The 144179-nt window shown below is 42.1% G+C and overlaps 2 protein-coding genes and 1 pseudogene across 2 annotated transcripts in view; 2 read left to right on the forward strand and 1 right to left on the reverse strand.

The window, feature by feature from the left end:
* The first annotated feature begins 18010 nt into the window (after window positions 1-18010).
* LOC125459705 (11-beta-hydroxysteroid dehydrogenase type 2) lies at window positions 18011-89468 on the forward strand. Its single transcript, XM_048546446.2, has 5 exons — window positions 18011-18342; window positions 77109-77321; window positions 79976-80161; window positions 81469-81606; window positions 86947-89468. Exons 1-5 carry the CDS (start codon window positions 18069-18071, stop codon window positions 87282-87284), a joined length of 1149 nt encoding a protein of 382 aa, XP_048402403.1. The 5' UTR covers window positions 18011-18068; the 3' UTR covers window positions 87285-89468.
* A 25556-nt stretch (window positions 89469-115024) lies between these two features.
* Window positions 115025-144179, reverse strand: part of atp6v0d1 (ATPase H+ transporting V0 subunit d1) — a 41241-nt gene continuing 12086 nt past the window's right edge. The window contains exons 2-8 of the mRNA XM_048546879.2: window positions 125624-125795; window positions 123895-124073; window positions 121590-121669; window positions 120310-120387; window positions 118204-118380; window positions 117666-117743; window positions 115025-116351 (exon numbers count right to left, since the gene is read on the reverse strand). Of these exons, the coding sequence (XP_048402836.1) occupies window positions 116190-116351; window positions 117666-117743; window positions 118204-118380; window positions 120310-120387; window positions 121590-121669; window positions 123895-124073; window positions 125624-125795 (926 nt within the window). The 3' untranslated portion in view covers window positions 115025-116189. The remainder of the gene's footprint in view (window positions 116352-117665; window positions 117744-118203; window positions 118381-120309; window positions 120388-121589; window positions 121670-123894; window positions 124074-125623; window positions 125796-144179) is intronic.
* On the forward strand, window positions 135756-136168 carry LOC125459894 (large ribosomal subunit protein eL28-like; annotated as a pseudogene).

Raw genomic sequence — 144179 nt, forward strand, 5'->3', positions numbered from 1 at the left:
CATCCAAGTTGGTAATGTATAACATGAATAGCCGAGGTCTCAACATTGACCTCCTTAACAAATTTTAACAGATTTGTCAGCCGTGACCTACCCTTGATGAAGCTGTACTGACTCTGCCCTATTTTACTAACCACTTCCAAGTACTTCGCAATCTCATTCTTAATAAAGGACTTTAAAATCTTTCTAACAACTGAGATCAGGCCAACTGCCCTATAGTTTCGTGTCTTCTGCATGCCCCTCCCTTCTTAAACAGGAGTGTTACATTTTCCAGTGCTCTCAGACTCTCACCGACTCAAGTAATTCCTGAAAGATCATCTGCACAATCTTGTCAGCCATCTCCTTCAGATCCCTCAGATGTAGTCCATCCAGTCTGAGTGATTTATCCACTTTCAGGATTTTCAGTTTCCCCAGCACCTTCTCCTTAATGCTGGACACTACACTACTCTCTGCCCCCAACTCTGGTTTGCAGTAGGGATTATTCAACTGTTCTTCTTCAGAACAGTGCAATAGGTCCTTTTCACATTTTGCCTGAACAGGCATTAGGAGTACTGGTTTATTATCAGTTCCAACAGATAGCACTTTGAATACTGGAGCATTCTCTCAGAACTGCATTAGTATGGCACCTAGATTTTTGTGCTCTCTTCTCTGGAATGGGTCAGGATATTTCACTGGGGACCTCCTCTCACTCTGTGCCTGTACTCTCCTGTAATGGGCCATTGCACCCCAGACAAAGCAGCTCACATTTTCAGTGGGTGTGGGTGTGAGGAAACCATACATAATGCTCAAGAGAAATTGCACCAGAAAACATAAGACCAACTGTAATCTCTTCCACTGGAAGCCAGTGGCTTTCCAAATGTCAGGCTGCAGTCACTGGGTTGGCACCCAAACTAGTAAAGACCCTCGGAGGCAGGTGCTAAGGGAATGTACAATGGTGACTTTTGTCCTTTGTATGCACTGTGGCATGATTTCATTTCCATATTTGATTTGGCATGTTTATTTTATGTCTGCTTTTATTGTTACTTGGGCAGTGACAGAGGGAAGTTAAGGTGTGGGACTGTCAGTGAATGGGGAATTGGAGTTGTGGCTGTTGGTGTGGCACTCAGATCAGTACTCCACAGACAGCACAGGCAGATGAGAAGTGTCTCGTTTGCTTCCTCCATTACTCTGGCTCCCCATGTTACAGTTCTGGATGTGAGTTTGCTCGCTGAGCTGGAAGGTTAGTTTTCAGACGTTTCATCACTTTTTTTTTATTTGAAAAAATATACTTTATTCGTAAGATGTACAAAAAATAAAACATATTTACACACCTACCCAGTCATGCAAGCCGCTCCGGGTTACCCAGGGGGTACGTACACCAACTAAAGGCAAAAAACAAAGAAGGAAAAAAAAACAAAGCAAAGAAAATACCCCGGCAGTCGCCTCCCCGCACAGTCCCTGTTGGCCCCCTGACCAGTTGGGGAAGGCGCCAGCTGGGCCCAGTTACCAGATAGGGCCCTTTTTTCTATTCTGGACAAGGGGTTTCATACGGTGGTCTTTCCCCACCACGCCTTGGCGGCGCCTGCCCCAAGCTTTAGCGCGTCCCTCAGCACGTAGTCCTGGACCTTGGAGTGCGCCAGTCTGCAACACTCGGTTGGGGTCAGTTCTTTCAGCTGGCAGACCAGCAAGTTGCGGGCAGATCAAAGAGCTTCTTTCACCGCATTGACGGTCCTCCAGGCGCAGTTGATGTTGGTCTCAGTGTGCATCCTGGGAAACAGCCCGTAGAGCACGGAGTCCTGTGTCACACAGCTGCTTGGGACGAACCTCGACAAATACCACTGCATCCCCCTCCAGACCTCCTGCGCATAGGCACACTCCAGAAGGAGGTGATCGACAGTCTCATCCCCCCCGCAGCCACCTCGAGGGCAGCGTGCGGTGGCGCAGAGAGTCCGGGCATGCATAAAGGATCTCACTGGCGGAGCCCCTCTCACCGCCAGCCAAGCAATGTCCTTGTGCTTGTTTGAAAGTTCTGGCGATGAGGCATTCTGCCAAACGACTTTGGCAGCCTGCGTGGGGAACCACACGACGGGATCCACCCTCTCCTTTTCCCAAAGGGTCCCGAGGATACTACTTGCTGACCACTGCCTGACGGCCTTGTGGTCAAAGGTGTTTCCTTTCAAAAATTTCTCCACGAAGGACAGGTGGTACGGAATGGTCCAACTACTCGGAGCATTCCGCGGCAACGAGGCCAGGCCCATCCTTTGCAACACCGGGGACAGGTAGAACCTCAGTAAGTAGTGACACTTGGTGTTTGCGTACTGAGGATCTACGCACAGCTTGATGCAGCCGCACACAAAGGTAGCCGTCAGGGCGAGGGTGGCGTTCGGTACGCCGTTTCCCCCGTTTTCCAGGTCTTTGTACACGGTGTCCCTGCAGACCCGGTCCATCCTCGACCCCCAAATGAAGTGGAGAATGGCCCAGGTGACCGCAGGGGCGCAGGTCCAGGGAATAGGCCAGGCCTGCGCCACATACAACAGTACTGAAAGCCCCTCGCACCTGACAACCAGGTTCTTACCGGCGATGGAGAGGGACCGGAGCGTCCACCTGCCCAGCTTCTGCTTCAATTTGGTGATACGCTCCTCCCAAGTCTTAGTGCATGCCCCAGCTCCACCAAACCAAACACCCAGCACCTTCAGGTAGTCTGTCCTGACGGTGAAGGGGATGAAGGAGCGGTCGTCCCAGTTCCCGAAGAACGTGACCTCGCTCTTACCCCTATTGACTTTGGCACGCGAGGCCAGTTCAAACTGGCCACAGATGTCCAACAGTCTACTCACCGACCGACGATCGGTGCAGAAGACGGCGACATCGTCCATGTACAGGGAGGTCTTGACCTGAAGGCCTCCGCTGCCTGGGATAGTCACACCCTTCAGGCTCACGTCCTTCCTGATGGATGCGGCGAAGGGCTCCACACAGCACACGAACAAGGCAGGAAAGAGCGGACAGCCCTGCCTGACTCCAGATCTGACGGGAAAACTGTCTGATTCCCACCCGTTGATCGAGACTGCACTAATGATGTTGGTGTAGAGCAGCCGGATCCAATTGCGGATGCCCTCCCCGAACCCCAATTTGAAGAGGACGTCCCTCATGTAAGCATGAGAGACCCTGTCGAAGGCCTTCTTCTGGTCCAGGCTGACGAGGCAGGTGTCCACCCGCCTGTCCTGTACGTAGGCGATCGTATCCCTGATGAGCGCGTGGCTCTCAGCGATCTTCCTGCCCGGCACAGCACAGGTTTGGTCAGGGTGAATCACCGACTCCAGGACAGACCTGACCCGGTTGGCTATGACCTTGGCCAGGATTTTGTAGTCCACGTTCAATAGTGAAGTGGGACGCCAATTTTTAATTTCTTCCCTCTCCCCCTTCCTCTTGTAAATGAGGGTGATGATGCCCTTCCTCATGGACTTGCACATTTCCCATGCCCGAAGTGCACTATCGTACACCTCTAGCAGGTCCTGGCCGACCAGGTCCCACAGAGCGGAATGCAGCTCGACCGGTAAGCCGTCGCTCCCGGGAGTCCTATTCCTCTCCAAGGACTTGAGGGCTCTGGTCAGCTCGTCCAGGGATATCGGCTGGTCCAGCCACTCCCTCGTGCCGTCGTCTAAGACCTCTGTGATAGACGACAGGAACGACTCGGAGGACTTGCTGTCCGTGGGCTTCGTGTCGTACAGTCCGGCATAGAAGGATCTGCTGATCCTCAAAATGTCGGGCCGAGACGACGTCACCGAGCCGTTGTCCTCCTTCAGCCGGCTAAGCACAGAGCTCTCTTTGTGCACCTTCTGAAAGAAGAAACGCGAGCACATCTCGTCCTGCTCCACGGAGCGGACCCTGGACCGGAAGATTATCCCGGAGGCCTCCGCGGCGAAGAGCGAGGCTTGCTGGCCCCTCACCTCGCGGAGGTCCTCCATGACATTGACCCCCATCAACTGCAGAAGGAGCAGGTTCTGCACGCTTTTCTGGAGTCGCGACAGCTTTCCCCGCCTCTCCCTCGCCTTCTGAACACCCTTGAGGACAAAGAACCTCTTGATGTTCTCCTTCACCGTCTCCCACCAGTCGCCTGGAGACTCAAAGAGGGGTTTCACGGTTCTCCAACCAGCGTACTCCCTCTTAAGCTCCTCAACGTTCTCTGAGGTCAACAGAGTCGTGTTGAGCTTCCACGTCCCCTTGCCGGCCGGCTGGTCGTCCTGTAAGTGACAGTCGGCCAGCAGGAGGCAGTGATCACAGAGAAGAGCACCGGCTTTTGTTCCAGATGTAAGCTGATTCACTGAGCTTGAAGGTTTGTTCCCAGATGTTTCGTCACCATTCTAGGTAACATCAACAGTGAGTCTCCGACGAAGCGCTGGTGTCATGTCCCACTTTCTATTTATCTGTTTAGGTTTCCTCGGGTTGGTGATGTCATTTCCTGTGTTGGTGATGTCATTTCCTGTTCTTTTTCTCAGGGGATGGTAGATTGGCTCCAAATCAATGTGTTTGTTGATGGAGTTCCGGTTGGAATGCCATGCTTCTAGGAATCCCAAACCTTCAAGCTCAGTGAACCAGCTTACATCTGGAACAAAATAAAGACCCACTCTCTTGTGGACCGAGAGGAGGAGAGCGCTGTGTTGGAGGTGAAAGGTGGACGTCAGGTTGGCTGTGCACCCTTGCGACCGGTGGATCTTAATGCTGGCTTCGGCCTAACGCTGGTTCAGGGGAGCAGCCAACCTGCAACGACGGCTGCGGCAAGTGCGCGTGCCCCAGGCCAGGGAGTCCGGAACACCATCCGTGTTTCCGTGAAGAAGGTGGAATAAGGTGCACCTGTGGACCGCACCTTCTTCGTGAAGAAGGTCCTGTTGGACAGTTGTGGGTTCACTGCTGCGGACATTTACTGCCTGCAGGATTTCCCCGGAGGAGGTTTTTACGATGTGACCTTCAGCAGTTCCAAGCTTTGCGAGCGCTTCCTGGAGGTTTTCAAGGAGAAAGGAGGTGAGGGCCCCCTCGCTGTATTGACCGCTGTCCCGCTGTTTGTGATGCCAGCGCAGAGGAGCCGTATGGTGACTGTACACATGTACAACCCGCATGTGCCAGCAGTAGATGTCCTGACGTTCCTGGGAAGGTACGTGAAGGTGGAAGGGGACCTAACTGACATCATGGACCCCTTTGGCATCTGGACCAGTAAGAGGCAGGTCAAGGTGATGCTGAGGATGGGCGCGGACGGGAACGTCGTACACCCAACCTCCAGCTTCGCGATCGGCGGGATCAAGGGCTACCTGACCTACGCAGGGCAACCTAAAGTCTGCCATGCCTGTGGTAGGTCAGGTCACGTGGCGGCTGACTGCAAAGCCACCATCTGCAGGGAGGAGGGACACCTTGCAAAAGATTGCCCACAAGAGAAAAGCTGCAACCTTTGCGGGGAAGCGTGCCACCTCTATAGGGCATGCCCGCAGCAGGGCACCACCTACGCCCAGGTCGCCGGCAGGGGCAATGCAGGGCCAGCGCCCCCCCCCGCCCCGGAGGAGAGGAAGGCACCAGGGCCCAGCAAGGACCCCAATAATGTGCAGGTGGGCCCAGCCCCGCAGGATGGGCCCGAGGCCAGCAAAGCGCCCCTGCAGGCTCTGCTCCCCGCCGACAACCCGGAGTCGATGGAAGCGGCGACAGGCGACCCAGGGGAGTGGACGACGGTCCGGAAAGCGAGGAGGAAGGTGCGTTGGCGGGCTCAGGAGCCGCAACCATCGGGCGGGAAGAGGCAGCTACAGGGGGGCTATAAGAGCTCCTCTGACGAGGGGGATTCGGAGAAGGCCCGCCCGAAGCAGAAGTTAAAGATCTCAAGGGTGAAGGAAAGCAGCACCACGCTTCCAGGTGACGGGAGGCGTCCTGAGGCTCCGTCCGACACCCAGTCATGTGACGCTGGGGCACTGGAGGGCCCCCCAGAACTTCCAGGCGGGAAGGAGGAAACAGCGCGTCCCCAGCCTGACCCGGAGCCAGACTCTCCTGCCTCCGTACCCCCGACGGGCGAATGCCACCCAGAAGGCAGCACGGACGGTTTCCTGAGCCCGGAGAGCGTCCAGCAGTTAGCCCGGGCAATGGGCATTAAGGGACAGATGGAGGGGCTGGACCTTGGACTTGGGAGGATACTGTGGTCACTGCCCACAATGGGGGTACGAGTTGCGAGCATTAATGTGCGCAGCGTCAAGTCCACCACAAGATGTGTGTCCACGTTGGCCTACCTGACCACCGTCAAGGCGGACCTCCTGTTTCTGCAGGAGTGCGGGATACTGCACCTCGGCAGGTACGGGAAATGGTCCGGTGCCTGGACCTGTGGGCCTTCGATCTGGTCGAGGGGGTAACGACTGTCGCTCCTCGGGCCTGGCTATTCTGCTGCGGGGGCACGACTTCACCATCTCTCAAGTTCAGGAGGTGGTTGGGGGGTGCCTCCTAGTGGCTGACGTCACCTATAGGAACCCTCCCCTGAGGCTGATCAACATGTACGTCCCAGCGGTACGGAGTGAGCGGTTGGCCGTCCTGCAGCGGCTTCCACCCCAGCTGGCTACGTCCAGGCCGGTCATCCTGGGCGGAGACTTCAACTGCATCATCGATGCAGATGGAAGATCCGGCGTGGGGACAGCAGGTGGGCGGAGTCAACTGGACGTCACGTCCAGATTCCTGATGGGCACGGTGAAGGACGCCAAGCTGCTCGACGTCTTCAGCACCCCTGCAGACGGAGCGCAGCGGAGGCGCACCTGGTCGCGGCCAGACGGGTCTATTCGCTCAAGGATAGACTTCCTGTTTGTGTCACGGGCGTTCTCGGTCAGGCCCACCGGCATCGAGCCAGTGTTCTTCTCTGTGACCACTGCCTCCTGCTGGCCGACTGTCACTTACAGGACGACCAGCCGGCTGGAAGGGGACGTGGAAGCTCAACACGACTCTGTTGACCCCAGAGAACGTTGAGGAGCTTAAGAGGGAGTACGCCGGTTGGAGAACCGTGAAACCCCTCTTTGAGTCTCCAGGCGACTGGTGGGAGACGGTGAAGGAGAACATCAAGAGGTTCTTTGTCCTCAAGGGTGTTCAGAAGGCAAGAGACAGGCGGGGAAAGCTGTCACAACTCCAGAAAAGCGTGCAGAACCTGCTCCTTCTGCGGTTGATGGGGGTCAATGTCACGGAGGACCTCCGCGAGGTGAGGGGCCAGCAAGCCTCGCTCTTCGCCACGGAGGCCTCCCGGATAATCTTCCGGTCCAGGGTCCGCTCCGTGGAGCAGGACGAGACGAGCTCGCGTTTCATCTTTCAGAAGGTGCACAAAGAGAGCTCTGTGCTTAGCCGGCTGAAGGAGGACAACGGCTCGGTGACGTCGTGTCAGCCTGACATTTTGAGGATCAGCAGATCCTTCTATGCCGGACTGTATGACACGAAGCCCACGGACAGCAGGGCCTCCAAGTCGTTCCTGTCGTCTATCGCGGAGGTCTTAGACGACGGCACGAGGGAGTGGCTGGACCAGCCGATATCCCTGGACGAGCTGACCAGAGCCCTCAAGTCCTTGGAGAGGAATAGGATTCCCGGGAGCGACGGCTTACCGGTCGAGCTGCATTCCGCTCTGTGGGACCTGGTCGGCCAGGACCTGCTGGAGGTGTACGATAGTGCGCTTCGGGCATGGGAAATGTGCAAGTCCATGAGGAAGGGCATCATCACCCTCATTTACAAGAGGAAGGGGGAAGAGGGATGAAATTAAGAATTGGAGTCCCATTTCACTATTGAACGTGGACTACAAAATCCTGGCCAAGGTCATTGCCAACCGGGTCAGGTCTGTCCTGGAGTCAGTGATTCACCCTGACCAAACCTGTGCTGTACTGGGCAGGAAGATCGCTGAGAGCCTCGCGCTTATCAGGGATACGATCGCCTACGTGCAGGACAGGCGGGTGGACACCTGCCTCGTCAGCCTGGACCAGGAGAAGGCCTTCGACAGGGTCTCTCATGCTTACATGAGGGATGTCCTCTCCAAATTGGGGTTCGGGGAGGGCATCCACAATTGGATCCGGCTGCTCTACACAAACATCGTTAGCGCAGTCTCGATGAACGGGTGGGAATCAGACAGTTTTCCTGTCAGATCTGGAGTCAGGCAGAGATAATGGGAACTGCAGATGCTGGAGAATTCCAAGATAATAAAATGTGAGGCTGGATGAACACAGCAGGCCAAGCAGCATCTCAGGAGCACAAAAGCTGACGTTTCGGGCCTAGACCCTTCATCAGAGAGGGGGATGGGGAGAGGGAACTGGAATAAATAGGGAGAGAGGGGGAGGCGGACCGAAGATGGACAGTAATGTTGATGAGCTGATCCATTTTAAAAAAAACTTTTTTTGTCACCCCCATAAATGTGATAAAGATAGAAGGTGAGAGAGTGAAAGGAAGACAAGTAACCAGTACAAAGACGAGACAACTGGGAACAACCTGCGAATTCATCCTTAGACCAGAAAGGAAGGTGCAGAGAGTAAAAGTGAAAATCAAAGATCTGCCTGTATAATAACAAAATTTGCACTTTCATTCAGTTTTCTAGAAGTTATGTGGGACTCACTTGTGACTTATTGGTGTTCCTAAGAATAATTCCATAAAAGGAGCCCAGAAAGAAAACACAACAGCTGAAGTTGTATCTTAAACCACAAGAATGAGACTGATGATGAGCACTGCAGCACAGGACAGAGCTATAAATGGATTTTTGCGGAGGAAAATTAACTCCTTATTCCTCAAATGATGAAACCAATCATCTTCTATGATGGATTATATGTCTACCTCCCCTGAGAGACAAATGGGAGCCTGCAAAGTATCACAGGACCAATTTAAAACTTTTCAGGTAGAGAAGAAGGAATGGGCAGATAAGCAAACTGAAACCTGAACATTTCAAAGAAGACCCATAGAGTCACAGAGAGATGATGTTGTTAGTATTGTCACGTTTACAGGTGGGATTCTACGAAATCAAGATTCAGTGGATTACACAGGTATTAAATAGGGTTAGTGAAATTAAATATCTAATTGACACTCCAGATCACAAGAAGAAGAATCAATTATGCTAAGATGCCATAGTAAAGAGAAACAAGTTTGTCAGGCAATAAAAACAGTGAAACATGATAAAAACATTGACAGTGTGGTAGAGAAAACAAATGCAAATCACAAATTGAACTTCCCACAATGTGATTAGCTCATACTGAAATACAAAGACAGTGAGACACCCTATTCTCCCCTTTAGAGGAGGACGACAAGAGTATGTAGTGAGGTTACTTATGGAATTTAAAGAAATCTGTAGAGTTAAATCAGGATGTACAACTTTAGCCAGGCTTGATGTGAATAGTACCAATAAAACAATATCCTCGTGATGTCCAGAGAACTAGTCTCAGGTGAAAAGGGATATTCAGCTTATGGTAGAAAATCACTTCACTGAACCTATTCAAAGCAATCGGACTTTTCAAGTAAAGTAGTTCCTAACCCTGATAGGTCAACTAGATTGGGCATAGTTTACAGGAAAATAAATGGAACAACGAAAGAGTCATTCGCAATTCCTCAGTTAGAAGATTGTACTGATAAGGTTGGCAGTGCCTTATTCCCTACAAAGATTGGTACTGGTAATACAGGTGACAATTAGACCTAAGGTGTATATTACATTAGGACTGTGAGAAACATTACACAGGCCAAACTGGAAGAGAACTGACAATAAGGATACATGAACACCAATTAGCCATCAAGAGACACAGCCAATTCTTACTGGTCTCAATACACACGGACAAAAGAATGGCATGAATTCCACTGGGACAACACATCCATAATAGCACAAGCCAAACAGAGACATGCCAGGGAATCCTCGGACGCCTGGCATTCCAATCAGGACTCCGTCAACAAATACATTGCATGGACCTGATTTACAAACCACTGAAAAACAGAACCAGAAGTGATGCCAACCACCCCAGCAAAGTGAGGCATATAAATGACAAACGGGACAGAACACCAATGAACCAGAGGTACATTGATCATGTTACCTAGCAGGGTGATGAAATGTCTGCAACCAAACACACCGACTGAGCGATCAAGTCTACAACCTCAATTGGAAGCCTTATTTAAACAATTGCACTTAGCTGACCCAGTGGTAAGTCTTGCCAGGAGTGACTTTTTGAAAGCATGAAGAAATTCTAATCTACAATGACTATGATGCCTTGAGTTTTGTGGAATTGTTTAAAAATAAAGCTGGCCGTTGTTTTGGTGAAATTGGCTAATTCAGTTAGGTAACTTAAAAATTGTTCCTATTGTTGAGAAGGATAATATAGTTGCTCAGGCACTATCAAGTACATAATTACATTGGAATTGTTTAGAGATTTAAAAGGTGACAAGAAAATCAATAGATTTTGTATGAATAGTGAATTAGAAGGAATTAACATAAACTTAATTTTTTGTGCTTTATGTTATATATGTCTTCATGTATACATCATAATTAAAGGCATGTGAAAGTGGTGTTCCATTTCTCTGAGGGTGGGGACACATTGGGAATCCAGAAGACCACGAGAAAAAAAATGACACTTACTGAAATAAAGTTTTTTTAGCCTTAATTGCTGAAATACTTGTCTTTAAGGAGCAGTAAAACAGCAGCATATCTCTCTCTTTCTTGTTTGGCTGGTTGAAATTTAGGAAACTGACACAATCTACACCGGAATATTCTGACGGCCTTGCAACCCCTGAAAAGCTAACCAATGACTACTATCCAAAGACTCAGATCCAGCTTGATTTTCAGTTGAACTGAAGCTTTGTTTAAAAGATATCCTATCAGTATAAGGTCATCAGTAATTCGGTTTCGTCATCAAGAAGCTTGCTGCATTTAAGGAGTCATCAAACTCTACCCTATATTTTACAAACCAGTGTCAATAAGGCTATTTTCCCCTTTTTATAAGAATTATTTCCACAGAGTCATTTTTGTCCTGGGTGTTCTTTGAGATTAAGGGAGGATATGATTCTAATTCTGGATTATAGTTTAAGGTTTTAACCAGTTAAGCTATTTATTTTAAGAGTAAGTTTTGTAATATAAAAACATGTTGTTTTGAGTTTTTTGAAGAAGCCTGTGAAAGTCTCTGCATATCAAAGGAAAACAATTGGCCATTTTGGTGATCATATTTAAACACTTATATCCACAGTGTGACGCTTCGAGTTTTGGGTTGTCATTATCACAGATTCCTCACTTTACAGTAATAGCGATTGATTTGAGCTTGAAATTCTAAAATAGCATTGCTGGTGTAAAATCAGCATTGAATGCTAACTGATGACCTGCCTGCTCTGTATATTTTCCGTGAAGGGTAATCATTAACTCTTTGACCAAAATGGCATCCAATCTATTTTGCGTCTGATAAACGTGTGTATTTGTGAATGCTATTTTGGATCCCTAATGGCCCTCCTAACTCAGCATTACCAAGTTCAATCTTGCACCCCCCCAATTGACTTCAGACGGTGTTTCTACTGCGCTACATGTAGATAATGAAGAGGAGGGGGCAGGATAGGTTCTTGCATGACTAGCTTCTTGATCAGTAGTTGAATAAAGGCTTACAGGGAATACACATGAAAGTGAACATGAGGAATGTCGGATCAGCCATGATCCTGTTAAAAAATGGAGCAGACTGCAGGGGCTGAATGGCCTAATCCAGTTCATATTTCTTATGGTCTACAGTGTTAACTGTAGAAGTCTGGGAAGAAAATATAATTCTGCAGTTTGAATAGGTGTAAACTGAGTAAAAACAGTCTCACTGAGTTGAACAATGAAAGAGAGGTATTTCAAGAGAATGATATGCAGTAAGGTCAAGATACAGTGGAGAAATAGAGCAACTTTGATAAGGATCATGCAATGTTATAGAAGAGGTACAGGCCTGACTGAAGAAATCCAAACATGAATTTATTAGGAAATTGGGCATATCTTTGATAGGCATCCAGGTCTTTGGACGGATGAAAACTGAAAGAACTGCAGACGCTGTAAATAGGGACAAAAATAGAAGTTGCTGGAAAAGCTCAGCAGGTCTGGCAGCATCTGCTTTGGGTGGATAGATGACCCTGGGTGGGAGTTTCTAAGGGTAATGGAGCAGTGTGAGTTTTGTTTTGAGGAGATGACAGTTTTCAATGAGGGGCCATTTCTGAAAAGAGGGAGTACATGAAGGTCAGGATGGGAAGTAGGGGCATCAGCATTCCCGTTGGAATGAAATGAAGGTGAATCTCAAGGACAAAGTGGGGCTGAAATCTAACTTCAGGAGTACAATTTTAGCTGCAGTGGTTTGATCAATCTTTGTACCTCACTGTATTAGAGATCACAGAGAGCATCCCAGAAAACAAGGTTGTGGTGTGGGAAATGCCAAGTGTTTCAGGTTGTCACTCCCTACCTGTTCTGCCCCTTTCTGACTTCGAATGACGTTGCAGTGGATAAGAGAGCACATAGGGTTTTTTTTCTGAAAGACTTAGAGAAAGACAGGGATGTCTGGTGATTGAATCTGACTCAGATTGGTCGAGCCAGGGCTGATGGGGTCGAAGATGAAAAAGGCCACCGACAGGTAACCCAGACAGTTGGGAGAGGGTGCAATTGGGAAATTCTTGAATGATTCGTCCCATCGTATTTGAAATTCCCCATCGTTGTGCATCTCAATAGCTAAAAGAAAACGCACGAAGTATGAAGGTCGTGGTGAACAGAGTTCTGGTTATGGCTTTTACAGGTTTCCCGGAAATTGATAGTTTGAATGTCCACAGCACGAGGTCAGCTGCAGACTTTTGTTAATCAAACTCGAATGACAAAACATTGAGCAACCTTGGAGCGAGTTCTTTGGATTTTCAAAGTGGACTGTGTGTGTTGTTTCAAGTGAATGATCCACTGCATTTAGGAAACCAAATTAACAGCCGCTTCTGTAATACTTCACTTCCCCCCAGTGTGACATTTCACAATTAGCAATACCCCGATTCCCAGATAATAAAATGTGAGGCTGGATGAACACAGCAGGCCAAGCAGCATCTCAGGAGCACAAAAGCTGACGTTTTGGGCCTAGACCCTTCATCAGAGAGGGGGATGGGGAGAGGGAACTGGAATAAATAGGGAGAGAGGGGGAGGCAGACCGAAGATGGAGAGTAAAGAAGATAGGTGGAGAGAGTATAGGTGGGGAGGTAGGGAGGGGATAGGTCAGTCCAGGGAAGACGGACAGGTCAAGGAGGTGGGATGAGGTTAGTAGGTAGCTGGGGTTGTGGCTTGGGGTGGGAGGAAGGGATGGGTGAGAGGAAGAACCGGTTAGGGAGGCAGAGACAGGTTGGACTGGTTTTGGGATGCAGTGGGTGGGGGGGAAGAGCTGGGCTGGTTGTGTGGTGCAGTGGGGGGAGGGGACGAACTGGGCTGGTTTTGGGATGCGGTGGGGGAAGGGGAGATTTTGAAACTGGTGAAGTCCACATTGATACCATTGGGCTGCAGGGTTCCCAGGCGGAATATGAGTTGCTGTTCCTGCAACCTTCGGGTGGCATCATTGTGGCACTGCAGGAGGCCCATGATGGACATGTCATCTAGAGAATGGGAGGGGGAGTGGAAATGGTTTGCGACTGGGAGGTGCAGTTGTTTGTTGCGAACTGAACAGAGGTGTTCTGCAAAGCGGTCCCCAAGCCTCCAGTTGGTTTCCCCAATGTAGAGGAAGCCGCACCGGGTACAGTGGATGCAGTATACCACATTGGCAGATGTGCAGGTGAACCTCTGCTTAATGTGGAATGTCATCTTGGGGCCTGGGATAGGGGTGAGGGAGGAGGTGTGGGGACAAGTGTAGCATTTCCTGCGGTTGCAGGGGAAGGTGCCGGGTGTGGTGGAGTTGGAGGGCAGTGTGGAGCGAACAAGGGAGTCACGGAGAGAGTGGTCTCTCCGGAAAGCAGACAGGGGTGGGGATGGAAAAATGTCTTGGGTGGTGGGGTCGGATTGTAAATGGCGGAAGTGTCGGAGGATGATGCGTTGTATCCGGAGGTTGGTAGGGTGGTGTGTGAGAACGAGGGGGATCCTCTTAGGGCGGTTGTGGCGGGGACGGGGTGTGAGGGATGTGTTGCGGGAAATACGGGAGACGCGGTCAAGGGCGTTCTCGATCACTGTGGGAGGAAAGTTGCGGTCCTTAAAGAACTTGGACATCTGGGATGTGCGGGAGTGGAATGTCTTATCGTGGGAGCAGATGCGGCGGAGGTGGAGGAATTGGGAATAGGGGATGGAATTTTTGCAGGAGGGTGGGTGGGAGGAGGTGTATTCTAGGTAGCTGTGGGAGTCGGTGGGCTTGAAATGGACATCAGTTACAAGCTGGTTGCCTGAGATGGAGACTGAGAGGTCCAGGAAGGTGAGGGATGTGCTGGAGATGGCCCAGGTGAACTGAAGGTTGGGGTGGAAGGTGTTGGTGAAGTGGATGAACTGTTCGAGCTCCTCTGGGGAGCAAGCGGCGGCGCCGATACAGTCATCAATGTACCGGAGGAAGAGGTGGGGTTTGGGGCCTGTGTAGGTGCGGAAGAGGGACTGTTCCACGTAACCTACAAAGAGGCAGGCATAGCTGGGGCCCATGCGGGTGCCCATGGCCACCCCCTTAGTCTGTAGGAAGTGGGAGGAGTCAAAAGAGAAGTTGTTGAGTGTGAGGACGAGTTCAGCTAGGCGGATGAGAGTGTCGGTGAAGGGGGACTGGTCGGGCCTGCGGGACAGGAAGAAGCGGAGGGCCTTGAGGCCATCTCCATGCGGAATGCAGGTGTACAGGGACTGGACGTCCATGGTGAATATGAGGTGTTGGGGGCCAGGGAATTGGAAGTCCTGGAGGAAGTGGAGGGCGTGGGTGGTGTCATGGACGTAGGTGGGGAGTTCCTGGACCAAAGGGGAGAAAATGGAGTCCAGATAGGTGGAGATGAGTTCGGTGGGGCAGGAGCAGGCTGAGACGATGGTTCGACCAGGGCAGGCAGGTTTGTGGATTTTGGGAAGGAGATAGAAACGGGCCGTGCGGGGTTGGGGAACAATGAGGTTGGGGGCTGTGGGTGGGAGGTCCCCTGAGGTGATGAGGTCGTGAATGGTGTTGGAGATGATGGTTTGGTGCTCGGGTGTGGGGTCATGATCGAGGAGGCGGTAGGCGGTGGTGTCGGAGAGTTGGCGTCTGGCCTCGGCGATGTAGAGGTCAGTGCGCCATACTACCACTGCGCCACCCTTGTCTGCGGGTTTGATGGTGAGGTTGGGGTTGGAGCGGAGGGAGCGGAGGGCTGCCCGTTCTGCGGGGGAGAGGTTGGAGTGGGTGAGAGGGGTGGAGAGGTTGAGGCGGTACATGTCTCGACGGCAGTTGGAGATGAAGAGGTCGAGGGAGGGTAGGAGGCCTGGGGGTGGTGTTCATGACCCCACACCCGAGCACCAAACCATCATCTCCAACACCATTCACGACCTCATCACCTCAGGGGACCTCCCACCCACAGCCTCCAACCTCATTGTTCCCCAACCCCGCACGGCCCGTTTCTATCTCCTTCCCAAAATCCACAAACCTGCCTGCCCTGGTCGACCCATCGTCTCAGCCTGCTCCTGCCCCACCGAACTCATCTCCACCTATCTGGACTCCATTTTCTCCCCTTTGGTCCAGGAACTCCCCACCTACGTCCGTGACACCACCCACGCCCTCCACCTCCTCCAGGACTTCCAATTCCCTGGCCCCCAACACCTCATATTCACCATGGACGTCCAGTCCCTGTACACCTGCATTCCGCATGGAGATGGCCTCAAGGCCCTCCGCTTCTTCCTGTCCCGCAGGCCCGACCAGTCCCCCTCCACCAACACTCTCATCCGCCTAGCCGAACTCGTCCTCACCCTCAACAACTTCTCTTTTGACTCCTCCCACTTCCTACAGACTAAGGGGGTGGCCATGGGCACCCGCATGGGCCCCAGCTATGCCTGCCTCTTTGTAGGTTATGTGGAACAGTCCCTCTTCCGCACCTACACAGGTTCCAAACCCCACCTCTTCCTCCGGTACATTGATGACTGTATCGGCGCCGCCGCTTGCTCCCCAGAGGAGCTCGAACAGTTCATCCACTTCACCAACACCTTCCACCCCAACCTTCAGTTCACCTGGGCCATCTCCAGCACATCCCTCACCTTCCTGGACCTCTCAGTCTCCATCTCAGGCAACCAGCTTGTAACTGATGGACATTTCAAGCCCACTGACTCCCACAGCTACCTAGAATACACCTCCTCCCACCCACCCTCCTGCAAAAATTCCATCCCCTATTCCCAATTCCTCCACCTCCACCGCATCTGCTCCCACGATAAGACATTCCACTCCCGCACATCCCAGATGTCCAAGTTCTTTAAGGACCGCAACTTTCCCCCCACAGTGATCGAGAACGCCCTTGACCGCGTCTCCCGTATTTCCCACAACACATCCCTCACACCCCGCCCCCGCCACAACCACCCTAAGAGGATCCCCCTCGTTCTCACACACCACCCTACCAACCTCCAGATATAACGCATCATCCTCCGACATTTCCGCCATTTACAATCCGACCGCACCACCCAAGACATTTTTCCATCCCCTCCCCTGTCTGCTTTCCGGAGAGACCACTCTCTCCGTGACTCCCTTGTTCGCTCCACACTGCCCTCAAACCCCACCACACCCGGCACCTTCCCCTGCAACCGCAGGAAATGCTACACTTGTCCCCACCCCTCCTCCCTCACCCCTATCCCAGGCCCCAAGATGACATTCCACATTAAGCAGAGGTTCACCTGCACATCTGCCAATGTGGTATACTGCATCCACTGTACCCGGTGCGGCTTCCTCTACATTGGGAAAACCAAGCGGAGGCTTGGGGACCACTTTGCAGAACACCTCCGCTCAGTTCGCAACAAACAACTGCACCTCCCAGTCGCAAACCATTTCCACTCCCCCTCCCATTCTCTAGATGACATGTCCATCATGGGCCTCCTGCAGTGCCACAATGATGCCACCCGAAGGTTGCAGGAACAGCAACTCATATTCCGCCTGGGAACCCTGCAGCCCAATGGTATCAATGTGGACTTCACCAGTTTCAAAATCTCCCCTTCCCCCACCGCATCCCAAAACCAGCCCAGTTCGTCCCCTCCCCCCACTGCACCACACAACCAGCCCAGCTCTTCCCCCCCCCACCCACTGCATCCCAAAACCAGTCCAACCTGTCTCTGCCTCCCTAACCTGTTCTTCCTCTCACCCATCCCTTCCTCCCACCCCAAGCCGCACCTCCATCTCCTACCTACTAACCTCATCCCACCTCCTTGACCTGTCCGTCTTCCCTGGACTGACCTATCCCCTCCCTACCTCCCCACCTATACTCTCCTCTTCACCTATCTTCTTTACTCTCCATCTTCGGTCCGCCTCCCCCTCTCTCCCTATTTATTCCTGAACCCTCTCCCCATCCCCCTCTCTGATGAAGGGTCCAGGCCCGAAACGTCAGCTTTTGTGCTCCTGAGATGCTGCTTGGGCCTGCTGTGTTCATCCAGCCTCACATTTTATTATCTTGGATTCTCCAGCATCTGCAGTTCCCATTATCTCGGATACTATTATACCCCGATTCCCACCCGCTTTCACAACCACTGGAAAAAAATTAACTTTCGCTGGCACTGCCCGCGCCAGGACCTGCCAAATGATATCAGATGTTACACCTGAGCGGCGCTTTTATTGTAGTTTTTAATGAAAGATTGTGATTCTCCGGTGCTGGGAAGTTTACCTCGCAGATTAAAGTTCAGCCTCTTGGTAGCTTTCCAACATCAAATGGCAGATATTCTTTCAGCTTCATTGTGTTTGTTTCAAAATTGAAAGCAAACGTGGGGTACTGTCCAGTCAGCTGGACTGAGGCAGCGCCTCCAGATCTCGGTTTAAGATTTGAAATCGTTCCTTATCGTAAACTGCTGAGTTTTAAGTTTTCTTTAACTATTTAAATTGGTGCATATTTCCGTAGTCCCTCCCCCTTTTGGGGCTACTCGTTTCTTCGAACAGTTATAGTATAAGTACGGTCTTTGAATCAGTCGAGACTTGAACCGGCTGCAAAGTGTGCTTCGGCCAGAATCAATGGAGGACGACTATTCTAGTTCCTTTCTAGTGTATATGTGTGCTATCACAGTGCTAGGCACTGTCGCTTTCCTGAGGCTGTTCATGCCTGAAGTACAACTGACTCATCGCCTGATAATTTATGCGATTCTCCTTCTCCTCCTGGAGAGGATCTGTTGCATGTATCTGGCCGGCTTGTCAGGAGTCCTGATTTTCACTGCTGTGTGCTTCCTTGCCTTTCAGTCATTTTCCTCGCCTAAGTTATCTGTGCAGGGAAAGGCTGTGCTCATTACAGGTAAGAGGCACCCTATTACTGAAAAAATACGTGTTCGAATTTTATTCAAGTGGATTTTGCAAAAACAAAAATTGCAGGCTGTCAAATATCTACAAAGTAGAAATGTATTCTGTTACGCAGATTATACATTCAAATTGTGAATAGACCATTTTAAATCTTAATAGACATGCTTCAGTAGACTAGCCTCTGAGGTTCCGAAATGATAAAACATGTGTTACACCGCCTACAATCGTTTTATGTCTGTGGCATACTTTCACAGCGGCAAAATAATTGGGCTGTCTCAGATTCAGTCACTTCCTTCCAAGTGATGCTGGGTTTTTTTTACCTGTGAAACGTTTCAGAGAGCAGAGACAGTTTGAAACCATTCATTGCGCTGAGATTTTGGGACTGCTTCACACTGTGTTTCTACATATGTCAAATTGCCCTTTTTTGTAAAATAAAATGAAACAAAGTTGATATATTTCATTTTTAAAAGCAATCCAATATCTTCTGGAAATCATTTTGCAGGTTTTCATCAACATTAAACCTAAAACTAAAACTAAAATTCTGTTACAAGTTGAAGTGGGGAGCAAAGTTTTAACAGGCAGATGTGATTTTCTTCTCAATTTCTTCCCATTTCTCATCTTTTCAATGGCAGAGGACAAACTGGCAATGTTTTACTAGATCAGCAGGGTCCAGATACCAGTGAACAGGGCACTCCTCTGCTACTACAAATATTACATTGACAATTTTTTTAAAAATAGTCTTTCCAGCCACTAACTGTTGTGCTAACTCCAGCCTACTGGCCGTTTGCAAGTCAGCACCATCCATTCACTGTGAAACCAGTGCTTGATGAACACATACATAAAAGCAGGCATTTCACCTCTTTGCTTGTTTGTGATTTTAAATGAGCGAGTCAAAATGGAACCCTAATAGCCAAAGTCTGACAAATCTTGATTTATAAACTTGCTTCTCTTCCATACAGTAGTGGGAGTGTGAGCAAGTCGGCCACTGTGCTTACCACACAAGCAAATTTAATCTTGGCTGCTTTGCATCTAAAAAAAATTGTCCAGCTAAATTTGAAATTAATCTAAGTTGAAGTTAATCTATTAACCTAACTGAAATCAACTGTTGAGGGAAGCAAGTTCCAGATTTCACACAAAGGTGAATGGGAGAAGTGCTTTCTAATTTCATCCCTGAATGGCCTTGCTCTAATTTTACGATTAAGCTCCCACTTTATTCTCACCACAAGAAACAGTTTCTCTCTAGCCTGCCCAATTCTTTAATCATTCTGTACATGTCCATTAAATCACCCCTTGATTTTCCGTCCTAGAAAAAATTCCTAGCATTCTCATAATTTAACCCAGGAACCCCACTATAAATCTGCTGCATTTGTGCTCTGCCCTCCAACCCTGAAATACAGTATCTCCCAGCGTGTGATGCCTATAACTGAATGTGTGCTCAAGGAATGGATTAACTGGAGCATTCTGCAAATGACTTCTGGGTTAGATGGGTGGGGTGGTGAGGGGAGATTGGGGTGGGGTAGTGAGAGGTCACTGGTGTGGTGAGGGCAAACTAGGCTTAGAGGTGTAAGATAGTTGGGGGAGTTTGGTTTGGTGAAGGGAGACTTGATAGAGATGTGGGATGGCTGGGGGAGATTGGGATGGTGAGGAGAGACTGGGTTAGGGTGGTGGGATGGCAAGAAGAGATGGGGGAGTTGAGGGGAGACTGTTGTGTTGTGAGATGGTGAGGGGAGACTATGGTAGGAGTGTGGGATGGTTAGGGAGACTGGACCAGGGGTGTGGGATGGCTGGGGTAGATTGGGGTGATGAAGGGAGACTGCGGTATGGATGTGGATGGGTGGTGAGGGGAGACTGGGTTGTGTATGTGGGATGGTGAGGGGTGATTGGGGTGGTATGGGGAGACTGGGGCATGGGTGTGGGTTGGCTGGGGTAAAGATTTGGGGGAGGCGAGGAGAGACTGTTGTGTTGTGGAATGGTGAGGGAAGATTCAGGTTGGGGTCAGGGATGTCTAGGGGAGACTGGACTAGGGGTGTGGGGTGGCTGGGGGATGTTGGGGTGCTGAGGAGAGACAGGGATAGGGGGTTGGGACGGCTGGGGGATGACTGGGGTGGTAGTGGTAGACAAGAGAAATATGCTTCCTCATGTCATAGTTTTGTTTTTCTAAAAGTGCCATTAACTCCACAGGCATTGCACCCTCCTATATTAATAAATCATGAATCTTAAAATAATAAACAAATCCTAAATAATAAATATATCCTGTCAGTAAGTTGATGACGAAATGCTCATTTGGTATTTGTAACGATGTCCTTTTGTGACTGTGTTAGTTGATGATAGGAGTGTGCTATAAGGATCACATTGGTATCCAAGATCTTTGGGGCACAGTGAGGGGAAAGTTCTTCCAGATTGCCATTAACACAACTGTGGATCACCTTGGCAACGGTTAAAAGTTCCACTGAAGAAGAGGGTCAGATTAGGACAAATGTTCTGTCTGCTGCTATGAGAACATCAGCTGTCATTAGCATAGTGCAACAGCTGTCTCCTTTCTTTTTCAAAATGTGCAGGACAGTATCACTTGCCAAGAAGTCAGCAGCACATTTCAGAGTGCTCCTGAAGTGACAGTTGTTGCACAGCTTCTACGCCTTTTTCACAAAAACATAGCCTGGCTTGTTCACTTCACTAATTTTTCATCATTTTCTACTTAAACCTTCTTTCTCTTCCACTTGGTGTTTCAGAGCCAAGGTTTTTTATAGCTATAAGTCAACACACTGCAAACATTTTGGGAAGACTACCTTTTATCTATTAACAAAATCACAAACACAGATCAATATTTCTTGAAGTCAGCTCATAAATCGTTTTTATAAGTTAGTATTGTGTCCTCGTGCTTACTTCACTGCAGTCTGCAAATCTGACAAGGATCAAAATGCAAACCAAAAATTTAAACAAACCTTACTTTGTTCTATTTATTGACTGTGCAATAATAATCCTAAACTGGGGGCCTATTCCTGTGGTTAAATGAATCTTGCCTATTTTCTGGGCACAGATTTTCCAACATTGAGGTCAGAATAGTCAAATTTAATAGTAACCTAAATGTAACATAATTTCTTGCAATCATTCATGATGTATGATAGTACTACAACTAATAACATTACAATAGCCGAAGTCATTCAGGACTCTACATTTGGAAAAGACTGGTGTTCATTCAAATGTAAGAAAGTATGATCAAATAATTGAATAATTGTTAAAAAAAAAGCATTAGCGATTTTCAGATGACTTTTTTAGGTGCCAAACTAAATGTGATGCCAAATATTGCACAGCCAACAAATAAATTCTCTTCACAGAAATGTAAGGCAGAATATACAAGTGAGGACCAAGAGGAGTACCAAAGGTTTAGCAAGAGGTTAAAAAAGCCAATACGAGAAGCAAAGAAGAATTATGAGAAGAGACTAGCAGTTAACATAAAGAAAAATCCTGAAATCTCCTATAAGCATAGAAATAGGAAAAATGTGGTTATAAGTGGGGTAGGACTGATTAGAGACCAAAAAGGGGATTAATACACTGAGGCAAGGTTTATGGCTAAGGTATTAAATTAAAACTTTGTATCTGTTTTTAAACAGAGGAAGATCTTGCTTGGGCCATGGTGACAGAGGAGGAACCTCTGCCACTAAAAAAGTTCAGAATTAATAAGAAAGAAGGCTTGGATAGACTTTGGTACTTAAAGTTGACAAGACACCTGGATCAGATGAGATGCATTCAGGATTTTGAAGGAAGAAAGGGTAGAAGTTGAGAGGGAGCTGGCCCTAATCTTCAGTCTTCCTGGACTTCGGGGAGGTGCCAGTAGACTGGGCAGTTGCAAACATTATGATCCTGATCGAGAAAAGTTGTAAGGACAATCCCAGCATTTATAGACCAGTTAGTTTAACCTTGAGGGCAGGTAAGTTTCTAGAAGCAATTACTCATGATAGACTGAGTAGTCACATTAAAAAAAGTATCAGAGATCATGGGAACTGCAGATGCTGGAGAATCCAAGATAACAAAGTGTGGAGCTGGATGAACACAGCAGGCCAAGCAGCATCTCAGGAGCACAAAAGCTGACGTTTCGGGCCTAGACCCTTCATCAGCGAGGGGGATGGGGAGAGGGTTCTGCAATAAATAGGGAGAGAGGGGGAGGCGGACCGAAGATGGAGAGAAAAGAAGATAGGTGGAGAGTAGAGTATAGGTGGGGAGGTAGGGAGGGGATAGGTCAGTCCAGGGAAGACGGACAGGTCAAGGAGGTGAGATGAGGGTAGTAGGTAGGAGATGGAGGCGCGGCTTAAGATGGGAGGAGGGGATGGGTGAGAGGAAGAACAGGTTAGGGAGGCAGAGACAGGCTGGAGATAATAAAATGTGAGGCTGGATGAACACAGCAGGCCAAGCAGCATCTGAGGAGCACAAAAACTGACGTTTCGGGCCTAGGCCCTTCATCAGAGAGGGGGATGGGGAGAGGGAACTGGAATAAATAGGGAGAGAGGGGGAGGCGGACCGAAGATGGAGAGTAAAGAAGATAGGTGGAGAGAGTATAGGTGGGGAGGTAGGGAGGGGATAGGTCAGTCCAGGGAAGACGGACAGGTCAAGGAGGTGGGATGAGGTGGGCTGGTTTTGGGATGCAGTGGGGGGAGGGGATGAGCTGGGCTGGTTGTGTGATGCAGTGGGGGGAGGGGACGAACTGGGCTGGTTATGGGATGCAGTGGGGGAAGGGGAGATTTTGAAGCTGGTGAAGTCCACATTGATACCATTGGGCTGCAGGGTTCCCAAGCGGAATATGAGTTGCTGTTCCTGCAACCTTCGGGTGGCATCCTTGTGGCACTGCAGGAGGTCCATGATGGACATGTCATCTGAAGAATGGGAGGGGGAGTTAAAATGGTTTGCGACTGGGAGGTGCAGTTGTTTATTGCGAACTGAATGGAGGTGTTCTGCAAAGTGGTCCCCAAGCCTCCGCTTGGTTTTCCTAATGTAGAGGAAGCCACACCGGGTACAATAGATACAGTATACCACATTGGCAGATGTGCAGGTGAACCTCTGCTTAATATGGAAAGTCATCTTGGGGCCTGGGATAGGGGTGAGGGAGGAGGTGTGGGGGCAAGTGTAGCACTTCCTGCTGTTGCAGGGGAAGGTGCCGGGTGTGGTAGGGTTGGAGGGCAGTGTGGAGCGAACAAGGGAGTCACGGAGAGAGTGGTCTCTTCAGAAGGCATACAAGGGTGGGGATGGAAAAATGTCTTGGGTGGTGGGGTCAGATTGGGTCGCCAATGTGGTATACTGTATCCATTGTACCCGGTGTGGCTTCCTCTACATTGGGGAAACCAAGTGGAGGCTTGGGGACCGCTTTGCAGAACACCTCCGCTTGGTTCGCAATAAACAACTGCACCTCCAAGTCGCGAACCATTTTAACTCCCCCTTCCATTCTTCAGATGACATGTCCATCATGGGCCTCCTGCAGTGCCACAAGGATGCCACCCGAAGGTTGCAGGAACAGCAACTCATATTCCACTTGGGAACCCTGCTGCCCAATCGTATCAATGTGGACTTCACCAGCTTCAAAATCTCCCCTTCCCCCACCGCATCCCACAACCAGCCCAGTTCGTCGCCTCCCCCCACTGCATCCCAAAACCAGCCCAGCCTGTCTCTGCCTCCCTAACCTGTTCTTCCTCTCACCCATCCCCTCCTCCCATCTCAAGCCGCACCTCCATCTCCTACCTACTAACCTCATCCCACCTCCTTGACCTGTCCGTCTTCCCTGGACTGACCTATCCCCTCCCTACCTCCCCACCTATACTCTCCTCTCCACCTATCTTCTTTTCTCTCCATCTTCGGTCCGCCTTCCCCTCTCTCCCTATTTATTCCAGAACCCTCACCCCATCCCCCTCTCTGATGAAGGGTCTAGGCCCGAAACATCAGCTTTTGTGCTCCTGAGATGCTGCTTTGCCTGCTGTGTTCATCCAGCTCCACACTTTGTTACGTGAAAAAAGGTGGTTGATTAGGAAAGGTGAGCATGGATTTCTAAAGGAGAAATTGTGTTTAATCTCACATGCTAGAGTTTTTTTGAAAAGGTAACAGAAAGGCTCAATGAAGGTAATGCTGTTGATGAGACATACATGAATTTCCAGAAGACATTTGATACGGTGCCACAGAACAAACTTGTGGGGGAAGATACAGGTCAAGGTATGAAGTGAACAGTAGCAAAGTGGATATAAAGTTGGCTAAGTGATAAGAAACAAAGTAATGCTCACTGGATATTTTTTGGGTTGAGGGATGATTTGTAGATTTGTGGTGGTGTTACCCAGGGCTTGCTATTGGGACCCTGGATTTTCCTGATATATATTAACAGGGGTTCAGTTAGCTCAGTTAGCTGGATGGCTGGTTTGTGATGCAGAGTGATGCCAATGGCGCTGATTCATTTCTGAACTGGCTGAGGTCACCATGAAGGTCCTGCCTTCTGAACCCCTTTCCTTGCTTGAAGTGTGGTGACCCTCAGGTTAAGTCACCACCAGCTGTCTCTCTCCAATGAGGGAGCAAAGCTATTGTCCTCTTGGACTATGACTTTACCTTACCATAATATTCTGGATCTTGGTATGCAGGGGCTAATTCCAAAGTTTCCAGATGACATATAACTTGGAAGGATTGCCAACTGTAAGAGGACAGCGTGAAACTCCAAAAGGACATTGACAAGTTGGTGGAATGGGTGGATAGGTGACAGGTGAGGTTCAATACAATGAAGTGTGAGGTGTTGCACTTTGTTAGAAAGAACATTGAAAGAAAATAATAAATAAGTCTACAATTCTATTTGGGGTGCAAGAGCAGAGAAACCTGTGTCCAAACGTGCAAAGATCATTGAAAGTGCCGGAGAGAGCAGTTAGTAAAGCATAGTACACTTTGTTTTACTAATAGGGCAGCGACCACAGCAGCAACGGGGTGATATGGAATTTGTAAAAGACACTTGTTAGATATTGTGTGGAGTAATGTGTGCAGTAATGGGTGCTGTGTTATTGGGAAGATGTAAATGCATTGGAGGGAGTGCAGAAGCAATTGACAAGATTACTTCCGGAAATGAGAAACCCCAGGTGAGGATATATTTGAGAAATTGAAGAAGGCTGAGAGAAGATTTAATAGAGGGTTTGAACATCATGAAAGGTCTGGATAGAGTGGTTGGGGTAAAGCTGCTTTCCCATCTGTTAAAGGAGCACGAACAAGAGGGCATAGATTTGAAATTATATGAAAACAAAGCAAGGCTGATGTGATAAAATACCTTTCCATGCAGTGACTAATGAGGGTCTGGAATGCACTGTCTGGAAATGTGGTGGATCCACATTCAGTGGAGAGCATTGGAGGATAATTGTGTAGAAATCATATGTTTGTGCACTGAGAAAAGCAGGAGAGCGGCAGTAGATAATGATACTCATTTGAAGAGCCAGTGCAGACACAATGGGCCAAATGGCCTCCTGCACCATAACATTTCTGTGATACAGACAGTTCCCCATGTGACTGAACTTTCTTTAACTGTATAAGCAAATGCTTTTACTGTGATGTCACCAGATCTACTGAATGTTGCAAATTGTGCATGAGCAGTGTATTGCATACGTAGAAGGTCTTGTAATTGCCAGCATGACGTAAGCATTTCAGCAGCCAGTGCAGTTAAGATCAGTAATCCTTGTAACACTGAGGGCTTGAGAGTGTGTGTATGTCTGTGAGTGTGTGTGCATGGGTGTGTTTTGGGAGTGTGTATGTCTGTGTGTACTTGTGTATGTCTGAATTTGTGAGTTTTGTGAGCATGTGTGTATGTCTGTGAGTGTATATGTGTCTGTGTGTGCATGTGTGTGTGAATGTGTGTGTCTGTGAGTTTCTGTCTGAGTGTGTAGGCGGGGTGCGGATGTGGCTGTATGTGTGAGAGAAGGTATCCATGTGCGCGTCTGAGAGTGTCCGTGTCTGTGATTTTGTGTCTGAGTATGTGTGTCTGTGGCTGTGAATGTGTATCTGAGTGTTTGAGTGTGTGTCTGTATGTCTGTGAGAGTGTGTGTCTGTGTGTTTGCCTGTGAGAGTTTGTGTGAATGCATGTCTGTGTGTTTGTGTGTGTGTGTCTGTGTGAGTGTGTTTGTGTCTGTGTGTGTGTGTTTATGACTGTGTGTGTGTGTTTGTGTGTGTGTGTGTGTGTGTGTGTCTGTGTGTTTGTGTCTATGTGTCTGTGTCTGTGTGTGTGTGAGTGTGTCTGTGTCTGTGTGTGTGTGTGTGTGTTTGTGTCTGTGTGTTTGTGTCTGTGTGTGCGTTTATGACTGTGTGTGTCTGTGTGTGTGTGTGTTTATGACTCTGTGTGTGTGTTTGTGTATGTGTGTGTGTTTGTGTCTGTGTGTGTTTGTGTCTGTGTGTGTGTGTGTGTTTATGACTCTGTGTGTGTGTTTGTGTATGTGTGTGTGTTTGTGTCTGTGTGTGTGTGTGTGTGTGTGTGTGTGTGTGTGTGTGTTTGTGTCTGTGTGTGTGTGTGCGGGGGTGCCAAAATTCTGTCATTTTCTCACATAGTGGTCTTGCATCCTCTACCTCTGGGTCATAGAGTCAGGGTTTTCACAGCATGAATAAAGTCCATTAGGGCTATTGTTGTCCATGAAAGTCATGAGCATCTAATCCATTCTCCAGCACTTGGCCCATTGCCTTGATTGCTGTGATGCTTGCAGCTGTCATCTAAATAGTTCTTCAATGTGTTGAGGATTCATACCTGTGCCATCCTTTCAGGTAGTGTGCTCCAAAAATCCACCTGGGTGAAAAATAGTTTTCCTCTTTAACCCTGCTGCTCTTTACCATAAAACTGTGCTTCCTGGTTATTGACCCCAACTACTAAAGGGAAAATCTTCTCCTTAGATATGCCCCTCATCCTTCTCTGCTGTAAGGAATCAGCCTATCTAGCCTGTCTTCATTATCTGAATCCTGGCAGATCTCCTCTACATCCTCTCTTGTGTAATCACGTCGTATACCGTGGTGATCAAAACTACACAGTACTCCCACTATGGCCTAACAAACATCTAGCACAGCTCCATCATAACCTCCTCGCTCTTGTATTCAAAGCCTTGACTAAAAAAGGTAAATATCCTAAAGGTCATCCAACAACATCAACAGAGTTCTCCTCTCATGAGGTCAATGAGAAAGGAGGGGATGGGGAATATGGCATTTAAAAGGCTATTTGAACACCTTTTGGTGTAGATCTGGCAGTCCAATCACCACAGCAGCCAATCATCAGTGCCAATGGGTGGGACCAGGCAGAACAACAAAATCTTTGAGAATTTCCATGTATTATGGTTCTACTTCATACTGCGATTCAGAAAATGTATATTTTTTGAAACTGAAGAAAGTGAAGTCATTTTTATTCAAGTCACAAGTTTAAAAATTAATCCAATTCAGACTCCTGTCCAATTCACTGACTTGAGGCAACAATTCTACTATTCTGCTGGAAATAATAATTGGCAGAATTGTTATTTTTCTTTCTGAGATTGTTCAACTCATTTGACCCAAAGAAAGCTATCCCCACCAACTCTTAACTATCTTGTGTCACTTCCACATTCTGCATTTTTTATTCTTCACTACAGTTTTTCCTTTATGACTTTTCTACTCTTTTCTATTGCATTTCTTTACTTTCCTCAGGGACAACTATTTGGGAATTAGTGAGACTTTATCTCGCAGGTCCTTGCTTTCATTGTGTTTAACACCCTTTTCTTTATTTCTATGAGTATCTATAAAGTAGCTCCATCTATTTCCCTGCATTCAACGTTCTTTCAAGTTAGTCTCTGTGGGCACTAATTGTGGATGGCCTGACTGGTGATATGTTGTTATAGTCACTGTTATCGTAGAATTCCTATAGTATGGAAGCAGGCCCTTCAGACCATCAAGTCCGCACAAACACTCTGAAGATCATCCCACCCAGACCCAACCCCCTACCCTATAACACTGCACTTCCCATCTAGCCGGCACATCCCTGGATACCTCGTGCAATTTTAGCATGGACAATCTAACTAATCTGCACATCTTTGGATTGTGGAAGGAAGCCAGAGCAGCTGGAGGAAACCCACACAGATGCAGGGAGAATGTGCAACCCCTACACAAACCGTCTCCAAAGGCTGGGATCAAACCTGGGTCCCTGGCACTGTGAGGCAGCAGTGCTAACCACAGAGCCACCAAGCTCCTGCTTTAAATAGTATCCTTTAACATGGTAAACTGTTTTGTGGATCCTCATAGGAGTATAAGTAGGAAGAGTTTGACTGACTGTGAAGCCAGTTGTTGTCAGATGACACCAAAATAACAGAAATATTGGACTAGTGACTAAACAGCTTAATATTAAGAATAGATTCAAGATGGACAAGGGAGAGGTGAGCAAGTTTTAAGGAGGGAGTTTCTTTGTTTGGAGCCTGGGTAAATGGTAAAGTGGGAAAGTGATGAACAGATTTAAACGAGTACAGAGTTGAGAAAATGTACTGATCTTAATGTGTTGAGGGACTGTTGGAGGCAACGGAGATAGGGACAGAAATTGCTTGATTCTGGCTCAAACCTTTGGCCTGGGAGGGTGTGTGCCAACAATTGATTTTCAACATTCATAGAATTGAACAGATGAATTCTTGTTGCATGTTGACAGTTAAGTTTATTGAATCCCAGCTACCCAATGTGTTGCATATTATTAGGGGATATTTTACTCAGGATGGAAGAAAATGAATTTTGTCAGTGCAAACATTTGCTCCAGCACACAGATTTATTGCACTTATAAATCTCAAGAATTAAAACAAGTAGCCTGGATCGTTCCTTCATTCCTACTTATGGAATTTCTGCCTTTAATAAATAACTCTGAAGTCAACACTGTGCTATTGATCAGGGGTAGTCAGTATGGCTTTGTCAGAGAGAGGTCATGCTAACAGATCTGATGGAATTTTGAGGAGGTTACCAAGTGTTTGGATGAGGGTGGGGTGATTGATGTAGTTTGTATGGATTTCAGCAAGGCCTTTGACAAGGTCCCACATGAGAAACTGATAAAGAAGTCAAAGCACATAGGATCCAGGGTAACTTGGGAAATGGATCCAAACTAGCCTAGTGATGGCAGACCAGAGGGTGGTGGTGGAAGGCTATTTGTGTGACTTTGAGTCTGATGTAGAATGGCATACCACAGAGATCAGTGCTTGGTCCCTTTATCGTTTGTGATATTCATAAGTGATGTAGAAGAGAACATTGCGGGTGTGTGTTAAATAATTTTGCAGGCGACACAAAGATTGACGGGCAGTTGATGTTGAGGAGGAAGATGTTAGCTTATGAGAAGAGATAAGCAGGTTGGTCAGATGGGCAGAGATAGTAGGAACTGCAGATGCTGGAGAATCTGAAATAACAACGTGTAGAGCTGGATGAACACAGCAGGCCGAGCAGCATCAGAGAAGCAGGAAGGCTGACATTTTGGGCCTAGACCCTTCTTTATTTCTGAAGAAGGGCCTAGGCCTGAAACATCAGCCTTCCTGCTCCTCTGATGCTGCTTGGCCTGTTGTGTTCATCCAGCTCTATACTTTGTCAGATGAGCAGATCAGTGTCAGATGGAATTTAATCCTGATAATTGAGGTAATGCACTTTGAGAGGGAACAACAGAAGGGCATACTCAATAAATGGCAGGACACTGGGAAGCTCAGAAGAACAGAGGGATCTTGGGATACTTGTCTACATATCCCTGAAGGTGGCAGAGCAGGTTAATAGGGTAGCTAAGAAGACATAAGGGATACTTGTCTTTATCAATCATGGCATACATTATAAAAGCAGGGAGATTATGTTGGAGCTGTAGAGAGTTTTGGTTAGGCAACAACTGGAACACTGTATGCAGTTCTGGTTACACGCTATAGGAAGAATGTGATTGCACTGGAGGGGGTACAGACGAGATACACCAGGATATTGCCTGGGATGGAGCAGTTCAGCTCGGGCTGTTTTCTTTGGAACAGAGAAGTTGAGGGGACAACCTGATAGAGGTGTAAGATTAAGAAGGGCATTGGCAGGGTGTATAGAAACGAGCTGTTCCCCTTAGGGTCAATAACAAAGTGATATAACTTAAAAATGAAAGGCAGGAGGTTTAGATGGGATTTGAGAAAATTCTTTTTTACCCAGAGAGAGGTGGGGGCCTGGAGTGCACTGCCTGGGTGGGTAGATGAGGTTAAAAACATCACAACTTTAAAAAAAACACTTAAATGAGCACTTGAAAATTCATGTTGATGGGCCTTGTGTGGGGAAGTGAGTCTAGTGTAGGCAGTAGGAAATCTTTGGTGGTACAGGCTTGATAGGCAGAAAGGCCTCCTCTGTACTATATGATACTATGACTGATGGACAGTTTGAATTGTTGACCTACTCATATAAGCTGTCGATACATTCCTTACCTCTACAGCTCAAAAAGACTTGATAATGGCCAGAGCAAGTCTTTTATTTTCTGTGTTGCTAATAATGGTTTAACTTTTGCTGTAAGCGAAAGCAAGTATAATAAATTTGGACCTTTAATATTATGTGAAGCTGCTTTTAATAGAAGTGCTTCCACAATATTTTAAAGAAGCAGGCAAATGACACAGTACCGTGTTCTAATTGTAAATCATTAATTGAAGGCTCAAGCATGGAGTAAAATATGTCAGCATGTCAGTGTATCTCAATTTTACTTTATGTCAAAAGATGTTGTAGCATGATTGAACCCAGAGATAAATTTGCTTTTTTCTTTGTTGCTGTGTCATCTCTGTAGAACAATACTGTAGTGCATCTTACTTTTGATATTATCATCCCTTACGAAACACCATTCTTTCACTGGGCCGAATGTTCCCGAGTGTTATGTTTGCTAAATGTTTCCCAACTGTGACCCCAAATCGAGGCTTCAAAATAGTGGCAACGTGGCTTTTCTTTTCTCACGATGGCTCACTGTTTAGCACAACTGCCTCACAGCACCAGAGGCCTGGGTTCAATCCCATCCTTGGACGACTGCCTGTGTGGAGTTTGCACGTTCTTCCTGTGTCTCTGTGGGTTTTCTCCAAGTACTCCAAATTCCTCCCACAGTCCAAAAATGGGCAGGTTAGGTGGGTTAGCTGTGGGAATTGCAAAGTTACAGAGATAAGGTAGAGGGGTATGTATGGGTGGGATGCTCTTTGGATGGTCGGTGTGGTTAGTTCAGATAGGCTGAATGGCCTGCTTCCACACTGTAGAGATTCTTGGTGAAGACTGAGAGTGGAGAAGAGGTCCTGTGAGAACAGGGACCTGGTAGATAGTGACCATTGTTGCTTCAGAGCTGGGGAGATTGAAATTGTAGCTCACTTGGGGTTCTAGCATTCCCCATCCCCACTCACCCACTCCCCCCTCACCAACTTTGGGAAGCACTGCCCTAGTGGCCAAGATTCTTTCTGACAATAATGAAGCTCTTGTATAACGAAAGGAAATTTAAAAAAACCCTTGTTTATTTTGAAAGGTAAGTAATGGTTGGACAGAGAAATTGGAGATTTTTTTTCCAAACAGCAACCATAGAATTTTGGAAATCTGATCCTGTATACTAATGGTGTTTTATGCTGGGACGTTTTGAAGTGACTCAGTCACTATTTACTTCCTATTTACTTATGATTAGATTGAAACTTCAAAGAAGATTCTTATTTGATCATTCGGGCTCTCTGTCAGTGATCCATTACACTATATATCTCATTAATCCACAGTACAATGACGGCTCAGTGAGAGTAATTAAGTAACTAAAGCTTCTGATCGCAATGCTACGCAATTCTTTCTAAAGAAATTACTAGACGCTTGTCAGATGTTATTGTGCTTTTTAAAAATGCTTGAGTTCCTTCAGTATCTCTCAAAGCAGCATTATTTTCTGTGATTTCAAAGATATGCTATCTATGTCAAAGATCAAGTGTCATTGATGCCGCAATGTTGGTTTTGAAATAAAGATTTTCCAATTGGCTGTCTCCTATTCAGATGATGATTAGCGTACCATAACCACACCCAGGTTCCAATCCAGCGATCGAGTCACTGATTCTGTCTTGTCAGCAGGCCAGATCTGTGTGGCATGCACCCATAATACATTCAGGAGCTGTGGTGCTTTGAAGGATGTTCACTCCTGCAGACACACTTGTGGTTTGAATGGACTCTCAGGTTTCTACAGCACAATTCGAAGTGGAGTGGGTAGTTCCTGCAACATCAGGATATTCTCTCCTTCCTTTTTGAGGGCCACTTGCAAAATAGATTGGATATTCATTTCAGAATTGAGGTTTGATGTTGATATAGAATGGCTGCCCTGGCTTTTTACTTATATTTCAACATTCAGGAATAGAGAAGCAATTCCTTGTGTGAAATAATGCCATGACATTTTGACATATAATAGATTTAAGTAAAATATAATATCATACAAGCAGGACAATAAGAGAATTTAGAGTTTTTAGCTCCTCCTATGCAGCTCTGCTAGAAGCACAGTGGCTCAGTGGTTAGCTCTGCTGCCTCACAGCACCAGGGATCCAGGTTTGATTCCAGCCTCGGGCAACTATCTGTGTGGAGTTTGCACATTCTCCCCGTGTCTGCGTGGGTTTCCTCTGGGTGCTGTGGTTTCCTCCCACAGTCCAAAGATGCCCAGGTTAGATGGATTGGCCATGCTAAATTGCCCAGTGTCCAGGATGTGCAGGCTAGGTGGGTCATCCATGGGAAATGCAGTGTTATAGGGTAGGGAGGTGGGCCTCGGTTGGAGTGTCTGTGTGGACTCAATGGGCTGAATAGCTTGCTTCCACTCTGTAGGGATTCTATTACTCTAAGTCTGGTGGAGAGGTTTGTGCTAAAAGGTTCCAAACTTTTCTGTCTGATCCTCTGAGCTATATTTGGCAGGAATCTTCCAAACAATGTCACATGAGCCAGAGAAATCAAGGCCGGTGACTACCCAAGCCAGACAGCTCTTGAGAATCTTCAGGTGAACTGGTACATCTAACGAGCAGGGAAGATACTAGTCTGCTGACTACCAGAATGACTAATCCACAGGTCTGTAACTTGGCCAGTACCTCAGATATTTTGCAGTCCTGTCCAAACCCCTTATAAATGTCCAGCAGTCTTCTCTGCATATTACAAGTTTCCTCAAACACTGACCACCCTGAGAAACACCTCTACCTGCTCCTGTTTTTTTTAAATGACGGAATCCTATGTCTGCTGTAGAATTGGATCACCAGCAAAAGTTTCTGGCCCCTGCTCCAGGTTGTTATATCTACAGAATAACATGGCCCAAGAATCCATGAGGATCACAGTTGAGCACATCCAGCACTTCTGCTCATGCTGATAGCATTTGCAGGCAGGAGACGTACCTGAACTTTGTTTTATTCCTTACCACTCTGTCTCTTGATCCCAGGAATACTGAATCTCAGCTGTAATGGCAGGGCTGAGCTACTATAACATGGTCAGGGGAACAGAGCAATTTTGCTTTGCTTCATGCCCTATAGCATTGAAAACTATGGCAGTTTTGACAAGTATTAGATGTTATGACATGTCCTGATTATGAACTGGTGATTCTTCAGAAATCTCACTTCACAGATCATGTTCGCAAGTGATGACAACATTGATGTGAGTGTGTTGTTTTTAGAATAAACAAATTAGTTTATTACAAAGGAAATTCAAATCAGGTTGCAGGAAGATAAGTTCTATCTCCAGTTTTGTACCTACTTCAGCGCATTCCATTCCAATTATGTTTTTCTTAAGTCAAACAAGCATTTTTTAAAACATTCGTACAAAGATTATTAAAGGAACTTTTTCAAACAATCTAGGATATTGGTGGTAATGGTTGGGTAGGTAGATGAATCCAGAGGATTTTGAGAGAATGGTCTTCAAAAATGTCAGAGTCGACATTTATCTCTGGTAAATGAAATAAACTATAGGGCCAGAACTGAACAACAGATCAGCTGAGAAGGAGAACAGGTTTGGTGAGTCCATTTTTTTCAATAACGTCTGAAACATCAAGTCTGGTGGTGCATGTTGTGCACTATGTGACATTTCTGGTCGTCTGTTTGCAGCTGCTCCTGTGACTGTGTGACACTTTTTAGTAAAAGCAATATTCTCTCTGTTTTGTGAGCATTTAGGCTGCAGCCCAGCCTTGCACAATGACGGCAGCACCACCTCACAGCTGTCTGGGTCCTTCACTGAAATTGAAGTTGTGCAATCTCCACCTGGTTCCAACTGGGCAGTAGTCCACAGAACGAAGTGGTCCATAATTTTGCACTAATTGACAGCAAATTGGCTGTTTTGCTCAAAGAGGCCTCAAAGATGGCTGGAATGAGAAATGGAAACATTGTTCTAGCAGGACTCTTGTTGTTTAGGCGCTTTCTCCTGGTCATGTAGTTGGTTTGTACGTGGTTCCACATTGCTGCCTAAAGCAGAAAAACTCCATAATCCAGCAATGCCATCCCATAGTATAGTAGGAACTAAACACTCAAAATGGTCACGATAAAGAAATCCAGAAACTTGACATTCACAGCAAATGAAATAAGGAGTTGCCTCCTCTGCCACACTTTTAGTTATTTTTGAAGTCCACTGAAGGTAGTTGATGCAGAACACCACAACCTAGGCTTCCCTCTCTTTAGGATATCAGCTGTGGATCACTGCAAACTTTCTCACCTTCAATTCTGAAAATTATGAGTTCAAGTTACCCTGTATGGACTGGGGAAAAAGATTTGGTTTGGTGCCTCCGCGCAGCTTCAGAATTGACATCAAACTGAGGAACCAGCTGGCCCCCTTCGTGGAGAAAATAGATTGAGTTGCATTATTTCAAATAAAATAGAAATCCACTCCCTTCTTCACTCCCAACAAGATTCTCATCCTTTTATTCAATCTTTTCCACACTTCCCACCATCATGTGCGCACCCTGCATCTCCAACAGAAGATGATTTCTTCTTCAATTCCTGTGTTCTATCATCAACTGTCACCATGGTTAGTCCAATAAACAGTTTCTCTAAACCCCCTTGCTTGCTGCTTTTTGCTTTCAAAATATTAATTTACTTACAGAGCCTGATTCCCACACTAACTGCCATTTCTCCTTTTCTCTCCGCTTTGCTTGCTACCTTCTTATCTCACCCATCCACTGATGATCTCGGTACTTCATTCAATCTGTGCAGAGCACAAAGAACAGAAGCAAATCAGAAAATTTTCAAAATACCCAGCAAATCAGCCAGAAGTAGATTTGGAAAAAGTTTGAGATATAAGTTATAAGCATGTACAGAGGAAGGTGGCCATTGGATAAGTGCTGAAACAAAACATAGGACCTGTTCTCCCTGAATCACGCCATGACCACACCACATCAATATTCATTTCCAAGACAGTGAATGGCCTTGTATCCTCTGGCAATCTTCCCTTAAACTGCATTAGCCCGCTCTTACTTCCTACTCAAGATCCACAAAAAGAACTGCTTTAGTAAGGTCATTATTTCATTCTGTTCTTACTGTTCTCAACCAATTTTCTCTCTACTTTAACACTCTCCCTTGTCCAATCTCTTCCCACCTACATCCACACGTCTTCTCATACTCTCCATCACTGTAATAGTCCAGTGTTCTGGCCATTACTTTTCACTGTGGACTCCCAATCCCTCTAAATCTCTATTCCACTGCCAGGACAGTCTGAGTGCTCCATTTCTTCCTTGTCCCATCCATTATGGGGCTCACCCTTCCCGTCTGCTTTTCTTTACCTGTTCTCATTTTCTTTTAAAAATTCTTATAGCTGTTTTTTTAACTTACCCACTGGAGAGAATGGCAGTGATGGCATTGGAGTATTGTGGCAGCTGAGGGCCCGGAGCAGAATAGGACGGCCTGCGGTTGGTGGGCCAGAGCAGAGCGGGATGGTCACTGCGCCCGGAGCAGAGCAGGATGGTCATTGTGCCTGGAGCAGAGCGGGATGGTCAGTGGGCCCGGAGAGGAGCAGGATGGTTAGTGGGCCTGGAGTGGAGCGGGATTGTCAGTGGGCCCAGAGCAGAGTGGGATGGTCAGTGGGCCCAGAGCGGAGCGGGATGGTCAGTGGGCCCGGAGCGGAGTGGGATGGTCAGTGGGCTCGGAGCGGAGCGGGATGGTCAGTGGGCCCGGAGAGGAGCCGGATGGTCAGAGGGTCCAGAGCAGACCGGGATGGTCAGAGGGCCCAGAGCAGAGCGGGATGGTCAGTGGGCCCAGAGCAGAGAGGGATGGTCAGTGGGCCCGGAGAGGAGCGGGATGGTCAGTGGGCCCGGAGCGGAGCGGGATGGTCAGTGGGCCCGGAGAGGAGCCGGATGGCCAGAGGGTCCAGAGCAGAGCGGGATGGTCAGTGGGCCCGGAGCAGAGAGGGGTGGTCAGTGGGCCGGGAGAGGAGCGGGATGTCACTGGGTCCGGAGCGGAGCGGGATGGTCATTGGGTCCGGAGCGGAGCGGGATGGTCAGTGGGTCCAGAGCAGAGCGGGATGGTCAGTGGGCGTGGAGCAGGGTGGTCAGTGGGATTGGAACGGAGCGGGACGGCCCGTGGAGTGGGTCAGCCAGCGATTGGTAGAGCCAGGGGCTGGTGCAGTCAGCTTGTCACAGATGGTGATCAGCAGCTTGCAAGCCTGTTGGAGTTGGCCCAGTGTGGTGGAAAGCCCCCAGCATGGAGCAACTGCAGGTCACAGAAGGACTGTAATGCTTAATTCTTTTAACTTTACAAATCTTCATAGTACAAAATGAAGAAATAATGTAGAACTTGTAGCTTTTACTTTATTTGTGCTCTTTTGTACCTAATCTATTTCAGTACCCGAGATTTGTAACTAGGTACTTTGTATATCTGTGGTGCCATGTTTGTTGATGTTATACACTTTACACTGTACTCCTGTAGTTTTGTACTTGAGTACACATAAAATCTAATTTCATTGTCTTTCACTGCCTGACATTCACATTGAATCAATGTTGCCTTTGTCTCCACTCAATAATTCCCAAAGACTTGTTGCTTTTGAAACTCAGGTGAGTTCCAGCTCTTTTCATAGTATTCCCTTCTTTGTTCCAATCCTACTCTGGTCCCATTCATTTATCTTTTCTTGAATAGTATTTTGATGATTGTACTCTAAAAATTTCCACCAGCACCATAACAACACTGGCCAACATTTTCCATCAAAATGGAAATGGCCAATTTCCAGAGAGCTTTAAATACGATTTGATTAATGATGATTTATTTTTCAAAAATGAAGTGAGAAACCAATTATCAGAAGTGACCCAGCAGCCTGCCTATCCATCCGCCTCACGTTTTCCAGCCCAACCTGTTGTCCCCTCTGCGATTCAGACTTTCATTGACTTCTCCCCATGGTATAACTCTCATCTCCTTCCCCTCCTCTTCAAGGGAGAGTCTCCCTGAAAGCCACCTCCTTGTCTCAGACCGGGCCCCCACCAGGGCACCAGGCACCAGGCGCAAGGCCCCAGGCTTCTCACAGCTCCTCCAATCACAGGCTACTTGTCTCCCACCTTTGCTGCTAATAGACCCACCAGTAAACCTATAACTGTACACACGGGCCATCTGATTGGAGGAGCAGCTCCTTGCAAATATATTTGTATTAAGTACAAATTATACCTACGTTTAAAACTCCAGCTTCAAACAAACCATAAATAAAATAAATCAAACAATAAACGTCCCTTCATGTTTTCCCATTTTATGATCATTCTTTCATAAGCCTTTGTAATTTTTAACAATGGGAGCTGTAAATTCATCTTCCAGAACAGCAGGGCCATATATTGGGCATGCATCATCGAATGAAATCTGAACAATTATCCTTCAGTACATTTTTTAGAATCCTTCATACTTCCAGATGATGCAGTCTGAGATGTGAATACAAGACAATGACTCTACCTTTCCCCAGCTGCAGCTCGGAACCAAGTGTGGCAGCGTGACAGTAACCACTTATGGCCCGGCATTCAGTATCCCTTTCATTCCCGGAAGTAAAATAGGATAATAAACTGATTAAATGTCATGTTTGCCTTTGTAGCAGTGCCAGTCGCATAATAACTTTATTCTTCAAAGGAGCATTTGTTTAAAATAACCTGTGTGTTAGTCTATTTTATAAAATCATACTGAGGATATCACCTTGGAAAGATCAGCATTTGTTGCCCGTTCCAATTACCATTGAGCAGTTAGTGGTGAATTGCTCCAGTTCATGTTAAGGGTACATCCACAGTGCTGTTGGGGAGGTGTTCCAAGAAGTTAATCTAGTGACAGTGAAGTAAAAGCAATATATTCCCAAGTCAGGATAGTGTGTGTCTCAGAGGGGAACTTGCAGTTCTAGTCGTTCTGGTGCATCTGCTGCTCTTGACCTTTATAGGTAGGAGAGATCCTGGGTTTGGAAACAGCTTTTGAAAGAACCTTGGTGAGTTCTGGGTGTGCATTCTGTACATAGCAGCCACTGGACGCTGGTGGTGAATGGAGTGACTGTTTCAGATAAAGGACGGAGTTCCAATAAAGCAGTATATTCTTCATCAATTGTGAAAAGCTTGGAGTTGCTCTGATCCAGGCATGTGGGGAGTATTCCATCACACTCCTGACTTGTGCCTTGTAGCTGGTGGATAGGCTTTAGGAGTCAGCCAATGAGTTACCCACCCCAGAATTCCCCTCTGATTTTTCCTTGCAGTCACCCTGTTTTAGGTAGATGGTCAGGTTTGGTTTCTGGTGAATGGTGACCTCCAGGATGTTGATGGTGGGGAATTCATGTTTATGCAGTTGAATGTCCAGGAGAAATAGTTACCTTTTCTTCTGTAAGAAGTTGTTATTACCTGGACCCTGTGCGGTGTGGTAGAAATGATACATATCATTTATCAGCCCCAGCTGTCTAGGTTGTTGCTACATGAGGACACAGATTGCTTCAGAATCTGATAAGTTGCAAATGGAACTGAACAGTCTGCAAACGTCCTTGCTTCTAACCTCATGTTGGAGCAGCTGAAAATTGTTGGACATAGGACTTTACTCTGAGGAACTGAAAGTTCTTTTGGTGTGGTGGAAATCTTTGTACCTCTGGTCCAGGAGGTGCAAGTTTCAAGTCCCACCTACTCTAGACTTATGTAATGACATCTCTGAACAAGTTGATGGAAAAATACCTAAACTGAGAAACTTACGATAAGGATGACCTTCAACTGAGTTGATTTAACCTCTAACAAGCCCCGCTGACACTCCTTTCTGCCTGTTGTGACTCCAAAACAGCGAAAAATATTTCCTCTTATACCCATTGACTCAAGTTTTGTCATTGTTCCTGGATGTCATGCTCACTTCATTTTAAGGGCAGTCACTCTTACATCACCTATGGAATTCATCTCCTTTGGTCCATGTTTAGACCAAAACTGTAATGAGGTCTCCAAGGCTGTAATGAGGCCTTGAGCCTGGTGGTCCTGATCGAACACAAACTGTGCAGGTAACTGCTGTGTAAGTGCTGCTTCTTAGCACTGTTGATGACGCCTTGTATCACTTGGTTTGAGAGTAGACGAAAGGGGGCAGCATTTGTTTAGATTGCGGTTGTCCTGGCCACAAAAGTGGAACCAAACTGGGCAATTTTCCATGTTGTCTGTACTGGGACAGTTTGGCTCAAAGACAAAGATAAGTCTTTCATAAAATGTCAAGTTCTTAATTAGAGTAAGTCAAATTTTAATGGTACAAGACAATAACTTTCAAAAGTAGATTGGAGTAGACTGCAGATAAAGGGGCGGTGGACAAGTGGGAGGCTAGTTCAGAGAGTTTGAGAATCTGAAACTTAGATTCAGGCACAAGATGGCTTCTCGGTGCAAGTTAGCACAACAAAATGGCTTCTAGCCAGGGAACTGTAAACTCTGCTAGAGCTGCATAAATAATGCAGTAATGATAAGATAATGCAGTACTAACCGTTCTAACTGACCTTCAGTTGCAAATGTTGTGATGCCGTGTGGCGAGGTAAAAAGTAACCTACGTGTTGTGACGTAAGTTGATTACCAGTTAATGTTATTGGATTAAGTAACTGTCAATGAAGCAATATCATGTATTGATTGGTAATTGTTTGAATGCACTATGTGATCACGCCATGTATCCTGCTTTAAGAAAAGTATAAAAATGTCTTTGTATTAAGTTGTGTGTGCAGCTCCTCCGAGGAATATGGAAGTGCTCAATTTCTGTGTTTCCAGATGATCTGTACCCGGCCGTATGAAGAAATAAAGAATAAAGTCTTAATCAGCCAGACCGATTGCGAGTGCTCATTGACTGATTGTGGAATTGAGAGACCCCGGCGGGGGTCGAGATTATCAAGTTCAGAGGCATTACTATGTGTGACACAAATTTCAAAGAGTTATATTCTTGAACCCTGAGATCTCTCTGTTCTACAACACTACCCACAGCCCGACCTTTAATTGTTTAAGTTCTACCCTTGTTTGTTTTACATTTATCCAACGTTCTTTTACAGTGAAAGGTAAGATTGGTAAGATTAGGGAACAATAAATGAATCAAGATATTGAGGCTCCAGTCAAGAATTAAACAAAATCTTATGTTAGATATAGGCAATTGGGATCAAATGAATTTCGGTTTTTTTTCCTTTATTCACTAATGGGATGAGGGTGTCACTGGCTAGGCATCATTTATTGCCAATCCCTAATTGCCCAGAGGGCAGTTAAGAGTCGACCACATTGCTGTTGGTCTGGAGTCAGTTGGAGGCCAGACCAGGTAAGGATGGCAGTTTCCATCCCTAAACGACATTAGTAAACCAGGTGGGTTTTTCCTGACAATCGACAGTGGATTCATGGTCATCATTAGATCCTTAATTCCAGATATTTTATTGAATTCAAATTCCACCACCTGCCATGGCAGGACTAGAACCCAGGTCCCCAAAATATTATCCAGGTCTCTAGACTAACAGTCCAGTGATAATACCAATAGGCCATTGCCTCCCATAAGTTTGCAGATGACACAAAATTGGTGGTATAATGGAAAGTGAAGAAGGTTATCTACGATTACAAAGAGGTCTTGATCAGGGTCAATAGGCAGGGAGTGACAGATGAAGTTTAATTTGGATAAATGTGAAATATTGCATTTTGGTAAAACAAACAAGGGCAGAACTTAAACAATTAATGGTAGGGCCCTGGGTCGTGTTGTAGAACAGAGAGACCTCAGGGTTTAAGAATATCATTCTTTGAAATTTGTGTCACACATAGGGTAGTTAAGATGGTGTTTATCACACTTGCCATCATTGCTCAGATCTTTGAGTATAGGAGTGGGGACATCATGGTGAAGTTGTACAGAATGTTGGCGAGGCCACTTCTGGAGTATTGTGTGCAGTTCTGGTCACCCTGCGAAAGGAGGGGTATTATTGAACTGGAGAAGGTTCAGAAAAGATTTACAGGATATTGCCCAGAATAGAGGATTTGAGTTATAAAAATAGGCTAGATAGGCTAGGACCTTTTTCCCTGGAGCATAGGAAGTTCAGAGGTGACCTTATAGAGATTTATAAAATCATGATGGGCAGGGATAATGTGAATAGTAAAAGTGTTTTCCCTAAGAAAGGGAGTTCAAAACCTTAGGGCATATTTTAACATGAGAGGAGAAAGTTTTTAGAAAGACTTGGGTAATATTTTGTGGACCTGGGTTCTAATACCACCGTGGCAGATGGTGGAATTTGAATTCAATAAAATATCTGGTATTAAGGTGCGGGGGGGTGGGGCAGCAATCTTTTTCCAGAGAATGGTTCATGTGTGGAATGAACTTCCAGAAGAAGTGGGGAATGCAGGTACTGTTACAATGTTTAAAAGACATTTGGATACGTACATTAATAGGAAAGGTTTGGAGAGATATAGGCCAAAGGCAGGCAGATAGGAATAGTTTAGTTTGAGAACATGGTCAACGTATACTGGTTGGACCAAAAGGTCTGTTTCCATGCTGTATGACTCTATGACATGGCAATGGAGCATACATTTTCTATGCAATAGCTAGGATGTTATCAGAACGTATAGTCTTTTGCAGTGTCTCGTATCTTCAGCTGTTTCTTGATATCAAGTAGAGTGAATCAAACTGATGGCAAAGAATTCTGGAGGAAATGGAGTTGGATTCCAGTTCGTTCTGGCTGAAGACAGTTGCATGCCCTTCAACCTTGTCTTTTGGACTGATCTGCTTGGTTTCACAATTACTGGGGAGAGGGTTGCTCATGGATTCTCTTTCTCTGGCTAGTGTCTCAGTTGTCCACAACCAATCATGTTAGGAAGGGGCAGAACTGTAGAGCTTTGATGTGATCTGTGATCACTTACCTCTGACTATTTTTGCTGTTTCCATTGTTTAGCACACACAAACCACTCATGTAGCTGTACCAGGTTGGCATTTCCATTTTTTGGGTATGCCTGGCATGTAGCCCTGAACTCCTCATGGAACCAGAGATGGCCCCCTGGCCAAATGGTAATGTTGGAATGAGGAAAATGTCATAAGGTCATGGAATACGTTGAATACAAATCTTGGCCTGTTCACAGCCCCTTATGAATGCTCAGTTTTGAGCTACAAGATTTATTTTGTCTATTCCACTTACCAATTGTGGCCATGACTTGGTCAAAATCTTGGGCCTCCCTCCCACACAGGAATGTAAATAGTTTAAGTGAGTGGGTAAAAAGTTGGCAGATGGAGAATATGTGGGAGATGTGACTAGTCCATTTTGGCAAGAAGACCAGCAGAGTAAAATATTACTTAAATGAAGAAAGTTCACAAAACTCTGCAGTACAGCAGAATCTAGGAGTACTGGTCTGTGAATCACAAAGCAGGCTCAGGAGGTAGTTAAGGAAGCAAATTGAATGTTGTATAATGCAAGGAGAATGGAATTTAAAGAAAAGGAAGCTTTTCTATGATTTACATGGGGTGTTGATGAGGGGTTTATAAGAATGAGAGGCAATCTTACTGAAACATTTAAGATTCTGAGGAGAATTGCCTGGGTGGTTACTGAGACAATGTTTTCCTCTTGTGGCGGAGACCAAAACTAGGGCACATGATTTTGAAATAACATGGAGATGGAAAAAATAATTTTCTGAGGATTGTTGATCTGTGGTGTTCCCTTTCCCAGAGAGCAGCAGAGGCAGAGTCGTAGAATGTATCCATGGCTGAGTCGGGAAGATTCTTAATTCACAAGAGGTCACAGGATGTAGGGACGGTAGACAGAAAAAATGGGGTTGGAGCTACAATCAGGTCAGCCATGATCTGATCAAATGGTGGAGTAGTATAGAGGACTGAATGGCCTGCTCCACATTCATATGTCAAAGTGGTTACATGTATCTGCTCCACATGGACTACAACTAGTCACAAAGACCACACACCTCCAGCTTCATAAGAGTAACTGTGAGTGGGCAATGAGTGTTGACCATATCCAGTGATATCCACATCCTATAAAGGAGTACACTTTTTTTGAAAAAAGACAACAGGATGGAGACTATCCTAATCATGTGAAGATGGGGTTTCATCTGCACATGGATTGCATTTAAAAAAAGTACAAGATTCATTTGAAACCTGCCTCCCCACAACCAGCCCATTGCCTCAAGTGATAGGAAAGAAGAATGAATAGATTATCATGCCTGGGACAACTTCTTGGTGGTCAGCTCTGACTGCTACTCTTGGCTAGAGGCAGGAAAGCTTTTGCCTCTTTGCCTCCTGCTTGTATAACCAGTTCTGGAGGGCTTACATTTGTATTCACTGGTCAATGTTTGGTAGTTTAATAAGACTTCAGAACATAAGGCACAAAGACATAAGTATCTGATTACCATGGGTTCACAGTGAGTTCTGTCAGAAATGATTTATTTTTGAATATGGTGCAGCTGATAGGAAATATGATTTATTTTTAAAATTCTGGCTTGTACTCTCGTTTAGCAGAACCCTGCGGTACGGTTTGCCACGGTCTCTGTGATGTATTCCTTGGAATTCAGTGTCACTTCCATCAGATAAAAATAATTAACATATTTGATTTCAATCTTTTTCAACTATTGCCCCGACATTGTCTGCTGGAAGAGTACAGGAAATCAATTCCTTGTTTTTTGCATCTTTTTGGAAAGCACTTTATTTTGATATAACGCCCAGTAAAATATTTATTCCCAATGATTTTTAAATTTTTGAAATGTAATTGAAATACTATTAGAACTGGTGGAGATCGTGCACACAGATCAGCAATGAATATATTTGCCTTCTACAGATCCATATATAGTGTAAATATATATTAATGATTGCATGCGTATATAGGAAGCATGTTCAAGAGGTTGGCAGATGACATGTGGTTGGTAATGAGGAGAGCTATGGACCACAGGAAAATATCAATGGACTGGTTGGATCAACAGCAAAGTGGCAAATGCAATTCAGACCAGAGAAATGCAAGCTGCAGCAGAAAGTGAGGTACAACAAGGTAAAGAAATAACACAATTAATGGTGGAATACTGAGAGGTGTCGAGGGAGTGGGGGCCACTTGGAGTGCTTGACCAGAGCTTTGCACGTAACAAGGCAGGTTGAGGGAGTTAAGAAGGCAAATGGACTCCCTTTCTTTATGAACTAAAGTATAAGTTACAAGTGAAAGGAGTTTATGCTATCATTGGTTAGGGCACAACTTGAGTACAGTGTGCAGTTCTGATCTCACTTCATTACAGAATGGATGTAATTATACTAGAGAGGCTGCAGTGGAGTTTTCAGAGAATCTTACCTGGTCTGGGAAAATACATAATTGCGAAAAGATTGGTGGGTCTGGGGTTCTTCTCCTTTGACCAGAGGAGGCTGTTTGAAGAGTTGATAAAAATGTGTGAGATTGTGAGGGATCTGGATAGAGTGGATGGGAAAGGCCTGTTACACTAACAGAGGGGTCTAGCACCTCCAGTTCATTGAAAGAATTGTGGAAATGGCCTCAAGTACCTGCAGTTATTGTAATGAGGCTGGTTGGACCTCACATAATATGAGTTCCCTGATTGGACCAGATTAACAGCCCCAATCAGGGAGCCCTGGCTGACAGATAAGAACAGGAGTATCAGGCATCCTGTTCATTTTGAGGGCTGGCTCTGAGGGAGCAGGTTCAGTGTCAAAGACTCTCCATGTGTAAATAAAGGGAGACTTGGTGACAGGGTAGAAGCCTCTGTGGAGATATTTCAGCACCCTCACCTGTAGGACTACAGACCAAGGTTGGGTTGATCGAGGTGGCTTGATTTTGGGTAAGCACAGACACAGTGGGCCTAATGGCCTCCTTCTGTGCCATAAACGTATGATCAACAGGTTCTTTTACGTCCAGATGAAAACTGACAGGTTTTTTTTTAATTCAAAAGTTCTCCCCTATAATTACCTCCAACCAGAAACTGTAAACTACATTAGTTGGAAATTGGAACGCACCAAAGATGGCCTTGCAGTCAAGCATCCTGAGCCAGCCAGGAGGGTGGGCGAGCACCTACACTGCGGTGTAATGTCAAGGATATCAGGGAGAAGGTTTTGGGGAACCCCTTTAAATTGATAGGGGTCAGCCAGATTACTCTTGTTTACTTTTAGTCATAGAGGCATACAGCTCAGAAACAGACCCTTTGCTCTAGCCTGTGCATGCCAAATGTAATCCCCCCCTCAAATTAAACTAGTCCCACCTGCCTGCTCCTGGCCCATACCCCTTCTAACCTTTCCTTTTTGTGTACTTATCCAAAAGTCTTTTAAACAATGTAATTGTACCCACATCAACGATGTCCTCAGGAAGTTCATTCCACACATGAAACACCCTCTGTGTAAAAACCTTGCTCCTCATGTCTTTTTAAATCTCTCCCCTCTCACCTTAAAAATGTGCCCTCTTGTTTGAAATCCCCCATCCTAGGGAAATTAACCATTAACTTTATCTATATCCCTCATGATTTTATAAACCTCTGTAAGGCCACTTCTCAATCTCCCATGCTCTTGTGAAAAATGTCCCAACCTATCCAGCCTTTCTTTATAACTCAAAGTTTCCATACCCAGTAACATCCTGGTATATCTTTTCTGAACCCTTTCCAGCTTAATAATATCCTTCCTATAACTGGGTGACCAGAACCGGACACAGTATTCCAAAAGAGGCCTCACCAATGTCCTGTACAACATCAGCATGATTTCCCAACTCCTATACTCAAAGGACTGAGCAATGAAGGCAAGCCTAACCCTAACCCTATCGCTAAATGCCTTTTTAACCATCCTGACTATATGTGATGCAAACTTTAAAGAATTATGTACCTGCACTCCTCAGTTTCTCTGTTCTACAACAGTACCCCAGGTCCTACCATTAATTGTATAAGTCCTACCCTTGTTTGTTGTATGAAAAACTGGTGTTACAATCAATTAAAGATGAATGTTTACTCTCGGCAGTAATTGAGGTGGCATGTGTGAACACAGATGTCGGAGTGACAGGGCTTGGGAAAGTGTTAAGTTGAACACCAGGGGCTTAGTTGAAAATTGGATGCGTTCCATAAGAATTTGACCAAGCATTGTGAAATTGAAATCCTGTCCTAGTGGATTTCTGATCATTGGATACTAGACGATCACAAGTCAAAATAAACTGCATAGATGTTTTTAATAGCCTGCAGCCAGAGCAGAAATTACTGGCAACTCGCAAGACCAACTTACACTTACATAGCACCTTTAACAATTTAAACTGTTGTGAGGAACTAGAGCATAAAGAAAACGCAGAAGCTCAGGTATCCAAAGGAAGCAATTGCATGGCCAAATGGGACTTGCCTCATCACCTTGTGTTGTGTCTGTATTCATGAAATTATGTCTCTTGTTCTGTAAATCATGTAAGTTATCTAACAAGCTGGCCGTCATGTACAGGAAGAACAGCTTTTTGATCATCGTGCAATGTGTGAGGCCAGGTATCTCTCCTGGCATCATTTCAAATACATTCAAAAGAGATGTTGAGGTGAATTATCTTTAGGAACACAATATTACAATCTTTATGTGCCATATCAACAGGCATGTTGAATTTCCTTAATGAAATCTTATTTTCTATTTTCACAAATTGCGTTTCTCTGCAAATTTACTTTATATTTCATCACGTTTCCTTAAAACAGAACTAATTCAGCTGCTCCATTCTGATTTGGAGGTGATAATCTGATGTTAAATAACAGCACCATAAATAAGAAATGTCACTATAATTGCATGTAAGTCCATTCATTAGATGGCAAAAAACATTTTGCCTGATGTAAGTTCACAGGAGGCGAGGTGAAGTTTGTCAATGCATTACAATTCTTTGCTTCCATTCATAAATTGTTATATTCATTGGGGCAATTACTCATTAACACTCTATTTCTCTCAGGATTAGCTTGATTGAAGGATCCTTGTGAAAGTGTAGACAGGCTTCCTAATACCCAGGGAAAAAGGAGACCACTTCAAAGTAGTAAACTCACAGCTTTGGTGAAGGAAAGCAGGGACTGGTGTAGTTTCTGTCTAGGCTGTGTTTTTACTGTAACACAAACAATACAAGACCTATTTCCTTTTGAAGCAAGGTTATGGAGGCAACATATTTTAGTCAAGTGTATGATGCACTGGGGACTAGTCATTAGCCACAGCCATAACATCATATAGTCACTTTTATCTGGTCGAAGGCATTACAACCAATTAGGAATGCTGCTTCCCTGTTGGCCAAATAAGAAATGATGCAGAAGGAAAGGGTGACCTTTGAATAAGAAAGGGGCCACTCAGAACAGAAGAAGCTTTCTTGATGATTCTATTCTGAATGGACACTCAATGACAATTTCAGGTGCTCTAGTTGCAAAGTGGTCTGGAGTCCAAGAACATGAAAGCCCTTCTCTAACACCTCTCTGCATCTCTACATCTAAGACATTTATTAAACCAGCCTCCTTGACCAAGTTTCTTATCACCAGTACTAAAATCTCTCTCTATATGGTTCAGTATCATATTTTGTCTGATTTAATCCTGTGGAGTACTTGAAAAGTATAACTGCATTGAAGGTGCGATGTGGAGTAATGAATGGTTAATGTAAATTTTTCAAGCCGGAGGAAGGTCTGTATTGGAGATCCCCAGGGATTAACTAAATCTAATTTTCTATTATCAGAAATTGCATTCCGAAGTGAGAACTGTGCTGTGCAAATTTACTTTGTATTTCATAATTATTACCTTAAAATAGAAATAGTCCAGCTGCTCCATTCTGGTTCCCTACATTAAATTCCAGCCTCAAGTGACTGTCTATGTGAAGTTTGCATATTTGCGTGGATTTCCTCTGGGTGCTCCAGTTTCCTCCCACAGTCCAAAGATGTGCAAGTTAGGTGGATTAGCCACGGCAATTATTGGGTTACGTGGATAAGGTGAGATGCTGTTCAGAGGGTCAGTGCAGCCTCAGTGGGCCGAATGGCCTCTTACTGCACTGTAGGGGCTCTATAATTCTGCTTTGGAGGTTACAGTTTAGTCTGATGTTAAACAACAGCACCATAAACAAGACATGCCACAATGTAAATGCATTAATCAGATGGTTAAACAACATTTTGTCTGATGTAAGTTCACGGGAGGGGAGTTGAAGTTTGTCAATTCATTACAGTTCTTTGCTTCCATTCATAAATTGTTATATTCATTGGGGCAATTACTCATTAACACTCTGTCTCTCAGGATTAGCTTTATTGAAGAATCCTTTGCTACTCCTCATAATTATTAATAACCTAAACCTTGACAGAGAGGGCGTACAATTTCAAATTTGCAGAGAATATGAAAATTGGAAGCATTGCAAACTGAGGAGAATGGTGCAGAACTTCAAAAGGACAGATAGGTGATCGATCAAGTTCAGTGCAGGAAAATGTGAAGTTTGTCATTTTTGAGAAAGAGAATGGAGAGACTTTGAAATAAGTGCCATGTCTTTAGAAGTGGTACAGGAGCAAAGAGACCTGCGTGAATATATGTGTAGGTCATTAAAAGCGGTAGGACAGGTGGAGGGAGTGGTTAATAAACCATACAGTACCCTAGGTTTCATTATGGACATAGGGTACAAGAGCAAGGAGCTCATATTGAACTCATACAAGACATTGGTTCAGCTTCAACTGGAGAATTGTATCCAATTCTGGGAACCATTCATTAGGAAGAATATGAAGGCATTAGAGAAAATGCAGAAGGGTTTTATAAGAATAGTTCCAGGGATAAGGAAGTGCAGTTGGGAAGATAGATTGAAGAAATTTTGGCTGTTGTCCTTGAAGAAAGGAAAATGAAAGGAGATTTGATCATGATATTGAAAATCATGAGGAATATAGACACAGTAGACATGGAGAAACTGTTACCAACCATGAAACGATCAAACTGAGAGGACACAGTAATTGGTGAAAGAAGCAAAGCAACATGAGGAGAAAATTCTTCATACAACAAGTCACTCAGCTTTGGAATACTGTCTAGGAGAGTGTGTTGGAGACATTCAAGAGGAAATTAGACTATTATCTGAAAATTAAGAATGTGTCAGGTTACATAGAGAAGGTTGGGAAATGGCAATAAAAGAGTTGCTCATTCAAACAGCTGATGCAGGCAAGATGGGCCAAATGGCCTCCTTTTGTACTGTAACAATTGTGTGACACTTCAACCCTTCAAGCTGTCTGAAGTTTGCAGTGTTTCCCAGGTCTGCATTATATTTGGAAGTTAAATGGTACCTGTTGTGAGCGATAGGGATCACGAAGAACCCCCCAGAATCAACCCCAGTATTTGCTCATTTTAGCTGATCACAACAAGGGTAATACTAGCCCATTCTATTCTGTCACCTCAGTGATGCATTACAGGGAGGAATATTGTCCAGGATTGTTCCAAAATCAGACTTGGCTGTGATGCTTTTTGCCTACAGTTGATGTCCAGCTAAAACTTGCTTCTTGTATTTGAAGACAGATGGTTGACAAGGTCAGCTAACAACACGCACATGGAGTTGATCCTGTGACCTTCATGGCATAGTTATCCTCTATTTAATCCAACTAAGTCATTGGTGGAATAGGGCACAGCTCTTAATGGGCACTCGATCCCAATCGTCCTCCCAAGACTGAGTCCTGAGCCTCTTACTGCGTTTAATGTTACACTGGACAACACTTAGCTCTTGGTCTTTGTTCTGTGAATTTCACGAACAAAAGCATAATTAAAGGTTCCAGTGTTCTTGAACAAAGAGACAGAAAAACAAACACTGTACTTTGACCTTCAAGATCAAAAAGAGAAACACCACTTGTAGTAAACTTGCTCTAGAAGGCCACTTACATAGAAAGTAGCTTTGTATATTGACAAAAAAAACGGAATTATTCAGTAGGTCAGGCAAGATATGTGGAGGTAGAAACAAAATTAACATTTTAGTTCAATGACCTTTCAATACTGCATGGTAGTCTGTGGATAGAACATCAAAACCTTCAAGAGGGAAGATGAGACAAACGTAAAGAGAAATGTTTTGTTAAGTTTTCATCTCTGGAGACGTGAAAAGATGGGTAAGGTTTCAACGTAGTCCCCAAGTGTGAAGCTGGCATTGAACCTGAGCTCTGAAATCACAAACACCTACGTAATAAGATCATAAAATAACTAGGCAGCAAAGTGGAAACTGAACATATGATATCATTTATTAAACAAATGTGTCTACAAATGTAACATAATATAAACTTATTTCGCAACCTTTGTAGTGGTAGAAATCAGTGCCTAAATTGCTGTTTGTTTTTAAAAAACTTTCACCTGCAGTAGAGTTTTGTAATGATTGAACCTTTTGTCAGATTGCTTTGGCCAAAGGGTACACACCTGCACTAAATCGGTGCTTGTTAACATTTAAAAATCTAAATTTAATGAACAATTTTACACTTAATTATCAGAATTTGATCATGTCTGGAGATGTTCAATTGCTGATTAGTCACAGTATTCAAGATCTAAGTGTGGGTCCCAGATGGTGTGCTGTGTCACATCAAGGATAAAGCAGGAGGGCACACAGTTTCTTTGTTACACTTGGTGTCCTTATGAAGGGTGCCCAAAGTGAGAGACTTGTTACCTTGTATTCCTCAACCTCAGTGTGGTGGTTGCTGCTGACCTACCTGTCTCTTCTTGTTCCTTGCCCAGTCTAAGTGGTCTCCTAAATGTGTGCTTTGCATTATTTTTAGGGTTTGCATTTCAAAATAGTAGGATATGGGACCAGAAACAAAGCTGCTGGAAAAGCTCAGCAGGTCAGGCAGAAGCTGTGGAGGAGAAAACAGAGTTAACGTTTAGGGTCCAGTGAGCCTTCCTCAGAACTGGTTACTTGGGGTCGAGGCCCGAAATGTCAGCTTTTGTGCTCCTAAGGTGCTGCTTGGCCTGTTGCGTTCATCCAGCCCCACACTTTGTTATCATGGTTACTTGGTAGCTTTTTTAAAAAAAATGCTCAGAGGGTCCTCTGGAAAAAGTAACCTACTGTAGTATGTGTATAAAGGCAGACAACCCCTGGAGTGTTAATGGATGATTGTTATACCGTGGTGTTTATGACCTGTGAAGCAAATGTTGAAGTTTTTTTTTCAGTTTACAATAATCAGAGCTTGATTTTTTTTTGACTTAGAAAATCAAGAGATGAAAAGTATGAGAGCAGATTTTGAGGAGATCTGACTGGGATCAGAAACAAATATACTCATTTGGAAAAGAGGTTTTTTTTTAAAGACCATTTAAAGGATTTGTCCAGATTAAACTCTATCTGCCGTTTTTCTGCCCATGCCTCCTGGAGTTCAATCTAGATAAGTGTAAATTCATGCAATTTCCAGACCAGAAGTGTAAGATTAGTAATTTGCAAATTATTATAATCTGAGGAAGTTTAAGTCCTCAGTTTTTGTGAATATTTATACAAGAAAATGTCATGTAATTTGAAGTTCAGAAATAGGTTAGAAGTTTGTTTTTCTGGGTGTTTTGGTTTTTCTAACTATATTCTACTTATTTTGTTTTTGTAATTAACTTCTGTTCAATTATTAATGTAACTTTGCACTGAGTGACTATCTCGTTTACTTTAAAAGAAATATGTGAAGATAGTCTTCTTGCTGTGATCTAACTTGCCCAGTTGTACCATCAGTGAAAATCATAATTATTGGGCGGGGGGGCCCCTTAAGAGAGAGATCTAAGAAAGTTATTGACTTTAAGAATGAATACAAAGACTGGTGGATTTGCTGATACTAAGGAGAATTGTCAGAGGATGCAGCAAGATATAGATCAGTTGGAGGCATAGGCAGAAAAATGGCAGATTGAGTTTAATCTGGACAAATGCGAGGTGATGCATTTTGGAAGGTCAAGTGCAGGAGGAATTTATACAGTGAATGGCAGAATGCTTAGGAGTATTGATCTGCAGAGGGATCTGGGTGTACAGGTCCACAAATCACTGAAGATAGCAGATAAGGTAGTGAAAAAAAGGCCTGTTGCATGCTTGCCTTCGTTGGAAGAAGCATGGAGTATAAAGATAGGCAAGTTGTGCTGCAGCTTTCCAGAACTTTAGTTAGACCACACATGCAATGTTGCATACAAAGATAATAAAATGTGAGGCTGGATGAACACAGCAGGCCAAGCAGCATCTCAGGAGCACAAAAGCTGACGTTTCGGGCCTAGACCCTTCATCAGAGAGGGGGATGGGGAGAGGGAACTGGAATAAATAGGGCGAGAGGGGAAGGCGGACCGAAGATGGAGAGTAAAGAAGATAGGTGGAGAGAGTATAGGTGGGGAGGTAGGGAGGGGATAGGTCAGTCCAGGGAAGACGGACAGGTCAAGGAGGTGGGATGAGGTTAGTAGGTAGCTGGGGGTGCGGCTTGGGGTGGGAGGAAGGGATGGGTGAGAGGAAGAACTGGTTAGGGAGGTAGAGACAGGTTGGACTGGTTTTGGGATGCAGTGGGTGGGGGGGGGAAGAGCTGGGCTGGTTGTGTGGTGCAGTGGGGGGAGGGGGCGAACTGGGCTGGTTTAGGGATGCAGTTGGGGAAGGGGAGATTTTGAAACTGGTGAAGTCCACATTGATACCATTAGGCTGCAGGGTTCCCAGGCGGAATATGAGTTGCTGTTCCTGCAACCTTCGGGTGGCATCATTGTGGCAGTGCAGGAGGCCCATGATGGACATGTCATCTAAAGAATGGGAGGGGGAGTGGAAATGGTTTGCGACTGGGAGGTGCAGTTGTTTGTTGCAAACTGAGCGGAGGTGTTCTGCAAAGCGGTCTCCATACAGTTCTGGTCACCACACTACTGGAAGGATGTGGATGCTTTGGAGAGGGTACAGAAAAGATTTACTGGAATGTCGCCTGGTATGGGGATTATAGCTATGAAGAAATGTTGGATAGACTGGGTTTGTTTTAACTGGAATGCTAGAGGTTATGGGGCAACCTGTTAGAAGTTTTTAAAATTATGAATGGCATGGATACTGTGGAAAGTGTGAGGCTTTTTTTAGAGGGTGGCGAGGCCAATTGCCAGGGGACTCCGGTTTAAGGTATGAGAGGGCAAAATTTTAAAAGGGATGCGTGAGGCACATTTTTCACACAAAGGGTGGCGTGTGCCTGGAACGCCCTGCCAGAGGAGGTGGTGGAAGCAGACACAAGAGCAGCATTTAAGAAGCGCCTAGACAAATACATGAGTAGGAAGGGAATAGCGGGATATCGACCCCGTAAGTGAAGACCGTTTTAGTATGGAAGGGCAAAATGTGTCAGCACAGGCTTGGAGGGCCAAAGGGCCTGTTCCTCTGCCGCATTGTTCTTTGGTCTTTGTTCGTTGAATGAATTGTTATGTCAGTTGTTGTACATAACATGAGCATTGTGGTGAAAGTTATTGCAAAGATTGGATTTACAAAATGGCTTTGAATGACACAATGAGTTTTCTGGAAGTAGAAGAGACAGTGGTGAATTAATTGGAATCTTTGAATTAGGCTGAAACTAAGGGTAAAAATGAAACAAGATCTTGTAAGGAGGAGATGCTGAAGGTGATTAGCTAATATTTAGAACTGGAAGAAGGGAAACCATAAATTAAGATGCCACAGCATGAATTAGCTATTGCAGAAATGAAAATGGAATTTCAGTTAGAGAAATAGAAGGCTTGAATTGGAAGGGAAGAGATAAAAGGTAAAAGAAAATTGGGCAAAAAAAAAGCACACACTTTTTCTATTTAAAGCTAATATCCCAGTTAATGTCATTACTAGACAAGTCAGAGCCCAGACTGAAACCTGCCTTGATAAATTTTTTAAAAGAATTATTTTGGTTTTAACAAAATGGGTTCTCATTGAAACATACTGTACACAATGCTGCAGACTTTGCTTTAAAGACAAAGAAGTTTAGTAACAAAAGAAATTAAGATAACGTTCATCCAGCTCCACACTTTGTTATATTAATCAGTTTACACGTGTTTTCTTCTCTTTTGAAATGATTGTATATTTGATAATAGCTAAGTCTTTTGTTTGAGGTAAGAAAACTGGTGTCTGGAATTAATTACTCACAAAGTGTGGGATTGGTTCTTCAAAAGCCTGGTTAAGAATCGTTGGGGCAACTATTGGGGGTCTTTGACTTTTAATTTTACTGAGTTGAGAATACAGAGGTAGAAAAATTGATTTGGTTTGGCTGTCTGTCATAACAATGCTTGGTACATAAATTTACTGAGGATGGGATCAAAAAATATTTCACCTCACTTCAAAAGGTATCCAGACAGGCACAGTAGGCAAAAGTTGTTTGGAACTTAATGTGTTTGGGCAGGGCAGCTGTTTTTAAATTCACTTGTTGGATATGGGTATTATTGGCTGGTCAGCATTTATTTTTCATCCCCAGTTGCCCTTGAGAAGGTTGAGATGAGCTGCCTGTACGCCACATGCTGTAGGTTGATCCACAATGCCCTCAGGAAAGGAATTCCAGGAACGCCAATATATTTGAAGTCTGGATGGTGAGTGGCTTGGAGGGGAACTTAAATGTGGTGGTGTTCCCATGTATTTGCTGCCACTGTCCTTCAAGATAGAAGTGACCATGTGCTTAAAAGATGCTGTCTAAGGATATTTGGTGAATTTCTGCAGTGCATCTTGCAGATAGGAGCAGCAATGTGTACTGAGTGTTAGAGTTGGAGAAAGTGGATGTTTATGAACATGGGTTTCAGTCAATGAATTTTTCAATCAATGAAATTTTGGGAATGCCAGGGAAGTTACGATTATGGAGCAATTCAGAAATAGCATTACTACAGTCCTAAAATAAAAATTAGATGAGCGCCAAGTATCAAAGATCAGAGATGCAGCAATTCTGGCAGACACTTGTAGGCAGCTACATGTGGGGAGATGATCTTTAGAGAGCCTAAAAGTGAATTGGAGAAATAAAAATCTGAAAATGGAAGTGGTACTCATTTTAGGAATTAAACAAAAGGATGCTAAAATTATAAAGAGGTAAGGCTAGAAGGGAAATTGATAAAAAGAAAATAACATCGTAATAAGTTAAAAATAAAAAAGCCAATTGCTGGAAGTTAAATAGGAGACTTATTGCAGTAATAGGTACATCTAAGGAATCCATAGAAAAGGGAGCATCAGGAAAGGAAATATGTATCAAAACAGTAGTCGTAGTACAAAAAGAACATACTTCTTTAAAATATATCATGAAGAAAGCATTGGCTCAAGACGGTCTTTTCAAATCAAGGGGGTGAACTTGTGAAGATGTTAAGGGACTGGAGCAATCAGTCACTGATTCTGCCTGATGCCATTGGTCTTCAGAGGGGTTAATGAAGAAGAAAATCTTATTGGTAGTTCCAAACAATTCTAATTATATTGAGTTGGATTAAGGAATGATTTGGTGAATGGTGAGGTTTTAGTTGGAGCAGTGCAACAATTCCCTATAGAAGGAATCGATTATATCTTGAGAAATATCTTTGCTGGCTTGAAAGTATTGAGAGTGATGTTAAATCCAGTAGAAGTATAATCTGATTCTATGATTCTAAAAGAAATGAGTGCTGAAGGTTAAACATCTTGGCTTGTTTCCTGGCTTGATTGTGACTAGATCTGAGGCCCATACATTATTTTTCTTGTCTAATTTTATTTAAAAAGCGAAAAGGTGACTTGGAATTTATTGGATAGATTTTAGATAAGGTTCTTGAAATTCAAGAATTGACTCATATCCTATTCCAAAATGAGAGAGCTGAATTAAAAGAATTGGACATTCATGATTTGTCACCAAAATTACTGAGAAGATATTGGTAAATTCCATTGACTGATCGAGCCAAAGCAGTATCTGCTTTTGTAACACTAGATAGACTTTGTCAATGCAAAATGAAGTGGTTGAAATAAAAAAATGCACAGTGATATTTCAACAATTTGTCAATACAATTTGTGATTGGGTGGGTAATGTCGATTTGGTAGTTCTCAGCCAAACATGTGAAAAACAGTTCCATCACTAGAACACACTAATAGTTCAGTTACAAAAAGCCAATCTGGTGAAAAGTGAATTTGCAAAAGTGACTTATTTGGGCTGCTCTGTGGGTCAAGGCCAAGAAGTGCTTAGAGAAGTAACAATCATGGTTGTTTTGTTTTTTTCCCACGCCTAGGAAACTTGTGAAATTTCATAACACGTTGGCATGATGTTTGTTTCAAACTGCAGTGACTACTTTTGCAAGTTTGCTAAAAGAAAGCAGAAAATTTGATTGGACACAAATTCAGAATGCCTTTGGTACATTGAAAGCTGTTTTAGCAGCACTGAATTATGCAACATTATTCAAACAGTCTATTGATGCAAGCGATATCAGTATGTGTGTTGTCTCACTGTAGGGCAGCACGGTGGCTCAGTGGTTAGCACTGCTGCCTCACAGCGCAAGGCACCTGGGTTCAATTCTACTCTGAGATGACTGTCTGTGTGGAGTTTGCACATTCTCCCTGCTTCTGCATGGGTTTCTGCTGGGTGCTCCAGTTTCCTTCCAAAGTCCAAAGATATGTAGGCTAGGTGAATTGGCTGTGCTAAAATTGCCTGTCATGTTCAGGGATGTTCTAGGTTGTGTGTGTTAGCCATGGGAAATGCAAGGTTGTGGGGTGTGTATCTGGGTGGGATGCTGAATGATGGTAATAGAAATACTCACTGGTAGAGAAAGGAACATTGTGTCTTGGCTGTACATTAGTTTGAAATCTACAATGCTGAAGAAACTGTAATTTATAAAGGCCACAAGGGCATTCTCCATTTTTTTGGAGAAATTTTGTGACAAGAACTTAATTCTTTCAATGGTATTTAATCCTCCAACCGTACAATTCAGAAATCATTTATCTAGAAGGGTCAATATTATAGTTCATGCTTTGTCAAGAGAAAAAATGAAGGAAACCAAATGGAATGAGCCAAATGGACCTACGTAAAATATTATTGCCATGAAACTCATTGATGTTTAACAGTAGTATTGTATCAACATTTCATGTAGCATACCGGTAGGAAATGAAATGCCCGTTAAGAATACATTTTCATTTTTCTTAAGGGTACTATGATGTGTGAATTTGTTATTTGCAGTATTTTTCGGTTTTGGACTTCAAAATTGTGTGATTATTAATTTGTAAAGGATTTTAAAAACTATACCCTAGTTCCTGCAGTTTACCTCAAACAGTGACTTAATTTATTATGTGTCAGAGTGCAGGGAATCCTGGAGTGTTCAATAGAAAGTTATTTTTGCTGAGGTGATTTAAGGCAGGTTAACTAAATACTTAAGACCATTGGCTCACTTTCAGTTTAGAATAATCAAGAGTTTTGTTTTGATCTACAAGACGCAGAGACTGAAAGTATTAGGGCCATTAGGAGAAGTCCTGATTGTAATCAGAAGCAACAATACTTTCCCTTAGAAAAGAGTTTTTTTCTTTTCATACCATTTAAAAGAATGAGTAATGAGAATATTTTTTCAGTTTGGGCAACTTCCAAACCAGTAGTGATCAGTTTAAAATCTGCAGGTGAATAGAAGCTGAGAAAATCTAAAGCTCCCAGTTTTGTGAATATACTTGAGAAGATTCCACAGTCCACATATCAGAAACTGGGGAGAATCAGCTAGCTAAATCAAACCTACAGATTTGTTATAGATGTGTAATTTTTCTGGATTTGCATCACTGTAATGTGTTGATGTTAGAAATAGGTTGAAATTTTGTTTACTAAATATTTTAGGAGTTTTCTAACTGTGTTATACATCTAGATAGCTTGGTTAACCCTCTTTTTTGTATTCTTATCTTATGTATGAAAAAATTCTGATATTAAAGAAACTGTGCAGCCTGTGTGACAATATTTCAGTGAATGATCACTATGTCAATTAAAGATGCAATTAAAAGAAAAATCTACAGCTCTGATTTCTTCAGTAGTATGTCAGCTGGGATCATATTCCAGTGCTTGTCTCCTATTGCACAGATTGTCTAAGTGAATTGTATAATTTAGAGAATAAATTTTGTAAAGTTTAACGGTGTCCTGCAACAAGTTTTTTCTGAGGTGCCAAGCAGCCAGGAATGTTTTGGCTTTTTTTTTGGTCAGCAGGGAAGCAAAGATGCTTAATACTGATCACAAAGATGGAATTCCAGCAATGTTCATATTGTGACAATCATTGTAAAATATGGACCAACAATTTTCAATTTCCATCACCTGATTTTAATATGTGACACTTCCATGGACTAAGATGGTTTTAATAATGGAAGAAATCTAGGATGGAATATTCTCCTTCCTGATATGGGGTGAGTAATGGTGAGAAAGGTGGGAAACAGGATGGGAATGAAAATAAGAGATAATAGGAAATGCAGATGCTGGAGAATCTGAGGTAACAAGGTGTAGAGCTGGATGAACACAGCAGGCCAAGCAGAAAAGGGTCTAGGCCCGAAACATCAGCTTTCCTACTCCAATGATGTGCTTGGCTTGCTGTGTTCATCCAGCTCTGCACCTTGTTATCTGGGAATGAAGATAAATCTGGTTTCTGATGTCAAAATGTTTCTGGTTTTTCTCTCAAGCTGTAAACAGTGAATTCAGAATCTCTCTGTTGAGTGTCAACTTGCTTATTTCCATCCACTTGCATTTTATTTGCCTTGCCTTTTCAGCTTGCCTTATTTCTGCACCACCTCTTCCAATTCTTTCCTCCTTCACTGAGAAGCTAGATGGCACAAATTCCCAACACGTAGATCAAAGCAGGTACCTGGCAACTGCAGCTTATTGTATGATTCTCCTGGCCATCATTTTAACAGTTTCTTCAAACTACAACCCTACCTGTTCCCAGGCCATCGTCCTTGACCAGCCTTCACCCAGCAAGTCTGCATTGGCAAACCACCAGCCTCCTCACATCATCACCCCTGCTCCCAGCCCAACTTGGTACTACTCCATCCTTTCAACACTTTACTCTAGAGCTCTGGGCCAGCTCAGGGTTGCCTTTCGCTCCCAGGAAGCTTTGTGCTCAGATACACATGACCTGTGCCTCATTGCAAGATGCATCATGGGGCTCTTAGCTTGCATTCTCAGTGCTCACTTACTTTACTGCTCATTTGGAGGTGGGCTTGCCGTTATATACTTAACACTGCTTTCTTAAAGCACACTGACGGATGACAGCATGGGCATTAGACAGGCTGTCAGCCTCTGTCTGGTTCACATTTTATTCTTTAGCACACAGGAAGAGGCAGGCAGCTAATGGAGCACTGAACAGTCTCACAGTAAGACAGGAGTTTGGACATGTCTCTGGGCTGCAGCTTGCTATATCAATGTCAGACCTGCAGCATTTGCCAACAGTTTCTAAAACAAAAGCGCTACCCGCACTTGAAGTAAACGGCGATGTGTACAAGTTAAAGGTGAAGCAGTCCTCCGTGATCTGCAGGAAAACTGCAGTCAGTCTGCAGGTAACAGTGCAATCAGTCAACAAGGTTGGCTGTTTACAGGACAGGGACTTGGCCACAATCAACTGTTTGGTCCTCCCAGAGTCCGGAGCTTAGTGTCTTTGTGAGTCAGAGATTCGGTCAGTCCTACAGGCCAAGAGCAATTAGTCCAGGGATCACAGTTATTTCAATCAGGGTGCTGTGGAGACAGAAGTCAAGGGATGGGCCCATTACATCAGTGTGAGTCATTTGTTTCACAGAAGGAGATAATTCAACCCTTGAGTTAATGCTGGCTCTCCAGAGTAGTCTCCCACACCCATTCAAACACTGTGGCCCCACAGTTTATTGTCTTCAAGTGTTCGTCCAATTTACTTTGGAAATTACTTTACATCACTGCTTCCAACACCCTCCTGGACTGTGGGTTTCAGATAAGTACCGCCTCCTACATTATAAATAAACTGTTTCCTTACATCTGCCATTGCCTTGAACTTTAAATCCATGTCTGCTAGTCTTTATACCACCAGCTAACAGGAATAGGGTTTTTCTAGTCTATCTTATACAAATTTGTCATATTCTTGGTTGTCACTATAAAATCAGCCTTCAATCTCCTTTGTTCTAAAGAGAAAAAAAATCCAAATTTTCCAACCTAACATTGTAACCAAAATCTCCCATTCCTGGAACCATTCTAGTAAACCCTTTGGATCCTCACAATGTTCTAAAATGTGATGGCCAGAGTGGATATAATATTTCAGTTGGGGCCTAACTTTACAAAGGTTCAGCATAACCGCCGTGCTTTTGTACTCGTAACATCCGTTAATGTAGCCCAACATCACAAATGCTTTGCTAACCAAATTACCAATATGTTTTACCACCTTTGAAGATTAATATTTATGTACCCTCAGGCCCCTCTGCTCTTGCACACACTTTTAGAACTGTGCAATTAAGCCTGTATTGTTTCTCTGTATCATTCTGCCAAAATGTATCATCTCACACATCTCTGTATTCAGTTGTATCTTTTTTAAATTCATTCACGGGATAAGGGTGTTGCTGGCTAGGCAAACATTTAGTGCCCATCCCTAATTCCCCAGACGGCATTTATGAGTCAACCACATTGCTGTGGGTCTGGAGTCATATGTAGGCCAGACCAGGTAAGGATGACAGTTTCTTTCCCCAAAGGACATTAGTGAACCAGATAGGTTGTCTGATCTGTGACTTGCCTGCCCATTCTGCTAGCCTTTCTATGTCACATTACAAATGTCATCGTATAATCCTGTCTCTTTGCCGTAACTCCCAAGTTTGGTATCAAAATAAAATTTTACAATTCCACACTTCACATTGTAGGATCCTAGTCATCTCTGTTTCACGAAAATAATGTGATCCTACTAAAATGAATCTTGCTGTATTTAATATTCTGTAATACTTTGCACCATAGTATTTGATAAATTTATTGGTTCTGATCCTAAGAGGATAGAGGTTTTGCAGTAATAAAGTTCCTGCTGTATGAACACTTCAGAGGTCAGTGTAAATGCATTACAGTGACTTCAAGTTGACCATTCAGATGCTGGTGTTAAATATCTCACATTCGCAAAGAGTATACTTTAGAACACTGTACGCTGTCTGAATTTATCTCATGCTCCAACCATCAAACTTTGCTAACATATAGGTATTTTCTTCAATCTTCCTGGCATGTTCCATATTGCAGGCAGACCACAGTAAATTTTAAAGTTACCCCGTACTTTACAAAAACATAGCAAAGAACTGCAGATGCTGAAAATTAGAAACAAAGACAGAATTTCTGGAAAACCTCAGCGGGCCTGGCAGCAGCGGTGGAGAGAAAGCAGAGTGAAAGTTTCAGATCCAGTGACCCTACTTCAGAACCTTCTAACAAAGGCTCACTGGACCTGAGACATTAACTCTGCATTCTCTCCACAGATGTTCCGTACTTTACAATACCGTCTTCATAGTCTTGGAGTGGTTACAGCTACACAAGTGCTAATGTTCATGTATCATTGCTGACTTTGAACGGATGCAAAATGTGGCCCTATTAACAATTGTTGCTGGACTTCAGTTGCCACGATATTCTGGTGAGACTGCTTTGCAAATCTCAAAGCAGCATGCTGTGCCATAATAGGTTATAATAATAGAATATAAAAGAAGTATTATCCAGAGAGGTTTTTTCTTTTGAGTTGCTGGCCAGCAATTTGCACTCCAAGCCTGTGTTGGTAGACGGAGAACACTGCTACGTCCACAATCAATCAGCCAACAGAACAAGAGTTTAATGGTCATATTAAACTTCATATACACGGTGTATGACAACCGTAACCAATACTTCATTGGCAACAAAGAGTCAAAAATGAAAGGACCTGCTGTAAGATTAGGACTGATTATTAGCCCATCTTAGTCTTTTTCTAAAATTGGATTTTCTTTCCCAAATCTGAATGCAAAAGCATTAAATAAATATCCTTAGCTATGATACTTTATTAAGAATGCCTGCCTGCAGGGTTCCTTTCAAGTTTATATAGCAGTTAATCAAATACTTATGACAAGGGCAGTGTGCTTTGTAATAACCAACTTGCTTCTTATTAAAAATGCGAATCACAGGACAAAAGTGCATTTTGCCTTCACTTTAAAGTAAGAACCCTTTCAATCTTAAAAGCAATCTGGCAAAGATCAAAGTAATAAATGTAGACAGCTTAATCAGCTGCATTATCAGATTTATTTGCCCATTTAGTTGCTGGCTTTTTAATCTTTTGTTAAAGATTCCATGTGGTTCCTGTTTAAAATAATGATCAAGTCAGCTGATATTTCTGCATTTGGCCATTGTCAGCTCTTTCTTATATTAGTTTGAAGCTATGGTATTTATATGAACTGCCCAATGAAGTGTCACTTACAGTGAATTATCTAAACTTAAGCAGACCATATTTTTAGGAAGTGCTATAATAAATGCTCTTATGCTTAGTCAGAGTTTCATGGGGACAGAATTTCCAGAAAAGTGTTCCCTGTCCTCAGTTTTCCTCCAAAGGTCAGTTGGCTTAGCTGGTTATAACATTATTTTGCAATTCACAATCATCTTCTGCCAAGGTAATGGCAGGAGATTGGGAAAACCCCTACAGAATTATTTCCTCCATCACTTGTTAAATATTCATGCTACTGTTAAATGAAACAAGATGATTATTAAACAGTTTAATTAGCGATTGATTTAGCTTTTAAAGAATATTCAAGGAATTGAAAGGTATTAAACGAAACTAGAAATGCATTTTCAGATACTGTGGGCTGACAGGCCATGGCAGTATAATAAGTCACTGTAAGTATAGAGCTTTGGAAAGATGCTCGGGTGCATTTCTTTGACTAAGGTCGATCACTTGCCAGAATGGGTCACTGGGAATGGAGGTGGCATCTACAATATTGGCATTCTGGCAGGAAAAGTTACTTTAATAACTTGAATTTTGGAAGAACCAAAATCAAGTGCTTAGCTGAATTCCTGAATCTTGTTCCAGAATTATTGTCCATAAGATGCAACAAAGCACATTCTTTATCATAACTAGACAGGTCATGACGCTCCTTCTCTGTAACCTCCTTCAGCTTCCTCTGCATCCCACTACTCCCTTTACCAGCCCATTGATCCAAACGCTTCAACCAAAATTTTGGTCAACTCTGTTAGTGTCTCCTTCTCTGTCACCATGACAGGTTTTCCTTTGATTACAGCCCTCCTTATAAAAGGATATATGGGATGCCTCACTATGTTATTGGTACTATTGAAAGGTACACTGCGGTTGAATGAAAATCATGGGGCAATTCTTGATATTCAGGGCACAGTGATCTCCTTAGCCAATGTCTAGATGTCTATTCCTGACCCTTATGAAGTACTAACTACACTGTTGCACATTACAACGAAGTCTTGAGCCACTATCATGTGCAGGATCACATGAATACTGTACTCTGGCCAGTGGGCATGACACCTCTTTTATTGAACTGTGCATCAGAACAACAGTCTACACCATGTGGGCTGCAGTGGGTCAGGAAGGAAGCTCACCACCACCTTCTTAGGGGCAAATGGGGACAAGCAAAAATACTGGTCAGCCAGCAATGCCCATGTCCTTTGAGTGAATAAAAAAATCTCCTAAATCTACTCACCACAAGTTTATTGGCTGAGAACCAGACCCTCATCAATAAATAGTTTGTAACATGTTTTTAAAACCTTCCTGACTTAGTTCCTGTAGCACCACTCAGCACAATTCTCCTCCTTGTGTATGTCCTCATAGCAGTGGACCACCTAAGGTTCAGGAGTAAAACGCAGAGATTCAAAATTTGACATCTTGTAATCTGCCTTTGCATTCAATATTTTTGCAAGCCTGTCTTTCATTGAATAAAATCATTTTTTTCTTTTCTCTTTTATTTAGTTCTTTCTATTGTATCTGTTGCAGAGTTAAAGAACATGAAAGGATTAAACAATGAGCTAAACTCTGCCCACTGTGATATAGCATGGCTATTGGGAGGGCATCGGGCAGTTCAGGTGAACAGGAACCTGGCATAGTCTCCTGCTGGAGAGGCACGATTCTCATGTACTCTTGTTAGAAATAATTAAAATGCCTAAGAATTTATGTAACTTGTGATTAGAAGTGTGATGGAATGAAGTACATCTTGTTATCTTGGACAAGATTGTCTTCTTAATCATGGCCCTTCATCCACCACAGACGATTAAGCTATCCTTACAATAGCATTGGAAGGAGGGTTGGCGGAAACCCTTCATTACAACCACCAGTGGTCGTTAACCGGACATCATCTCATATTATAACAAGGTGATGACAATGGCATTCATATCACTGTTATAATAGCATCTGCTCTCTATTCTGTGTGGATTTTGACTTCTCCTTTCTCTCTTGGCCATGTCTATCTGTCTTTATCCTGTTTGTGTTGGTTCATTCTGCAGAGCTGATATGCTTCATGCACTCATGCAAATCTCTTTCATTCTCACTGCTTCCAGACTGAGGATTAAAAAGCAGTAACAGCACAGAGCAAAACTGTTCAGCTTGCCATCTGTGCTGATTAAATGCATCACCATCCACCAGTCCTTCTCCCACAGCCTTTCACTCAACCCTGGAACATCTGGACAGCAAGGACACTTACGTCAGACTCCTGTTCATTGACTACAGTTCCACCTTCAACACCATTATCGCCTTGGACTGATCTCAAAACTGCATGACCTTGGTCTCAGCTCCACCCTCTGCAACTGGATTCTTGGCTTTCTAAACACACAGACCACAATCAGTGAGGACAGGTTACTGCACCTCCTCCATGATAACACTGAATGCTAGAGCCCCCCACGGATATGTCCTCAGTCCCCTACTATATTTCCTGTCCACCCACAACTGTGTTGCTAAATTCCGAATGAACACCATCTACACATTCGCTGACAGCACCACCATAGTAGGATGGACATCGAACGACGACAAATTAAACTACAGAAGGGAGACAGAGGGCTTGGTGACGTGGTGCAATGAAAACAATTTGTCTGTCAATGTTGGCAAAACTAAGGAACTGATCATTAACTTCAGAAAGAAAGGAAGAGAACGTGCCCCCATCTATATTAACAGAACTGAGGTTGAGAGGGTGAAGAACATCAAAGTCCTCAGAGTGACGGTAACTGATAATATGTCCTGGACTTCCCACATAGATGCAATGGCCAAGAAGAACAATACTGCCTCTTCTTCCTCAGGCAGCTGAGGAAATTTGCCATGTCCATTAGGACCCTCACCAGCTTCTACAGATGCACCATTGAAAGCATGCTGTCCGGATGCATAACGGCCTGGTGTGGCAACTGTTCTGTCCAGGACTGTAACAAACTACAGAAGGTGCTGTGCACAGCCCAAACCATCACAGAAGCCAACCTTCTATCCAGGGGAATAAAATGTGAGGCTGGATGAACACAGCAGGCCAAGCAGCATCTCAGGAGCACAAAAGCTGGCGTTTCGGGCCTAGACCCTTCATCAGAGAGGGGGATGGGGAGAGGGAACTGGAATAAATAGGGAGAGAGGGGGAGGTGGACCGAAGATGGAGAGTAAAGAAGATAGGTGGAGAGAGTATAGGTGGGGAGGTAGGGAGGGGATAGGTCAGTCCAGGGAAGACGGACAGGTCAAGGAGGTGGGATGAGGTTAGTAGGTAGATGGGGGTGCGGCTTGGGGTGGGAGGAAGGGATGGGTGAGAGGAAGAACCGGTTAGGGAGGCAGAGACAGGTTGGACTGGTTTTGGGATGCAGTGGGTGGGGGGGAAGAGCTGGGCTGGTTGTGTGGTGCAGTGGGGGGAGGGGACGAACTGGGCTGGTTTAGGGATGCAGTAGGGGAAGGGGAGATTTTGAAACTGGTGAAGTCCACATTGATACCATATGGCTGCAGGGTTCCCAGGTGGAATATGAGTTGCTGTTCCTGCAACCTTCGGGTTACCTCTCTCTCTGATGAAGGGTCTAGGCCCGAAACGTCAGCTTTTGTGCACCCCTCTCTGATGAAGGGTCTAGGCCCGAAACATCAGCTTTTGTGCTCCTGAGATGCTGCTTGGCCTGCTGTGTTCATCCAGCCTCACATTTTATTATCTTGGAATTCTCCAGCATCTGCAGTTCCCATTATCTCTTCTATCCAGGGGCTCTATTTACACAGCTCACTGCCTCAGAAAGGCTGCCAACATCATCAAAGACCCATTGCACCCCAGTAATGTTCTCCTACAATCTTTCTATCAGGCAGAAGATACAGAAGCCTGAACACTCACACCAGCAGGTTCAGGAACAGCTTCTTCCTGGCTTTATTAGACTGATGAATAGACTCTGTAGCCTCAAGTAATACTGAGATTGCTAATGTTAATCTCGCCTAGCGCATGCCCTGTGCAATGTAACTGTATGCCTCTGTCTAAGTCTTTTTGATCTGTACATCCTTTCTTACTATGATCTGCCTGTATTGCTCATAAACAAAGCTTTTCACTGTACTCCGGTGCATGTGACAATAAAACAAATCAATCAATCAAGCAGGGTCAATGAGGAAAATACTCACCTGGGAGCATCTTCAGTGATGGTAATTTAGACCATAAGACCATAAGACATAGGAGTGGAAGTAAGACCATTCGGCCCATCAAGTCCACTCCGCCATTTAAATCATGGCTGATGGGCATTTCAACTCCACTTCCCTGCACTCTCCTTGTAGCCCTTGATTCCTTCTGAGATCAAGAATTTGTCGATCTCCGCCTTGAAGGCATCTAACGTCCCGGCCTCCACTGCACTCTGCGGCAATGAATTCCACAAGCCCACCACTCTCTGGCTGAAGAAATGTCGTCTCATTTCCGTTTTAAATTTACCCCCTCTAATTCTAAAGCTGTGCCCACGGGCCCTAGTCTCCCCGCCTAACGGAAACAACTTCCCAGCATCCACCCCTTCTAAACCATACATTATCTTGTAAGTTTCTATTAGATCTCTCCTCAACCTTCTAAACTCTAATGAGTACAATTCCAGGATCCTTAGCTGTTCATCATACGTTAATTCCAGAGATCATCCGTGTGAATCTCCGCTGGACACGCTCCAGCGCCAGTCTGTCCTTCCTGAGGTGTGGGGCCCATAATTGGACACAGTATTCTAAATGGGGCCTAACTAGAGCTTATAAAGTCTCAGATGCACATCACTGCTTTTATATTCCAACTCTCTTGAGATAAACGACAACATTACATTCGCTTTCTTAATCACCAACTCTACCTGCAAGTTAACTTTTAGAGAATCCTGGACCAACATTCCCAGATCCCTTTGTACTTCTGCTTTGCAAATTTTGTCACCATTTAGAAAATAGTCCATGCCTGTATTCTTTTTCCCAAAGTGCAAAACCTCACATTTACTCATGTTGATTTTAATCAGCCATTTCCTGGACCATTCTCCTAAACTGTCTAAATCTTTCTGTAGCTCCCCCACCTCCTCAGTACTACCTGCCTGACCATTTAGACATGAATTTAGACTGAACTTCTCCAGTCATGGCCATTAGAGTTTGCTGTTCAAACTGCTTCATTTATAATCTGTTTAATGTTTCTTGCTATTTTTATAATCTGTTTAATGTTTCTCGCTATTTTACATTTATATTCTATTCTCTCTTTCTTTACTAATTTCTTAGTCCTTTGCTGTATTTTAAACTTCTCCCAATCCTCATGATTATCTATTTTTGACCATGTTCTAAGCCTCTTAGAGTCAGTAGAGTCATACAGCTTGGAAACAAACCCTCCAGTTCAACTTGTTCATGCTGAACAGGTTTCCCAAACTAAACTAGTCCCATTTGCCTGTGTTTGGCCCATATCCCTCTGAACCTTTCGAATCCATGCACCTGTCCAAACGTCTTTTAAATGTTGTAATTGTACCTGCCTTTTCCACTTCCTCTGGCAGCTTATTTCATCTCTGTGGTCCCTCAGTTCCCTTTTAAATCTTCCCCTCTCTTCATTTCCTTTGCCATAACACTGTTTCTAAGTTTCCATGTGGGCCATGGCTCACTTGTTTCTCTTCTTGGGTATTTTTTGTCTCAAAGAAGCACATGGTTTTGAAAACCATGTATTAATTTTTTAAAATACTGGCCATTCCCTATCAACCATCACATCTTTTAATGTATTTTCCGATCCACCATAGCAAACCTCTACATCAGAACATCATAATTTCCCCTGTGATAATGGGAACTGCAGATGCTGGAGAATCCGAGATTACAAAGTGTGGAGCTGGATGAACACAGCAGGCCAAGCAGCATCTCAGGAGCACAAAAGCTGACGTTTCGGGCCTAGACCCTTCCTCAGAGAGCTTTAGTTGTTGAGGGTGAGGACGAGTTCGGCTAGGCGGATGAGGGTGTCGGTGGAGGGGGATTGGTCGGGCCTGCAGGACAGGAAGAAGCGGAGGGCCTTGAGGCCATCTGCATGAGGAACACAGATGTATAGGGACTGGACATGCATGGTGAAAATGAGGTGTTGGGGGCCGGGGAATTGGAAGTCCTGGAGGAGGTGGAGGGCGTGGGTGGTGCCCACTCGGATGAAGGGTTTAGACCCGAAACGTCAGCTTTTGTGCTCCTGAGATGCTTCTTGGCCTGCTGTGTTCATCCAGCTCCACACTCTGTTATCATAATTGCCGCTGTTCACTTTACAAGTCTAGTTTCTGATTGAACCACGTCTTTTTCAAAATTGTATCCCACTATACTCACTATTCCCGAAAGATTATTTTGTAACAAGATTATGAACGGTCTATTTATCTTTGCAAAATGTTAGATCAAAAATAGCTTGTGCCCTAGTTGGTTCCTTATCATATTGCTCCAGAAAACAGATTTCAGGAATTCTTCCAATGCAACGTAGGTGCTCATTAGATATACACAGTTTATTTGTAGATTGAAGTCATCTGCTACATTGTCATGACATCAGATCATAACCCTGGATTATTAATGGAGATATTGAATATTTAATTATTTTTAGGAAAGAAAGGCGATATAGCTAAGAGATAACTGTAGATTTAAAATTGACGGCTGTCTTGCAAATCACCGAGAGAAATCATGGATTGTAATACCTAAAGAGGTGCCAATGCAACTTCAAATGACAATCCTTTTCAAGGGAGAGATGCAATTTGACGCAAAACCTGCCAATTAGAAATCGACTTGCTGGCCAGCGAATGCTTCTGCCATACTTTCAGCGTCTAAATAGCCAAGATTCCACCCACCAGTCTGCTACAATGTCTTGGACTTCAGTTTGCAAGATGGTCTTCCTCTGCTTTAAAGGCCGGCAGAGATCACCTTGAGTAGAGTTTGAAGACTGACATCATCCCCTAGTGGTTACTGAAGGTCTATCAAAACACTAGTGCCTGGTTATTAGCAAGGAGCAGTGAGTAGGCTGGTCAGGACCCGAAGAAATCTGGTTTCTGTATGAAGTGCTGTCCATCCCTCTGAAACAGTCCCTGCAGAGCGAGCAGACGAAGCAAGGAGTACATTAGTCAGGAGCCAATTGTAGCTAAAATCTAGAATATGACTTCAATTAGTTCATTCAGAATGGGTAATGGGCCCAATTTCTCAGAATGTGGACCCAATGTTCATTTGCACTTCAACCTATTTTGTGTTTTTGATCAAATTTAAAATGCTGAATTGTATAAATGCCACCGGCAGATGGTTCAAAGTGCATGAGCAAAGAGGCCAAATGAAATATCTATCAGATACCTTTACTATGACAGATTTAACAGGCATCTGACAAATGTTAAATTTGGATGAAAGTCAGCATCAGCAGCATTTTGCTCTTGTATTAATTTAAATAGAGCTCTTTCATGAACAAGCCCAGCCAGGGATCATTTTGTTGAAGTCCTGCTCTGGTCTGAGAGGTGTGGTGGCTCCCAGGGTCCTTGGCTTAAGGTTGTTATATTTTTAACTTTTTACTTCTGGTCTGCAGATTTCATCACTCTATTTGCTGCTTTTCCCTGGGGTTCCTTCTTGACCGATTTTTGTTTTAGTCTATTTCCACCTTTGTTCTTGATACTGAAACTAACCCAGATCAGCGTTTTGACCTGGCTGCCAGCTGAAATGTTTTTTTTATTGCGGCTAGGTACATCCCTTTGGAACCACTGTAACCTGATACAATCCACAGCCAAGCCAAAGGCAGTAAGTATCAGGAGTACACACCATGCAGCAGGCATTAGTGTTGTGTCATCTTGGGGTTGCTAATGCACACTCTGAAAATTTAAAAGTCTAGTAAGTGAGGCCCATGTAATCAATTTGAGAGCTTCCTTGGTTTCTGAGTGTTCAGTTAGTTACACATGAAGTGTAAATAGTCGTGTTGCGTGACTTTTCTGTTTCTATTAGAATAAGTGAATGTGGCCCAAACTCTGACAATGCAAGCAATGTTTTACAATCCTGAGATAAGCTTACGAAATGCATGCAGATTCCCAACAGTTGGCAACAGTGGTAGGGTCAGATCGTGACTCAGAAGAAGTCGGGCATTTGCCCAAAGTGACAAGTATTCCCATTGTGAAGTGGAGACTTGCCCATTCCAGGAAGAGAAATAAGGAATTGGAAAGAGAAAAACAATTGCACACCACAAGCTGAGAGGCAAATTTAAATGTACAGACATGTAGACAGAGTTGTAGTCTTAGTCTGATCCTGAATGTAGAGAAGATAATAAATGTTTGGAAATATATGTATGTAGAGAGAAACGATGACTTATTTTGTAAGAAGTGATGGGATTTCAAAATGACTGACAATTATTCTTTCCCGAGCTGATGTGCAAGGCTGTGTGTCAGCCATGGTTCCTTTCCCCTGCTCCTCAAAACATGTCCATGATCTACAAGGTACATGTCAACTATACAATAGAACTACTCTCACCTTGCCTGGAGGAATGCATCTCCAACAACACTCAAGAAGCTCGACACCATCCCACACAAATTAGCGTGTTTGGTCAACACTCTATTCGTTCACAATGTTCACCTCGCACATGCATTAGCAGTAACTTATATCATCTGCAAGATGCAGTGAAGTGCCTCATCAATGCTTCTTTGCTTCTTTGACACGTCTTCCAAAACCAGTATCCTGTACAACCTTGAAGGACAAAGGCAGCAGATATGAGTATCCCTCCTGTAGGAAGGATGTTGTGAAACTTGAAAGGGTTCAGAAAAGATTTACGAGGACATTGCCAGAGTTGGAGTGTTTGAGCTGTATGGAGAAGCTGAATAGGATGGGGCTATTTTCCCTGGGGCTTTGGAGGCTGAAGGGTGACCTTTATAGAGGTTTATAAAATCATGAGGGCATGGATACGGTAAATAGACAAGGTCTTTTCCCCAGGGTTGGGGAGTCCAAAACAAGAGGGCATAAGTTTAAGGTGAACGGGGAAAGATATAAAAAGGACCTAAAGGGCAACTTATCCACGTTGAGGATGGTTCATGTATGGAATGAGCTGCCAGAGGAAGTGGTGGAGCCTGGCACAATTACACCATTTAAAAGGGTTCAGATGGGTATGGGCTAAGTGCTGGCAAATGGGAGTGGATTTATATGGGGTATCTGGTTGGCATGGACAAGTTGGACTGAAGGGTCAGTTTCCGTGCTGTATATCTCTATGACTGAACACCCTTCAAGCCTGTAAACATCCTGATTTAGCATTTATATTGTCATTTGTCCACTGTCACTCTGTACCTCACTGCACTGTGGGTGTACCAACAGCACGCGGACTGCAACTGTTCAAGAAAACAGCTCATCACTGTCTTCTCAAGGGTTGATAGGATGGACAATGAATTCTGGTCTTGCTGGGAGTGCACACTTCCCAAGAGTGAATGCTTTTTTTCTTGAAAAAAAATTCAGTCTTTCAAGCAAAAATAATAACCAGTGTGTGAGTTTTACAAATACAGCAACTTAGCTTTAAGTGGGGAACTCTATCAGTGAACAACTGGAAGGCTTCCCACATTTTTGTTTTTACGTGTGATTTGCGCATTGATTTGCGAGCTGCAACACAATAAGGAGAGTTCATCTCAAGAGAACTTTGCTGAAATCAGGTGGTAGACTGCGCCAATTTGGAAGATACTGTTGAAGACGCTGGTGAGTTGCTGCAGTGTACCTTGAAAATGATATGTACTACTGCCAGTATACACAAATAGTGGAAAAACTACATGTTTAAGCTGCTGGGTGGAGTATTGATCAAGCAAGACAATTAACCTAGATGGTGTCAATCTTCCTGAGTGTTGTTGGAAATGAACACATGCAGGCATGTGAGGTTATTCCATTGCACTCCTGACTTGTGCCATTAGGCTTAGGGGAGTTAAGAGGTAAGTTATTCCCACCTCTGGCTTACTCTGACAAGCGCAGTATTTATACAGCCGAGATAATCCAGGTTTCTGGCCAATAGTAACACCCAGGATGTTGATGGTAGAGCGTCAAAGAAAGATGGTTAGGTATTTTTCTTCTTGGAGTCAGTCATTGCACTTGAGTTGTAGGAAAGTGCTCATCCCCAACTTAACTGTTGCCCAGGTCTTGTTTCAAGGGGGTTCGGTCTGCTTCAGTATCTGAAGAGTCACAAATGGTACCTGAACACGGCAACCATCAGCGAACATCCCCATTTTGATGCTTATTATTGAAGGCATGTCATTGATGAAGCTGCTGAAGATGGTTTGGCCAAGGACACTATGATGAGTGAGGGGCTGTTGTGGCATGGGGGTAGTGTCCCAACATTAGAGTCAGGAGGCCTAGGTTCAGGTCCCACCTGCACCAAAGGTGTGTGATAAAATCTCTGAACAGGTTGATTTGAAAGACACACACTAAGGAACTCCTGCATCCATATCCTGGGAGATGAGATGATTGACTTTCACCAATCTCAACCATTTTCCTTTCTACTCTGTATGATCTGCTGCAGCAGAGAGATTTCTCCTGATTCCCATTGGCTCCATCTTCATGCTCAGACACACTACAACCCATTAGCTCTGTGGTACCTCATCCCCCCCGCACAAAATTTTGGACAATGCTGTTATTTTTGACCATATGCAGTCAAATTCATGGCTAGGGAGACTTTTATTTATTGATTTTGGCAAATGTTATCAAAAAGAATTCCATGAATATCTGAGGTGGGCAGAGGAATGGAGCACTCGAACATGGTGTCTGTACATACTTGTTAGTATCGTCTCCAGGTAATGATGATAAGATACCGCCAAGATTGCAGCGGAGTAGCAACGCTGTGTTCAAGCTCCTGAGCTTGTCTGCTTTTCTTTCTTTATTTGTCTTTCTTTTTGCTTTTGCTGCTTTTTCCCCTCAGTTTGCATAGTGTCTTTTGCTTTGACAAAGCATTGGTGACTGACCCTGCCCAGACATGCTCTGGGATCTAGTTGTGGTCCTGGTAGATATCGAATTGGAGGCGGTGACAGCAGCAGGAGACCAGAGGCGATGGTACAAATGGCAGCAAGTACTCAGATCCTCCCAAGACTCCAGGTCATGGCCTGGCTCAGGTGCCTACACCGAGACAAGCCTTAAATAAGACTTTAACATCTGGACATTTCTCATTCTTTTCAGCTTTGTTTCTTTTTATTGCTGCTTTATTTTTAAAAACTGTTTCCAGTTTGGCAATCAAGTGTGTGAAAAAGACAGCGCTGGTAACGTCAGTGAAGGCAAAATGGTGCCAAAGACTGGCAACTTTTCTTCCAGCAGGTGGCGATGCAGTGAAGGGGACTTGGGCCTGGCCAACAGACCCATGGAGTATGATGGTGCACTTAACAAGAGGGACTCTAAAGTTGGAAAGTTCCTTTATTTCAATTTTCTGCCTTTACATGTATTTTCGTTTATTTTTCTGTGTTTTAAGATGGCGCCGGACATTACACAACACTTTTCATGTATTTTGTAACAAGATGCATATGACAATAAATAAATGCTACGCCAAAATAAAAAAATTCCAATTCTCTGCTTTCTCTGAAGAGCTTGGCTGTTTTTCTTTGGTTACCTTTGCTAAGCATGCAACTTGTAGATTTAAAAGTAGTTAAATTGGGATGTCAATATAAACCTCAAGCAAATACACAAAAATCTCATAGTAACTGCCATTTATACAATATTTTCAACATACCTTCCTATGAGATTTTTGTGTAATTGCTTGATCAGTATACGCAAAGTGTTAATGATGTTGTCGCGTTAATTCTTTTGGGGGAAAACAGCAGTGAACTTAATAGGGTCCAACCATGTGTTAAAATATCAGTTACCTGCCAAGTGCGGCCTTTACAATTTGTGACACTTGTCAAACTCTTTGTTATCAAAGAGCTGACAAAGTTTGAATAACAGATGTCTCCTGAATCAGCATTTATAACTCATGACTGGCCTCGTGTCTCTCAATCTAGGGCTGACTTCTGACAACTATTTCCATCCCCAACCCCCACCCAGATGAAACATCTTTACCGTGAAAGAATAATCTTCAAAAGCAGAAGAAAAAACTTGCACAATGAAGACATGCTCCCCACCCAGCCTTGAAACAATCAGCTCCCCACGCCAAACTCAAGTGTATTGGCTGATTCCCTGTAAGCTGCAATATGAGTGACAAGCCAGAGCCAGCAGCAGTTTACATACCCACAGCTTGGGATGAGACTGGGCCAAAAGTACTTTATTGGTTTGTAGAGAAGTGAATTATGAAAAAGTGGGAGTTCAAAGATATTTCCTCAGCCTGATAGGAATGATGTTCTACAGAGATATATGCTGTATTTGTGAGAGTTTGCTCCTAAATGTTTCCTAAATTGTGCTTGAGACATCTGGTGGCTGTGAAAAGCACAATATAAATAAATTAAGAGACAGCAAATTTGCAATTACATAGAATATAGAACATTACAGCACAGTACAGGCCCTTCGGCCCTCGATGTTGTGCCGACCTGTCATACCGATCTCAAGCCCATCTAACCTACACTATTCCATGCATGTCCATATGCTTGTCCAATGACGACTTAAATGTACCTAAAGTTGGCGAATCTACTACCATTGCAGGCAAAGCGTTCCATTCCCTTACTACTCTCAGTAAAGAAACTACCTCTGACATCTCTCCTATATCTTTCACCCCTCAATTTAAAGCTGTGCCCCCTCGTGCTTGCCGTCACCATCCTAGGAAAAAGGCTGTCCCTATCCACCCTATCTAGCCCTCTGATTATTTTATATGTTTCAATTAAGTCACCTCTCAACCTTCTTCTCTCTAATGAAAGCAGCCTCAAGTCCCTCAGCCTTTCCTCATAAGACCTTCCCTCCATACCAGGCAACATCCTAGTAAATCTCCTCTACACCCTTTCCAAAGCTTCCACATCCTTCTTATAATGCGGTGACTAGAACTGTATACAATACACCAAGTGCAGCCGCACCAGAGTTTTGTACAGCTTCACCATAACCTCTTGGTTCCGGAACTCGATCCCTCTATTAATAAAAGCTAAAACACTGTATGCCTTCTTAACAGCCCTGTCAACCTGGGTGGCAACTTTTAAGGAGCTGCGTACATGGATACCGAGATCTCTCTGCTCATCTACACTACTAAGAATCTTACCATTAGCCCAGTACTTTGCCTTCCGGTTACTCCTACCAAAGTGCATCACCTCACACTTGTCTGCATTAAACTCCATTTGCCACCTCTCAGCCAAGCTCTGCAGCTTATCTATGTCTCTCTGCAACCTACAGCATCCTTCGTCACTATCCACAACTCCACCGACCTTAGTGTCGTCTGCAAATTTACTAACCCTCCTTCTACGCCCTCATCCAGGTTGTTTACAAAAATGACAAATAGCAGTGGACCCAACACCGACCCTTGCGGTATACCACTAGTAACTGGTCTCCAGGATGAACATTTCCCATCAACTACCACCCTCTGTCGTCTTTCAGCATGCCAATTTCCGATCCAAACTGCTATATCTCCCACAATCCCATTCCTCCACATTTTGTACAATAGCCTATTGTGGGGAACCTTATTGAACGCCTTGCTGAAATCCATATACACCACATCGACCAGTTTACTCTCATCTACCTGTTTGGTCACCTTCTCAAAGAACTCAATAAGGTTTGTGAGGCACGACCTTCCCTTCACAAAACCGTGCTGACTATAATTCTTACACTACAGTTTAATAAAACGTCTACTTGCAGTTAAGTAGCACTTTTTTAAAATCCCTATGTCCCTTGATTCCCCTCAAGTCCAAACATCTACCAAAAATCTCAGCCTTCCATCTATTCGACATTGAGCATACACAGATGGGGTTGGGTGAGGGATAGAGACTTTGAAAGTTTCACAAACCTATGTTGTTGTTCTGTGAAACATTCTTGTGAGCAGTTAGAGCTGGTTCTCCATACTACTTTTCTCAATTTAATTTTCCAGTCTATGTGAGCTGCTTATTTCTTGCTAAATGTGCCATCCGGCAGTATTGCCACTATTAGGACCTCGATAAATAACTTGTATCCCAATGTTTCCTGTCCCACGTGATTTATTATCTTGATCCATATCAATTCTAGTTCCTATTCTTCAAAGCAGACCAGAGAAAAAGCTTACTCAAATAGTTATGTTACTTTTTACAGTAGGAGTGATTTGTTAATTGTCCTTTAAATATTACACCTTCTTATGGCTATTGCAATATGTTTAATCTAGGATGTGATTCAGGCTTTGGAAAGACAATGGCTCAGCACTTTGACTCCCTGGGCTTTGAAGTGTTTGCTACAGTGCTGAATAAAAATGGACCAGGAGCAAAGGAGCTGTCACAGATGTGCTCAGAACGACTTACCTTAATTCAGATGGATCTCACTAAACCTGAGGATATCGAACAAGCTTTGCAAATCACGAAGGAGAAGCTTGGGGAGAAAGGTAACAACTGTAAATTAGCCTGAATGTTCTGGTGTGAATGCTGTGTTCAAAGTATTGGAAGAATAATGCAATATGCATTGCGTTCATATTAGTTTAATGGGCAAGCCTTTGAATTTGAAATAACAGCAAGGCCAACGACACTCGCCTGAGAGCACCTTCCAGTGACCCTACAGTTCGATATGTAAATCATAAACACCAAGCTCTTCCAAAAACGGTACCCTAATAGTTTCTCACTAAGCATCTCCCAGTTCAAATACATGGAAAGGTGTAAAGGTACTTATCCAATTGTATGTGCACGAAACTCTTAGGGAAAAATTTGTCCAATCCAGTAGTTTCTAATGCTGTAATATGTCTTCATTACAGCTAATCCATCGTTCTTTTACTATTAGAAAGCAATTTTTTTTAATCTTCTGTCTCTATATCATATCTTCCTTGAGTTTTCTCACTTTTAATTTTGCTTTCTATATCTGATTCAGTGTTGAATTCAATATGCAAACTGGTCTAAACTCTGCTTCACATTCTTTGATCTGTTTGGTTAATTGGTTTATATGCTGGTTCAGTTTCATTTCACTAAAACATTAATGTTCCTTGAAAATCCTATGCATAAATTGAAAGGCATATTTTACTCTAATGCTACAAAAAGGTTTTCAGAGTTTAGCTAGCGCTGCCATTTTAAAATAAATTAAGAGGCACCAGACTTGAACTTCCGACCATACAGTTTTACCATCGTGAAATACAGTAGAATCTCATCTTAAACTGTAGGACAGCTAATTTTAAATTTGCAGCGGTATGCAGACTATTCTAAATCCAGGCTGCAATGCATCTTGATTTGACGAGTGAAGGGAAATCCCTGAGCAGTGTTTAAAATAAGCACAAAAAGTGCAGCAGTGTTAGCACAGTACAAATTATTGGTAATGGCAAAGTCTGTAAACCTGGCTGAGAGATTACAAAGTGGTGGGCCTCTTTGATCATTCGCTGTGTCTATCTTCATCACCTGCTCCTACCCCTTTTTTTGAAATGTATGGTGATTCTTGAAGTAAGACACATTTTTGGGAGGTAAAATATTTCGTCACTGAAAGGCGGTAGGGTCTTTTTTGTTCGTACATTTGTTATTGCAGTGCTGAGAAAATATTTTCCTTATTAATTCTGTGTTGATGATGCTCTGAGGATGATGTTTGTGGATGTTAGGGCCAGGAAACTGTAAAAGTAGCAGAGGGAAACAAGGAAGTCTTGGATAGAGATCGAAAGAAACTGGACAGGGGAGAAAAATAGCCATGATAGGAAGAAGCTAATTCTCTGGGACAAGAGCAGACTTCAACAATGGGTCTGCCATAGCAGTCCTTTGTGCAAGTTTTGGAAATGTGGTAAAAGTGTGCTTTTTGGGGTTTGATGGAAAGTTCTGGCTGATATAAGATGAGGAGCAATCCCTGAAACAACATAATTCTATTTGGCAGTGGGGTCATCGTCTGGGAGCAAGTGCTCGCACTGGTTTTTGAACTTTACAAAGTAGAAGCCAGTACCCAAACAGCCAGAACTCCATTCTCATTAGCAAGTATAATGACAATATCAGGGTTGATCTTGAGAGAATGGAGTGCTGCAGATTCAGAGAGGGAAGGATACAATGCATAAGAGGAGCAGAGGAGTTCAGATGACCAATGCCATACTTAGTGAAAAGATTTAGATTATTGCAGTTTGTCCTACAATCTGAGTGAATAGTTCATTTTGACAAATGTTGTGGTTAAAATTGTCAACTAGAAAAATGTTTATAAAAATGCAGGAGACTGTTGTGACCCTTTACTCTTGGTTCTGAAGTCTCTTTTGCAATAGTGGAGCATTTCATTTCTTTCTTGATCAAACAAATGTGACTCAATGACCTTATTGTAAACTTTACTGCTTAATACTCTCATGGGTCGCCTTTTTGGTTTAACAGAGCTCTCGGCATCAATATTATCCACTGCAACGAATTACTTACTTTAATGAAATCCATTGATTCAAGGTAATATCTGAACTTTTCAGAATGGCACATTTATTGTGCTCGGCCTGCAAATTCTGTTTCTCAGTGCAGCATGCTGACATTGGCTTTCCAAAAAATCACTGCTTGAAATTGTGACCATGTCCAAAGGTTAATGACACTGCTTTAAACTACATTATTCTACTTAGGCTGGGTCAGAGAAGCCCAGCAACACAGTGGATTGCTATTCCAGTTCTCTGAGGCATGCAGTGAATATTAGTTTTCTCTTTCTTTTGTCAAGGAGTTACAATTAACAAAGTTAAACCAACCTCTTTCTCTCATTTTAGGTTAACTAAATTACACTAAAACCCTCTACTCATTAAGAGATGGGCCACAAAAAAAGTTATGCCAATTGGAACTTAACATTTTAAGTTTAGATTTCAGAGGGAAAGAATATGCAGGCTAATTTTGTTAAAAGAAAAGTCCTTGGTTTAACATTGACTGTATCATTCCTGTATAAGCTTTGCTCCATTTACAAACGGCCAGTATTTCTAGCTTCTCAGAAAACTGGGGGTGCACAGGCCAGCATATTCCCCTGGAGAAAATTTTCAAGGGGTTATCCCTTTCGTCAAATTTCAGACGTAGATTTACACCGAGCCATGACCCGTGCAGCAGCCTTAATAAGGAAATGGCTTTTTTTCAGGTTTGTGGGGTTTGGTGAACAATGCTGGAATTTGCTTCAACATTAATGATGCTGAACTCTCGGCCATGTCCAACTACAGAGGCTGCATGGAGGTCAACTTCTTTGGTACAATAGCGATTACAAAGGGCTTCCTCCCGCTGATACGTAGAGCAAAAGGCAGAATTGTCAATGTTTCCAGTCCAGTGGGTAAGCTCTTACGTATAATTACACATGTATATGCACAAGCAAACAAAATCTGAGAAGTACACTACAAAATAATTGTATGAAAGACTTCATGGAGAAAACAAACTTATTTTATTGTTTTCATTCCCCATGCCCAACATCCATTTAGAGTCTGATCAACCTGTGGGTGTTGGATATACCCTAGAGACTGGTGAACCTGGTGACACACACTAGTTGTTCAGAGTTTTCTCAGCATATGTTGAATGTGAGTGGGTGGTATAATGGTAAGGTCACTGAGTTAGTAATTCAACAGTCCAAGCTAATGTCCTTAACAGAGGTTCAAATCCTGCCTGGATAGCTGGTGGGATTCAATGTCAATTAACAAATCTGAATCTGTCTTGACTTTTATTGATTGTCCCATTTGGTTTGTGAATGTCCATTAGGGAAGGAATTCTATCACTTTTACATGGTCTTGCCTACATATGACACCAAGTCTTCTAGCAATGTGACTGTCTTGTAATTATCCTCTAAAATGATTATGCCATTCACAGGCAATTAAGAATAGGAAAAAAATGGAACCCTTACCATCCCAAGAAAGAATAAGGGAAAAACGATGAAGAATTGAGGCAGAAGCCAAGGGGATAAATATTCTCTGAGCTTCTTCACTGTGCCTCATTAACTGCCATATAAATCCTGTTCTCAAGTTTTGACTGGTCTTGTATGTTATGGTGAGAGAACAGACAAAGCTCTCTTGAAACTTGTGTCCCGAAAATCAGTCATTACAGGGGGCAGTGTGTTCATCTGTAAATGTGCTGCTTTCCTGTTTATGCATCTTTAATATATTGTCTGTACTTGACAGTGAAGTATTAAGATTTAAGCAACAGCTATTAATAATAGTGCAGAATTTCATGGTATATCCAGATAACAATTTTTTAAATTAAAAGTAGATGATATAAGAAATAGGATTGAGTGATCTGGCCCCTTGAGCCAGCTCTGTCATTCAATAAGGTCATAACTTATTAGTTTTGATGCTTTAAACTCATTTTCCTGCCTGCCCCACAGATACAACTGGTCTATTCTGACTATGCTATAGTGAAACAGTATCTGTACCACAAATGAATCTTCTAATGTACATTAATTGTTTGCATGTTGGTAAGTGTAGTGACACTTTGCAAGTGTGGAATAACTTCATACAATATGCATTCAAATAGAATTTCCAGTAGCATAATCCATTGATAAATCCTTAATTAAAAATCCTACTTAACATCTTGCATTTTATTTAATGCAACTAAAAAAAAGTAACTAACCATTCACCATTCATTTCCTTCCAGGGGAGATTCCATTACCCTTTTTAGCGCCTTATGGAGCTTCAAAAGCTGCACTCACCATATTCACAAACATCTTACGCCTGGAGTTGAGACACTGGGGAGTGAAAGTTTGCACCATACTTCCAGCGTTTTATAAAACAGGTAGGTATTATTTGGTGTAAATGCAAAAGCCAACACAAGATGGACTTTCTTTAGGGCCTGGTGCCAGCAGCAGTCAGCCTTTGTCATGTTTACAGCTCTGGAATGCTGCTCAGATTTCCACTAATAATTCACAAGGCAAAAATTGGCTTTTGGAAGAAAGATGTCAGAATGTTCATCATTCCTGTTCAGTTCATTATGTAACAGTGACAAATATACAATCATTATTCTCATTGTACTGTGCTCCTTCTAGCAGAACATGCTACACTGGAAGAAGCAAAAATGTAAACATTATTTTGTCAGTCACAGTGAGAAGGATGGTGCTGAAGAGCAATTGTCAGCCTGCAAAACAACGTATCTTTCAAATCTTGACCACTAATCCTCTCCTTGCCCCAACCTTTTTTGAATGACCTGGCAGACAATTCAGTAACCAGAGAAAATGCATTCAAAATATCTAGCCAAAGAACCAGGAGGAAGATGAGAATTATTGTGCAGCAAATTGTCGTGATCTGCGATGTTGTGGCGTTGGAAGCAAGGTCAATAGTTACTTTCCTTAAAACAAAGAGGGATAAATACTTTGAATTAACTGCACAGAGGCCAGTGGCATGTCAGCATGTCACCCTTTGTTTGCATATACACATAACAAGGGCTCTGACCAGCCAACTCTACCTGGCCCTTGTTCCAATCACTACATATTTGAAAAAGAAAAGGAAAAACAACTGCAGACATTTGGGCAATAAAATGAGTGAGTCAGACTAATTAGATAGCTTATTCAAGAGGTGTAAATGGCCTCTTTCTGTGCTGTAAAATCTTTGAAGCTTCTTGCCAACCAGCTTTCTCTGAAAAGGCAAAAAACTTGAGATAAATTTGGTGAAAGCCCCTCTCATGCTTTGACTTCTTTCAAAAATTGAGCAAGTGCAAGAACATCATGGGACTTCTCATTGATCAATAAACTAGTAATGCCCCCCAGTAACTGGAAGTGCCCTCTTTCACAGTGAGCCCATATTTCTCACCGTTTGTTCTGGGGCAAAAATTAATGTGTTTTAATCGAACCGGCTTCATGCACTTTCTTTTAAATATGCATAGTGTTGAAGCTCAGAATGCTCCTACATAGACAGGCAAACTGTGAAATACACAAGGATCTTGAGGAGAATTGGGTGGTTGCTGTTCTGCTTGACACTATGCCATACGATTTTCTTTCAATGGCTAAAGCTGAAGTAATTGCGTTGAAGCTAATAGCCTATGGAAATCTTCAGTGCCCATTTAAGTGATTGTTCAGACAAGTGAACAGAAAGCTGAACCACATCTGGGGCTTATCACTTGACAGCTGGCAGTGCTGTGGAACATTAACTGGAAGAGTGTGCTCTGATTCCAGTAAGCACTGAGCCCCACAGAGTACGCAGAATACTTTACCAGTGAGATAGAATACAAGTTGTCTTCTCCATCAAGCCAATACTCACAAAACTCAGAGAGTCCATTGGATACCATCTATGTACTGATTGACTTGGATAATACATTCACCTTTAGATAGATGCAATGTGATGGCTTACTATCTTTTAGAGTCTGAAGTAAATTTACAGTGCAATAGTTCAACTATACTCCCTGGATTATAAATTTTATGTGTGCTGTAAGAACAATCACAGCCAGATACTGTATAGATTCATTGTAAGTGATTGCCTGTTTTACTTCATTTGTTTCCTGCATGGTAAATTATAGAACTTCTTAACGTACTCATTATTCCTCTCTTACCACAATATTGAGCTTTTTGAATCTAGTGGTACTTCGTCACCACTGTTTTGTTTTTTTACTCATTTCGATCATGTTATCTTTCCTGACCTGTTAGTTTTGATCCCTAATTGTTTCAATTCATAGGAAATTTTTGAAATACGAGCTGGGTCAAAGGGGCTTTTGAGACTAAGATCAATAGATTTTTGTTGGCTAAAGATACTGAAGGACAGCCAACAAGAGGATGCAGTGACAAAACTCAGATAATACTCTTGGGACCCAGATTCGCATCCCACTGCAGCTGAATTAGAAAAGAATCTTGAACCAGAAGTCTAATGAAGACAATAAAAGTGTTGTTGATTGTAAAAGCCTATTTGGTTCACTAATGCTGTTCAGGGGAGGAAATCTGCTGGGCCAACAAATGTCAAATTACATTGTGCCATTCTAGTGCCAGACAGTGACCATCTCCAAAAGTGAGAATCTAAACATTGCCCCTTAATGTTCAATTACTTGACCATCACATTACTTTCCCCACTATCAGCATCATTGAGGTTATCACTGACAAGTAAATGAACTGGATTAGCCATATAAATACTGTGTTTACAAGACTATGCCTGAAACTAGATCTACAGCGAGTAACTCATCTCCTGATTCCCCAAAGCCTGTCCATCATCTACAAGGCCTAAGTCATGAGTGTGATGAAATACTCTCCAATTTTCTGGATGACTACAGCTCCAACAACACTCAAGAAGCTTGGCATCAACCAGGACAAAGCAACTCACTTGATAGGTACCACATTCACAAACATTCAGTCCTTGTACCACTGACATTCAGTAGCAACAGCGTCTACAAGATATACTGCAGATATTCACCAAGGTTCCTTCAACAGCATTTTTCAAGCCTACAACCTCTGCCATTCAGAAGAACAAGGGCAGCAGATATATGAGAACACCACTATGTGTAAGATATCCCACGCCCAACTTTGAAATGTATCACCATTCCTTCAATGTCACTGGGTCAAAATCCTGTAATTCCATCTCTGATGGCAAAGTGGTTATAAAGTCACTGAATGGACTTCAGCAGTTTCAAGGAGGCAGCTCACCACCATCAGCTCATGAGCAATCAGTGCTGGCCCAGCCAGTGACATTTACATCCTATGAATGAATTATTAAAAGCCAGGTGGATAAGTGCGGTTGTGGTGCACATTAGCCCTGATGTAAGTAAATGGCAGAACAGGCTCAAAGCTTCTGAATTTTCCAGCACCACGATCTGGCCTCTGATCTGTGCAGCCTGGACACTGAGAGCGTCCATTCACCTCCAAATCTGATTAGCTGTTAAATTGGAGTTAAATGGGAGTTTTTCAGAGTAGCTGCTACCATAGTAATCTCTGCTGTGAGGTCTGATTTTGGATAATGTGGAGTTTGGCTGTGTTGCCAATGGCCATTGACTTGCCTGCCGAAACTCTCAGTACAGATTTACACAGGAGGACAGCCAACTGGACAAAGAACCACAAGGCTGCTCCCATCAGTTATCAGCTTTAGGAAAGAGACGGAGAAAAAAAAGGCAGGAAATCCCAAATAATTTAGTGCATGTTGTATCCAGTAAATTGAACTTGACAATCCATGCCAACTCCCTTAATCCTTCTAAATTTATAGCAGCATGATTTTTCAGCATAAGAATTATGTGTGTACAAATTTAACAATTTCTCGTCTGCATACTTATCAAGACATTCAGAGCCCTCTTGTTAAGCAATCGACACAATCTAGGTGAAAGGATAAATTATGGGGGAGTGGTGGGATAATTCATTTCTCCATCACATTTGAAGGGTAGGACTGTTGGGAATCAATCTGCCCTGGACTCCTGTGTGAGTCTCAGCATATATTCAATAGAAGGGATACAAAATGAGCAGTGGCAGGATGAGGGAAATATGGATTGTGGAGCTAGAAGCATGGGACATTGGGAACCTGGGATTGGAGGAGCTCTGAGCGTAGGAGAGAGGCAACCTGAGATTGGAGGAGCAGTAAGCTCCAACAATGGAAGGGACAAGAGTGCCCAGAATTGAGCAGTGTGCAGCAAGATGTTTGGGAAGCAGGGAGCCAGACAAGACCCCACAATCCTGAGAGAAACTGAACCACAGCTAGTGTGAGCATTCTGGATTAATTGGTGAAGTCAGTGAAGGGAAAGTGGTGAGAAACCTGGAAGATTTGCATAGGTAGTTGACCTGTTATGAGTGGGGCGGGGATGTACTGATGAGCCTAATGGAGCCCAGAGAGTGTCTGGATTCAAGCCCTGATGGTGAATGAAACTCTGAAGTGCTCCCATTCAGCAGCAGTCAATAACCCAGGACTCAAGCTGGAGCTGAATGACCCAGAATGATCACAACCCATTGGGTGCGGCTCAATGGGAAAGACATTGGCTTTTGGCTAACGGTTTTGATAAGTAGCATCTCATACTTTCTCACCTGAATGTTTATTATATGTAAATGTAAACTGAGCACAGTCAGTAAACACCTACTGTTAGAATTGACTGAGGCTTACACACCAGCCTGAAAGATCAATCTAAGCAATCTAGGTTAATGGGGAATGGACAGAAACTCAGATTATTTGAGTTTCATTTTATTGTTTAGTAAGGAGAAAACATTTTTAAGGTTTGTAGGCTCTAAACCAGAATTTCAAGCTGTTTGCATCTACCCTACACCTTTTGCATTTTATCCACTCTCCTGAAAACGGGATAACTTTTGCTGGAGAAGAGGAACTAATAGTCCACTTGTAGGATGAGAGACTAGCAATGGGATAGACATCTCTGAGAAAGGGTAGATTGAGATTAGATGAAGAGAGGGAGGACAAAGTCTGTGAATGGAGCATGTGAAAGTAGAGTCATGGTGAGGTGCATAAGATGATATAAAATTGAATGTGAGAGAAGTGAATAAAAGGGACCAGTGGGAAGGATGAACGGCCAGCAAACTAGAATACACGATGCATTGACCTAGACAAACTCTCATAACTTATTGAAAATTCAATTATTTTAAGTTGCCCATGGACAAGAAAGCAATGCTAAGAGAAGTTTGTAGTTTGCCAAGTATAAAGAAATGTTGGAAGGAACTATGGGAGGAAGATGCTGCAAAAGTAGAGTTGCTGAGTTGAACTGTATATTTTAAGTGGGACATGCTGCAGTAACAGTGTATCAGTAGCAGAGGAGGTGGTTTTTGAGTCCAGTGGTGCCAATCAAACTGGCTAATGAGACATGAGTGGTGCTGATGTTCTACAATACACCTATCCATAGGCTTTCTCTTTCGTCATTGCTACTTGCAAAGTTCTGATTCTGGGCTTGAACTCCCTGTATTTTTTGTTGGAAGGCAACAGTACTTCACTTGTGCATAAACTGGTCATGGTCACTACAGCATGATGGCAGAAATTCTGGAAGATCCAGATGCTGGTAAATCCAGATCATTGCTAATGGTTATTAATCAGTCATTTTTTATGATTTATGGGTAAGGAAGATTAGAGCCTCATTGATCTACATTACCAAAATGCAATACTTTCTTTTCCTGTCTAAAAGAAAATGTTAATATTTTGCTGTTTGTCATATTATTTAACCATTCTTGTGTCTAATTACCAGCTCCATCGTGTAATTTTGAGTATTGGGAACAGCAAGTCCACCATCTTATAAAGAGTATTTCTTCAGAACTGCTCCAGGACTATGGAGAAGAGTATATGTTAGAGACAAAAGACCTGTTCCTGAAATACATTGCAACTGCCAGGGAGGACTTTAGCCCTGTCATTGAAAGTATCACTGATGCTATCCTCTCAAGAAATCCGAAACCAAGATATTACGCGGGCAAAGCAGTTATTGTTTTGTATATTTTTCTCTGTATTTTACCAACATCACTCAGTGATTTAATTTTCAACAGGTTTTTCTTAATTAAGAAAGTCTTACCAAAGGCTTTGAAAAAATAGTACTGTGGTGGCGGGGAGTGTTGGAGGGGAGAAAACATATTGTGAAAAATTTCTCCAAAACTATCCATTTTCCTGATCAAACTCAATGTGTTAGTTGTTCACTTAATAACAATGAACATGCATGAACATAATTGACTATGCTGGGAAAACTGAGATGAGAAAGGAAAGATGTGAAGTAAATTTCACTGCACAGTCTGAGTGGTGAAATCACGAAAGTGCATTGGACATCTGTAATAGAACACCCATATCTTTATTAATTTTCACCCGACTGATACCAATCACTAAGGGTATAAAATACTCCCAAGGATTTAGCACTAGGGCATTTTGTATATAAAATAACATCTGTAGAAATATAGCTAATTTTTTTATTGTTTGTAATGATTATGCCAAAATGTTCAACAGTATCCTAAATTCCAAATATTACTTATCTGTTTTTGAATATGGTATTCTGTTTTAATATAACTTATAACTATGGGTTAAATGTTCTGAAATTCCATAAGTTGCTTTTTTATGAAATGTTAAATTCTGGCACATAAAGGGAACATTTTATTTGCAGGACAGAGATTGTAGAATTATAGACCTAACAATGAAATCTGGTATAAGTTTTATAAATAATTGCTCTTTGAACAATTTAGAAGATGCAGTCTAACTTGTTGGGAAAATCTGGACTGTTCTAGGTATATAGAACATAGAACATAGAACAGTACAGCAGAGAACAGGCCCTTCAGCCCACGGTGTTGTGCCGACCATTGATCCTCATGTATGCACCCTCAAATTTCTGTGACCATATGCATGTCCAGCAGTCTCTTAAATGACCCCAATGACCTTGCTTCCACAACTGCTGCTGGCAACGCATTCCATGCTCTCACAACTCTGTGTAAAGAACCCGCCTCTGACATCCCCTCTATACTTTCCTCCAACCAGCTTAAAACTATGATCCCTCGTGCTAGCCATTTCTGCCCTGGGAAATAGTCTCTGGCTATCAACTCTATCTATGCCTCTCATTATCTTGTATACCTCAATTAGGTCCCCTCTCCTCCTCCTTTTCTCCAATGAAAAAAGTCCGAGCTCAGTCAACCTCTCTTCATAAGATAAGCCCTCCAGTCCAGGCAGCATCCTGGCAAACCTCCTCTGAACCCTCTCCAAAGCATCCACATCTTTCCTATAATAGGGTGACCAGAACTGGACGCAGTATTCCAAGTGCGGTCTAACCAAAGTTTTATAGAGCTGCAACAAGATCTCACGACTCTTAAACTCAATCCCCCTGCTAATGAAAGCCAAAACACCATATGCTTTCTTAACAACCCTGTCCACTTGGGTGGCCATTTTAAGGGATCTATGTATCTGCAGACCAAGATCCCTCTGTTCCTCCGCACTGCCAAGAATCCTATCCTTAATCCTGTACTCAGCTTTCAAATTTGACCTTCCAAAATGCATCACCTCGCATTTATTTTTGTCTTAATCTTCATCAACCTTTTGAAGAGCTTATGCTTGCAGATGCAACAGACCTATGAGCAAAAAAAAGGACTTCTGAACTTATCAATGCACACACCTGTTTTTACCAAATAGTGTCCTAACTCATTTTACAAATGTTCTATTCTCTCCAATATAATGATGTATTAGATCATGTTCAAAGATAGAGATAGATAATTTAGTTCAAGACTGGGAATTTCTTCCAGATAGGAGGAATCTTCCACATCTTCTTCAGAAGATTTTGATAAGGGAATATTCCTCTTCAAAGTGATCCTTATTCTATTAGGGCCGAAGGGCCTGTTCTGCTCTGTATTGTTCTATGTTCTATGGTCTACACACTATCCATTTTCTTCAAAAAAGGAACTATTTGCATCCTTCAGTTGTTTCAGCATCTTATAAAAAACAACACATTTTGTTTAAAGCACATTAAAAATGCAACATATATTGTCCAAACAAAGCCTTGATGTATGTTATATTGCTACTTGATATCACTTGTTAACAAACCTCTATCAGTTGAAGCTAGTGAAAGTCAAAACTTTTTGCTAGCTTGAACAAACTGTAAACTACTCGAATAAAATTCAACCATGGAATGTCCAAAACAAAACAATGACAATAAGCAGCAATAAATGTGGTCTTTTTTATATATTGTGTATACGTTTGATCCTGTGTGTGTGCATTGTGTATATTATTAAACTGTCATTTATGCTTTGAGCATCAATGTCATGAATTCATCTCTGAAGCATGATTCAAGTCCATATGTCACTGTAGCAATCAACACTGCAAGTATTTATACTAGTCAAATAATTTGTGATGCATAGCCTGCATTTTTATGATTTCCTGTAAGTTAATATTTCATTACATCTGTTGTAACTAAAACTTGCAGAATTATGGAAAGCATTCATTTTTATTCTTTTAGGAATGTAACTTGTACAAAGCATGTGCTTCGATAAATTCTGGAAAAAGGCAGAATGACCTAACCTAAATCATTTATCATTAATACTACTTTCATGCCTGTAAGTTTTAATTTAGAAATAGAAATCTAGCCCAAGTTAAAAATTAGCTTTCAGAGATAATGGGAACTGCAGATGCTGGAGATTCCAAGATAATAAAATGTGGGGCTGGATGAACACAGCAGGCCAAGCAGCATCTCAGGAGCACAAAAGCTGACGTTTCGGGCCTAGACCCTTCATCAGAGAGGGGGATGGGGGGAGGGAACTGGAATAAATAGGGAGAGAGGGGGAGGCGGACCGAAGATGGAGAGTAAAGAAGATAGGTGGAGAGGGTGTAGGTGGGGAGGTAGGGAGGGGATAGGTCAGTCCAGGGAAGACGGACAGGTCAAGGAGGTGGGATGAGGTTAGTAGGTAGCTGGGGGTGCGGCTTGGGGTGGGAGGAAGGGATGGGTGAGAGGAAGAACCGGTTAGGGAGGCAGAGACAGGTTGGACTGGTTTTGGGATGCAGTGGGTGGGGGGGAAGAGCTGGGCTGGTTGTGTGGTGCAGTGGGGGGAGGGGATGAACTGGGCTGGTTTAGGGATGCAGTGGGGGAAGGGGAGATTTTGAAACTGGTGAAGTCCACATTGATACCATATGGCTGCAGGGTTCCCAGGCGGAATATAAGTTGTTGTTCCTGCAACCTTCGGGTGGCATCATTGTGGCAGTGCAGGAGGCCCATGATGGACATGTCATCAAGAGAATGGGAGGGGGAGTGGAAATGGTTTGCGACTGGGAGGTGCAGTTGTTTGTTACGAACTGAGCGGAGGTGTTCTGCAAAGCGGTCCCCAAGCCTCCGCTTGGTTTCCCCAATGTAGAGGAAGCCGCACCGGGTACAGTGGATGCAGTATACCACATTGGCAGATGTGCAGGTGAACCTCTGCTTAATGTGGAATGTCATCTTGGGGCCTGGGATGGGGGTGAGGGAGGAGGTGTGGGGACAAGTGTAGCATTTCCTGCGGTTGCAGGGGAAGGTGCCGGGTATGGTGGGGTTGGAGGGCAGTGTGGAGCGAACAAGGGAGTCACGGAGAGAGTGGTCTCTCCGGAAAGCAGACAGGGGAGGGGATGGAAAAATGTCTTGGGTGGTGGGGTCGGATTGTAAATGGCGGAAGTGTCGGAGGATAATGCGTTGTATCCGGAGGTTGGTAGGGTGGTGTGTGAGAACGAGGGGGATCCTCTTGGGGCGGTTGTGGCGGGGGCGGGGTGTGAGGGATGTGTCGCGGGAGATGCGGGAGACGCGGTCAAGGGCGTTCTCAATCACCGTGGGGGGAAAGTTGCGGTCCTTAAAGAACTTGGACATCTGGGATGTGCGGGAGTGGAATGTCTTAAAAATTAGCTTTAATATTTGGGAATGCAATGTTTGATGATTAGTAGATTAAAGTTAGAATCACAAATGCCAGGGATCTTGAAAAATATGAAAGTGCAGAAAGTAAAGATATGATATAACTTGAACCATGTTGAGAATGGTTTCTATTATATTGTGACAGACAAAACTTTTTGTATTTATTCAAGGACCTTGCAGCTTGTTTTACATCACAAGATGAAACGTTATCCAATTTTTCTTTTTGCAAAAGAATTGCTGATGGTAAAATGTAGAGCCAAGTAATATTTTCTTTCCAGTTATTTCCTGTATTACTTAAATAAACATCAGATCACAGATCTTGTTCTTGTATCAGCATGACCATGGCTGTTGGGATAACATCATAGCGTACTTGTTTGCACCGTCCCAATGGCAGTACTGCCTCGGGCAAAATCGTCAATTTCTATCTTCATCAAAGCAACACAGTACACGGTATGTAATTGATTACATGCCTCTGTTAACTCGTTGAGCAATACCTGTCATTTAGTGTTGTGGAATACACAGTTTCTGTGCTGTAATATTTGGATTAGTGACTGATAATAAACTTCTAGTGCAGATTATAAAAATGAAAGTTAAATCCACATAACCATTCTTGGTTGGTGACCTGTCTAAATGTTTGGAACAATTCATAGATGAAAATTCTCCATTTAGTTAAATGGCCTGGCTTAACATGAGAGCAAGGCATTGGTCTACATTGATCTATTTTTGTACCAAATGGCCACTCACCCCAACCACTCCACACCAGAGTTCGTGTTGTACTTCAGCTTCCTTCTTTTATTCTAAACCTACCATCAGACCCACTATCTCCTTATACTCTCAAATGTTTCTCTAGTTACCTTTTAAATGCATCAATATCATTTGTTTTCAGCAAGGTCTATTTTACTACTTTTGAAGATTTAGTTTCTTCTAGTCACCAAGAAATCCAGAAAGGGGAAATATATCATGGTCATGAGCAATGTTCTTCCCAATTATGAAGGAATATTCTCTCTGTGTCTAGGCTTTTCAAAGGAGATTATTCCTATGAGGTCAAGTGACCTTAAAGGAGCTACAAAAATAACAGGCTGAATTTAATGTTTTTGGCTAAGGCCAAGTATCACTTTTTTGGAAGGATTTCTGCCACAAGACCGAATGAGTTTCCTTGCCATAATCACAGAATCCCTACAGTATCAAAGCAGAGCATTTGGCCCAGTAAGTCCACATTAGCCCTCTGAAGAGCTTCACACCCAGACCCACTCCATCCCACAACCCTGAATTTACCATGGATAACCTATCTAGCCCACGTGTCCCTGGACACCATGGGCAATTTAGCATTGGCAATCCATCTAATCTGTACATCTTTGGACTGTGGGAGGAAACTGGAGCACCTGGAGATAACCTACACAGACACATAGAGAATGTTTTTAGATGGAGCAGATTTTGTCCAGTGTGTTCAGGAAGGATTCGTGATGCAGTATGTCGATAGACCAACATGAGGAGAGGCCACTTTGGAGTTGTTGCGTGGCAATGAACTGGGCCAAGTGTTAGACCTGTTGGTAGGAGGGCATTTTGGTGGTAGCAATCATATCTCTGTTACTTTTACATAGTCATGGAAAAGGATAGATACATACAGCAAGGTAAAGTTTATAATTGGGGAAAGGATAATAATGATTCTGTTAGGCAAGAGCTGAGTAACAGAAAATGGGAACGACGGTGTCAGGGAAGAGCACCATTGAAATGTGGAGATTGTTTAAAGAATGTATACTAAGTGTGCTCAATATGTTTGTCCCTAACAGGCAGGGAAGATGCGGTCGAGTGAGGGAGCCTTGGTTCTCAAGAGAGGTCGAACTACTAGTTAAGAGGAAGAGGATGCTTATATATTGTTTAGGAAACAAGGAACAGAAAAGGCTCGAGAGGGATACAAGTTAGCCAGGAAGGAGCTGAAGAAAAGGCTTAGGAGAGCTATAAGGGGGAATGAGAAAACCTTGGCAGATAGGATTTAGGAAAACCCCAAGGCTTTTTACATGTAGGTGAGGAATAAGAGAATGACCAGAGAAAGAGTAGGGCAGATCAAGGATTGTAAAGTGAATTTGTGTACGGAGCCTAAAGAGAAAGGAGCTGTCCTTAATGAATACTTTTCTTCAGTATTCACAACTGAGAGGGGCCTAGTTGTAGAGGAGGACAGTGTGAATCAGGCAGGTAGGCTAGAGGACACTGATGTTAGTAAGGAAGTTGTGCTAGGAATTTTGAGGAACTTGAAGATAATTAAGTCCCCGGGCCTGATGGGTTTTATCCAAGGATTCTATGGGAAGCGAGGGAAGAGATCGCAGGGCCTTTGGCGATGGTGTTTTTGTCTTCACTATCCACGCGTATACTGCCGGAAGATTTGAGAGAGGCAAACATCATTCCCTTGTTCAAAAAAGGGAATAGGGATTACCCCGGAAATTACAGGCCAGTTACTCTTACGTCAGTGGTGGGCAAATGATTAGAAAGGTCTCTGAGAGATAGGATTTATGATCACTTGGATAGGCACAGTTTGATTTGTGATGGTCAGCATGGATTTATGAGGGGTAGATCATGCCTCAAAAACCTTATTGAATTCTTTGAAGACGTGACCAAACATGTGGATGAAGGTGGAGCAGTGGGTGTGGTATACATGGATTTAAGCAAGGTGTTTGATAAGGTTCCCCATGGTAGACTCATGCAGAAGGTAAGGAGGCATGGGATAGGGGGAAATGTGGCAGATTAGATTCAGAATTGGCTGACCCGTAGAAGACAAAGGGTGGTAGTGGACAGAAAATATTCAACATGGCGCTCAGTTACGAGTGGTGTACCACAAGTATCTGTTCTGGGTCATCTTTTTGTGACTATTGTAAATGATTTGGATGAAGGAGTAGAAGGATAGATTAGTAAATTCACTGATGATACAAAAGTGGGTCGAGTTGTGGACAGTACGGACGGCTGTTCTAGGTTACAAAGGGACATTGTTAGGATCCAGAGCTAAACTGAGATGTGGCAGATCGAGTTTAACCCTGAAAAATGTGAGGTGATTCATTTTGGAAGGACAAACTTGAAAGCAGAATACAGGGTTAACGGGAAGATTCTTGGCAGTATGGAAGAGGAGAGGAACCTTGTGGTTCATGTCCACAGTTCCCTGAAAGCTGCCTCCTGGGTTGATAGAGTTGTTAAGAAAGCGTATGGTGCGTTAGCTTTCATTAACAGAGGGATTGAGTTCAAGAGCCGTGAAGTTTGCTCCCACTATACAAAAGCCTGGTTCGGCCACATCTGGAGTATGGTGTCCAGTTCTGGCTGTCTCATTACAGGAAAAATGTGGAATCATTAGAAAAGGTGCAGAGGAGATTTACCAGGATGTTGTCTGGAATGGAGGGAAGGTCTTATGAGGAAAGGTTGAGAGAGCTAGGACTTTTCTCTTTAGAACAGCGAAGGATGAGAGATGACTTGATAGAGGTGTACAAAATGATCAGAGGTTTTGATCGAGTGGTCAGCCAGAGACTTTTTCCTAGGGTGAAGGTAGCTATTAGGAGGAGGCATAGTTTTACAGTGAGTGGAGGTATATATAGGTTCTTTAGAGATAGGTTCTTTACTCAGAGAGTGGACAGGGCATGGAATGCATTGCCGGAGCGGGTAGTGGAGTCAGCCTCATTAGGGCCATTTAAGCAACTATTAGATAGGCATATGGATAATAGTATAAGATAGAGGTGGACATTAGATAGACCTTAGGATTAGTGTAAAAGATCAGCACCACATCATGGGCCAAAGGGCCTGTTCTATGTTCTAACATGCAAACTCCATACAGATAGTCACCTAAGAGTCGATTTGAACCTGGATCCTTGGTGCTATGAGGCAGCAGTGCTAGCCATCGAGCCACTGTGCCACCTCTTACCAATCTCTCCTTGTTAACTACCTATCTTGCCCCCTCAACTGATTCTGGCCCCATCTTATAGTGTAGTGTTCCGAGAACAACTTGCCACTCAGCTGATATGCCAGAATTCACCAGCATCTCTTGCTCCTGCATTATTTACTGAGCCTGGACTCCTTGTATAAAGGTCCCTTGAATTGACTGAGGCCTACTGACAACTATGGCAAGCATCCTTCCTTTATGTCTGCATTAAATGGTAAGCCAAGACAGAAGTGAAATCAGCATCATATCTCTGGCGGATGGGGCAAAGTGCAAAAAGGTAAGACAGGACATTGCAAGGCAAGCAGTCTGTTAGCTTTCAAATAGTCAAAGTGAGTCAGTGCTCTGACAGTGAGTGAAGAGCCTGGAGATACAGCCTGGCCCAGGGACTCTTTGGGGTGGCCTACTGCAGCATCTGGGAAAACAGGAAAGGCCTCTGAGTGTGTCTGAAACAATTGTTCTCCAGTCTGCTGCTGGGAGGCCACCTCTGCACCACTAAGCTGTTCCCAGTTTGGATACCTGGTGCATGTTAAAAGCATAATGGGGCATTGCAGTACAGTCCATGAAAAGCCAAGACTCATTTTCTTAGCACATCTTTAACAATGCACAAGATAATAGATAATCACATGTATATTTCATAGGGTTGGAATGAGCAATTTTTTAACGGACTGTAAAGAATTATGAATAGCAAATTAAATGTGGTCAATCAATTGCATTTATATTAATACTTATTGCAGTTGTCTCCATTCATCAAATAACGAATGTGATATTAATAAAGGAAGATACCCCTTTTGTACGAGCTTTTTGATGCAATATCATTTAATCTGTTTAAAATTATGAGTTGGAAGCACACTTCAAACCCCACCTTGGCTTGGAGGAATGTTGTAAATTAGACTAATTCTGGTTTGAACTGAACTGCCTTGAGTCTAACAGAAGCTGTTCTTTTGACAAGTTATAATAGTTAGTGCATTCTTTTAGATTAATCTTCTCCCAGTAATTCCCTTTGTTGTTTATTGTAGCTGTAAGTAGGAAAAAACTACTCCTTCTGGTCGTTTCTTGCAAGGAATTGGACTGATTTTATTTTATGTTAGTTTTTCTCTGTTGAGGTTTTCTATTTATACAACCATATCTCAAAAGGTCTCACTACGGTCACACAAGTGGATGTGAGCAATGTGTGTCTTGCATGTTCTCCTGTTGCTATTGTTATTATTAGCCTGTAAAAGTATAAGTGGGAACTTGACTTTCAGGCCAGTGCTGGAATAGGAAAATAAATTATTGATAAGTGTGCCTTTTACACCATTCCAACAGTCACCAGTCGTTTGTGGGTTACACACCATGTTCATGCCAAATGTGGGAGGAGAAAGCAAAAATAAAAAAAGAAACACTTTCCAGACATGTATCTGGCCCCAAGAGAGAAAGAAGAATATTGATGTTAAATATCACTTAAGCTAGGTTTGAAAATTGAGATTCTGGGTTTGCTGATTGCTTGAATTTCCAACAGGAAGTTAAGTTGCAGGCAAGTTGTCGCCTCAGTATTTCCAGGCTCAACCTAATTTTAATGTTCTATTTGAGTTCTGGCTGTTTTCATGGGATTTCATAGGATACATGGCACAGAAATAGAAATTTCAGCCCATCTGGTCGATGCTAGTGTTCGTGCTGCACATGAGCATCTGTTGATCTTATTTAAATCTATCCTCATAACTATCGCCCTTATCCCTTTTATGTTTGTCTGGTTGTCCATTAAATGCATACCTATCTAATTTGTAGTTGGCGAGATCCATATTCTTACCACTGTTTGGGTAATTCAAATGTTTGCCAAGTTCCAATGCCTCTGACTGGGAAATAATGTGCTGTTATATAATCTGCAGCAGCTTAGAGACGTAGATACCATCTGTTGGACGTAAGAAACATGGCTTGGCAGGGGATAATGGGAACTGCAGATGCTGGAGAATCAGAGATAAAAAGTGTGGAGCTGGATGAACATAGCAGGCCCAGCAGCATCTTAGGAGCACAAAAGCTGACGTTTCGGGCCTAGACCCTTCACCAGGAAACATCAGCTCTTGTGCTCCTAAGATGCTGCTTGGCCTGCTGTGTTCATCCAGCTCCATGACTTGGCACTGGGGGCAGTCAATGCAGCTCATGGATACTAAGGTATTCTATGCACAGCTACACAGTACCGGAAAATATTTAATGGGTCCATGAAAAGGTGAAACATAGTGCTTTTCATGACCACTGTGACATCTTGACGTATTTTACATTGACAAACAAACACTACACTCTTGTAATGGAATAAAACTGGCAGCTAATTTTCACACAGTAAATTTCTACAAATAGCATTGTTATAATGATCAGACAATCCATTTATTGAGATGTTGATTGCTGAGTAGATATTGGGGCACAACATTAGGAATAATTCTCATTTTCAAAATAGTGCCATGGGTTCTTTAAAATCCACACAAACAGGCAGACGGGCCTTGGTTTAACATTTAAACTGAGAAATTTAACTTCATGCGGTACTCTTTCAGTACTGTAGTAACTGAGAGATTTCACTTCAGACAGTTTTCCCTCAGTTTGATCAGGAAATGTCTGGTACACAATTCTGAGTACTCCTTCAGGGGGCTGTTGTGGTGCAGTAGTAGCATCCTCTCCATCTGTGCCCCCAGGCCACACCACCTGGTTCACCCATCCCAAGCCAGGAAACCCGACATCTGTCTAACCAGAGATAGTAGGAACTGCCGATGCTGGAGAATCTGAGAAAAAAAACGGCGTGAAGCTGGATGAACGCAGCAGGACATGCAGCATCAGAGCAGGAAAGCTGACATCTCAGGTCATTTCTGAAAAAGGGTTTCAACCCAAAACGTCAGTTTTCTTGCTCCTCTGATGCTGCTTGGCCTGCTGCGTTCATCCAGCTTCACACCATGTTATGTCTAAACAGGTTGATAGTATCTTTGAATGTGGACATTCAGCAGCATCATCTAGTTGGTCTCAAAGAATTGCTACATGGGTGATCATTGCTCTAAAGGCTATCTGCAGCAGAGAACACCATGTTAGAATGGCCAGGTTGCTGAAGCTTCCCTTTTGCCTTTGACAGATTTGACAATCATTCGCAGACAACCATCAATGAGGAATTGTTTGGTCCCACTGATGACATGCAGTCTGCTTTCCAGCACGTCAATGGTCAGACTAAGCCTGCACTCCATTCAGAATGTCACAGCTGGCTGTGTCTCTGAGGAAAATAACACATGCGCCCCTTCCAATCCTTGCACAACTGACAAAGCTTAGCTGTGCAATAGCAGGAATGTGGCCTATCCAGGGATATCAGTTGTGACGTTATGGCTGAAACTCTGCTACACGTCAATCTTTTTAAGAGCTTTAAGGCACATTAAAAGTGCATTGAGAGTAGATCCAGGATTTTGAGCTCTTAGGTTTGTATTCCAACACTACACACGTTTGCTGCCAGAAATCTTGAAAAAGCGGTTTAGTTAGTTTTCCTTCAGATATAAAGGCTTATATCTGTGATGCTAGGATACAAAACTTCAATATTAAAATTCTGGTATCATTGTTGAATTAAAATAACTATAAATAAGTTCATTGTGTTTTACTGCTATAAAGCAGATTCATCACTGGGCATTCTCCATTTAGAAGTTTACTAAGTTTTAAAGTGTAAGTCAATGTTATGATTTCAAGTAATTAATTTCTATAGCATTGCAGACCCAATTTTGAAAAAAATAATTGCCAAGTAAATTGATATTTCGGGCAGTAATAATGACAGTTAATTAATCAGCATTGAAAACTAGTAGGGTCTTGTTAAATGCAGCTTTGAAGTCTTACAGTCCATTCTTTCTTTGACTTTCTTCATCAAAGGACTCATACATTAAATGATTAGTTTAGTTTATTTTTGAATATCAAGTTCATTGATAGTTGCTTTCCTTACCTTGTAACTTGTTTTGCTGCTAGCTCCCAGTACTTCTTGCTTCTAAGGCTACAAATTTTGAAACAGGGTGACGTCTGAATGCATTTATAATATAAAATGTACTGATTGGATTAATGTAAAATATAGATAACTTGTTTCCCAAATGGACCTTTTCCCTTTGTTCTCAAAAGATCGCTTATGTCTGACAAAATATGTGTGGAGTTTGGTGTGTGTTGAACACATAGATACACAGAAAGGTACTAACTGATGTTTTTATATGGCTAATTGATGTACTGGATGAGGGCATTGGAAAAAATATTCAGCACACTTATAGCAGAATAAGCATTTTTTTCCTTTCCATTCCTGTTGACAAGTTACTAATTAATGCCAGTCTTGTGATAAGCACACGTTTCCAAAGAGACCCACAGGCTATTGAACCACCCTTATTCCCTAGCAGCCTGATTCACATGTATGGCTCATGAATTAATTCAACTTGCTCTTCATGAATAAGCAAATGTTTTGTACTTAAATCTGTAATATCACCCTCTGCACACATACGTTTACAAAAAAACACCAAAAATTCACAGCCAAGCAAAATGGAATCGATTTTTCAGAGTAGCAATGAAATCAGCTATACAGAGCTTGCAAACTATTTAAGTCATATACAATTGAAATGTTATTCGACTTCGGATTACCTAAACTGAAATTTATTCTAATCTGTATCCAAACCATTGATCAAGTCTCTGCAATCTGGAGTTGGCCTCCTTCCATATGTACGGTTAATCTGTTGTAATGACAGAATATAATGGCCTTCTGAAGACACAGTTGCTGCAAACAAACAGTTTGTTCTTTATTTTAATCCCAGTAACCTCAGACAGAAAAGGAATTCATGCAAGAAAAGAAACTCATAAGAGGAGACTTGCTGTCTGTATTTTGTTGCATGATTATACTATAGACCTTTACTTAAGGCTAGCCTTTGCCTGGAATAAAGTACAGCTTAACAACATTGTTATCAACTTTATCCTAGTTTTGGATTGTGCATGCAAGACACAAAGTCAATTGCATGTGTACCTTGTTATGCAGCAGCTAAGGGGTTACATTGTACCGCTAATACTGTTTTCCTGTGTCAGAAAATAGCTGATCTTGTAACTTCCAAAATTCTAAAAATTAGGAATGAAGGGCAAAATGGTGTCTTCAACGGGTCACTTTTACCCAGAAATTTCACTATAGCTAGACCAAATGCAACAGAACAGCACGCACCCGCAAAACACAAAGTTAGACAACTCGGGAATTACTCTGATAGTTACAGACAACATGAAATGTGGCAAAATGAAATCCACTGAACCAAAAAGAATATTTAGATCTAGCTCCGATCATTGCAGCCTCAGATCTTCTGAGCGGGTGATAGTTATTGCAACAGCATAACTTTCTTCCAGTGTTTCAAAAGTTGATAAACTGCCACAGAAGCTCTTCTCACAATTCCATACCTTGTAACTTCAAACTCTCAGGGTTGAAAGTCAAGCCACTCCATCTCTGTTGGAGCTTTGTGAAACTCTCAGATTCTAACCAAATGAATCTCGTGCACACTCTGATTTCTCCTTGAAATTAGGGAACAGATGAGATTTTTTTTACCTGGATATACTGCAAAGAGTAAAACTGATCTGTTGTTTCAAATCTGGACAACATCCTGTAGGATTTTACCATTTCCAGAAAGGGAGGAAGTGAGCATAAGAAAGTGAATGTTGAAAAGGCTAAACATGCACACCATTAGTTTATCTCTTATAGTGACAAATTGGCAAAGATGATAGGCCATATCATAAACCAGAGCTTTATGCACCACTTGTACAAGCTCAATATAATTTAAAACAAATGTTATGGAGCAAGACAAGGATGGCTTATTTGGGAAACCTGGATGACAAAAGATGTTGAAAGGTAAGTTGAAAAGAAAAAGAAAGAAGTATATGTAAAATTTTGAAATCTGAAATCAGGTCATTGAGGAATATACTGTAAACAGGAAAGAACTTTAGCAAGGATTTAGGAGTGCTAAAAGGGATCATGAAATGTTCTTGACAAAGTTTAGGGAAAATCCCAAGGCATTTAATACATATATTAGGAGCAAGGGGGCAGCTAGGGAAAGAATAGGACAACTCAAGAACAAAGGAGGGAATTTATGTGTGGAGCTGGAGAAAGTGGACGAGGCCCTTAATGAGTACGTTGCACTGGTATTCATCAAGGAGGAGGATATGGATGATTAGGGAGGGATATGTTAATATTAAGAAGGAGAAGGTGTCGGGTGTCTTGAAAAACAATGGAGCAGTTAAGTCTCAGGGCCTGGTGGAATCTATCACAAGATAATGAGAAAGGCATGGGATGATATTGTCAGAGTCTTGACTGAGATCTTTGCATCCTCTTTAGCCATAGATAAGACCCCAGAAGATTGGAGAATAGCCAACATTATCCCTATGTTTAAGATGGGGAACAGGTCTAATTTAAGAAATTACAGACTGGTGAGCCTTACATCAGTGATAGGGAAATTATTAGAGTAGATTCTTAGGGACAGGATTTACTGGCATTTGGAAAAGAATAGATTTGTTAGGGATAGTCAGCATAGTGTGCAGGAGAGGTCTTTCTCTCAAGCTTGATTGAACTTTTTTGAGGAAGTGACAAAGATGATTGATAAGGGTAGGACAGTGGATAGAACATAGAACATAGAACAGTACAGCACAGAACAGGCCCTTCAGCCCACAATGTTGTGCCGACCATTGATCCTCATGTATGCAACCTCAAATTTCTGTGACCATATGCATGTCCAGCAGTCTCTTAAATGACCCCAATGACCTTGCTTCCACAACTGCTGCTGGCAACGCATTCCATGCTCTCACAACTCTCTGTGTAAAGAACCCGCCTCTGACATCCCCTCTATACTTTCCTCCAACCAGCTAAAAACTATGACCCCTCGTGTTAGCCATTTCTGCCCTGGGAAATAGTCTCTGGCTATTAACTCTATCTATGCCTCTCATTATCTTGTATACCTCAATTAGGTCCCCTCTCCTCCTCCTTTTCTCCAATGAAAAAAGTCCGAGCTCAGTCAACCTCTCTTCATAAGATAAGCCCTCCAGTCCAGGCAGCATCCTGGTAAACCTCCTCTGAACCCTCTCCAAAGCATCCACATCTTTCCTTTAATAGGGCAACCAGAACTGGACGCAGTATTCCAAGTGCGGTCTAACCAAAGTTTTATAGAGCTGCAACAAGATCTCACGACTCTTAAACTCAGTCCCCCTGTTAATGAAAGCCAAAACACCATATGCTTTCTTAACAACCCTGTCTACTTGGGTGGCCATTTTAAGGGATCTATGTATCTGCACACCAAGATCCCTCTGTTCCTCCACACTGCCAAGAATCCTATCCTTAATCCTGTACTCAGCTTTCAAATTCGACCTTCCAAAATGCATCACCTCGCATTTATCCAGGTTGAACTCCATCTGCCACCTCTCAGCCCATCTCTGCATCCTGTCAATGTTCTGCTGCAGCCTACAACAGCCCTCTATACTGTCAACGACACCTCCAACCTTTGTGTCGTCTGCAAACTTGCTGACCCATCCTTCAATCCCCTCATCCAAGTCATTAATAAAAATTACAAACAGTAGAGGCCCAAGGACAGAGTCCTGTGGAACACCACTCACCACTGACTTCCAGGCAGAATATTTTCCTTCTACTACCACTCGCTACCTTCTGTTGGCCAGCCAATTCTGTATCCAGACAGCTAAGTTCCCCTGTATCCCATTCCTCCTGACCTTCTGAATGAGCCTACCATAGGGAACCTTATCAAATGCCTTACTGAAGTCCATATACACCACATCCACAGCTCGATCCTCATCAACTTTTCTAGTCACATCCTCAAAGAACTCGATAAGGTTTGTGAGGCATGACCTCCCTGTCACAAAGCCGTGTTGACTGTATTTGATCAAGCCATGCTCTTTCAGATGGTCAGAAGTCCTATCCCTCAGAATCCTTTCTAACACCTTGCAGACGACAGACGTGAGACTTACTGGTCTGTAATTGCCGGGGATTTCGCTATTTCCTTTCTTAAAGAGAGGAATTACATTTGCCTCTCTCCAGTCCTCAGGTATGACTCCAGTGGAGAGCGAGGATGCAAAGATCCTCGCAAGTGGTGAAGCAATTGCATTTCTCGCTTCCCAAAGCAGCCGAGGACAAATCTGGTCCGGGCCTGGCGACTTGTCAATCTTAATGCTTGGATGTTGCAATCTGGATGTTTCATACATGGACTTTACTGTAGTTTTTGACAAGGTCCCTCACTGTATGCTGATCCAGAAGATTAAGTCGCATGGGATCCATGGTGAGTTGGTAAGTTGAATACAAAATTGGCTCGGTCACAGCAAACAGAAGACAGCTGTGGAGGGGTGTTTTTCTGACTAGAGGCCTGTGACCAATGGTGTTCGGCATGATCAGTTCTGTTTGTGACAGATAAAAGCAATTTGGATGAAAATAGTGGTGGCCTCATTAGTAAGTGTGCAGATGATACAAAAATTAGTGGAGTTGTGGATCACAAGGAAGGTTGTCAAAGAATACTGCAGAATATAGGTCAGTTGAAAAGTTGGGCAGAGAACTTGCAGCTATAGTGCAAACCAGGCAAATGTGAGGTGATGCATTTTAGGAAGGTGAATGCAAGAGCAAATTATATACCAAACAGCAGCACCATTTAGGAGCAAGGATGTACAGAGGGACTTAGGGTGCAAGTCCATAGTACCATGAAAGTGGCACACAATGGATAAGGTGGTAAAGAAGGTGGATTGCCCTCATCAATTGGGGCATTGAGTATAAATGTTGGCAAGACATGTTACAGCTTTTTAAGACTCTAATGAGGCCACGTTCAGAGTGCTGTACACAGTTCTGCCAGTTGCCATACTATAAGAAGAATGTGGAGGCTTTGGACAGGGAGCAAAAGAGGTTCACTAGGATGTTGCCTAGATTGGAGTGTATTAGTCAGCAGGAGAGTTTGGACAAACTTGGATTGTTTGCATGGGAGCATCAGAGGCTGAGGGGAAACCTGATAGAAGTGTATAAAATTATGAGAAGCATGGATAGAATGAATAGTTAAACACTCTTTCTCAGGATGAAAACATCAAATACTGGGAGGCATAGGTTTAAGGTGAGTGGGGAAAGTTGAATGGATGTATGTGAGGCAGGTTTTTTTAAACAGATATCTGAAACAGGCTTCCAGGGAAGGTGGTAGAAGCAGATATGACAGCAATGTTTAAGAGGCCTTTAGACTGACACATGAACAGGCAGGGTTTGGCAGAATATGGACCATGCACAGTCAGATGAGATTAGTTTAGAATGGCATCATGGCCTGCATAGACATGGTGGGCTGAAGGGCCTGTTTCTGCGCTATAATGTCCTATGTTCTAACTGCCTGAACTCTGAAATTCAGCCTATCCTGAAATACCAGCTTTCTACATGGTTGGCCAATTAAAAATTTATTCCTCTGTCTTACTCCGCCAGCTAACTCAATTGTCCATGAGAAGAAGCTTGTGACTGAGATAGTTACTATATGCCACTGGCGGCTTAGATGATTCTGAAGGCCCTGTTGCTTCAATGTAAACAAAGCATATCTTTAGTTAAATTTCCTTCCTCTCTTTCCAGCTTGGCTTGTTTCATGTTGTGCAGTTAAGAAATGCTATCTGAGAATGAAGATAGTGAAGCATGTTGTGTCATGGACAGAAATACGATGCCGTGATAACTTCTTCCAGATCTTTGGGATCTGATTCAGTCAGGTTGAATAAGATCCTGATATGGCAATATGGGTCATGTCAGTCAGTAATGTGTCCTTAAGAAGCTGCTATTACCTAAAATTGGAAACACAGTTGTGTGATGGATAAATTATCAAGATAGCGTCCTTGGTTAAAATTGTCTATTATCATCTGTTTGAACCACTTCCAGCACCTTTATGAGCAAAATGCACATTACTGGCTTGTCTGAATGAAGGGTTTGAGATGTCATATACAACATATATGCCCACAGTAGATGCTTGCTGTGCTAGTAGTACACTGCTGCCAGAAGAACTTTGAGTAACTTCATCAATAAAGAACACTTTGGTATTTCTTTGCAGTGCTGGAGCTTAGACTTGGTACTTAATAGGGTTGAATATTAACTATGCTACAGGTAGCATCAAGAAACTAAGACCTATCGAATTTGCCAAATTGAAGAGCTGAAATCTCTCATATCCAGTTTTCTCCACTGTCTGGTTTTGCTGAAGTCTCAGAATGTTAAGTCAAGAGAGATTGCTTCTGTACAAGTGGTGACATTATTATACCTGGAATGTAGAGACAGCGAAGTTGCATCTGTGCAAATGTATTCTGGCTTAAGGACATCAGTTGCAGTAACCAACATCACAAGGCCCACTTGTATCTGTGCAGGCAGCCCACTTTGCTTTCAGGATAATTACTTCAGTTTCCCTGCTCTTCTCTTATTAATTTCACAACCATTGCCTCTGGATTGCAGTGATAACACTCCCCACACAACACGTCAAATCAAAAGAAGCTCAGTAAATTGGCCCCAGGAGAGTACAAAGAAGCTCAAGTCACCATCCTGAGGGTTCTCAAATACACCTCCTGAACCAGCACAGAAATGTGCAATGATTTTATCTTAAACTCAACATTGCAAGTGAAAATCTGCAGGGCCACAAGTCTGGAAGGATTCCAATTGTGGTATTATGAACAAGCCAGCACATGGTGTTTATTGCAATTTTTTTCCATGGTCATTTCAACATTTTTGACCAGATTGAGATCTCTGTACAAGTGTGTTTTAAGTGATTAAATTTGCACTGATTTTTAAAAAAGCAACATTGCAAGCTATCAGCATTGCAAACATAAATTAAAACCAGATGGACCTGTATGTGAGATGTCAGAGCAGATAAACTGAAAGTTAACTAACTTATCCCCGGCCTCCGACATGTTGGAATGGCAGAAATGGAGAGGAAACAGCTGGTTTCAGTATAGTCTACTGACATCACTTCGGGAAGAAAACAGTATTTTAGTTGCCACTTGCTACAGATACAAAGAGATGAAGGCACAGATGAACAATCAGCAACTTTTAAGTAAGGGCCTGGCTGAGGTCAGGGTTTCCAATTTGGGGGAATTCCTTGAGGAGCAAAAGAGGTCAGAAACTGCAGTTTAATTTCCTGTTTTGGGAGACGAAGCAAGATTGAACGAAGTAAGTTGAATCTAATAGCCATTTATTCAAGTACGGATCTTGGGCATTGCTGAAAATACTCATTTTGTCAAAGTTTTACATCTTCCATTAAAATCAGGACATTTCACAAAAAGTATCAATTCCTGTGGAAAATCAACATATATTGTTTATGGTAGGAGTGCGCATGTGGAGTCTGATTAGTAGAGATGTTGCCATGGAGAATGCACCCCAATAGTGCTGATTGACAGTTAATGGCCAAGCTTTGTTTATATTTTAAACTAGGCAGGTTGACGGTGATTGATCAAGTTAGTTTCCTGAGAAATGAACCAGTAAATAGTTGCCATCTATTTTGTTGCACTGAAACAGGTATAGCGTAAGTATGTCTTCCTTCTCCTGCAAAAGATAAGGCCCCCTGTATTAATGGATATAGCTTCCAGTACACAAACCTGCCCACACCATCAGCCCTGAATGACAGTCCTGAATTGGTTATCAGCATAGTTCCTCACACATTCGAGATCATCTGAATACAGTCTACCTGCAGAATACATCTAATGTTAGGTACTGCATTGTCCATGGTGCAATCATGGGCTGGTTGGTTATTTTCAGGATTGAGAATGACCACTTTCAGGCTGTTCATTAGCTCACATGGTAATTGATCTTATCAAAACTGCCATTTATCTCGCAGGAAAGTTTTGGTGTGTTCTGTTTGGGCATCAGGTTTGTACAGACAACGAACAGTTTGGGCCCTGTCTATGAGGAATACAGCAATATTGCAGCACTGTAGGAATCCCATCGTGTATACTGACCAATGAATGTAGGAATCCAGTAGATTCTGCCCCGGCCGATTTCTCAACTAGCATGCGGAGGAAAGGGAGTTCTTTTGACTGCTCCATTTCAGATGAGATTTTGAGCACAAGATAGACCCCATTAAGACATGAAAGGAAATTGTTATAATCAGCTTTGGATTCAAAGATAGATTTTTGCTATCAGCTACATATTAGAAATAACGCAAGGGGAAGGATGGTAGGTATTATTTCATCAAGGACACATTTCTTAAGAAATCCAACCAAGATGTTTGAGAGAATTGGGTCTTGTGGGGATCCCATGGCAGTACCATCTATGTGGATGTACATGGCATAATTGAAACTGAACTAAATGGCACAAGTTGCTAAGTTCATTGAATACTGATTAGATCACCATGACATAGTACTGTAATACTTAATGACTTTCAGAAATAGCTAAGTTGGATTGTGTCAATTAGTACTTTGTACAATTCACTTGTCTGTGAAACAAAACAACTTTATCAGTCACACCTGGCTGAACATTTCTTTTTTTTAATTTTTAAAAGATTGAAGAATATTTGAATTATGAAATGAAGACAGAGGTGCAGGCATTATGGCACATGAAGGAAAAGATGAGTTAGTTGGATACTTAGATCAAAAACAGTGACACCACTCCTTTTAAGGTTTGGTGATAGCACAGGTCTACTTTGTGGTCAGAGACAATTGAATACGACTATTCACACAGCTCTACACCATGTTATCTCAGATGCTCTAGCATTGGCAGTTCCTACTATCTCTCCACAACTATCAGGCAGATAGGAGCCAGTGTGGAGCTGGAGGAACGCAGCAGGCCAAGCAACAGGAAAGCTGACGTTGATTCAGGACCCTTCTTCAAAATGTAGGCTTTCCTGCTCCTCTGATGCAGCCTGGCCTGCTGTGTTCCTCCACACTGTGTTATCTCTGGCTCCAGCATCAGCAGTTCTTACCATCTCTCAGATAGATAGCAGCCTCCATTTTTAACCTAATCCAATGTGTATCACTGAAAGGAAGCAGTTATTAACAGTTTTAGCAAGGTTGAAAGTGGATATGTCCCCAGGACCATATGAGGTGTACTCTAAGTTGCTGTGGGTTGCAAGTGAAGAGATTGTAGGGGTTTTGATATTAACCTTCATGTCTTCTTTGGCTGCAGGAGGGGATGCCAGAGGACGGCAGAGCAGCTAATGAGATACAATTATTAAAGATGGGTGAAAGGGTTAAACTAGAAAATTACAGGCCAGTGAGTCTAAAATCAGGGTAGGGAAACTACTGTAAACAAAAGAATCTGAGGGTTAGAATTAATCTCCTCTTGGAGAAGCAAGGATTAATCAAGGATATTCAGCATGGCTTAGCCAGGAAGAGATCATATCTAACAAATCTGATTATATTTTGAGCTGGTGCCCAGATGCGTAAATGAGGGTAGTGTGATTGACGTAGCCTACATGGACTTCAGTAAGGCTTTTGTCAAAGTTATTTAACTTGTCTGTAATGCGAGAACAAGAGCTTATGGTATCCAGAGCAATTTAGCAAATTAGATCCAAATTGACAGGAAACAGAAGGTGATTTTTGAAACAGGTTTTTGACTGGAAGCCTATAACTAACATGGGTTTGGTGCTGGTCTCTTGCTGTTTGCAGTGTACATTAGTGACCTAGAGTCAAATTTAGGAGGCATAATTTAGAAGTAAGTTTGCAGATAACATAAAAATTGGTGGTGTAGTAAAGAGCAAGGATGAAAGTCTTAGACTACCAAATGATATAGACAGGCTGGTCAGGTGGGCTAAAGAATGCAAATGGAATTTAATCCTGAAAAGCGTGAGGTGATCAATTTCGAAATGTTATGTCATGGGGATAGGCAGCTGAATCAAATCAACCTTTCTACCTCTATTCACAATAGGGTAAAATTAAAACCTTCAAAGACCCTCAAAATTACCCCAACGGTTCCTGACCAGACTTTTGAATAACCAATCTCAGACTCTGAATAATCAATTCAGGACACCAACTGTATCTTAAACAAAAGACTTCACAATTTGTTAACAATACAATAACTTTAGAAGAGCAAAATGAAACAAGGTAATCAATTGGTACATGCCATAAACTCAAAACTTTTGTTTAAAGTTATCAAGAAGATTTGTAGCTCAGGTTGTGGATGAGGTTGTAGACATGCTCGCCAAGCTGGAGGATTTGGTTGCAAAGTCCTAGTTATAATTCGGACACTTACAGACAGAGAAGACCATCCTAGTACGCGGACTGAATTATAACTATAGAGACGCCAAAAAAACTGACTTCCTGGCAGTGCTGGGTATCAACACTAAAGAGTAACAGACTCACAGAAGTAGTACCACAGACCATCACACAGACAATAGTCCCTAAACTGACTCATAAAAAGAGAATGTGGAACACATTCAACAGAGAAGAGAGGAAAGATGTGGAAAGACTCAAGAAAGACTGGAACATTATAATATTACCAGCAAAGGGCGCACAATAGTAATCTTCAATAAAACCCATAGATAGCCAGTGCACTACTGGCAGATACCGACACCTCCCAACAGATGGCGACAGACCCAACACCACAACACAACACTGAAGAAATTACACAACTCAGAAGACATCTGCAAGACAGGCTACCAAAAAAATGAAGCCAGAGGAATCCAACATACCCTGATTATGCAGAAACAAGGGGTCCCCCCTCAGACCCATTGTCTCACTGTCAGGTACACCAACATTTAAGAGATAACGCCTAGACGCTTCTCGAAACATCAGCCTTTGTGCTCCTAAGATGCTGCTTGGCCTGCTGTGATCATCCAGCTCCACACTTTGTTATCTCGCATTCTCCAGCATCTGCAGTTCCAATTATCTCTGATACACCAACATTTAGACTCGCCAAAGAACTACAACAGAAATTGAAATGCATAGTCAACAACACTATCCTACTCCTCCCAAGAATTCCTCGACATCAAGGACACTTGGTTAGAAGAGGATGAGATGATGTTATCTTTCAACGTAACAGCCCTATTTACGTCCATAGACGTCTACCTAGTCGAAGAAACAGTTGCCACACTGCCAAATGAATCAAGTAAGTAGGCAACCAAGGATGCCAACAACATTAATAAGGGCACCATGAAACTACTAGATTTTCCCCTCACAACCCACTTTGTCTTCAACGACATGTACAAACAAATCAACAGAACACCAATGGGATCCCCAATATCAGGACTGATTGCAGAAGCAGTAATGCTTCCCACTTCCCACTATACAACCTGATGGGTCCAATATGTAGATGAGGCCTTTGTGATTATTAAACGCATTAAACTAGAGGAACCCACTGACACAAACAACATTCTTACCAGGATAAAATTCACAGAAGCAGCAGAGAACAGCCACTGACTACCCTTCCTGGACATAATGGTAGAACGCAAAAACAATGGGGAACTTCAGACTAGCATATATAGAAAGCCCACACATATGGGCCAAATACTCAATTACACTAGCAATCACCCCAACACCCACAAACGAAGCTGCATCAGGACACTATTTAAATGAGCCACAACACATTGCAGCAACCCAGAACTACAAAAAGCAGGACAAGAACACTTATACTGAGTCTTCAAAAGAAATGGATATCCAAAAAGCACAAGCTGCTGTTACTTCTGAAACAGACCACAACAGGAAGATACAACATGACCAGAATCACTTATCACCCTACCATACATCAAGAACATTTCAGAGATGACCACAAGGCTACTCAGACCCCTAGGTATCAGAGTAGCCCACAAATCAACAACAGCCCTACGAGAGCTACTGATAAACGTAAAAGGATCCCATACCCAAAACTGGGGTAATATACAAAATACGATACAAGGACTATGAGAAACACTACATAGACCAAACTGGAATAAAATTGACTGTGTGAATACATGAACACCATCTAGCCACTAAGAGACATGACCAATTCTCACTTGTCTCACTACACACTGATAACGAGGGACACCAATTCAACTGATTGATTCGATAATTGCACAAGCCAAACAGAGACACGACAGAGAATTTCTGGAGACCTGGTATTCCAACTGGAACTCCATTAACAAACACATTGAATTAGAACCTGTGTGCAAACCAATGAAAAACAGAACCGGAAATAATACCAACCACCCCAGCAAACCGAGGCATATAATTGACAAGTGGGAGAGAACAACACTTCACCAGAGGCGCACTGATGTTACCTAGCAGGGTGACAAAATGCTTGTGACCAAATCCACTGGCTCGGCAAGCACATCAACAACTTCAAAACCTTTGTTTTCAGACCTGTTTTGACAAAACAGATAAATAAATGGCGAAGGAATAAACAAGAGACAATAACAAGACGGGCCAGATTACTTGTGGTTTTCATGACACGTTGTTCCACAGGCATAGATGGATTTTTTTTTTGGTTGATTTTCTGAAGATGTCAATCACGGTCACCTTTACAATTCACTCAGAAAAAGGCAATAACATTTTATTAGATTTGTATTCTGAGCTTCCAAAAGCAGCTCACGTGAGGTTAGGCAGAGTTTCATATCTTAATGCTGTAGCATCAGCAGCCCAATTCCTTTTCTCCACCACACGCCCTCCCCTCATTAAAACTTTAACTACCCTTGACACACTGACCATACCCTCCACAAGGTCCCAGTTACCATTCAACATCTACTTGAGCATAAAGACTTTTCCAGGCTTCCTGGAACCAATTCCCATGTACTGGCCATGTTTAAATAGAATGCTCCTCCCTGGTAACTAAGTATCTGTAGCTTTTTGTTCAGGAACCAACCCACAATTGTCTTCCAGGCCTGTCCTCTTGAATAAACAAAAGCTTGTTTGGTCTGGTTTTCCCTTTCAACATAAGCTGTTGTCCACAGTCCAAAAGTCATCTTTAGCTCACAGTTCTCAGCCCCAACCAGAAGTCATTAAAGAACAAAATTAAAATAATGAAATTTGAGCAAGGACATGTTGAATGGTAGGGCTGTAGTACAGGGGATCAGAGGGACCTTGACGTATATGCCCACAGATCCTAGAGGGCAGGACAGATAGACAAGAGTTAAGGTGACATATTGAAACCCCAGGAGCAAAGTTATAATGTTAGTGAGGCCACAGGTGGAGTACTATATGTGCTTCTGGATGCCACTCTACAGGAAGAACATGGAGGAGATTCACCAAGATGTTGCCTGGACTAGAGTGATTCAACTATAAAGATAGGCTGGGGTTGTTTCCTTAGAGCAGAGAAGGCTGCAAGAGAAGCCCGAGTGAGGTGATGAAAATTATAAGGGGCACATTTAAGGGTAGATCATATTTAAGAGTAGCTAGGAAGAAACACAGATTTTGGTCAATGAGGTGGGGGGAGGGAGGTGCGCAGTTTTAAGGTAGGGAGCAAGAGGTATAGGAGAGAGTTGGAGGGGGGGGGTGCGGAATCATCCAAAGGATGATGGATATGTAGAACACACTGCTTGAAAAGGATGGTGCAGACAGCAGCTCTCAAGGCATTTAAGAATTATGTACATGAACCCTTGAAACACCACGGCATGCAGGGCTACAGGCCAAGTGCTGGAACATGGGATTAGAATAAAGTGACTGGCACAGACACAATGGACCAAAGGACCTTTTCCCATGCCGTAAAAACTGAGTCTCTATGATCCTCAAGTTTATACATGCAAAAAAGGAGTAGCAAAATGAAATATTTCTCTTTTACAATGTTGAGACATGAGAAAACAGTGGAGGATAAGAAAATGACAAACTTCCCAGATGCTAGAGAAGTACTAATAAGAACTGAAGGTAGAAAATGCAGCACTGCAATTCAAGAACAGAGAAAATGGGGAACTACAGGCTGGCTAGTTCGATATCAGTTGCCTAGAAAATGCTGGAATTCCTTATGATGTCTTAATAATGCTTAGAAAATCAGAACATTACACAAGTTAGTGTTTAACAAAATTGTGTTTTTGAGGTTGCAGAGCAGCTAAAGGAAAACTAATAGATGCCTTTTGAAAATGCATATTTACAAAAATGATAAAAGGTGCCAGACTTTGTTGGTATAGAAAAAGAATTGGTTAAAGGACAGAGAAACAAGTAATTCATGGCAGTTGTTACCTCTGGGCCTTTATTATCTATTTGGTTAAAAAGGAGAGCAATGCTTCTTGGTTTGGAGACAATAGAAAGCCAAATTGGGCAAAGAAAGCGGTGAAGGAGAGACACAGAATTTGCTAAGGGATAGATAGGTTGAGCAAAAAGTTAGAAAAACAGGTTATAATAAGAAATTGAGAAAACAAGGTGTAGAGCTGGATAAACACAGCAGGCCAAACAGCAGAGGAGCAGGAAGGCTGGCATTCGGTCTAGGCCCAAAACGTCAGCGTTCCTGCTCCTTTGATGCTGCTTGGCCTGCTGTGTTCATCCGGCTCGACATCTTGTTATCTCAGATTCTCCAGCAACTGCAGTTCCTACTACGTCTACAACAAGAAATTACAGTCTTCTTTACCGACATGATAAAGGCGGGGTGGAAATAGGTTTATCACAGAGCTTCACTAGATTGGTAGCTTGTATGAGAATTTTCCAATGACAACATTGAATAGAAATTTGGTAAAGACAGTGATTGTCATTGCAGCTGCAATATCTATACTGTGCGCTTGTGACTTGTTGTGGGGTGCCTGCATCGAAAATAGGGGCAATAAAATGTTCTGCAAAGATTTTAAATGAATTCAAATCCTGGGATTGTGACTTGGTCACAGTCCAAGTTTAACTATTTGTCCACCCTGCTCCTCACCTTTCAGTGCCTCCCTCCCAACTCACTGTGCTGCCTCACAGTTCACCGGCCCAGAGTGCAAGAAAACAAGGCAGCAAGTGGGAGAAAGGTCATGAGAAGATCAACAAGTAGTGTATCAAATTCCAAGGCAGGGGCACTGAGTGAAGCTGCAGGCATCACCAGCTGAGCCAAGAGCCTGGACCTGAGGACAGCAAGGGCACCTTCAGTATCAATAGAATCACACATTCACATAGGGGCTGAGATGGCATCAAATACCAGGTCTAGGCATAAGGAGGACATCACCGGTGCCAACTTCTGCTAGTGTGGTGGCACAAGGTACTCAGTTTATAAAAGGAGAACTGATTTAGCCAGAATGCAAGTTTTTTTTTAAAAGATGATTTGATACAGTAGATGCCAAAGATCATTTCCCAGGCTATAAAAGCCAAAACTAGAGGCACAGAATCAGCACCATCTGAATAGCCATTTTACACTGAGAAGAAATCTCTTCATTCAGGGGTTGGCAATCTTTGGCTTTCTTTATTTTAGAAGATGCTGGATACTCGAAATGGAGACTGATAAATGTTTGAACTCCAAAAAAATTGAGTAATATGGTGATCAACTGCAAGAATGAAGTTGAGATGGAGAAATAACCCTAATGGCTAATAAAATGGCAGAGCAGGCCAAGAGGGCTGTATGGCTTACTCCTGTTGGTTATTAAACTTGCTCCAATTTCAGATTATACAGGGACCTTTGTCAGCACAGTAAACAACAGCAGTTATTATTAATCAATGACTGAACTCCTAAGACTTTTTAAATACAGACTGCACAAGTTTAAAATGTTCATATCAATGACAATTTCTCTTCAGGAAGTGAAACTGGCAGGGTAAGCGGGGGTGGTCGAAAAAATGGGATCAAGGAACAGAAAAAATGTCAAATGATTTTTGTTAAATGTCCAAAAATTAGAATCTGAAGGAATGAAATGCTTAACGTGAAGGTAAATGTTATCACTGTGTCCTTTTCAGTTATATTAAAAATCCACTAAAATGAAGAACAAAAAATGTTTGTTTTCCAAAATTAGCAAAACAATCTTACAAAGAAGCAATGGCACACTTGAAAGAACGTGTGTAGAGCTTCTTGTGATGTGACTTATGGAAGGTGGTGATGAATCAGAGTAGAATCTTAGCTCCTAAAACGAAGATATGTTCCCTCGGTTTTACAGTATTGATTTAATACCAGCTCATTGACAAATTCCAAGATTGCAAACACATAACTGAAGCATTTGAATTGTTGCTAAATAAAATGATAATCCAGGACATCTATAATAGTTCATAAAGGTAGATTTATTGACATATCCTCAAAAGAAGTCTATTTAGGATGAACAGAAATATATAGTGGAAAATAAGGTTACTAAATTAAACATCTTGAACTGTACAATGGATAATTTTAAAGACATTACCAACTTTGCATTATTAAACATCTGATTCTAAATTGGTTTCACATTTTAAAATAGTTAATTTTAACTGGATACATCTGCGAAGCAGCCATCATTTTATTAAAGTACTTGATCACAAATACAATATACAGCAGTCAACAAGTTACAGAATTCTTTTCAAATTTCAGATCAGAATTAATCAGCATTACATCCTAATTATTACACAAAACTCAAACTTTCTACGCACTGCAAATGAATTACCATTTTACTCCTAGGTCCATATTCAAGAATCTATTTCAAAACTTGCACTTGATGCTTCAACATAACAAGCAAGCAAAACTGCTTGTGAACATGTGCCAGCCAGCTAATTCTTCCCTGAATGTAAACAAGTTTATAGTGAGAGTGCTGGAATAATACTAAACTTACCTCATGCAGAAGTGACTCTTTTAGGGACAACCGAGATGGAATAATTACATCATACACTATGCTTCAACATAAATAACTTTCAGCTTCTCCATACTGTTTACAGCATTTTGTGAAAACACATGAAAAACTACCACTGATCATGAAAAAAATTAATGAAGGCATTCAAATATTTGAAGAAAATACAATGCTGACCTTCTGCTCACCTTGATTTTGCATTGCAATTACAACATGGAACGATGACCCTATTAGAGATGCTAAAGCACTGACATTTGCAATATTGTCAAAAATATAATGCTGTAAAGCTAATTTTCCACAATTTTAGGATAATTATACTTTTTGAAAATGAATTTAACGAAAGGTAACAGCGATGCTCATGAATATTGTACATCAACTTGCCAATGCTTCAGATTACAAATTAAGATCAGCATTTAGTTTTTGTTAAGCTTTATTTCAAGGAGAAACAGATTAGAAGTTAAAATGTCAGCAAAGCCTTAAAAAAAAATCAGAAAACATGGAATACATCCAGGAAATTTAATGTACACTTTACAAATGAAAATATTCCAAATGGAAACGGTAGAGATGAAATGCAATTATTATTTCATTTATTAGAGCAGTAGGGCAAATTGAATTCAGAAAATTGGAATATAGTTATCAATCTTGGCTCGGTGCCTTTGTGCAATACACTCTGCAATCCATACAATGTTCCTGCATTCTTGTTCTTTAAGCTTCACATACGCATAGAAGACCCCAAAGTGGAACTGGTTAAGGAATGCCAACTTGTTCAGTTTAACCTGCAAAACAATCCAAAATTAATGCCAGCTATATAGAATTAACAACTTTTGTAGATACCAAAGACAGTGAAATAAAAAATTTTAATGTAACCCAATGTGGAATTGAGGATCAGAATTTAAAACTGTTTCCTGAGCCACTCATGAACGACTGTCGAGATCCTCAACATTTTCCAACAGACCCACACAGTATACGTGTTTAAAAATAGTTCATATTTGACTGAACTAATGCACTGGAGTAATTTCAAAACTTCTCTGTACTTGCAGAAGTGTTTACAAGTAAAATCAATTTCATACGTTCTACAATTCTGTAGTGGTGTTTGTCTAACTGATCTCTGTTGCACAGAAACTATGTACCTGGGGACAACCATAATCTGAGGTGGCTGGATTTGTAAAAATCCATTGAGAAAGTCATTTAAGTGGTTGTTCTTCATAAATCTACCAAAAACTTACATTGGAGTTTCACAGGATTTCTATACTACTTGAAACACAAAACATTCTCCCAATGCCAAAGAAGACATTTAATACACTTAGAATTATTGAACAATCAGGAGAATAACTGCACCACTTTTTAAATTCCAGATCCTGAACAGCTGATGAATAAAGTGTGGAAAGTTCTTTGCCAAACTCCATCCATGGTGTTGACTAGATCTGGCTGCAAATAGACAGAGATTCTGCAGGAGTCAATCTTATAATTAATCTTACTTCCACATTTACTGATGATTTAACATCTACAGGACAAGGCGATTTGACCAAATATTTAATTGCATTTTGATGCAATACAATCAACAAATGTTAGAACATGCAAGTGCATAAACACAGCCTGCCTTACAATCAGTGCAATGTTTTAAGCTTAAAGGTTTTCATCAAATGTCATTGTCAAGCCTTCACAGTTAAATAGAGAACTGTATGATGAGAACAGGATGCCTCGAAGATGGTGTGCCTAGGACAGGAAGAACCAAATCACCTCACCTCATTACTGGTGCCTCCATCGTAAGGAATCTAGCAGTAACTTGGGTAATGACAGCGTAATGATAGAACTGGCTTTATCAAGCAGTCGTCATCTAGTTTATTAAGGTATTAATCTATAATTCATCTAACAAGGCTCAGCAATACTTCATTCAACATGTATTACAAAGAGACTGAGCAGAAAGATGCATGAATGCTTTAATTCTTTAAATACAACAGTGCAGTAAAATACATTAGGTATCTCAGGACTATTGGTGCTCTTCTGCCACATCTCTTAGCTGGCAAGGAATATAATGCAATATCTCAAACAACACAACTATTTAACGCAGTGTGACAAAAATAAAGTACCTCGTGTTCAAAAAATCTATCCTCTAGGGTTTTATCTCCAGGATTGCTGCCAGCTCCTTCAAACAATAGTTTGTATTCCTGAGGGATAAAAACAATAAGAACAAAGGAATCCGGCACTCAACTTAATTGTCACGAAAAATACACAGTTAAAAATATTACTAAAATGGGAGCTCAAAGTGTGCATCTAAAGTGCATCGAATAAAGAAAATGCAAGAATTTCTTGAACATGTATTCGATTCTACATCTAAACCAGTATTTGATCTAGAAGTCAGAGATAACATTGTTCACTTAAGTTGAAGTAAATTAGCTACTTTTAAATATTAAATTACTTGGTTTGAAACGAAAACAGATTGTACTCTTGGTAAAAGAAAACCAACATATGAATAAAAGAATATCAGAGTGTGAAAATGATTATTGCAGAACGTAACAGAGAAAAGCAAGCTATTTCAAGGGCAGACACCAAGTATGTTTAACCGTCTATATTTTAGTATGGACAAATTATTTCAGAATTCTTAATACAGAAACCAGCAATACTTACTGGATAGTAGTCCGCTACAGTCTTCACCTGTTCATAATCATCTGCTCTTGCTAACTGAGCAAGACCTTCTGGATACAGTTTTCCACAATGAGGGAATAGTTTTGCTCGATCTTCTTTAGACAGTTCTGTCCCAAAAGAGTTTATGGTGATGATGAAAGCTCGCCTGTCTGCTTCAAACTAAATATACAGGAAAATGAAACTGTTTTAGTTTCACATGATAGGTTACAGTTTCTTCTAAATACAATGCCGCACAGCATATGTTGTCCATATGAACTTGTTAATACACTTCGGTTTGTGTTGCATAACCATGGAAATTAATTTAGATTTCCCAATTGCAAAGCTAAGCATGTGGTTTTACAGCCTTTTAGAACAGAATAGAAAATGTTTTAAACATCACATTCAATAAAAAATGTGCTATTTATTCATTTGTGGGATGTTAGCGTTGCAGTTGGGCCACCATTCATTGACATTTAATTGGATGAGCAATTACATTGCTGACAGCCTGGAGTCACATGTAAGCCAGACATGTTAAGCAAGGTAGATTTTCCTCTCAACCAGACTCTTTTTTAAAATGGCAATCAACAGTGGTCACATGGCTATCTTTAGACTGTAATTTTTCAAAATTTTGTTGAATTCAAGCTTCATTTACCAATGTAGCATTTGAATGCATAATTTAAGAACATGAGCTCTGTTTCTGGATTATTATCCAGTGACATTCCCAACAGGCCACTGCCACCCAAGTATTTTACGGATCTTGAACGATATTTTGATCCAAAGACTTTTTTTCTTTTGAACTGCACAAAATCAAGAATAAGCAATACCATCAGGGCTGATGTGGTTGCAAAACATGGCAGGGAAAGGTAGTTACTTTAACTCTGAATCCACAGCCCAAGGTAGCATTGCATTTCTTGCTCTTTAGTGAATTAATGCACCAAGCTGATGCTGTTTCACTGTTGCTTGAAATCTGATCTCATTCCACTCAACCTCAACAAACATAAAACTGAGTTTGGCTATATCTGACTATCCACAGAGATCCAGCACAAGATTAGCTTCTAGTTGCAGCTTACAGATAGTGTAACATTATTACACTAGGATAAATTTATTGTATGCAGTGATTAAACAAGATAAAATGATTTCAGATATTGAAATTGGGTTGGATTAAATACTCATTTCACTAACAAATTTTAAAAAGTAACAAAATGAAGTATATGTTCCAATTCTTTGCAAGGAGCGAGTGACCAGAATTTGAAATAGCAAGTTGGTCAAGGTTTAGGAGAGAGAATAGATGTTAGATTTAATTGTATAGAAATTACTTTTTTTAAAAAAACCTAAATTTATGGCCAGCTGTAAAGGCTTGTCTATATACATGTCAGATTATGCAGTTCGAAGCCAATAAAATCACAACTAGGTAAACTAATGTAAACAGTTTGTCTTGTAATCTGGCTGAAGCTCTTACACTGAGGTATTTCTGCCAGCTCCACATCAATTTAGAATTTATAGCAGAAGTCATAAGTTTTAATGATTATTCTGAACAAAAAGCCAAACAAAGTTTCATTAAGTTTAAAAATCCCAAACCTCAACCATACAAATGAGGAACTACAACTGACAACACATTTTGATCAGAACTTTGGAAACATGAGAAAACGTACAGGGAATGAACTGGCTGTGATAAAACAGTGATACAAGAAAAAAAATAACAATAGCAGGCTTTCAATTAGAGTTAGAATCCCCACAGTGAGGAAGCAGGCCATTCAGCCCATCAAGTCCACACCAATCCTCCAAACAGCATCCCACCCAGAACCCCCCCCCCCCCCCCCCACCCTATCCCTGTAACCCCGCATTAACCATGACTAATCCATCTGGCCTGCACATCTTTGGACAATGGGAAGAAACCGAAGCACCCAGAGGAAGCCCATGCAGACACAGGAGAACATGCAAACTCCACAGAGTTTCCTGAGGGTGGAATCAAACCCAGGTCCCTAGTGCTGTGAAGCAGCAGTGCTAACCAGTGTGCCACTGTGTTTAATCTTCGAACATAACATACCAAGTTAAACTAACATTAATAAAATGCTTCAGAATGTTGAGTATTGCTGTTTAATAACACACCTCCAAAATAGGACACATTGCATCAGCAGTTGTACCTCCCAATGTCTTGCAAAACTTGTAAAATGATTCGAGATAGGCCTTAGGGTTTGGCAGTGGAGGAAGAAAAACACTCAAGTCAATTACATAGTAACAAGTTTCCAAAAGTCATGTTTTAAAACCCTACCCATTTCCACTTTCATATCTCAACTCTGTCGTGGCTGAATGACAACAAATGTGATGACATTCAGCTAAAATGTTTCTCTAACGTCCAAGTTAGCCTACTAGAACCTTTCTCTCCTTGCTCAAAGATAATCATTCATACAGAAGCACCGCTTTATGCTCAGAGCACCCTTTGTCACATTGCTTATACGTTCATATTTAATGTGTTCCGGTGAACCTTGGCAGATTTAAATTTTACCTGATTCTATTACGGTAGATGACTTAGCACGAACTGATAAAATTATGCACCTGACTAATCAGGCAAAACATCCATAAGGCAATACATACCAGTATTCCTAGCTTCAAAATGTTGAAAACAGCATCCATATGCTTTCCTCTCATGTAGCAGAAACAGTATACATTCTAAACATCACCAAAAAATGAAGATCTTGCATTGAAGTGGACTGGCATGGTCATATGCATAGGGAAAGAATAGAGGGATACAGATCGAATAAGGTCAGAAGGTTTTTTTTAAAAGTTTAGTCAGGGCATGATGATTGGCACAGGCTTGGAGGGCTAGAGGACCTATTCCTGCACTGTACTTCTCTTTTGTTCTTTTGAAACGAACTTTACCAGCCTTATTATTTTAGTTTCCAAGTGTATTTTGCTAAACTACACAAAATCTAATAATTACTACTAAAATAGCTCTCTCAGAACACACAAGATTTGCTGTTTACAGGATTCAGAATCCATCATACCCTCAAAGAATCATACAGTACAGAAGAGGCCATTCAGGCCATTGAGTCTGCACCAAAACACAATCTACACTAGTCACACTTCCCAACACTTAGGCCATGAGCCTTAACTGTTAGACTTTTCAAGTACTCATTCAAGTACTTTGAAAGAGAGGTTGACAGGTTTCATGCCTCAACTACGTGACCCCAGTCGTGTTAATTGTGCTTCACAACGATGGAAATTGTAGAATACAGAGGGCATTTACAGCAAATCTTTGTTACACCTACTTATGCATCCTGGGCGCTAATACTGGCTGTCCAAGATGAGTGCTCTATTTCTTAGAACTGACATCTTTTACTTTGTTGAGAATAGAAGCTAATTTAAAATTCAAGTTACCATGCAGTTACCTTGTACAGTGTATTACGAATAATTTCAATGTTCATTTCATCAAGGTCCTGTTCAGATATACAGTCCTGGAAAAATGCAGCTGAAAAGAAAAAAATCTCATTGCAGTTTACTATTTACAGAATTCAAAGTATGAAAATTTCACCCTCTAAGCATTTAATGAAATCCAGAGGAATGATTTATGGGCTAGGATTATCATATTTCAAAAAGCACAGAATCAATTTTACCGTGTATCCAGGTCCCCAGAATTTTTGCAGCAGGCAACGGTATTTTAAAACTTAGGACTCTGTTCAGTCTGTGTCATGCCTGTACAGAACACTAATTGCAGCATTAGATCTGTAGATGTCTAGATACAGTCGATTGTACGGGTCTCCCAACAAGATATTCAATGGGAGAATCACAGATCTTATAACCTTTAAATTATGTTCAGATAGATTTTTCATTGTTGGAGTGGCCAAAGGTTTGCAAACTAGGCTTATTTTTCAGGTAGGCTAAATTGTAATGGATATGACATGACCCCTTCCAACAATTAAGTGTTCACACAAAAAGCCTTTCATACCTGCTAAACTTGCAGTTATTTGCACTTTTAGCATCAATATCCAATAAAATCAAATAGCACTCTAACAGAAAAATTTGAGACCTTTCATGTTATACAAACTTGAGTGTTGCTTCTGCCTCACTACTGTAGATTGGAGAATCCCAAATGTTTCGGACTGTTTTCTGAATGTTTCATATTTAATATATGCAAGAAACTGGAAGATCAAGCGTGACAAGGTCTAGGGGACAGTGTGCTAACATGTTCTATTACATATTATACTGTGTACAAGTACAATCCTTAACTGCCATTTTCTCACACTAATTTTTAATTCACTTATGCGACATGGGCATCGCTGACTAAGCATTTATAGCCCATTCCTAGCTGCCCTTGAGGTGGTGGTAATAGGGAGCTGCCTTCTTGCATTTGTTGTAGGTAAACCAATAATACCACTAGTTCCAGATTCTGACCCAACAACATTGAAAAAAGGCGATATATTTTCAAATTGGGATGGTAAATGATTGGAGCTTTTGCCGCTTTGATAGCACTACTTTGGTCAACTTACATCAAATTGGTCAGACTGGATTTGTCCTGCCTTTGTGGATAGGAATTTTCCACATTGTTGGGCAAATGCTGGTGTTGTAGCTGGAACAGCTTGGCTAAGGGTGCAAGTTCTGCAACACAAGTCATCAGCACTATTGGCAGAGGGGTGCCAATGCCCATAGATTTTGGGGTTTCCAATGTCTCCAGTTGTTTCTTGCTATCACTTGGAGGAATCAAGTTGGCTGAATGCCAGCACTTGTGACGCCGAGCACCTCTGGAGGAGGCAGAGATTTAATCATCCATTTGGCACTGCTAGCTAGAGGTTGTTGCTAATGTTTTAGTGCCAAACACAGCAACAGGGAGGCCAAGCAGCATCTTAGCAGCACAAGGGCCTGCTGTGTTCATCCAGCTCCACACTTTGTTATCTCGGATTCTCCAGCATCTGCAATTCCCTTTATCTCTGACAGCAACAGGAAGCTTTTTGAATTTCGACAGTAATGTTATTGATTTTAAAAGAATATATAACTTTTGAACACTTAAATGATAATTCCAATTTTATTTCTGAGTTCCAAGTATTATATGTACACTAGCTTTAACAGATTGCAATTTACATAAGTTTGTTTATGCTGTGCTCTAGATCTTTAATTTTCTGGAGGCAATGTACTGACATGTTCCAAAAGTGAATGGTTTCAATTCAAACCTAGTGCTTTGCTACAACTCCAACATGCACTCTTCACCTTTAAACCTACCTTTACATTTACTTTTTAACAGCTTAATTGTTCTTTCTGGTCAGCATCATTAACACCCTAGATATGCAGAACAGGTTACTTTTCTAATTTATACACAACTATGTCATAATTGAAGGACCAGGTGCAGTGAGGAGTGCTATTTAACTCAAGCAGCAGCATAAATTTCCACAGTACTCACTGAAAAACTCGGCAATCCAGCATGAAGAAAATAAACTCACCTTTCCTTTCAATGAATTCATACAAAATAAAACAGTATTGCAGTATCTTAACCAAGCTCTTTTTTTGTACCTTTGAGTGACTGCAGCTTGGCTGGCTTTCACAAGCATAGCTTTTTCTTATCAGTAATCACCCGACTATACTGTAAAACCATCAGCTCTCTTCAGTAAAATGCTTTCACCCATGTTCTTGGGTCAATTATACAGCAATCAAATACTGAACTTCTCTCATTAGGAATTTTTTGTCTTTATAATCATACCTTACCTAAAGGTGTATCAACCAAGATGGCATTGTAAAGTTCTGCTGGCGTCTGGGCAATATTGACTGCTTCCATCTGCTCAAAGCTGCCTAAGGGATGGCACTTTGGAACTAGCTCAGAAATAGATCGCTGGTGTAATGTTCCAGTAATCAGGAGAATGACATTGTCTATCATGTAGCTGTACCTGTATCAATAAAATTGTACATTAACATTAATTATACATTATAAAAGGTAGCTGGTACTCAGTCTGAAACTCCAGTTATTTTTAAAAGAATGCCAGACAGCTGTAAAATTAGAACGCAGTGATCAAGATAATTTGTCTTCAAAACAGAAAAAATACTCAAGGATTTCAAGAAAGGGAGAGGATTTTACACAGCAGGACCCCAAACACAAGTGAGCTAAAGTGAACAACGCAGGTAGTCAAGATGAAATAGGTTTTAAGTTTTTGAAAATGAAGGCGATGTAATAAGGCAGATTTATTTTTAAAGAAATTATGAATGCTGAATATTATGGTTAAGGATTGGTTCCATTATTATTGGCATAAACAGAATGGAAAATGATCAAGTAGGAAGGAAAGTTAGCTGGGGCAATGTTGCAAGTTTCACAGGTGTTATTAAAAAAAAGGGTGAAAGTGAGTATGAAGTACATCTGCAGCATTCAGATGTGAAGCTGAAAGCCAATGAGATCATTTAAGCTTACTTGGAAGCTTAAGCAAGGCGAGCCTGATTTACTTTGCTACTGTCCTCAATGTGATACTTAAAAATACCCCAATATTTTATAACCTTGCAAACATCTTAAAGTCATCCAGTGAAGAAACCTTACTTTCATTCATGAAATTTTTTTAAAAATCAGCCTGTCCAGATTTATTATACACCTGTGGATCAGGTGGGACTTGAATCCAGTCCTCCTGTCTCAGAGGTAGGAATGCTGCTACTGCAGACAAGAGCCCTTCCACAACATTTACACTGGACAACATTAAGTTTGTGTAGTGGCTAAGGTAGCTGTCATTTTAGAAAAGCAACTGCTCTAGTTGAGTAATTCACGTTTGGGATGGCGCTCTAAAGTGCTTTATGTACTTTTTAAAACAATGTACATCCTGAAATGAGTGCAATAATTTACATGCCACAAGCATTTACATCAGGATCAAATAATAGTTGTATTCAATAGTCATGAAACAGAACTTTTGCCAACTGTCTACCCTAAAGCTTTTTGCTTTCCACGTCCAAAATGTCATCTTGCTCATGGTGCAAAGAATAATATTTGGTGACTGACATTTCAATTTGCTATTCTTGTTTAAATTAGAATATAGTCAGCAGAAACAGAAGCAGAAGTATGGATGGTCAAGCACCAAATTTTGCTTTTGATTTGGATGGTACAATTCTGGGAGTACTTTATGCTCATTAAGTATTTTAGGATTGCACCACAAAGTCTCGGACCTAGAACATTACAAGCACTTTTGCATTTACATAGCGCCTGATAACATCACGATGCTTCAAAGCACTGCATGTCGAATTAACCAATTTTGAAATATTCATCACCTGCAAACATGAACCAACTGTTCTCAAACAGCAATCAGTTGATTATGCGGCTAGTCAATTTTTGGTTGTATTGGTCAAGGAAGGATTGACAGCCCATGCAACTAGAAAAATATGATACAAACACTATCCCTAAAGTTTAGGAAGATTTGCTATCCTGTATTATATTTTGACCCTTTCATAAGACTTTTTTACTCACGTGATGAAATCAAGAAAGCTGCCCAGGGGCTCATATGCATGGTTCCTCATATGCCTAAATTCAACCACCATCTTCTCCTTCAATTTGTCATCAATCACTGACACAGTGAGTGGGGAGGCCTCATTTGCCAGGAAATTGCCATAGTCTGTGCTCTGGAGATGAAGCTTCAGATCTGCAAGATGTGACAAGATGCACATAAAATTAACTGTTAAATATTCTATGAGACATTGCTTCTTCATCCCTGCAAAATAAAGATCACCACTAAACAAGGAGTGGAAAATAAACTGCAGGCCAGAAGTTGAATACGCTTTCATATTTTCTTCCTGTAGTCTTTGCTATATGCAGTTTTATGGCAGTGATCACCTCAAATACAATAGTTTTTCCCACTTTTGGCCATTGAACTGAGGCATATTAACATGGGGAAAACAGAACATCACATAACTGGTATCCACTTCAGCAAGTATCTGCAACTCTTGTCAATAGATTTCTTAAATCAGCCTTAGATCATAGCAGATACAAAATCCAACTTTTCTCAAAGGTTACAAATTAAGTTAGTTGCCTTCTGCTGTGTCATATGTTGTGGATTTCAAGCCAATACTGAATTAAAAAATAGATTTGGGCAATCATTCACAGGCTATGGGTCACCACCAGAAAGGCCAGCATTTTTTTTCCTAACCCATTGTTAGCCTCAAAGATGAAGAGTCTTCTTTCTAACCACCACAGTCCCATGTAGCAAAACCATTCCTGTAGTAGTGTTTGGTAGGAAGTTCAATGAATAAAATGACAACATATTTCAAAAACAGCATGACGAGACACTCGGGAGTTAACTTCCCTTATTCTTTAGGATCAGAGGTTGAGTGTTTAAAAGTTACTATCAAAGCAGCTCAAAAGAATTGCTTCAATGTAGCTTGCAAATGCTATATACAGCAATCTATTCAAGAGAGACTATTAACCAGTTCAGATTTTCTATCCAGTACTCTGGGCAGAATTCAGATCCAAGGAATGTAAATGCATAGGATTACATGTGGCACACAGCACAGAAAAAGGACATTCAGCTCAAACAATCCATATACGTGATCATGCTTCACTCATTTTTCCCACATAAATTTATCATAAATATCTATTCCTTTCTGTTTTATATACCAGTGCTATACCTAACCAAGCTTTAACACAGGTTGAGCATATCGCCCTCGTTTAGCAATTCTCACTAAAAATCCAAAGTCATCAGACAACAACGTGAAGAATGGGCCCAAATAAGTGTACTAATATCATAATTTAAATGTGGTACATTGCAAACAAATTGCAGCATATATATTGCTAACCCACGGTAGACCATATACATTTTCTTCCTTGGGCAGTTTTACAAGTTCAACTAACAACTGAACATTGAAAAACCTAGGAAATTGTCATCTGGTATACATGCAAAATCCAAACAAAATAAATTAATTTTTAAATTTAAGATATAGTATTGCAGCCATGGCATAAACATTTCAGAAATGTTGCCTAAAACTCTGGGAACACAGGTAGCTGAGGAAGTCAACATAGGAGGAGTACGCTCATTCAGACCTTCAAGCCTGTCCTGCTATTCGATGACGTCATGGCTGATCTGTGGCCTAGCTCTATACTGGGCTTTTCACATCATTTAATACCTTTGCTTAACAAATATGTAAAAATCAACACCTGATCCAGCATCCATTGCCATTTGTGGAATGGAGTTCCAAATATCTACCACCATTGTGTGTAGAGGTGTATCCTAACAAACACAAAGTTAGCACACCAGTGCTGCAGGTATTCAAGGCGGCTAACTGAATCAAAAACAGAAGTTGCTGAAAAAGCTCAGCACATCTGGCAGCATGTGAAGAGGACTCACATTTATCATTTCAGGTCTGGTGACCCTTCCATTCTAAGGAATGGTCACCGAACCCAAAATGTTAACACTGACAGAACTCAGCTTTTCCAGCAACTTGTAATTGTTTCTGATTTACAGCATCCTCAATTCTTTCAGCTTTTATTAAAGCAAATGGAATGTTGGTTCTCACTTCAAGGGAGTGGATGTCTACAGTAAGGAAGTCTTACAGCAAGGTGCTCATGAGATCACATCTGGAAATCAAGAATAGTTCTGGTCCCCTTATTTAAAGAACGATGTCATTCATCGGAGGCAGTTCAGAGAAGGTTCACTAGATGATACTCGGTACGCAGCGACTGTCTTTGAGCAGAGGCTAAACAGATTGGGACTCTACTCACTGGAATTTCCAAGAATAAGACTTGATCTTACTGAAGCATATAGGACTCTTAAGGGGCCTGACAGGGTAAATGGTGACAGGATGTTTCCCTTCATGGGACAGTCTAGGCCTAAAGGGTATGACTCTGCATGTGCAGATGCAGGATGACTCTGCATCTTTGTACTGCTTTTGTACAAAATGATCTTCTAAATATATTCTTGCAATTAAGTCACATACAAATGTGAATGCATGACATCTTTTGTAACATTAACTTTTCAACATTTGACTAGGGTCAGGAGTTGCAACAGCAAAACTTAAAATTGGGTACTGTGTGGCTTTGGTAACTTCAGACTTTTAACTTTTAATGTAATTCATTCACCAAGTAGAACAGAGCTTTGAGCATAGAGCAATATGTTGCTCGTTACTGGTGACTGGACTTATACAAAACAGCTTTCACATGAAATGAGGGGCTGCTGTGAGGGGAAAAACACATTTGATGGTTAGTACAGAACTAATCATTCACCCAGTTAACTTCAACAGTACAAGTACTTTAACTTCCTCACAGGAAACTGGGCCAGCAATGTCTTCAAGTAAGCAACCCCACTGAGGTTAAAAAGAATGCTTTAAAGTAGTGCTGATGGCAAACTTTATAAGATGCGGCACTCCATTTTCAAACCAAATTTGATGATATAATAGAGAACATATTTGCAAGCACTAAATCAGGGTGACAACCCACTTTTGCCAGTATTTCGGTTCCGCTGCACTTTAAGTTCACGGATAATCCTGTGGCTAATTTCAGACAATCGACTGTCATTGAAACCTTGATCAAACTTTGTGTCATATTTTACTTTCATGTACATTTTAGTTACCAGATTCACAGGGAAGTATCCATGCTTTGCAGCGAAGGTCCACAAAGTAGGCCAACAAGGACTATTTTAATGAAACGTTCTAAAACTCACTTCAGACTTGAGAACCATAAACAGGGAACTAACAGGTGATGTGGAATACATTTAGTCAAATCACAAATGCAGGAGGGGAGGTAGGTAAACTGAGATCTGTCAATCATTGCTGCCACAGTACAACGCAAGTCAACAGTGAAGGTTATAGATTGAAAAAAAGCATAGCAACAGAAGAGTTCACAAGACAGTATTACTGGGGATCTGCTGCTTCTCATAGAAGCTGTTCACATCATCTCTGCAATGTTTTTATCTTCCTCTTGCCTCTTCTGCATCTTATCCTCACCTTTAGTCTTTCCACATTTGTCTGATTGTATTTAAAAGTATATTTGAATGTTTTTCAGTTTAAAGTGTGCAATGCACATAACTTGTTGATATCTCGGACTTGTTCATATTCATACAGCTATTAAAATTGACAAAAGTATTTTACAAAAGAATTGCAACTTACAGTATACTGTGAAGCATGGACAGAGGGAACGTGAAGACGTTTCCATTGGTTGGACAGACTCAAAACCAAAGGGCACAGCCTCAGAATGAAGCAACAGCCTTTTCAACTGATTTATTTATTTACTGTCATGTGTACTGAAATACAATGAAATGCTCTGTTTATATGAGCATTACAGGTAGATCACAGTAAGCAAAGGATGTACAGATCAAAGACTTAGAGGCATACAGGTTACAATGCACAGGGCATGTGCTAGACAATATCAATGTTAGCAAGATCAATATTATTTAAGGCTAGACAATCCATTCGTCAGTCTAATTATAGCAGGGAAGAAGCTGTTCTTGAACCTGCTGGAGCATGTGTTCAAGCTTCTGCATCTTCTGCCTGATAGGAGAGCATTGCCAGGGTGAAACGCATCTTTGATGATGTTGGCAGCCTTTTCACGGCCGTATAAATGGAGTCCCTGGATGGAAGGTTGGCTTCTGTGATGGTCTGGGCTATGCACACCACCTTCTGTAGTTTCTTACAGTTCTGGACAGAACAGTTGCCACACCAGGCCGTTATGCATCCGGACAGTATGCTTTCAATGGTGCATCTGTAGAAATTGATAAGGGACGTTATGAACATGCCAAATTTCCTGAGCTGCCTGGGGAAGAGTTGCTGTTGTGCCTTTGTTGTCACATCCTCGTGGGAAGTCCAGGACAGGTTATCAGTTATTGTCACTCTGAGAAACTTTATGTTCTTCACCCTGTCAACTTCAGTACCATTGACGTAGATGGCGGCATGTTCTCCTCCTTTTCTTCCTGAAGGAAATGGTCAGCTCTCTAGTTTTGCTGATGTTGACAGATCATTTTCATCACACCACATCACCAAGTCCTCAATCTCCCTTCTGTAGTTTGGCTTATCGTTGTTAAATAGCCATCCTACTATGGTGGTGTTGTCAGCAAACCTGTAGGTGTCATTCACTTAGAATTTGGCAACAGTTGTAGGAGTACAAAGAGTACAGTAGGGGGCTGAGGATGCATCCTTGGGGGGGGGGGTCTCCACTGTTGAGTGTTATTGTGGAGGAGGTGCAGTAACCTGTTCTCACTGATTGTGGTCTGTGGGTCAGAAAGCCAAGAATCCAGTTGCAGAGGGTGGAGCTGAGACCAAGGTCATGTAGTTTTGAGATCAGTCCAAGGGGATAATGGTGTTGAAAGTGGAGCTGTAGTCAATGAGCAGGAGTCTGACATAGGTGTCCTTGCTGTCCAGATGTTCCAGGGTTGAGTGAAGGACTAGGGATAAGGCATCCACTGGGGACCTGTTATGTCTGTAGACAAATAGTAGGGGATTGAGGCAGGCTGGGGAGGCTTGAGTTGACGTGGAGCCAGTTGGTCTGCACAGGATCCAAATACTCAGCTGGGGATACCATCCGGACCCATGGCTTTCCTCAGGTTGACTCCCAGGAAGATCAATCTGATGTCTGATGTAGTGACAGAGGGAACAGGTGCATCTGGGGTTGGCAGCACAGGTATGATCTTGCCACTAGCATTCCACTCAAACCAAACACAGAAAACATTCAGCACGTCGAGGAGGGATGTGTCTTTGTCCACCATCTTGCGCTGTTTCACTTTATATCCAACGAGGTTCAGGCCTTGCCATAGGCGGTGGGTGTCTGTTTGGTAGGTTTAGGCCTCTAATTTGGTCTGGTACTACTACTTGGCATCCCCGATAGCTTTGAGAAGGTCATATCTAGACTTTCTGTATTGGTCCGGGTCACCCAACTGAATGCTGCGAGTCTGGTCTTCAGTGGGGAGTGGCCGTCCTGGTTCATCTGAGGAATTTCTTTAGTCATTGAGCACATTTAAGACAGAGATAAATAGGCTGTTGACTGGTAAGGGGAACAAGGGTATGTATGGGGAGCAGACAGAAGGAACGTAGTTGAGAAATACATCAGCCTTGATCGAATGGCAGAGCAGACTCAATTGGCCGAATGACCTAATTCTGCACCTGTCTCTTACAGTCTGATGGAATTAAGGACAAGTCTTTAAATATTGCAACTACAGCAGAAATCACAACCTTAGAAAGGTAAAAGGCATTAGAAGAGGAGAAACGTGAATTAAAACATAGGCCTTTTTAATGTGTACTCTAGTACTAGAACCCCTTTCGATTTTTGCAACCAGAAATATTGCACTTCAGCTAAACCTGTGTAGGTCACCAAAAACTCTCCCTCTCTTACAGTAATTTCTCTGAAGCTTAGAGCAGTGCTGTGTTGGAGCCTCATGAATAAAATACAAATATTTAAAGCTCAAGTCAATTTGTCTTCATTCCAAAGATCTATCAATCATTTAGAAAGTTTACTTGGATAATATGTCAATTTATTAGTTTTACATTCTAAATTTACAACTGACCCACAGAATCTAGAAACAATCTGGTCCAAAGGCTAACAAAGGGGTTTTTTTTAAAAAAACAGCTTTCCAAACATCTGGATACCATTTTCAATTAGAAAAGCATATATTTCCTTCAGAGGCTCTCAGTTTGGTTTCTGTCACGCACTTGACAGAAGAATATTAAACATTGAGAACAGAGTGTTCTTAAACACTTGACTAAGTGCTGTATTTGTAGGATTTAATTTTGCCATTTCCCTGGAGAATCAGACAAGTAGAATTAGTCATAAAAAATGCACTGCAATATATGAGCTTTAAAAGTCCCAAAATAAAGCTAAAAAATTTAAAAATTACATATGGAGCAAACTAAATTACTGTTTTCATTTTATAATTGTCATTGGTCCTTTTGAAATATAGACTGGATCACAAATCATTTAACTATTGACAAGCAACTTTCTGTTAAGAAGGGAAGACCCAGTAGCAAATCAGGTTTAGCATACAGGTCAAAAAACATTTTTTTTTGGAGATATTCTGGCAAGAAATGCCACTGAAATCTAATGAGATCAATTTATTTTGTTGTACCTTAAATTCACCCTTAGTCACAAGGTAAGATATTATAAAAATAAACCTAATTTTGCAATTATTCACACTGTTCTTGATCACCAATCTCTCAAAACACTTTTATAGAGTTGGGGCAGCCACAACAAGCTTCTACAAATGCCAATGTGATAATGACCAGTTTTGATTTTACATTGACTGAGGGGTAAATACTGGCCAGGTCATTGGGGATAATTTCCGTTATTCTTTCTAGCAGAATGATGAGCCTGTCTTCTGCAAGACGATATCTCTGACATTGCAGCACATTGGCAGTAGCACAGCTGATGGTCAAGCCTTGACTTTAGTGCTCAAGTCCAGGAGTGGGAATTGAACTTTGAACCTTGTGACAGAGTTGATTGCTACTAGACGAACCATAGCTGACAAACTATTTTGAAATTCAGACTTAGTGCTGGACAGTGGATGCTCAGATAGGGCAACAATAGAATCGACCACTGTAGCAAATGCAATTACAGTCCTTCTGTTGAGCTGAAATGAGAAATTTTAAAAAAGATTAAATTTTCTCAACTGAGATTTGCTGCCTGTGCATATTACTTCGATACCGCAAAGTTGTTGGGCACAAATGCACAAAAATGCCCAAAGCAGCAAAGTGTGTAAAAATATATTTGGAAGCATTCTTAACTGCTTATTAGAGTGCAGAATTCTTTAACTTTTTAAATGGACACTGGGGTGCAAGAGTGGAATAGAGGAAGATGCTCATGAATACATCTACACTTTTTCAACATAGGTATTCCATCCCTAATTCACTGCTTTCAAGTTTTATCATTATCAGAATTATCAACCAAGCAGTTTATAGCCATGATCTCCTTTTTCTTGTGAGAAATTTCGAGCCAAATTCACAGTTGATCCAGATCAACTGTTTAATGGCTTTAAGAAATGTGAATACTAGATACAATTTATCTTCAAACAATTTATACACGCCTGTACTGAGGGGACAGTACTAACTGACCAATCGATACCCAAGTACGAATGCTGATTTTTCCCCACTCAATTTGTATTCGTGCAGAATGTCCTGACAAGTACAAGATGAAAGGCTTTGATAAAGTGTTTTTTCAGAATTTAGGTTCTGTACTACCAAAGGGTTCATCGAAATAGTTAAGAATGCATTACAGAGAAATACTAATTCAATCAGCTGAGTTTGGCGTCATAAATGGCAAGCGATGCAACAATAAAAACAAAGTGCCTGAAAAACACAAGGGTCACATTGGACTTGAAACGTTAACTCGATGTCTCTCCACCGGTACTGAACTGCTGGATTTTTAAAACGCTTTCTATTTTTATTTATGATCTCTAACCCTTGCAGTATCTTGCTTTTATTAAGCAAATGCTGACAGATTACTTTTTTGTTCATTTTGGCATAACCAAATTCCACATACTCTGTAAATGCTGGCTGAGTCCATGTACATGAAAATGTGTATCATCAGCCAATAATCCTGCACACTTAGCAACATGCAACGAGATACTTACCCTATGACTGGTTACCTTCAGAATTCAGATGCAACACTATAACTAATTACGTAACATTTTTATTGCAGGATAAATCGGAACAGAGAGGGCAAAACATGGATAGAAAACTTTCACATCTTCAGAATGCCCCAAAATATTTGGAAACAATTAAGAAACAATTTTGATATTAGTAATTTTTGTAGAAAAAATACCCAATTTGCAAAGGTTCCACAAACAGTAACCTGTTAATGAATAGATATTCTATTTTAGTTTAGTGATAATTGTTGGATAAATATGGCTGCAATGCAAGAAAATGCCTTTTCTTTTTTCAAAAGCACCACCTTAACTTTTACATCAAGTCGAGGGGTTCCTGTGGCACAAAGACAGCTTCCTTATCTCTCAGCCAGAATCTGTCCCAGAGGTGTGCTGTAACATGTATACACAAGCTGATTAAAATATACACACTCATGTAAGATATAGCCCCTAGGTGAGTGAATTAACATGTAAATGCCTCAGTACAGCACTGATTTAGCAGCCTACATTTTGTGCACAAATTCTAGGCAGTCGAACATGAACTTAAGCTAGAACACTACCACTGAACCAACACTGACAACAGCAGAGCTATTTTTAATGCATGCTGGAAACACGCACTGGTGTACACAAACAGTTTTAGTGCCTGGAACATACAAATTACTGGTGATCTATAAAGTATTGACTTTATTTGTACTGAACTACAGCACTCCTGCCCTCTGGAGGAGAGATAATGTTTTCACAATGACTGGATTAGAAAAGCATGGAATTCTGTAACAGTTCAAGATGCGCACAAGCAAGCCATATTATTTTCAATGCAGCTACAATGCTGCTTCCCAGATTTTAAAATAAATATTCTACAAAGCAATATTACATTTGACATGTTATAAATAGTTTAAATGGTTCTACTAGGATTCTTAGTAAGTTAGAAAATGACTGCATCCATCTCAAACCTCAATACGTTTGAGGTCTGAGAGTGGGCTCCAATTCATTACTGAGTTCTGCAGTCATTACCTTTACATAAGTGCGTAGCCTTCGCAAATTGTCTGGGACAAAACATCAGCCCAAACAGTACAGACTGCAGGTGGAACGGTAGCCAGAAAATCTGAAATATCATCCTGCTGTCATTCTAACATATTTGTCCTAGGCCTGAAGTGTCCCAGCAAAACTTAATACAAGATACAAGAAAAGCATCTAATTTTTCACTTAGGCGCTTTACAGCCTTCAGGATTCATAACCAAGTCTGATAACTTCAAACCTTCTATCACACACCAAACCACATTCCACCCACCTTTGGTGAAACACTCTTTTAGCCTAAGGTTCCTATTGTTTTTTATGGTTCATTGTGGGACTTAACAGAAGTTACTGTTTTCAGCTGTGAGAACTGCATGAAGCCAGTACGCATCACCAAATCATGTTAAATTTCACAACAATGCCCAAGTTACAGAGGGATACACTATTTAGTATACAAGGACATTGCCTCTATACTCAACTAAGTCATTCACATTTATCTCAGATTTTCAGAATTCTAATATATTAGCCATAAGACTAAAACTAAGAATTGAGAGATGCATGCTTTGTTGTTCCAACCCATTTCAAACAATCTCCCCATCTTAGAAATTACAGGCCAAACAGACAAATAATTGCTTAGCAATATGTGACTTAGACATTTGATTAAAGTCAAAACATTTCAGCCTTGCACTTATCAATAATGAACCACAACAAAGTCAACTTTAGAAAAGCCATAATTTAGAGAATGACTGGACTATGGCTGGCAAATTCAAACCAGGTAGGTTGGCACTGGTTGGTCATGGTATTCCCATGGGCAATGGCAACTGGTTTACTAAATGAGTGGTTAACTCATTGTAAAAGGGTGCAATGTGCATATACACCAGCAAACATTTTATTAACTGGCACCAAGGGACCAGGAGTGCACCAGCTGATTAAATACTCCAGATAATTCAGAGGTACACAGTAAGTAAAAGAAACGTAATGCAGAGGGTATACAAATCACATGTTATACTTTATTTAAGGTGGTGGCAAGAGAGGGAGATGTCAACTTACCTTCAATTGATGATCACCCGGAACTGTTCCACTTTCCTGATTAAAAGGAATCAGCAAGTCTATAGCACCAAGTCCAACAATCTGAAATCCAAAAACTCTTTCCATTACAATCGACTTACTCACTGCAGAACTGCAAGTGTGGAGCCAGCAGCTGATGGAAAGGAGTGGTGACTGTCCTCAAAACGTGAGCAAGTCAACACAAGCCAGCAACATACCATGAAAAGACTACCTCTGACAAAAATGGCCAAGCTACTGTAAACATATTGCAACGCATGCTCTGCAAGAACGAGAACTGAAAGGAGCATCATACAGCTGCACTTCAACATGCCAGCGCCAATTTGAACAGCCAGAAGCCAGTTGTGGTCAAGAAGCAGCACACTCCAGCTACAAAGAATGCATAAACTTGTAAAAGATGGACATGGCTTATGATTAAAATAAATTAAGATTTTCAGCAAAAGAACTCTGGACATTGCGACAGATTGCAATATTTGAAGCATATAACTTTTGCTGATTTATCAAGAGTACTGGTTAAAACAAAGTTTGCTGTATTCCTTTTGTCAACCAAGAACAGGGCTGAGAGATAAACTAAATGCAACTTTAAGTACATTCAAATAAATCACTCTGCAAGCTTGACTGATGATCTTAAATTGGTCCTCCTTATGATTAATAAATGCTGTCAATAGTAGAGCCGAACACTGGATGTTCGAGTTTTGCAAGCGCACGTTGACAACTATGCAGAATGAATGAGATGTTTTGTATGATACGCTCCAGTCACTTGAATGTTTGCTATATGTACCAAATAACACACCAGCACTAAAGTTCATACCACATTACTCATGTGGTGCTGTTGGACTTGGGAGGGTTGGTGAATCTGATCATTTACCCACTTGGCTCACCAATTCCCCGCAGTTACAGGCTGCCCATGCCACAAATGAAATTTCCCTTTACGCCCTATTTTATCTAAAATAGGTCCTACCCAACATGCATTGGTTAAGATGTTGCTGGAACCAGTTTTGAACCTGACACATACACCAGAGGATTACTTCACTTTCAAAGACCATATAAAACATGCAGAACAACAGCAATATCATGTCCATGTGCCCTTTGGATATTGCAAGCCTATTCACTAACATATCTCTCAAGGAGAAGCCACGGACATTTGCTCCAGGTCACTATATCATAGCTGTCTGCATGTACTACTGGAGTCTGAATCTGTTCTCATTCAAACCACATGGTTGAGCTCACTTTCAACTACACCATATATGCCCAAATAGATGAGGTGCTGTGCAAACTCCTCTAGGCCCAGCTTACATTGTCAGGTGCCATGAGAAACTGGACTTCAATGGAATGATCACTAACTTCCTTTCCCTTGTAATCTTTCAACATATAGACATGTTTGCTGTACTGGAATCTGCAGAGAATTTCCTTAAATGCCCTAGTAAACCCAGCCTACACTCAAATTCCCTTTCAATTTAGGGTGAAATGACAGCACACCAAAATTCACCTAATTCTGCAAACGTCTTTAATGTAAGATCCAAAATATGGATCAGAGATTAAAGCAAGGTTGTGATAGCCTGAAACTACATGCAATCTATCTTGCTGTAGCTTTTCACCTCAGATCAACTGCCCTCTGATATCAACATTAACTATCAAGATGGAAAACTCCAACCTCAGTCTCCTCTATGCCAAAACTAAACTGACCACTACTGGTATACATGGTTTACAGTGTGAAGATAAGTGGTCATTTTTCAAACTGCACCAGGTTTTTCAGCCAAAATAAAACTCATTAACCCAAATCCAGTCAGTACAACATTCCACTTGCTATTTGTGTTGAAGCAAGCATAATTATTTCCCCATACCATACCTACAGGCTGTCTCAAAATGTTCCAGTTGATGAGATGAACACTATCAGCTTTGGAAGCTCAACCTTCTACAAACTGCTGCAGCAAGACCTAGTATACAAAGCAGTGAATGAATGACTTTGTCATCACATGTATTTTACAGTGATTAAAACCAGTAAAATACAGTGAAAACCTTTTCCATTGTCACCATAATCCAGCACCATTTTGAATAGTTTTAAGAACAAGTTAAAAAAAAAGATACAGCTTAAAGAGAGCCCAGCAGCCTTAGCCAGCTCAATGGTGGCTGTGCCATCAACTCTCTTGCACTGCCTCGCCACCACGCACATCAGATCCAACCAAGAAAGTTGCCTTTATCAGGCACCATCTTTCGCTGATTGTCTTCTGACACTTCCTTGCCGTCACTTGTGCTAGACTTGCTGATAGAGTTGCAATTTTCACTGGCACACAAGTTCTTGAGGCATCACAATGCAAATTACTGGAGGAGCTTGTTTACCAATTGCTCAGGATGCTGCCGACTTGCCCATCAGCCTGCATAATGCTTTCAGTCACAAAGTCTTAATGAGGCAGAACAGTAATAAAGTAGGAAAGGAAAAGAAAAACAAATATGCCAATCCTGCACTCCGGATCCCATTACCTGGAGGGACACCCATCGATTAAGAACTGGCTTGCGTAGTCACAAATACAAATGGCAGAAACCCACAACTGAGTCGAAGTCATACAGATGCTATGTGTATGCTACGTGCATGACATGAAAATACATCTGCAAATCAAGGCAAAGCAGAAGGTGGACAGTGCGAGACACTGAACATTACAGGTTTAGACCCCGAATCCTTACTGTATTTCTAACAATTTAGGGAAATTTACTCCATCTTAACTTTGTTTTCAAAGCTACAGGAGAACAGGTAAATGTAATAAAACATAGGTGTTTCAATGCAATCTTGAGTTATAAGACAAACTTAACTGCAAAATATAATGATTTATCAATTTTAAAAGAAAGAAGTAGAGATAAATAGCTTGATTATTAAATAGAACAAAGATCCACAGCAAAGATTTTTTTCTCTTTTTCCACTTCTTATGCCAAACTATGCTGATGCAAAATAACAATTATTCCTGTTGAGCAATTCTTACTGTTCCAAAGAAATGACTGACCCCCGTGAAATTGGCTATTGTACTGCAGAGTTCACTGTGCAATCAACCTGAAGTACAAAGGACTGGGTAATCAAACATGAATTTTTAAACAGTCAAGACAACGCTGTATGCAGAACTGAACTGCATCTTGTTTGTATTATGATAAACTCTCATGACAGCAATCATGACAGGAATGGCCATCACACTCTCCAGGATGGAGATTAAACCTTGTCTTCACAATGCAGATGCCCTCAGTTAAGTTGTGAAGCACTCCCAGGATAAATGGGGTTGACTTCAAAAGGAATCTGGACATTCAAGATTGGGTGTCCATTGGATGCTATGACAATCAGCAGAATTGTATTTAGCCACAACCTGCAATATCACAGTCCAGCATATCCCCCACATTACTGTTACTATAAAGCTGAGAGATAAGGGAGGGTGTAGGAGGTAATGCCAGCAGCATCATCAGGCATACCTACGAGTTTGACATCTCATTTTTAAAGATACAGCACTGAACCCCTTCTGTGCCAAACAGGGGAAGCAGCATACAATTGACAGGGCTAAATGATTCCATAACCAATTGATCAGACCCAAGCTCTGTAGTTCTACTGCATTCAGTTGTTTTGTTGTCCTCCACCATTCACAACTAACACAAGGCAAGGTTCCACAAATATTCTGAATCTCAACAATGGGACAGCCCAATACATCAGCATAAAAGACAAGCCTGAAATATTTGCATCTTCAGTCAAAAGTCCCAAGTTAATGATCTGTCTTGACCTCGTCCTGAGGTCCCTAGTATCACAGATGCCAGTCTTCAGCCAATTCATGTGATAGCAAGACAGCTGAAGGCACGGATACTGCTAAGGTGATTGGCCCAACAACTTCTGGCAATAACTCACCAAGGCTCCTTCAACAGCACTATACAAACCCGCAGTCACTACTACCTAGAAGAACAAGGGTAGCAGATGCATGAAAAGAAAACCAATTGCAAGCTCCCGTCCAAGGGGCACACCATCCTAACTTGGAGCTCACTATCAAACTAGTTCAAAATCCTGGGAATTCCCCAACAGCATTGTGGACGCTCCTATACACCAAGGACCGCAGCAGTTCAAGATGAAAGTTCAGTACCATCTTGTTCAGGATCAAGTTAAGGATGGGTCATAAATGTTGGCCTAGCTAGCAACATTTACAACCCATGAATGAATTCAAAATTAATACAGATGCATGGTAAAACTCACTATGTAAAATTAGAAATCTTGTAAAACGTGCAAATATATAGTAGTAGTAGTAAAGTGGGGGATATGCTGGGCCATGACATTGCAGGTTGTGGCTAAAACAAAAAAAAAAGTTACACTAAATTACTCCTGCCTGAAGGTTTAATCATCTACTACATCATAAAAACAAAAAGAAAAAAAGTTACAACTTTCAGAATGTAGGTAATGAGAAGAATGATGAGTGACATTTACACTGAGTCAAAGGATGATCTGCATACGATACAATTCCTCCACTTCCAAACACAGTAAACTGGCCCATAAACTGTAAAAGTCTATTAAGATTAGGGATGGGCTGTTTGGGAATGAGAAAGGGTAATAACACAGACTTAGTTGAGGTACCAAGTAAGTACTTAGCACCTGTCTTTATCAAGAAAGATCCTGTGATCCCACATGGGGAGGCAATGGCCAAGTGGTATTATCACTGGACTGATAAACCCTGAGTGACTCAGGTAATGTTCTGGGGACCTGGGATTGAATCACACCAAGGCAGTATCTGAATTCAAAAAATATCTGGAATAAAGAGTCTAACGATGACCATTAGACAGTGTTTGCAGCCAAATTTTAGAAACTTTCCTACCCTTTGTTTCTCCATTGAAAGATTAGATTAGATTCCCTAGTGTGGAAACAGGCCCTTTGGCCCAAGAAGTCCACACAGCCCCTTGAATCATCCCACCCAGACACATTCCCCTATAACCCACACACCCCTGAACACTACAGGCAGTTTAGCATGGCCGATCCACCTAACCTGCACATCTTTGGACTGTGGGAGGAAACCCACGCAGACATGGGGAGAATGTGCAAACTCCACACAGGCAGTCGCGCAAGGCTGGATTCGAACCCTGGTCCCTAGTAATGTGAGGCTGCAGTGCTAACCACTGAGCCACCGTGCCGCCCCTAAAGATCTGCCTGATTTTCCCCCTTCACAGAGTCCAAAAATTTTAGACTCATCAGTTAGGGGGAACAGTTTCTTCCAACACACAAGATTTTAAATGAAACAGGGTAAAACTCTAACCAAAAACACCCCTTTGCCTTCCAAATCCCAAGAATTTCTGGGTTGCACAACCTCTCCTCCCACTTTAGTTCAAAGACAAGATGTGATTCTTGTTATAAATAGCAGTCCCTTTTAAACATGCAACAGCTGTCAGCCTTGACAATGAGTAAACAATGTTGCGATAAATTCCTTTAAAAACATCAGAAATCGGAATGCGTTATTAGGTTAGTAAGCATTCCTGAGAATTTCCCATTCAATCAAGTGTGCTGAATTAAAGGCAAGAAAACTTGCATAATTCTGGAAAGCTTTTCAAAATTAATCTGGCAGCATATATTTTCAGCTTGGTAATATTTAAACAGTGAGAAACTCCTATAATACTCATTTAGCCACAACTTTGCATTGGATGGGGTCTGAAAGCCATTTGTGTATTAACTAAAAGGCACTCTACAACAGTAGAGGATCCAACACATCACTGTAGCATTAGAACACAAGAAATAAGAGGAGCAAATCATCCTGTTCCATCATTCAATAAGATCATAGCTGATCTTTGACCTCAATATTACTTGCCTAGTCAAATCCATACCTCAATTGGCTAAGTGCAAGAAATTCTCTTATTCAAATATATTATGGACCAGACCGAACACCAGCAAATGTGTCAAGGACGTAAACTAGACCCTAACTTTTGTCCTATTTAAATACTATTTAGTCACTTGCTATAATAAAGTTTTAAAACATGAAGTCTCGATAGGTATCATTTAGTTACGAACAAAAGCTCATTTCTCTTCAAGATATCAGTTGCTACAGAGGTCATAACCACACACTCCTATTTTGGTCACCTCTCAAAATATCTTATTCATAGAATCCCTACGGTGTGGAAGCAGACCATTTGGCCCATCAAGTCTACACCAACCCAGGACAATCCGCTATCCTATTCCTGTAACCCTTCATTTCTCATGGCTAATCCACCTACCCTAGTATCTGACTGGTGTCCAGGCACATAATCAGAAATCTCCTACTCTTTACAAAACCATGCTAGTTCTCTGATCAGTTGAATGGTTAAGGTTACAGTAAATCCATTCTTGATTATAGACTAGCAATTTCCCATGAGAGATGAAGTCACCTAGTTTAAAATTGTAAGGTTGCACCCTCATGCTCTTTAAATGCAACATTCTAGCCTAAAGGAATGGTTATCAATTGAGAGAACCTTCAGCAAGTATAGTTAAGGCATCTGCAATAATCTCATTCATTTCCTGGGAACTTGCCACTCTTTTAGAATTTTTTTTTCATTAATGTTACTTTGACATTAATTTCCTAAATGTTTGCTATGTTTTCTTTCTCTACTGTAAATGTTGACTAAAGCAACAATTTAACATTGCCGATGCAATCTTGCTTCACTTGTCAATAAACAACCCTATTACTTTTCACAGCATCTACATGACTCCCGATTATTGTCTTCATCCCAATATTATTGTAATATTGGTTTTGATATTCCTTGCAAGTAGCTCTTACTCTTAGCTATTCTTTACATCTTTCCCATGCACGAAAATGCACAAAACAATAGTGCAGATCTTTTTTATTTTTCACGTTTTACATAGGCTATTATTTAATTATTTATCTCAATATAATAACAAAGAAAATCCTAAGAATCAGAAACCAGGAAAATTCTGGCAAACAGTAGATATAGCCAAATTAGGATAGAATTTGAAAAATATGAGGTGGAGACCACTTTACAAAACTTAGTACAAACAGAACAAGGGTTAATGGTCAAAAATATAGCTGTGCTTAGCTTGCAAACATATTTTAAAAGGTTGAAAAGGACTTGTATATATGATCCATACATTTTCAAAGAGGATCTCACAGCCATAAAATTGGATTCAAATAGTTGATCCTGGATGAGTGGAGCATACAGTGGATGGAAGGTCATTATTTATGAGAAAGGAAAAGAAAAATCAAGGAGACTAAAGGATTTAAGTTGGTGAAATCAAGTTCAGGCCTATGGCTGAAAAATGCCTGAAAAGCAAACAAGACAGATACCAAAATGTGTATTTAGTTTTGCTTAAGCAATACAAAAGGGGAAAAAGTACCCGGAGTGAGACTGGGAGATAACAGTTGAAGTGACAACCCACGGACACATCAGCAGATAGGAGAATGGGAGATATCTGAAAAAGTGGTCAATCTATACTTAGTCTCCTGAAAACTGAAATATCATGCTTACCATGACAAATATACTGCCCCAACCTCAGGTTTCTGTCCATATGGCTGTACAGAGTATCTAAGCAACCAAATTAACACTTATGCAAGGTTCATTCATTTTACAAAAACTTCAAAGTCGTGAATGCAATTTTCCAGGATGTCATTCAAGATTATGGAATACATCCTGCGCTTCAGTTAAGTCAACATTAACAATGCAAATCAAATCAAGCCAGGTGACCTGGCGAAGCAGCAGCACTCCAACCTTCTGATTGCAAATAAACCCATTTAACTATAACCTTACGTTGTGAGACGTCTGACTTTGTCCACCCCAATCCAACACCAGCACCGCCACATCAAATTAAACCAGTTATGGGTCTGCATACCTCCACAGCTTTGATTAAACTCAACATCAGACAGTCAAAATTTGCGCTCTACAAGAAGCAACATGAACTGAAATATAACAAATTGAGATTACTTCTGTTTTTGAAGTTTTTGATCATGTCTTCTACAAAATCAACTGGACAGACTATTCATCAAAACATATATGTAATACCCTACAGCAAATTCATCAAAACCCAGTAAAGAGGGATAAGTTAATGCTGCATGAAAGTACTAGTTTTCTGCATTCAACTCATTTTTAGATAATGACTCCTCCGTTCTTAAATCTTCAATTATTTCTTTAGAGTAAATCATTATTCAAATTGCTTGGAAACATTTATTGATGACCTCAGGAAAAAAATGATAGTGTTGAAAAAACATTACTAACATGATTTCAAGTTGCATCAGTATAACAATGAAGCCAGAAATGCACTGACTTTAATTGCAGACACATTCATCCAACCACTTAATGGAATTAATCAGTAACTCCTCTTGGATGAGATTCTCAGCATTTGATGTTCAACCTAAATGCATGTAAAATGCAAAAACAAAATGCAGAAAAGGAAATTAATTATAACCTTAAGCA

The sequence above is a fragment of the Stegostoma tigrinum genome, chromosome 16 (genome assembly GCF_030684315.1).
Source record: "Stegostoma tigrinum isolate sSteTig4 chromosome 16, sSteTig4.hap1, whole genome shotgun sequence".
Classification (NCBI taxonomy): Eukaryota; Metazoa; Chordata; class Chondrichthyes; order Orectolobiformes; family Stegostomatidae; genus Stegostoma; species Stegostoma tigrinum.

Bases quoted from the DNA above. Each gene is read 5' to 3' on its own strand.
- LOC125459705 (XM_048546446.2), top strand. From the start codon at position 18,069: ATGGAGGACGACTATTCTAGTTCCTTTCTAGTGTATATGTGTGCTATC. The intron at 77,322-79,975 runs GTAACAACTGTA...GCTTTTTTTCAG, and splicing joins GGAGAAGCTTGGGGAGAAAG to GTTTGTGGGGTTTGGTGAAC. The intron at 80,162-81,468 runs GTAAGCTCTTAC...ATTTCCTTCCAG, and splicing joins CAATGTTTCCAGTCCAGTGG to GGGAGATTCCATTACCCTTT.